Consider the following 144,179-nt stretch of genomic DNA (forward strand, 5'->3'; position numbering starts at 1 on the left):
ACTTGTATCTCCTATCCTTCCCATTCTACCTGCTGGAGTGTGGTGAGTGTTTTAGACCTTGTTCACAATTGTGTTGTTTGGTGACAGCTTTCTTTGCCGGCGATGCCTGCTGGGATTTACGGGGGCCTCTAGGTATTGGTCCTGTGACAGTGGGGTTGCAGGGCCGATCTATGGCCTCCCTTCCCTGGTTGTGCACGCCTTGCGGGGATGGCGGTCGCGGACTGCCGCAGTGGTGAGTTAGTGTAGGGACCATGTGAGCCAGGAGACCTGCACGCTGGTACATGGGGCAATATGGTTTGATCAAATTATATACCAACATCCTGGAGTTGGTTTTTAAATGTAGCTGAGAAGCATTAGTATCAGCCATAGGTGTGAGGTGCAGCACTATTTTCTCTTCTTGTCCGTATTATAGTAGTTATATTCTTGTATATAGGAGCAATGTTGTAGTAGTTATATTCTTGTATATAGGAGCAGTATTATAATTGTTATATTCTTGTACATGGGAGGCAATATTATAGTAGTCATATTCTTGTACATAGGAGGCAGTATTATAGTAGTTATATTCGTGTACATAGGAGCAGTATTATATTAGTTATATACATGTACATAGGAGCAGTATTGTAGCAGTAATATTCTTGTATATAGGGGATTATATTTTAGGTCACAAGACTTTGAAATCTTGTTACCTTGTAGTCATTGCTTGGTTCTTGTTGGATAAATTACGGTAATATTACATATATGTTTTGTTATGAATGACTGAGAACAATAGACATGGCAGTTGTAAATGGTTTCATCAACATCCCAACAGGGGATCCCACCCTACACTTGTATGTATAGCTTTTATCGAGGGAAAAGTACTGTACAGGGCTTCACAGGCCACACAGACGACTGATCCTCCCTCAGTTCCAATAAAATGTTGTTTATGTAATTTTAATTGAACGTCTCTTTGTCAGAAACTTCCTCTTCAAGGGGAAATCTTGATGCAGTTCGTGAAAAGCTTTTATGTGAGTGTTTGTTGGATTCCTATGAAATGATAAGACTTCACATAGAAACTTTTTTTTTGGGATGAATTGCAGTCTTATTTTATGGTGCATTAAGTTAGAATTTTTTAAAAGTGTTTCTACATTTTAGCTTCCCCTTTCCTTGTACATCACCAAGTGGATTCAGGGAATGAAGAAACGATGTGGATTTATAGGGGTAAACAAGAGTGAACAGGAGTCCCAGGGTTAAAGAGGTTTCTGGGGGTTTAATGTTACTAGCTTTTCACTGAGGCTGGAAACAAACACAGCAGTTTTTGGGAAAATCACCACTGTAGTTTTTGTGCTAAAACCAGAAATGGATCCACAGAAAAGAGAAGTAAAAGTCATCCCTTTATTTTTTCACCCCATTTGAATCCACGTCTGGTTTTGGCACAAAAACTGCAATGGCAGTTTTCCAAAAAATTTCCATGTGTGATTCCAGCCTTAGACTATGTTCCCACAACAGAAAAATGACAGCTGTGTTTTGGTGCTAAAATGATGGCCATGATTTTACTGGATTTTATTTGTGATCAGATTAGTGATCAGATTAAAAATCTGCAAAGCTTCTGCCCAGACTTGTGGTCTGATGGCCTAAACTGCCATCACACAACCCGTGGCAGTCCACATTACACTCCTGTAAAACAGGATCAATAGTGCAACAGAAAAGTCTTTTACTTCTTCCATTGTAAAGTACAGAATTCATCATGGTCTTCAGGGGCATTGCTAGGGTTCTAAAACATCCAGGGTACGTGCCCTCTGAGTGCCGTCATAAGCGGTTAGCAAAGGAGCCCAGAGCACAAGCTAGTAACCGTAACTCTATTAGCCTAGCTCTATTGCTTCCACAATAACTGCGGCTAAGCAGACATAGGCAGCCACTTGCCCTGGGCTCCTGTCAGGGTCACTGTCATCGGTACACCCCAGTGGTGCACACCACTGCAAGAGTGGCCCAGGCAGCTCCTTTACAGCTCCCCCTGTACACACAGCCTCTGGGAGGTCTGCCCTAGCTCCTACCCTCTAGGCCAGTGTTTCCCAACCTTTTCTACCTCAGGGAACTCCTACCAGATAACATTCTACAAAATGCAAAAAAAAAACATTCAGTGACTCACAGGTGACGTCTTCTTTGATCTGAGATGTTCTTTTTTCCTCTCCTTCCGGCCCAGACCACCATGATAATTTCTTCCAGCTACAAATTATCTCTTCAGAACCTGCCAGACAAACGTTTTAGGCTCCAGACTTTTCATTCAACTTCCTTCTCTTTTCCCCTCCTATAGGCTACCATACACGCGCAGTAAACAGTAGGTTTCCCCCTGTATGTAGGATCCCCTGCTCTGCCCCATATAGTAATAATGTCCACTGCTGTGTCTCCATATAGTAATAATGCCTCCTGCTGTGCCCCATATAGTAATAATGTCTCCTGCTCTGCCCCATATAGTAATAATGTCCACTGCTGTGTCTCCATATAGTAATAATGTCTCCTGCTGTGCCCCATATAGAAATAATGTCTCCTGCTGTGCCCCATATAGTAAAAATGCCTCCTGCTGTGCCCCATATAGTAATAATGTTCCCTGCAGTGCCCTCCATATAGCAATAATGCCCCCTGCTGTGCCCTCCATATAGTAATAATGCCCCCTGCTGTGCCCTCTATATAGTAATAATGCCCCTGCTGTACTCCATATAGTAATAATGTCCAGTGCTGTTCCCCACTACATAATAATAATGCACCTGCTGTATCCACCAGTTCCCCTCTCTGCCTGCAATTTGCCAGTACTGTCCCGGTTTTATTGGGATAGTCCAGGGTCTGTAATATGCTGGGGACTGATACTGAGGCGTGCAATATGCTGGGGTCTGATACTGGGGTGTGTAATATGCTGGGGACTGATACTGGGGTGTGCAATATGGGGGGGATCTGATACTGGGAAGTATAATGTGCAGGGGACCTAATACTAGGATGTGTAATATGGTGGGGACCTGATACTAGGATGTGTAATATGCTGGGAACCTGACAATGGGGTGTGTATTTAATGGATGGTCCAAGCACAAGCCTTTTTTAGTCTAATATATCTAGTTTGCGCTCAAAATAAATCTAATATGAATTTATGAAGCTTTTTTAGACAAGACTATCCAAATTAGATGCAACTTTATGAATTAGATTTTTTGTTGTTAATTAGATCAAAAGTGCGCCAGAATTCTTTTTTAGTTAAATTTATTAACTGCTCACTTTTTTAAAAAGTCGCATATATTGGCGCATCGCTACATCAGCTCCGAACCAGGTGAATTTATTAGACTAATTAAAAGACCATTATGTTTAAGACACATTTACTATGCTATTACACAATTTACATAAATTTGACTAAACACATTAGATTGGAAATTATGCCAAAACATCTTTGGCAAAATCGTGTTTTTAGATTTGTTAGTAAATATCCCCCTTAGTGTACCTATGTGGCAAATTTGGGATCAAAGAGGGGAATTTATAGCGCTGACTTTTAGTAAAAAAACGTGAACAAGAATATCTGTAAAAAATGCTATTAAAAAAATCTGTAAAAATGGCCCCCCGTCCCCACCCCCCAGCACTCACCACAGCTCCATGCATTGTGCATAGGACACTGCAGCCATTCACTGGCCTCCTACTGAGGACTCGAGACTTGTGTTCTAGGGCACCATCACAACCCCTGCCCTTTTTTTTTTTTAAAGACTGGAAAACCCTTTAAAGTGGCCTCTGTAGGATTCTCTGCGATTCCAGGCAGTAAACATTGTTGTTCTGATTAGTCAAGGTATTTAGGATCTCTTCCACCAGTGATATTTATACTGTATATAAAGATTTTTGGTACTTTTTGTGTTTCCCACAGATGCTGCTCTGGCCTGATATAGATAAGAGAGGATGGAGATGGCACATGTGTCTGGAGTGTCCTTGGGATGCTCTTGGCTCGTTCCTCCAACCTATTGACATGCGCAGCCTGTATGCGTTAAATCCTATTCTCATCAAGGCATTGGCTGGCCGGGCCCGGCTGCCGTTATCTGTAGGAGGCAATGGCATGTAACACGTCAGCGTACAGTGGATGCGAGCACAGAAGCGCTAAGGGCTGGTGTGCCGTAAATAGCTGAGATATCTGTCACATTCATACAAGAGCGAGCAGCAATAGACTGCAGCCACAGACAACATTGAAAACGTAAGAGAAATGGAGGTCGGGATGAGATCTGAGTCAAAGTGAATGACAGAACAGGAGCAGGAATCTACCCTGGGGCAACAGACATGATGCTGTGTAGGAGTCGGCTTCACCTGCCGGGTGCAGGGTCTATACTGAGACTCAACAGGTGAAAGGTGTCCTAAAAATATAACTCAGATGTCCTTGAAGTGTCCTTGTGTCTATTCACCCTATGTTAACAGATATGGATGCTATTACTGCACCTACAGATATTCAGGAAAGCTTATAAGGGTGAAGGCCAATGGATGTTGGTGGGAATATTGGTTAGTAGTAGATTCTCTGATTATTGACGACTAAGATGGATTGAACTCATTTGCATTTTATTTTCAGGAAAATTCGTCGCATATCGTGGTTGCATCCAGATAGAGGGCTATAAAAATGTAGAATAAACAGACCAAAACAGGTTACCTGTCAGGTTACCAAATGCTTATGTCAAGTTCTAGACTCCTTCTGATGGTGATGTATAGGACTTCCATATACATGTGCAGATAAGGTTGCAAAGAATGTAATGGTCCAAAGATGGTTCTATTATTACCTAATACCCCAGTTATATCTGTGTCACATTGACTTTATAACCAGGCAAACTCCTCCAGATTTAAACAGAAGTATAAAATATACTTAAAGAATTATCTTGTGAAAGAGCAGACATAGACTGATGAGGTTTAAAAGATGGAGAGTGGTGGTTATCTGGTTATCCAATGGTGTCTAGTTCTCTGAGCTTTTTAAGAGTGATGAGGTTGGGGTAAGGGGCCTCCCGGCAAGGATAAGGGGGGTCTCTGTGAGCAGGTGGTTGCTAGTGGGGTTTGGCATAGTGGGGGTAGTAGTTTGTTCAGTTTCAGTTTTGTTAGTTTGTTCAGCTAGTGGAGTGGGTGGGCTTAGCTGGGGGGCTTTGTGTAGAGACAAAGGAATTAGCTAGGCAGCGGGAATACCTGGGGGAGGTATTTCAGGTGAGATAGGTATTAGAGGGGGCAAGGTTATGAGTAGAGATGAGCGAATTTGCCGAAGCTAGGACAAGCACTTTTTTACAGGTCTCACCCACTCGCCCTGTTTGTTATCATGATTTTTGTACTACTGTGTTTATATTGTTTTTTGTTTGCAGGTTTAATGTTTATTTAAGTGTAAATCACGTTCCCCTTTTCATCCAGTTGGTTAGGGGCACCTTGGCAGGGACGGCTCTGCTAGGTGGCAGGCCGCTGTCAATGGGGGAGGGATTGCCTAAGTGGGCCACCCTCAGAAGCATCTCTTTAGTTCCTGGGGAAAAGGGGGTCGTGGTTTGTGTCGGGCCTCCCTGTGTGTACTTAAATTGTAAATAAAATGCAGCGTACACTGCAAAAAATTTTGCCAAATATTGTGTCTGTTATTATTTATATATTTTTGTATCATGTCTAGGGGTAGGTTTTTAGCAAAGGGGGAGGGAGCGCAGTTAGCAGGTTCCCCCCTTATTGGCCTGATGTGTGTTGCAATGAAGCACTTATGAGTGAGAATAGCAACAAATCAGTTTTTGTTCATCATGTGACCACTGAGCCTTATACATGGGCCATTTATCAGCAGTGAGGGTTCCTGCCCATGTAAAAGCACCTTAAGGGTCTTCACAGACTTATACTAAAGTCAGCCAGTGGTGGGATTGGCCTGCAGTATAAGATGTATGGCGGCATCCCGCAGGAACACAGGATTGTTCAGCCGTGCAAAACATTTATGTATATAGGGATGGGTGAGGGAACCTTCAGCTGATCGATCCTTCAGGCGACAATTATGGAAGTTTCTTCTGACATTGACTAATAGGATTTCTATGTAAATGACATACGTGAAGCACAAACTTGATAACAATGTCTTGGAGGAGTATTTTTCTGATGAGGATTAAAAAACTGAAACTGGTCTGTCCCGGGAGAAGTCTTAATGCATGTGTCAAGTTCTAAAGATGCCTATATACCTTCAATAACATGTAGCCAAATGAAAGTTCCATTCTCCCTATGTGAAAAGGGTGGTAAACCACAGCCAGACAACTTATACCTCCAAGAACAAAACAGTTAGGCAGTCGAAATCCATCACGCCGACCTCTATACCTACCGACATCATCTGTTTTTCTGCTTATGCCACTAGTTGTAAGCTGACTGAGAACCAATCCTTGTTAAAGGATTAGTCCGGTGTAAAAAAATTTTCATTAAATAAGACACATCACAAATTTATACAACAGTGTAATGTGTGTTGTTTAAGTGAATGGCCCCCTTTCCCATGTCCCCCATACCCCCCCCCCCCCCCCCCCGACCGTGGACCCAGAAGTGTGATACAGGATACTCACGGAATCACTGTCGACTCCGGCCGCCATCTTGGGCCGATCATGTCATCTTCAGGAGGCCGGCCTGACTGCTCCAGCCCTCCCTCATGCCGGCCCCCCTCCAGCGCGTCATCAGCTGCTCTGCCGCCATTGGCTGAGCATAACAGAAGATGTCTGGGGCTTTTGTTATGCTCAGCCAATTACAGCTGAGCAGCTAATGGAGGGGGGCCGGCATGAGGGAGGGCTGGAGCAGTCAGGCCGGCCTCCTGAAGATGACGTGATTGGCCCAAGATGGCGGCCGGGGTTGACAGTGATTCTGTGAGTATGCTGTATCACACTTCTGGGTCGGGGGAGAACGGGGCCAATGTTGTATAACTTTGTAATGTGTGTTATTTAGTGAAAAATGTTTTCCACCGTACTTTTCCTTTAAGGGTATATCACAGTCGTCCTACCTCTATTCCCATAATCTATCAGAGGTTAAATGTGATGTCTCCTGATATTTTTCTCTGAATCAGATAGCTCCTTGAGCCATATATTGGGTGGTAGAGCAGATGAGAAGTAGTAAAGTCTATCCTGCTTTGGTTAGAGAAAGATCCAGATAGTGTTTCTTACTACAGGACTTTCCAGGGTCTGACCTAGAGGCCAGGACCCATCTGTGGGGTTTTAAGCTGAATCCTGATTATTCCTCACAGGCTACTGTGAGGCTACTGTGGATGGGGAGTAGGGACTTATTCACGCTGGGCAACTATCGTCTTCTTCTTCTTCAGAACAAGCCCTGATAACTGAAACAGGAGCTAAAGAAGTCTGCAGTTAGGTAAGAGCAAATAAAGCCAATAACTCTGCTGCAAATATGCTAGGTTTCCTTACAGGTTGCCCCAACAGGCTGGCTTTACCCAATAAGTGTGGCCTGTGTTCCTGGATTGTGTCACTCTGTGCCCTCAACCAGCAATAGGTGGATCTGTATTTCCCTGGACACAGGTACTTTTAAGATTATCGACACTGACTCAAGGTGGTTAGAGCCCCCTACATCTGAGAGCCCAGAGGGTCTGAATAGGTCCCCCCACACACACCTTTAAGCTAGCCAGCCCACTCTGTTCTGTCAAATCAAGTCCTATTCCAAAGTATTTAGAGACTGTGTCAAGACTAAAAGCTATATTATCCAGTGTACCTTCTAGGAAAGCAGTGATCTATTTCCCAGTCAAAAGTCTGATTCCGTATACCAGCTAGAAGCTGTGAAGTCTTAAAATGTATTTCAAGTCTAAAGTATTTTAAAGGGGAACTCCACATAAGGAAAACTTGTTTTCTATTAAAAGTACATTAAAAGTTATATAGATGTGTCTATACAATGTATTACCGTATCTGTGCGGTTCTGCCACACTGGTAGCTGATTGACATCCAGCAAGTGAAGAAAACTGGCCTCTGTGCCAATGCACATTGTCTCCTGCTCCCACTGCTCTTCCCCCTTAGGAGACAAAGATTTCATGCCTCTGTCTCACATTGTGTGTGTTTGCTGATCACAGGCTGATGATGCAGACAGGGGACAGGGCGTGATGTCACAGGAGGCTTGGCTGGATCCCCCAATCCCCTGAGCTATTCACCATCTCTGACCAGCCAGAAGCAGGTGCTGCAACTTCACTGATTATGAAGTGAAATTTGGGCTGTGTTCACACATGTTGGAGTTTCATTGCAGTACTGCAGCATCTTCACAAAAATGATGCAGAAACACAATTAAATGATGGTAAATGGCATAGAGGATCAGAGCCGGCACTGCCAATCCCACCTGGACAAAAAACGAGGCATAAACAGTATATCCCATGTAATATAATATCACATACAGTATCCTTATTGTGGGAATCAACTTCAAAGATAAAAGATGCTTGATCATAATATGTGCGTGGAGAGAAAAATTTAAATTAAAAAGTTATTTACTTTATTCCAATATCAGCGTTACAGATAGAGAATACAGCGTCCTGTGTGGTGTTACAGGTAGTAACTGTGTGCTGTGTGGTGTTACAGGTAGAGAATACAGCGTGCTGTGTGGTGTTACAGGTAGAGAATACAGCGTCCTGTGTGGTGTTACAGGTAGAGAATACAGCGTGCTGTGTGGTGTTACAGGTAGAGAATACAGTGTGCTGTGTGGTGTTACAGGTAGAGAATACAGCGTGCTGTGTGGTATTACGGGTAGAGAATACAGTGTGCTGTGTGGCTGTGACCACAATGAAGTGATAAAGTACTGCAAATAATTCAGTAACACAATGAAACTGCAATGTGTGAACACAGCCTAAATGTTCTGCAACAGATTTTGGCAGGGTGGAGGACTGTAATGAACAGCTGAGGGAAAGCAATGCATTTTGGTACTGTGTACAACTGCTCAACCAGGAAGTACAGCCACACAATGCAGTACAAAACTCCCCAAAACAAAACTCCCCAAAACAAAACTGGGATACACAGGTAAGTAATGCTTTTTGCTTCTCAGAAGGTTCACCTCTGCCTCTACCTGGAGTTCCCCTTTAAATATCCTAAGTATTTGTAAGGGATCTCAGTTAGCAAGTCACCTTTAGGACTTTTTACAGTAAAAGTCCCTACTGTTTAAGTGATTTCTTGGCTCTGGCCTTACACTACTTTAACGAGGGGACATTTAAAAAACGTCAGGAAGGTTCTAATGAGGTTATAACATGCAAAACAGACCTGTCCAAAGATGACCTCTGGTGAGCCAGCTCTTTCCAACACTGAAATCACAGCCAGGTAAAGATTTAGAAAAGAAGAGATTAGTTTATGAAGAGTCAGACTGCTGATGAGGATCAATAGACCAACACGGTTTGTCTATAAAGGGGCATCTCTGCTCTCTAATAACTAGGTCACCTTTCTCCTCACATTGACTTAAGAGACGGTCAGAGAACTACAGAAGCTCTGGAATAACGCTGAAGATCGGTCTTGTGCTGGAGCAGTCTCATCTCATGCCCTCTGTAGTTCCTCCTGTACCTGAAGCGTCTCATTTTTCAATCTTCATTTAATGTGGTTACAGCTGCTATTTGGCATCTGCGTCCTCCCTCCCCAGCGCCGCCGATCTCACCGTTATTTTATTAAACAATTTAGCATCTGCCATTTTGATTGTAATTTGTCATATTAAATCTTCTCGCCAAGGTCTGGAATAATGATGCGCTGAAGCTTCACCATAACAGGGACACACTGTGTAACATCCTGCAATGAATCTGCATATTACAGCTCCCGCGGGAATTTGTTGTGTGAAATTTTTTTTCTCCCTTCAATGGGACGTCGTCCTTGATTTTGTATTTGTAAAAACTTTTCACTCTTTAATCAACTCCTTGTCCTTCTAGTTACATACACCTATGGATATCATATATTTAGAGGTCATGACCAGCTTTGTTCTGATTTTCTTGCCCTGTGGACCTTTCACTCTATCACCGCCATCAGTATAATTGAACAGTCTTCCATGAGTATTGGCTTTGTATGGCCTCGCTGATCTCCTGTGTGGCCCTTGCACTTCAGGTTCCTTGGGTCTATCTAAGGAGATTGCTCCTCTCCTGACCTTGTTAATTTCCCAACACTACTCCTGTCACCTGCCATCCATCACTTTGGGCTTAATATGACTTTTCTCCTAATTTGTGCCACCTAGTAGTAAATGTTCAGTCTCTCTACAACACCACCAGTGGAGAAATGAGGCATTACACATTATCCTTTTAAATCAATGGATTGTCTGTGTTACACAGGACAGGACGGGTCCTCCAGAGCCAGAGACGCTCTTTGTTGCATCTTTCCAGGTGGCATACTCAGAATTTCTTAAAGTGTACCAGTCGCTTGGAAAAACTTTTAACATGTCATAGAGACATCTCAAAAGTCTTGTTCGGTCCGGGTCTGAGTGTTCAGAACCGTACCAATCGTGAGAAAGAGCGGGGAGTGGACCACACTGCAGCACGGCCTACTCTTTGCTCTGTGTCAATGAAAGAGTGCCACAGAGGTGGAAGAGGACCATGTTTAACATGGTCTTCTCCTGGCTTATTCTTGCAATCGCTACTGGTCTGAACACTCAGTGTCGGACCAAAGCTTTTGACATATCTCTATTACATGTTAAAAATTTTTCTAAACGACAGTGACACTTTAATAGTTTGTATGGAGATAGGTTTTCATAACTGGAGAACACTTGAATTGAGAAGATATGTAAAACTATGTTCCTCAATAAAATTCACTTAGTAGGAGAGTCAGGAGCACACCAAGAGAAACCTGAAGACCAAATGAGTGGTCTCCAGCCCATAGTAAGTACAGTGTTACTGGACGAGAGTTACTCATCTCTATGAGGTTGACTATTTCTACTTTTATGCAGTGAGAAATCTTTTATTGTAAACTTTGTGGTTATAATGTTAACAGGAAGTTATAAAAAAAAATTCTTCACCCATCTCAGCGCTCATGTACTACACCACAACACCTGCAGTGTGTCACAGATAGTTATACCAAACCTTCCCATACACGATACAAAGACCCCCCTGTGTGATGGCCTGCGTGAGGTGGGTAGTATTTGGGGGTGAAGAGGTTGCATGTTTGGTGCCTAAGACATAAGTATTAAAAATGGCACCTGCTAAGTGGGCACACTGTTATAGATTTTGCTCAAGATGTCTATATGTTGTATCTGTATATACAGAAGGGTGCATTGTGGGAAAGAAACAGAGACCACATGAACACTAGAGATGCACGAACGATCGTGATGCCTGCGATCCCGGGTTCATACTTGCGATCCTGGGAATATGCGGCCAGGATATTCCAGGGAATGGATACATTCCCCATGAATATCCCGGACACACATTCCCGGGATCGCAATTATGCACCCGGGATTGCAGGCATCACGATCAAGCAAACTGCTTTCGGACCAAAAGTCCGAAAGGTTTGCTCATCTCTAATAAACACAATAGGTTTCTGGTGGAAAATTGGCCACTAAAGAGTTGGCCTTCTTTCCAGAAATAGCGCCACCCTTTTCTTGAGACAGTTACTCGTATTGGAAGTACTTAGGGCCCCAACTGCAATGCCATGAATGAAAGGAGCCCAATTTGTATAAGGGAAAAAAAGAAAAATAGATTCTTTTTTCTAACCCTGGAATCATGATTGGTTTAGACCACAGGTGTCAAACTGAGGCCCTCCAGCTGTTGCAAAACTTTAGCTTTGGCTGTCCAGACATGATGGGAATTGTAGTTTTGCAACAGCTGGAGGGCTTGAGTTTGAAACTCCTGGTTTAGAGCATGGGCAAAAAGGGCAATCCTCTTCGTGATCACTTTTGGCCCCCCTCCACTATAGTCTGTGTACTGGATTTGGCCATGTATCTTTTATAAAACATAAAGCGGGAGATTTATCAAACATGGTGTAAAGTGAATCTGGCTCAGTTGCCCCGAGCAACCAATCACATTCCACCTTTTGTTCCTCACAGACTCATTAGAAAATGAAAGATGGAAGCTGATTGGTTGCTAGGGGCAAGCGAGCCAGATTCACTTTACACCATGTTCGATAAATCTCCCCCAAAGTGTTTGAACAGTACTTGACCAAAGCTCAGTTACCTTCACATTATCATCTGTAATCGTTGGCAGTATTATATATACACTATTTGGTTGCCATATATGGATCATTTATATTATCTCCATTTAGCTCTATATAGTGGTACTATTTGGTGGCATAAAATAATTTTATGTATTCAATGTATGACACAAATACTGCTAGCTGTTTTTAGTACGGCTGAATGGCACTATATAATGGTATTCTAGGGTGAATATATTGCACTAGACTAGAGGGTATTAAGTGTATGACACTATTATGGAGGCATTATTCAGTAATATTCCATTATGGTGGCATTATTCAGTAGTATTCCCCATTCTGTCTTGTACATCTCTTTAGCAGTATAAGATGGTATGACACAGTATATGGCAGTATGTGGCACAATCATTTATTCATTGTATGACACTATTGTATAGGCAGTATGTGGCACTGTTATTTATTCACTGTATGACACTATAGGCACTATGTGGTAGTAATTTATTTGTTGTTTATGGTACAGTTGTATCTTATTGTGGTGTGTGCTCGACCGGTCACCTGTTGAGTTGTTCTGAGTGACTCCACTTCTATGGTAGTTGGTCGGTGGAATATAGATCAGCCGGATGTCAGTGCTGTCAAGGCACACAGGTATGGTGGCACACCTGCTTTTAGTTTTCGAGGCTGGCTATACCCTTTCCCCAATGGTCGGTGACCTTTCGGGTTGTGATGGGTTCCTTGGGCGCTTATCACGTGGTCCAGAGTGGAGTTATGACCCACCGGAACTGTCAGTACCCCCACCACTAGAAAGGGGAAAGACCCAAGGATGGTGTAGCTGCTGTGTAGGTGCTATTGCAATAACCACTGAGTCCCGGTAAAATAAATAAACTCTTTCTTGACTGATGAATACGTTGGCATACAAGTAGACAATCACTTTGGACTTGACTAGATCTGTAGTGAGCGTTGAGTAGCAGTGCTGACTTGGTTGCGTGCTGAGAAGAGCAGAATAAGTTCAAGGAAGTGGAGAGGAATAGGTCGAGAGAGCTCAAAGGAGTGAAGAGGAGTTTGTGTTGAGAGTCCCAACCCAATGTAGTACTGTGCTCTGCCGTAACTTTTAGAAGAAGGAGAAGAATACTTGAAAGAAGAAGAATACTTGTGCTTCGACCTTTGTCGTTGTTACCACCTGTTGCCCTACAGTGTCGGATGACCCGTCCTCCTAGGGTGACAGAAGCCCCAGACCTTGTTACCTGAGTTGAGCAAGGTGTGGAAAGTCACCTGGTTTCACCTGCTTTGCGCAATAGAGTACGTAGGTTGTTAGCTGCTTTGCTCTATCCAGATTAGTTCCTCTGCTGTAGGATACTGTCCTGCACTTTTAGAGATGTTCGCGGCATGGGTTGGGGTGATCTCTGACTTGTCCTCTCTGTTGGTGTTTAGCACTGCATTAGAGGTAGAAGTGTTGCTTTAAGGAAAAGAGCCTCTGTGTCTTCCATACATCTGTCTACTACTACACTCCAAACTAGACTACACTGGAATGGGTAGGGGGACCTGGCAGAGCCAAGGCCCAGCTGGACTACAGCAGGGACCATCTTGTCTTGCGTCCTCTCTCTATAGAAACTTGATTAAGACTGAATAAGTTTGGGTCTACACTTCCTCTCCTCATATAACAACTTCCTACAGGGTGTATTTAACAACCTCTGTGAGTGGTGGACAAGAGAGTGCAAAGAGAAAGAAGCATAGAGATAGGTGGAAGAGAAGAGCAGCAGATCCTGAGCAAAACATTAACCCTTAGTTCACTTCAGCTGTGCAAAATACATACATGAATATACAAAAATACTGACATCTAGTGGCAAAACTTATACATGACTTCATTACCACTTCACTTTGAGTTACAGGCTTTTGCGAGGGGTGTCTAGACTAGTGTCTAGACTAGTAAAACCTGTGGTGGGACACCACATTATTGAATTATATTATTAAAGCTATATAAAGCATTGATGTGTGTCTACTCTATAGCACTATTATTTAGGTACCGGTTGGTTATAATACATGTGCACTTTTATGTAAAGCTATAGCAATATTATTTGAGCAGTGTATGATACTGGAATATATTACATCATAGCAGTGCAAGAATAGAAAGAGTCAACAGCATGGAAATAAAGCAGCTGTAACCTATGTAACATCTACCGTGATCCTAGATAACATGTAGGGGAAAGTGACTGAAGACAAGAAACGAGCAAACATGAATTATTCATCGAAACTGTATACTTAAGAGGAAGCCAAGAGCAGAACGCAAAGCGGAGCCCTGTCCAGCTGCTGTATTTACAGATCCACACATTTACCTACAGAGGGCAGTGTTATAGCAGCTGTGCTATGCTACATAAAACCATTGTACAATGACTAAATAATACCCCCATATAGTGCCTAAATAATATCACCACCATACAGTGCTTTAATACTACAGTACTACCTAGACAATAATACTATACAGCATCTGATACCACTGTTCTCTGCCTAATACCACCATATAATGCCGACATATTACCAAGAGTTAAAGGGAAGGTGTCATCATTTACATACAGTATATACTGTATACTGTGACTTCAGATCTATCAGCTCTACTATTTATTGTGACTTCAGATCTATCTGTTCTACTGTATACTGTGACTTCAGATCCACTTTGCTTATTGTTCTCATTCTTACTTTACTTCCTTGAGTGACTTCACAGGAGGAGCAGGATTAGGTCACTGAACGCTGGGGACAAGGCCACCGGCTGTGCTGCACCGGGAGGGATGGAAGGCGCTTCCTTCATAACACACGGACTCTGAGTCAGGATTGTTCCGGCAGCTGCTTGGAAAAACTAAGCGATGAGGCCAGAGATTGAGAAGAGAACATTGCTTTCCTTATCTATAATATATTCTCATATGGAGGACAGCAACAAGGAACAACTAATGCAGACAGAAAAAGTGAAGATGGTGCAAAAAACAACAACAAAAACTACATTAAAGGACTGGTACTCAGTGGACCAATGCTCTCCTTAGTGGAGAGGGAGATATCCTGTTTTTGAGGGGGAGACATTAGTTTAGAAGAATGGTGTACAGAGTGTAGTGGGGTCAGTCCAGAGACCCTGCTTTTTTTTTTTTAAAGCAAATGGTACATCACTTTAAGATTTTTACATCAATAGACTGGAGCCGACGCAGGGATGCCAGTGCCACAGCCCTTTTTTTGAACCGCGGACTGTTTCCCACACACTGCGCCACTCTAATCCCGGGGGAATGTCTGAAGCACTGGAGGCGGGCCCGCCCATCCCCAGCGTGACGATCTACCCTCCCCCACTGTGATGTGGCTCCATTGATTGTAATGGAGCCGCGTCACAGAGGGGAGGGGTTCTTTCACACTGGGGCTAGTGCTTCAGGCTGATCCGGTGCCTGGGAATAGACCGCACTGTGCCATATCATTTATGCAGAATGCCAGTGGTCAAGAGGACCACAACAGTATTTAAAGCCAGGAAGGAGAAGTTGAACACTGGGCTTTGCTGAACTCCAGGGCCACTTAGGGCTTCAAGCTAGGCCTGGTCATCAAAGTGGCTCAAGTCTCTACATCTATTTGCCTACAAACTTTCATATACAAAGTAGAACTATATTTGCTGAAGATGGACTACCCCTTTAATTTTAACCACAATTGCACAGAAAAAGTTTCCATTTTCTGTAATAAAAGTGAAACATTTTAGTCTTCACCGAGGCGAATGGAAAAATTGTACAATGTTTATCTGCGGCAGGTGAAGTTGGTTACTGTAGCTGTGGCCCAGGATCGCAGCTCAAAGGCTTTTGCAGAACACTTCGAGTTATTTCACTTCCTCTGTGGCGGCCTAACTTCCTCCAGTGTTGCACAGCAGCCTCCACTCTGCACCCCCCCCCCCCATACACACACCACTAAGTCTTCATGCAGGTTCTTGCAAAATGTCAGGTTGTCTTGCAAACATAACCGTGTAAAACAAACCTCTTGTTCAGAAGCTGCATGTGCAAAAGGCAACTAAATATAGATATCAAGATTCTTCAAGATCAGGACCAGGAAAGAGAAGGAATGGAGATCAAAATGACCGGACAGAAAAAATCAGCTTCTTAGGACTATCTGAGGAAAAGGTCTTATTCACCTATAGCAGTGTTCCTCTAACTTTGACTCTCCAGTTGTGGGAAATCTACAACTTCCATCATGTTTCGACAATCTTTGGCTCCTCAGTTGTTTCAAAACTATAACACTTATCCACACTACACCTTGTAGGGGGGCAGCACCAGGGAGCAGGGGGAAGAAAATAACTATTATTATTATTATTATTATTATTATTATTAATTTATTTATTTATTTTTAGTCTTTTTTAGACTTGACAGTAAATCTCTTGTCTTTTCGAGGGGGGGGGGTATGGTTGTATTGGTCAGGTCTGGTATAGAAACATAGAAACATAGAAGATTGTCGGCAGAAAAAGACCACTGGGTCCATCTAGTCCGCCCTTTTAGTATTTTCTTCCTTATTATCTTAGGATAGATATATGTCTATCCCAGGCGTGTTTAAATTCTGTTATTGTAGATTTACCAACCACCTCTGCTGGAAGTTTGTTCCAGGTATCTACTACTCTTTCAGTAAAATAATATTTTCTTACATTGCTTCTGATCTTTCCCCCAACTAACCTCTCACTGTGTCCTCTTGTTCTTGAGCTCAGTTTTTTACTAAAAACACTCCCCTCTTGAACCTTATTTAGTCCCTTAACATACTTAAAGGTTTCAATCATGTCCCCCCTTTCCCGTCTTTCCTCCAGACTATACAGATTCAAATCCTTAAGTCTTTCCTGATATGGTTTATGCCTCACACCCTCCACCATTTTTGTAGCTCGTCTTTGGACCCGTTCTATTTTATCAATGTCCTTTTTTAGGTGAGGTCTCCAGAACTGGACACAGTATTCCAGATGTGGCCTCACCAGAGCTCTATACAGCGGGATCACAATCTCCCTCTTCCTACTGGTTATACCTCTAGCTATACACCCCAGCATACGATTTGCTTTCCCCACCGCCTGGTTGCACTGGTGACTCATTTTAAGGCTTTCAGAAATCATTACCCCTAAATCCTTCTCTTCTGAAGTCTTTTCCAACACAGTACTGCCGATGTGATACTCGGATAGAGGATTCCTCCTCCCCAAGTGCATTATTTTACATTTGGAAACGTTGAACTTCAATTTCCACTGTTTGGACCACGTATCTAGCAAAGCTAAATCATTTTCCATATTACTGACACCTCCAGGAATATCCACCCTATTGCACACTTTTGTGTTGTCAGCAAACAGACAAACTTTACCTATCAACCCTTCTCCTATGTCACTTACAAACATATTAAAAAGAATAGGACCCAGAACAGACCCTTGAGGCACACCACTTGTAACCAGTCTCTGCTCAGAATATACACCATTAACAACAACCCTCTGATATCTCTCCTTCAGCCAACCACAAATCCACTGAACTATCCAGGGATTTAGTCCAATTTTCTCCAACTTCTCTATCAGCTCTTTATGGGGAACTGTATCAAAAGCTTTGCTGAAGTCCAGATAGGCGATATCCACAGCACCACCTTCATCCAGCACTTTTGTGGCATAATCAAAGAAATCAATGAGATTAGTCTGACATGATCGGCCCTCAGTAAAGCCATGCTGGTATGGTAGTGTTATCCAGTCACAGTATGGCGGTATTGGTAATGTCTGCTATGAAGGTGTTATCCAGTTACAGTTCTGGTATGGCAGTGTTACACCTTGAACTATTACCTACCAATCATTGATTCAATGTGGAAATTTGTTAATGTTTTAAGAAGTTAAAAACCATGAAAAACGCGATTCAGACAATGTTTCTACACATAGGAAAATACATGTGGCCGAAATCACGTTCCCATTTCTTCCCCAGTAGTCATGTGCTGTTATCAGGATTAGTGGCCATATGCCTATTTGGTTACCACGTAAGGGTCTGGTTTTGGCTGCATGAGGTGATGTACAGTAAATGTGGGAACGCTGCCTAAGACTGATCAGGTATCAATATGATTTTCAGAAAGTAGAAAATTATGATGGTAATTGGTGAGTGAAGATGGCGCGTCTTCTGGTTTAGTGCCTAGGGCAGCAGCAGCAGCTGTTAATACGGCCCTGCACTTATCATACCCTGACATCCTTTGGCTTTCCAGATGTTCCAAAACAGCAACTCCTATCAAGTCCTGACAGCATGTATCTCCCCAGCTCTTGCAAAACTACACCTCTTATCCTGCCCTGAAAACCTATTGATCTCCATCTGCTGCAAAATTTCAACTCCCTAGAGACTGTTTTCTAGGTGGATGCTCTTCCTGACTACTGCATTGAAAAGACTACGACAATACACCTCCTCTCCAAGTATGGGTTAGCTGGGTGCAGGTCCAATGGAAGTAGATATTTACCATAAGGTAAAAATAAATAACCACATTTATTATTATTCAGACACAACGCGTTTCGAGACCGGTCTGGTCTCTTTATCAAGTGACACTCGAAACGCGTTGTGTCTGAATAATAATAAATGTGGTTATTTATTTTTACCTTATGGTAAATATCTTTACTTCCATTGGACTTGCGCCCAGCTGACCCATACTTGGAGAGGAGAGGTATTGTCGTATGCTTGTTCCTATGAGGATCATATGGGAGTGGCAGTGGTCCTGTTTGCATGCTTACTCAAGAGTTGTGCCTTGCAGTTAGCACAACTCCACTAGGTGAGAACCTCCATTACTGACTCACCATTGTTACCTGTCAAAATTATGCTATGGAGCGCTGTCTTTTATTCTGTTTGCATTGAAAAGACTGTCAGACACGGCAGTCTTTGGGGACACCATAGTTATCAGGCTGTTCAAACCAATAGAAAACCATATTGGATTAGTACAATGCTATGGCAAACTCAGCCCACTGCACTAACACACTCAGTACTGCTACATCAGTAACGTGGAACAGGGGGTTGTCATGGCACATGCAGTTTATTATATCTTTTCATTTAAAAAAAACAGGACCTGTCTTGGGACTGGACCCAAACAACTACTATTGGGTGCGGTTTGTAAAAACTCTTTCCTGTACGCGACCAGTTTGACTAATGGTGTCACCAAAATTAGGATTGTTGACATGTATTAGGCTGATTACAGGCAAAGTCTTGACGAAAAAATCTGCCTCCATTTTCTGTATACAGCTTCTATGCAGATCTATGTGTTTCCATGGTTACAGGCTACACACAGTTGCCCATTGACAACAATGGATGTCTATTAATACATCACTGACATATAACATGTGGGTGGTCATGTGGATTGATAGAGGATTAAGGCACTCTCCCCTCTGTCATGGCAGGCAGCCATTTTGACCAAGGTGATCATGCTGTCTCCATGACAACCCCTGCCGCTGAGGAGAAGCAGGATTTTCTTGCACGAGATGTTTCCCTGAAGCAGAAGTCTTTGAGTTCCTCTCTCATTATACCGCACCATGCTCCTTCCTTGTCCAGGCTTGTACTTGCGTAAACTAATACAATTGTGTACCATTTGTTGCCATGGTGATGCGGCGTCCTCCATAGAACTCATCAATCTTTATGAAAACAATGTAAATAAGCATACACATAAATTTTCCATTTGCTTTCGCTGACGATATTCGTCCACACTCGTCCGGCACCTTGGCCGGGGTCAGATAAGCCTATTGTGACTGAGGTAGAGGATCGTGCAGAGCGCGGGTGGAGTATTTGTGGTATGTAAACATTTCCCAGTAGTTATTATATGTATAGATCGCTTCATTATTCATGAATTTGGTAAAGCTTATAGGTAAAAGACTTCTCCTTTAAGTGGTGGAGAAAGAGCGCAGCTCCGGAGGTCAATCAAGTTAATAGATATCCAACAGTTTCGACGTGATGTAGGAGCCTTAAAGGAACACTCTGGGCAAAAGTGATACATTCGGGCAGAATTTTTTAAAAGAAAGTCTGCCCATAGCAACCAATCACAGCCCAGCTTTCACTTCTTAAAATATTATGATAAAATGAAAGCTGAGCTCTGATTGGTTGCTATGGGCAACAAAGACAGGATCTCTATTCAACCAAAGGTGTCCTTCCAGCTGCTGCAAAACAACAATTCCCATCATGCATGGAAAACAAAGCTTTGGCTGTCTACCGTATTTCCGGCGCATAAGGTAACTGGGCATATAAGACGACCCCTGACTTTTAAGAAGATTGCCAGGGGTTCGCCTTATACGCCAAAAAAGGCAACCCCTGCCTGACCTCTCATCGGCTCGGCTGCCAGGAGAGCTTCGGGATAATGACAGAGGCTTCGGGTATTTCAGAAGCCTCCATTATTCTCCCGAAGCTCTCCCAGCAGCCGAGCGTCTTCGATGAGACGCTCGGCTGTTCGGGAGAGCTTTGGGGGATCCCCGACACAGTCAGTATACGCCACACTGCCTGCGTCAGGAACGGGTCAGGAGACGTGCGAAGGCCTCTGGTGAGTTAACAGTATTGGCGACCATACCCGGCGTATAAGACGATCCCCAACTTCTAAGAAGATATTTTGGGTTTAAAAAGTCGTCTTATATGTCTGAAAATAGGGTAATTATGATTTGTATCAAGAATTGTAGCAAGATTGGACCAAAGGCATAATTGTAAAATTTAAATCATTCAAATATGAATGTTTAAGCCTCACCTCTGGAAAGGATACCCCCACAAAATTACAACTTTTGGGCAAAGTTTACGTAACTCCAATACAAGGGTAAATGCATAATTGTGTCAGGAAAACTCAGTGCAGAATCTGCACGCTCCCGCTTCCCTCACCCCCAGCTCCATTATATGCTCCGGCGGATTCTGCTGTCCGTCCAAACAATTGACACAAGGAGTTTGCATATATTTTCCCACCAAAATTGGGCACGTGGAGCAGGCTCAGGAGCAGAACCTGCTCCATACACAGCAGGAGCCAGCCGTGTTTAACAAGCAACGTCAGTGGCCGGGATCTAAGATAATGCAGATTCTGAAGAATTAATAAGATAGTCAGTGCGACCACAAAGTCAAATTCATTACACGGGAGCCTTCAACTCTTGTTACCCTGATTGTAAGCAATGTGCCGTGGTTGACATTTGGTTGTCAAGGCAGCCTATGAAGGTTCTCAGGTCTTCCATGACAGTACTCATATAACACCCTGCCAGCAGCCAGAGGCTTAGACAGTATATGGAAAAGCAATCAAGTGATTGCTTGTACAGCTACCCTATGTGTATTAAAAGTGAATCCGTGGTACTGTTGTGTAGCATTCAATCTGTGCTTGTGCCAGTATTTTCCGGAAAACAAAACTTATTTTATTGTCGCTATCATTACATTGACTCAAAGAATAAGATAACATGTTTTCTTTATCTCATGGCTATATAAGAACGAACCCCTCTCCCCCCCAAAAATGGCGCAATCTTTTTTTTTTTTTTGTGGTATTTCTTAATAGATAGTAAAGATATCACCGCTGTGAAGTGCAACTACCCTGCATTATGTAATTGTCACCTACAGGAAATCGCATGTTGAAAATGTGGTTAAAATAGACAAGAATCATAAACAGAGCTGTAAATCTATAATGCAAATCTTTATGGAAAACTGGAAAAAAGTAATAAAACCAAGAAACCTAAACGAAATTACAGCCGTAATGTGAGCGCGGCCAGTGACCAAGTTATATGGCGGAACACACGTCACGGCATGAGGCTGTTATAGGGGGTGCAGAAGAAGAGGGACCTAGGTCCAGATGCCTAAGGGGGATTCGAAGGGCTGTGACACATGAGAAGACACAGGGTTATATATAGTTCAGGGGAGATCGAGAGCCTGGTACAGATTTTATGGACAGATTTTCCCTCGAAGGCACAAAGTATGATAGACAGACTCATAGAGGTGATTCAGAAAAGCAACCTATATGAATTACAATATACCCCACTCATGTATAATGGTACACCCCTGTATAACAAAAGACCCCCTATAACTAATACAGACCCCAGACCAGACCCCTGAACTAATACAGAACCTAGACTATTGTGGTATGCCCCTGCGGTGCTATGGCAGAGGTACGGCCGGTAACTTACCAGATGGTGGAGCATGACGTCACTTCTGTAGTGGTTGGCCGAGATGTAGGCAGAGCCTAGGGTGTTGTGTCCTGACGCCAGTGCCCATGGGGCACACAGGTATGATGGCACACCTGCTTTTATTTTAAAGGGCGGGATACACCTTGTTCCCCTGTGGTCAGTGACCTGCCAGGCTGCTGAGGGGTCCATTGGGCTGTTGTCACCGTGGTCCGGAGTGGAGTAATGACCCATCCGGACTATTGGTTCTGCAATCCACAGAAAGGGTAAATGTCCCAAGGATTGTGTGTATACTGTGTCGGTGCGAGGTGAAGGATCACAGAGTCTCTTTATCATAAATAAGATCTTGTTTACTCTGAAGATACTTGTGTGCAGCAGAACATACAGCTTTGCCTTGACAGAATACATTACACTTGATAATACACTTAATAGTACAGGATCCAGATCTGTAATGAGAGCATAACGAGTGGTACAGTCATGCTGACTGGGTTGGGTGTTGAGAGGTACAAAGAAGAAGCAGAGAAGCAGAGAGGAGGATGTCGTGAGAGTCCCAAGTAGTACTGTGCTCTGCCAAGATATTGGAGGATGAGGTAGAAATAGAAGAATACTTGAAAGAGAAAACTTGTGCCCGTGCATCGACTCTTGTCGGAATGAACCACCTATTGCCCTACCAGTGTCGGGGGACCTGTCCTAGTAGGTGACACAAGCCCCAGACCTTGTTACCTGGGATGAGCAGAATTCTGAGGGTTCCCTGCTAACACCTGCACTGCGAGATAGAGTTTATAGACTTCTAGAAACTTTGCTCTATCCGGATCAGTTCCTAGCTTTCTGCCTTTGTGGATACTGTCCTGCACTGTGACTCTCCTAGTCCACGGCGTGGGTTGAGATAGTCTCTGACTTGTCCTCTCCTGTGAAGGGTTTAACACTGCAAAGTCATGGGTAAAGCTACTTGAGGAGAAAAGGTTAGCTTCTTGTGCCTGAGTCTGCTTCTAGACTGCACACTAAGACTGGGGACCTGGGAGTGGGCCAGGGCCCAACTAGACTGCTGTAGGGAGCGTCCTGGTTTCCGTCCTTCCTCTATAAAGTCCTCTATCAAAGAACCACTACACTTCCTCTACCCACGTGACTTCCTAACCACAGCCCCTGTAAGGCGTGCTGTGTATGGGTGAAGAGTGCATATAGAAGAAGTAAAGAAAGAAATGATAGGATAGAAGAAGAAGATGCTCTCATTGGTCCACAGATCCATGTGACATATAATCAAACAATAACCCTTTCCATACTTCAGCTGTGCAGCAACTAAGTGCATATACTCACAATAGCGACATCTTGTGGCGAAACTTTATCACTACTACACCACCACTTACAATAAGTACAGGCTTTTGCGAAGGGTGTAACTAATGGGGAAACCACACTATACGCCTAAACTAATACAGACTAGACAGCCTAGACTAATACACCCCCCAAAATTAATACAGACCCCAGACCAGACCCCCTAGACTAATACACCCCCCTAAACTAATCCAGACCCCAGATCAGATTACTTAAACTATAATGAACCCAGATCAGCCCATGGGCTAGACCCCCTAAACTAATACAGACTAGGGAATACCCCTGTGGTCTATATTAGTGTAGGGGACCGGATCCTGACCTGTGCTAGTTAGGTCTGTTCTGGAGCCTGTACTGGTATCTGAGGATGTAACCCAGGATTAGTACAGGATAAGTAATGTAATATATACTGTATATATATATATATATATATATATATATATATATATATATATATGATCCATAGATTGATGCTCAGAGGTGAATTTTCTCTTTGCCATGTTGGGAAGAATGTAAGATTTAGATGCCGGGTCGTGATGTACTTTCTGACCTTCCATACATTCTCAGCAGTTCTATTACCTTCCGATGAGTGACAATGACATTCATACGATTTACTTAGCACAGCATAATGGGAGCTCCGACTCTTTAATGACGAGGTAATTGTGCTCACAATGTACGCCGTTACATTACGGACCTGTTACCACAAGGTGACCTTTTTTTCCCCGAAAGATGCTGTCACTATACGGTAAGTCAGATAACACGAAGATTACTGAAGCGTTCCAGAAAATAGCAGAAGGGGTTATAGGGCCGAGATAGGAAATGGTGAAAAAAAAAACAGAAAAAGGCAAATTGTGATTTTTCTGCATGTACAAATCTGTATTCAGTATTGGAATGGTGAGAACACGGGCAATTGATTTTTTTTCCCGCTTTACCATTACTAAATAGTCGCTGTTTTGCCGCGCACCTGGAACTCTATTATAAATGGGCTAAAATTAGCCTCTAGAGATGACATTTCCTCTACAATAAAAATAACTCCGGGCCTACGTGTTATCAATGTTTACGGTTCTGTGACCGAAGCAGCCGAGTGTTCAGGATAATGCTCCAGCCCGCTGAGAGCTCTGTTAAGCGCACTAAAGAGTTCAGAAATTTTATACAATGATTTATTTTCCTTAAGGTATTGATCCCCGAGTCCCTCCGTAATCTGCCCTCAGTGCCTCCCTTTTTAATACAGCTCTTCAGGTGTCAGTCTTTACTGTAATTCTGGCATCATATTCATGAACCAGGAAGCTCAGAACGGTAGATATCTGAACGAAAGCTGAACTAGGGATAGACCTTTTTTTTTTTAGGGTGCCCATTAGGGCAGATTCTGACTAGATCCTCATACGTCTCTGGTCAGGGCCAGACTACAGTATTTAGTGTAGGCTAGTTCCAGCCTATTGTCTCCCAAGGGTCAGACTTGGGAGATGTTCTAGTAGTTTCTAGTAGAAACTAATCTGAGGGAAGGTCATGTGACCAAAGTTCCAAGCATCCTTTACAAGTGTAATCCACGAGTGGTGGCAGTGTAGAAGTTATACCTGTTAGACTCACGATAACCAGACACAGATTCTTCAGCCAAATGACAACTTTATACAATGACAGCTGGGACACGGGTAACAGGACCAGTAGCGGATTATAATACGTCTTTTTCGGCGGTACCCTGGGGCCCTAAGCTCCTTGGGGGCCCATGGCCACCCAAAAAGGCTTATACTTTCAGTGGTGTATTGTCTCCTGGCTACAGTTCTGCCATGATTTGCAAAAAATCCACAAAACCACAAATCAGGGCATCATGATATTATGTATTCTGTACTACGAACACCACGCTAGTGCTACCATAGTTACAGTGGGTTGGGGGCCCAGCTTGGTGAACAGCCCGGGGCCTATGGTAAAGTCAATCCACCCCTGAACAGGACACTGCATATTTGATCGCAGAAAGTCTGTTCGGTGGGGCGGCGGTGGAGGGGGGTGCACTTGAGTGAAATCAGAGGGGATTATGTCCACAAATGAAGGGCCCATTCATTTTCCATTAATGCAATTACATTCAGGGCCCAAGTAAATTACAGTGGCGGTATTACTATGATGGTGACCTGGGAGCGGCGGCCTGAGCCTTTGATGAAGCGAGTGAGATAAGAAATGTATCAATAATTAGTATCGATAATCAGATCAGTATATTAAACATGTAACAAACAGAAAATGTTCTATAACTTCTGACAGCAACACACAAAACTAGAGGTACAAATGGGACCAAGTAAAAGCTGATAGCACCAGACCTGTCCAGTCCTAGAAAACACAATTCCCAGGTGTGGTCGTAACTGCATATAACCAGCATAAAGGACTTGTGTCAGAGACCAAAACATGCACCATGCACCCCATTGTTATAACTATGGCCTACAAGGCATGTCTGTTCATATGTCGTACTGAACACTATGAAATGACCTTCTACTCCAAGAGGGACCACTGCACATGAACAGACATGCCTCATAAATGATGGGGTACATAAGCTGGTCTACAGAGCAGGATCATACTGAAAGTCTACTGACTAGTACTGGATTCCAAACACACCTAACAAATTCTAGATGTTATGACCAGACAGGTCCAGAGTCATCAGCTTCTTACTAGACCCACTTGGCTTTACCTCTACCTTTAGTTTTAAGTGCTAGCAGAAGTAATATAATGCTACACTGTTGTTATGTAGTACATTGTTATAATACACCATGTGTAAGGGCTTGTATCTGAAACTCCAAAATGGAGTGGTGAATAAATGACTAGAAAGTAATTGAATATATACTGCCCCTCTGTACAAGAATATACTGTACCTACTATTGTGTAATGAATGATAGTAGAAAAAAGTATAACCTGGGGAATTAGTATAGCACTCGCAGGGGAATTAGTTGTAGGGGAAGGGATGATGAAGCAGGCGCGTCCTCACTGACAAAGACCGTTTCACAGACAAGGTGCTTCTTCCGGTCATTCAAGTCTTCTAGCATTAGCACCACCGTCAAGCTTTATGGCTTACATATCCCTATATCAGTCCGCTTGAGATTTCATCCAGGTGTCATAATCAGAGTCAGTGGAGCACTCCCTAACTACTGCCCCTATGTACAGGAATATAAATACAATAATAGTGCTCCTATATACAAGAATATAACTACTATAATACGAACTGGAGAGAGTGGAACGGCTGCACATCCCATCTATGGCTGATACTAATGCCGCTAGGCCTATATTAAAAATCAACACCAGAGTGTCTGTATATGAATTTATCAAGCCATATTGCCCCGTGTACCACCGCGCAGGTCCTCTGGTCCACACGGGTCCCTACGCTAACTCCACACCGTGTCGGTCAGCGACCGCCAACCCCGCAAAGCGTGCAAATGCAGGGAAGGGAGGCCATGGAACGGCCCTGCAACCCCAATGTCACAGGACCAGACCCAAAAAGCCCCACCAAAACCCAGCCAGCACCACCGGCGGAGAAGGCTGCCCCCAAACGACACAAGTATGGATATGGTATTACACTTACCATTGCTGCTCTCACAGAATGGGGAAGACATAGGGTCCAGACATGTGAGCACAGACATATCCTGCTAATTTTGGTCATGTGGGTCTTATAAAGGAGTGCTAGCTGTTCAGAGAGGGAGAACTGTGAAACACGAACTGGAGAGAGTGGAACGGCTGCACATCCCATCTATGGCTGATACTAATGCCGCTAGGCCTATATTAAAAATCAACACCAGAGTGTCTGTATATGAATTGATCAAGCCATATTGCCCCGTGTACCACCGCGCAGGTCCTCTGGTCCACACGGGTCCCTACGCTAACTCCACACCATGTCGGTCAGCGACCGCCAACCCCGCAAAGCGTGCAATGCAGGGAAGGGAGGCCATGGAACGGCCCTGCAACCCCAATGTCACAGGACCAGACCCAAAAAGCCCCACCAAAACCCAGCCAGCACCACCGGCGGGGAAGGCTGCCCCCAAACGACACAAGTATGGATATGGTATTACACTTACTATTGCTGCTCTCACAGAATGGGGAAGACATAGGGTCCAGACATGTGAGCACAGACATATCCTGCTAATTTTGGTCATGTGGGTCTTATAAAGTATCAGCCATAGGTGTGAGGTGCAGCACTCTTTTTCTTCCCTGAACCGTATTTTGTTTCTCTCTTTTCTCCGTGTTTTGCACTCCTCCTGGTGAGACCCACATGACCGCATTTAGCAGGAGACACCTGAGTGCTCATGGTTTTAATCCCTCCTGTCTGTCCCATTCTATCTTTGATAGCTATGGTGAGTGCAATACCTTATCCAGACTTGTGCTGTTTGGGGGCAGCTTCCTCCGCCGGTGGTGCTGGCTGGGTTTTGGTGTGGCATTTTTGGGTCTGGTCCTGTGGCATGGGGGTTGCAGGGCCGTTCCATGGCCTCCCTTCCCTGACTGTGCACGCCTGCGGGGGTGGTGGTCGCTGACCGGCACAGTGTGGACTTAGTGAAGGGACCCATGTGTATCAGATACCTGCACGCGGTACATGGGGCAGTGTGGCTTGATCAATTCACATACAGAATTCTGATGTTGTTAATGCAGCCGAGAGGTACTAGTATCAGCCATAGGTGTGAGGTGCAGCACTCTTTTTCTTCCCTGAACCATAACTACTATAATACTGCTCCCTATGTACAAGAATATAACTACTATAATACTGCCCCTATATACAAGAATATAACTACTATAATACTACTCCTATATACAAGAATATAACTACTATAATACTGCTCCTATATACAAGAATATAACTACTATAATACTGCTCCTATATACAAGAATATAACTACTATAATACTGCTCCTATATACAAGAATATAACTACTATAATACTGCTCCTATATACAAGAATATGACTACTATAATACTCAGTGGCGGTCTTTGGCACCAAGCACCCCAAGCGATCGCTTGGGGTCCCCAACATCCAGGGGGGCAATCTTGTGCTCAAGACCGCTGGACAGGGCCGCTGCCCCGCTCGCTGCTGCCATCTGAACTGTAACTATGAGCAGTCGTAATGAGCGCTCATAGTTACATGCAGCAGCACTGACAGAGTGACTGACATTGGCCCCCTTCCTGTCAGTCACTCTTGTGGCCGCAGGAAGGGTTTTCCCTGCGGTCACAAGCGGCAGCTTTGTCCTTGTGGTGCCAGCGCTCCAGTGACAACACTGGAGCATCGGCGCCAGGACAAGGGGAGTGCGGCCTCTTGTGATCGCAGGGAAAACCGTTCCTGCGGCCACAAGAGTGAAGAGAAGAGGTGACGCCCGGACCCAGGTGAGTATAAGTGTTTGTTTTATTGTGTTATATGAGGGGGAGCACACAGGGGTCTGTTTAACTGGGGGAGCGCACATCGAGGGTCTATATAAATGGGGGGAGCACACAGGGGGGCTATATAACAGGGGGAGCACACAGGGGAGCTATAGATTAGTGGGGCTTCACAGAGGGGTCTATATACTACTGGGGGCAGCACACAGGGGGTCTATATACTACTTGGGGCAGCAGAATGAGGTCTATATACAACTTGGAGAGCACACAGGAGGTCTATATCCAAGTGGGGGAGCACACAGGGGGGCTATATACTACTGGGGGAGCACACAGGGGTCTATATACTACTGGTGGGGCACACAGGGGGGTCTAAATACTACTTGTGAGGCACACAGGTGGTCTATATATAACTGGGGGAGCACACAGGGGTCTGTATACTACTGGGGCAGCACACAAGGGGTCTATATAATACTGGTGGGGCACACAGGGGGTCTATATACTGCTGGGGCAACCACACAGGGGGTTTATATACTACTGGAGGAACACACAGGGGTCTATATCCAAGTGGGGAAGCACACAGGAGGTCTATATGCAAGTGGGGGAGCACACAGGGGGGCTAAATATCCCTGAGGGAGTACACAGGGGGCCTACATACTAGTGGGGGAGCACACAGGGGGTATATACAACTGGGGGCAGCACACAGGGGGTCTATATACAACTGGGGCAGCACACAGGAGGTCTATATACTTCTGGGGGAGCACACGGGGGCTATATATAACTGGGGGAACACACAGGGGTCTATATATTACTGGCAGTAGCGCACAAGGGGTATATACTACTGGGGGCAACACACAGCGGTCTATTGTTTTGGAACGTGTGTCGAGGGGGGGGCCCCAGACATAACTTCGCTTGGGCCCCCAGAAATGCCAAGACCGCCCCTGATAATACTGCTCCTATATACAAGAATATAACTACTATAAGCTAGAACCAGGGCCAATATGCTGAACAGATCAGACCTACTGAGATCCAAGACCACACAACAGAAAGGGTTAAATAGGTTTTCTTTTGTTTTTCAAAATTCACCGCTGAATCAGTGTATCACTAAAGCCATCTGGAAACATTGGCACATCCTGGAACAGGACGATGACCTGAAGGAGATTGCAGCTCAGGGACCCCTCATCACATACCGCAAAAACCGCACCATTGGAGATAAGCTCAATGTGAATACGTGCAAAAAGAAAAAAGCGGCAGATGAGTGCTTCACCAGAGCTCCTCTGACAGGAAATAAAAGATGTGGTAGCTGTAAGTACTGCCCGCAGCTTATTCCTACTGCTTATATTAACCTTAATGGTGTAGACTGCTATATCGATAGCCTCATCACCTGTAGAACCCCCTACACTGTCTATGCGCTTGTATGCTCGTGTCACCGCTTCTACATTGGCAAAACTAAATGCCCGATGTGGACCAGGTACAAAGAGCATGCCTATTCAGTTGGACGGGGAAAGGCGTTCCCCGCCTTATTGAACATGTGAATTCTGTCCACAAAGGTGACACGAGCTCCCTGCGTTTTCTAGGCTTAGAGAAGGTGGATCAACCTGATAGGGGAGGAGACAGACATCGGTACCTCCTCAGGAGAGAGGCAACATGGATTGCCACTCTAGATGCGACTGGTCCCAATGGCCTCAATGAGAGGAATGATTGGAGTGTTTTCTTGTGAGATAATTTGTACTTGTATTTAACATTTTTTGTTTTCACCTATTTTGAATACTATTTGCATATGCATGATGTAACCTATTTAAACTACCCTCCCCCGGTAGTGATATAAGACTTGACAAAGCGCTGAGGCGCGAAACAGTTGTCTGCTACACGCTCCCGCACCCTTGCCACCGCTCCCTCCCTGTGATGTCTGAATAAACGCACAAAGAGATCCCTTCATCCGGTGAGTGCTTGGACTTATTTTCTATTTTATACACCGTACTGCCCTTGTCTCTGTTCGAGCCCCGCGGCTACTTACCAGTGCAGTTTATTAGCCCTTAATCCGACTCCAGCGCACAGCTACTGATTGAGCAGTATTCAGACAGTGCCGGCACCTGTATCGTCCTGAAGCATAACTACTATAATACTGCTCCTATATACAAGAATATAACTACTATAATACTGCTCCTATATACAAGAATATAACTACTATAATACTGCTCCTATGTACAAGAATATAACTACTATAATACTGCCTCCTATATACAAGAATATAACTACTATAATACTGCTTCTATATACAGGAATATAACTACTATAATACTGCCTCCTATATACAAGAATATAACTACTATAATACTGCTCCTATGTACAAGAATATATCTACTATATTTCTGCCTCCTATGTATATCTTATATTACAGCATTGATGAGAAGTTAATAATGCTTATATTACCATATTACAGTATTATCTGTGGTCACATGCTGATCTCTCTGACAAGCACATAGTATATATGGAGAAGATTAACCCTCAATCCTGGAAGTCTAGAGATCAGAAGGTAATAGAAGAACAGACGTGTTCTGTTTCCCGCACAATGGTTTCTATTCTGGAATTCTTGTTGCGGTGCATTTTTGTCAGGAGACCAGTCGGGATTATGTCACACTGAGTAATGAGCGGCAAGGAAATTAAAGCAAAACTAGAACAAAAATAGAAGCAGATGAAAAGTGAAAAAGCAACTGGTAAGATTCACAAGTCATGGAGGAGCTGAAGGTGCTGGAGGCGATCCTGACACTGTGGAGAGGAGGATGATGATATGATTGATTTTCCTCAAAACTCAACCAATGTTATCAGGGCTGCACTTTGGGAAACATATTAGCAGACGGGTTACCCTCTATGTATGTATGTCTAAACTTATGGGCCCTAGCAATGTTTTGGGAGGGTACTTGGAGGGTATAATGTAATTCTTGGAGGGTACCAATTCTCATTGTGGAGATCCAGCTGATGTAGGGAGTGTATTAGGCAACACCCAGTGCCTTGTGGTAAAATGTATGCAAATTAGCTCCCCTCTAGGGGGAAGGTAGGTATCAGGACTAGAGATGATCGAACATCGGGAAATGTTAGGTTCAATCGAACTCGAACCTTCTCGAACCTTTAGCATTTGATTAGAGATGATCGAACAGCGGAAAATCTTAGGTTCTATACAGGGGCGTAGCTAGGATTCATGGGGCCCCATAGCAAAAAACTGTATGGGCCCCCCCCCTACACTCTAATAAATATATATATATATACACACACACATACATACACATACTCGGTGATGTGGCCAAAAAAAAATTCTTTTGTAGCCAGAGGCAGAATCCTATGGTTATATACATAGGTGCAGGAGCAGACTACCTTTTGCTTAACCCTTTATCTACTGTAAGTGACCCAGTGTTCTCTTACATGCTGCAACACAAAAAAGGGTTAATACAGAAGACAATTAGCTCTGATAAACACTGACCACTGCAGGAACTCAGAGAACAGAGGTCAGAGGTTATCAGAGTAGTCAGGCAGAGAGCTAACCCTTTTTTAACCCTTTTTTTGTTTTGCAGCATGTTAGAAAACACTGGGTCACTTACACACTGCAGTAAATAAGGGGTTAAGCAAAGGGACACAGGAGGCTCTTATGTTCCCTGGGCCCCCTCCCTCCATGGGCCCCATAGCAATCGCCTTCCCTGCCTCTATGGTAGCTACGCCACTGGTTCTATAGAACTCTAGGTAATAGGCTGTATCCCGGAATTCCAGGCGGTACTCCGGCAGTCTCCACCTTCCCCACGGAACGGGAAGGCATCGGGAATCAAATCCGGAAGGTTCAACAAGGTTTGAGTTCTATAGAACCTAAGATTTTCCGCTGTTCGATCATCTCTACATTTGATTCCCAATGCCTTCCCGTTCCGTGGATACAGCCTATTTTCCAGGCGGTACTCTGGCAGTCTCCACCTTCCCCACGGAACAGGAAGGCATCAGCAATCAAATGCTGAATGTTCGAGAAAGTTCGAGTTCGCTCGAACCTAAGATTTCCCGATGTTCGATCATCTCTAGTGAGGACTCCTCACATCTACAGTATGTATAACTAGAAGGGGAGCAGAAGCATGCCCTATGAAAACATCTACAAAAGAGAGTGCTGTTTAACAGTCACTCCCCCACCACCTGCCAGGATTGGCATCATATCATGGAGGCATTAGAGGTGTACAACCCCTTGCCCTATCCTGCAACTGTATTCCTTGAAGGTAGACCGGAAAGGGTGGAACAAATAGTAAATACCTGAGGTCAGACTGGTTATGCCCAAGGGCGAGTTACAGTCCAGTGCCAAGCACCATGGTGTGAGTGACATGTAAGCTTCTGGTCCAAGCATCCTTGGCTGCTCTGAAAAGTAGATTTTCCAGGATGATTACAGGATAGGGCCCTCAATAACATGGCTATACACATGCTATTAATAGCCACTGTTTCCATCCTGAAGTCATGGGCTGACACCGAAAACAAAACCACCAGTTAATCCCATCGGCCACATAAAAAGATGAAAGCTCGGACTGACAAGGAAGGGGAAGCAGTTCACATTCCTGAATGCTGATACATTTTACAGGGACTCTCTACAGAGAATTTCCTTTACTAAGTACGGGAATTGGACTCTATAAGAATGAATTATGGACAATATATAGATCTGATGAGGTGACCTGAAGAGCGATCCCCCGACTCCCAACTTTACTCTTACATGGTTACTACAAGAGGGTCATGTTGTATAATATATTTTATATCTCCTCTGGCCACCAATAAATTTCAGCTACATGAATTATGCCGTTATAGTAGTGGATGCTGAAACAGAAAGGAATCAAAGATGAAGAGTCGTGGCTGGAAGACGTCAACATGATAATCTGGGCTGAAAGGAAGGGATGGAAAATTGAGAACTTCTATCAGAAAATGCCCCCTGTAGACACTGGATATGAGTGCACTGTAATCACTTATAGGGTCTGCACAGCCTAATGGTGCTTTTAGACGGAACGATTATCGTTCGAATTTGCACGATAACGATCGCATTTGAGTGATAATCGTTCCGTGTAAACACAGCGAACGATCAAGCGATCGGTGAGAAATTGTTCATTTTTGATCTTTCAACATGTTCTCAAATCGTCATTGATCGTTCGCAAACAATTCGCAGATCATTCCGTGTAAACAGTCTTTCAACGATTTGACCTATGTGTGAGATAGGCTTAAGCAATCGCAAAACGATTTTTCCGTACGATGTATCGTTCCGTCTAAACGCTGATCGTTATAAAAAAAACACATCCTTCATTCAAAATCGTTAATCGTGCGATCGGGCGAATTATCGCTCCGTCTAAAAGGACCATTAGTGTAGTACCAGATTCTGCAGCTATATGGCAGTATTAATTGGCTTTTGTAGATTGGTATTGTTAGAAATACCAGTCTTATAGTGTTTTGTAAGGGCCGATAATCCGCCAGTGTAATAGGTTTAGCAATCTACTGACCAATGTTCAAACACTTATTTGTTAGTCGATTCTAGAAAATCATCTTCCTTTGTAATAGATGTGTGGCTGTCGGCTGACTAAAGCAAAGGGCTGCATCAAGGATCAAGCATTGGTTCATGCAGCTCTGACCACACGATACATGGACCAATGTTCCAGTGAAGCGAGCACCGACCTGTCAGCCTAGCGCTTGGTCCCTGCTCTCTGCACTGCACTATTACACACACACAGAAAACGGGGAGCAGGGAGGGGCTGCCCGAACGATCTTTAGATTGTTCAGGCAGCCCATTGAAATCTGTGACAATCTGCTGCCGCCAATCCTATCACACGGAACAATACACAGCAGGCTGATTGGGACTTTTCAAGATGTTGAAAGACCCTGATCAGCCAACATGTGCTATTACACTAATCGATTATCTGCCTGAAAGGTCAGAAATCAAGTTAGGCCGCATTGACACGTTTCATGTTTTGCACGGAACACAGACATGAACTGTCTGTAACTGAGTCCCCACTCCCCACAAGCATCTGTGATAATATGCTATGAGCAGAGGATGTGAATGAATATGCGCCACGCTGTAATGACAGCACGGCACGGCAGCTTCATTACAGCGTAGCGCATATTCATACAGTTCCTCCGCTCCCAGCATCTTATCACAGATGCTGCCCAGGCGGGGGAACTCAGTTACAGGCATTCCACATCCGTGTTCCGTGCCTAAGGACAATACTTGGTTCAGTGTAATAGGCTTAGTAAACAAATACTTAACAAGATCGCTGCTCAGTCATTGGGCAGCTCCAGGCGTCTATTACCTGTGTATGCAGGTACGATTTGGTCCTGATATAGTGGTATTATATAATTATATTTAGGGGGTAAAAATCCAACGCAAGAGAAATGGCAGAGGGCAAGTTTGCTTTTTTTCTTCCCGGAGCATGTGATCATATGACAAACAGGGTGAGGCTAGACAACCCCTTTAAATTCAGTGGAAAGGTGTTGATTGTTAAGGTTGAGGCTACACGATAGCTGATAGTTACAGTACAGTTGTGGTGATGGAACAAACCTTCCAACTTTTGCAATAGTTGCAAATCACATCCTGTGACTAATCTCCGTTACTTTCAGTTAATGTCTCGCTCTGGCCAAAACTGCATTTCAGCAACTAGTGTCATTAGTTCCTGTATAATCTCCCCGGCCAATGCAGATCAGTGGCATCACTTTCATTCCACCCTCCATGATTGTTTATTCAGCCCTTCTATCCTTTTCTGTTACTGTGGATTCTCGATCCTGATTAGAGAGGAGTGAATTTACAGTGATAGTGAAGCAAAGCACTTTCTTGTCTCTGCAATCCGATCAGTCGGCTGCCTTTTGACTGCCACTCCTCCCCAGTGCTGGGAAAAGCTGGATCCGGTCCTGAGAGAAACTTGCAAAACTGGATCCAGCTTTTCCCAGTCCCCGGGGAGGAGCAGCAGTGAGTCAAAAGTAGAGATGAGTGAATATACAGTAAGGACAAAGCAAATCGCTCCATGCCGCTCCTTCCCAGGTGCTGAAAAAAAAGATGGATCCCGTCCTGGTAAACTGGGAGAAGATTCCCAGCACCTGGGAAGGAGCGGCGCAGAGCACACTTCAAAGTGCCGCAGCCCAATGAGCGGAATACAGATAGGGACGAAGCGCTTTGCTTCGTCCTTACTGTATATTCGCTCATCTCTAGTCTAAAGGCAGCCAGCTGATGAGCAGACTGCAGAGATAAGTGTTTTGCGTCATTATTACTGTAAATTTGCTCATTCGCTCTAATTCTGAAACTTCTCTCTAACCTTCCCATCCCTCTCTATTTTACATAAAGCTGTGTGGAAATAACCATAATCCTTTCTGCACTCTATTGGATATACATCTTCTTAAGGCTATTTTTTAACAATGGGAAAACTTCATTTTAGTACCAAAAAGATGTCCGTCTATTAATAATGACGGCTGCAAATAATGTTCATGATAGTTTGTGGCAGTCATCATCAATAGACAATGGGGGAGATTTAGCAAACTGGTGCAAAGTAGAATTGTCATAGTTGCCCCTAGCAACCAGATTCCACCTTTCATTTTTCAGAGAATCTGTGAGGAATGAAAAGTGGAATCTGATTAGTTGCTGGGGCAACTAAGACAATTCTACTTTGCACCAGTTTGATAAATCTCAATTTTTTTTTTTAGCGGCAAAAAAAACGTGTTCACTCATCTCTATCCAGCAAATAAGCATTGTTCTGTATCATATCTGACTTGTGTAATTGCTATTCAGTAATACATTTGGTGACTTTGCTCTAAGTGTTTCCCAGATTTTTTTCAAGTCTAAAACATTCTACAACCTAATGTCTACCAACACGTTTATAAACTAGAAAAAAGGTTTACTTCCTGACTGCAGGTCCAGGGATAGAGGACCCTACCCAGCAGTCACATACCAGGTTCTGCACAATGTCAGTCTGCTTTGTCTCAGACTAGTACAATCAGGAAATAGTGTGTGCATGTTGGGGTGGGGTGGAGATCGGCACTCACGCATGCAAATAAAACCACCACATCGGCTGAGTTGGAAAGCAATTTGAAACTTTTTATTTACAACTGTCACAGTGACATAAAAGTTTTTGAAGAAAAAAAAAATAGCTAGCATCTCCCTGAGCCTCAAATTACAGAAATATATATATTTATATATAACTATTATACAACAGAGTTTACTCGAGTGCTTTTGTTCGCAGACATTTGTAACAAATGGAAATATACAATACTCTCAAAGAGAAAAAACAAAAATGAGACAAATGCAAAGTAGTTCCTTCCACCGAGTTGACCGTAAAAGTTTTTGTTTTCTTTCCAAGAGCTCAGTAGGACCTTTAATGGATGCCAAAAGCATGATGGAAGTCAGGAGGTCTCAGTGAATTTTCACTTTGTACCTACTGGAACACCACAATTGTATCAAGTTTGATGCGGTTTGCGGCACATCTTTTGCACCCATCGGTGATGCTCCCCCCAACACTGGCACCCCTTCCCAATACCCAATTTGTGAATCCGTGACAAAGACATGCAACACTATGACTTTGAGAGCCTTCGGTGGGTCTTGAAGATGATGCAGGCACTACCAAAAACATTTTACACGTGTCACTTGCAAGATATACACAAGAATCTTTCTTCAGGACTTGACAGATTAACACAAGAATTATTGCTGTATAATCAATGAAAACTAATACCGGTCTACAAGCATCTAGTAACGTGTGTTGGTGTAGGCAATCTCTCCGCAATAGCCACCAGCATATTATACTGAGGTATTTTTTATTCGATGGGAAGGGATTCTCAAAAATAAAATGCTTGAAATATCTAGTGGATTAAAGGGCAACTATGGGTCTCGCAAAAGGCATTTTGGATTGTAAACAAGGGATTTTACCAGAAGAGATGTGTATTCCTAGAGCATAGGCTTCATCTGTCAGCCTACAAAATTGTGATTGTGCAAACAATGGGCTGAAAACCCCCCAAAAGACAAACTGCATCTTTATTCCCCAATACATCCTTCCACAATTCTGGATTGACCTCCAATCTTTGGAGAAGTTGAGTGACACGCACATTACTCACTGCCTACCACTAATATTTGGCAAACTTTTTTAATCGCTTTTCAACATAACAGACACTGTTCAATCAGATTCAGTGATGGGTACAAGCCAAGATGGTTGACCATGTCCAAGTCACCAAATCAATAACTGGTAGAGACATACAACATAAATGATACACAAGATGGCCATTTTATCCAGAAAGGAAGCGCAATGTTTTTGTATTTTTTCCATACCAGAGAACTCTACATACTGGTCTACAATGTTGACTTTGTTGCTGAACCCTACAAAGTTTTACTGTAAGCCAAGGAACACACCAACATCTCAGTACAGGACAAATACATGACAATATTGCATCCCTGTACACAATGATGAACACTGGTATTAATACTACAGAGACAGATTCCACTTTTTGATCCAATTACAAATAGTTACGACACATCGATGACACTTAGAACTTGTCAGGAGCGGAGCCTTGTTGTACGCAGCCAGTTCACCAGAAGATGACTTTGGCATCAACCAAGACTCCAGTCTGGACAGTATGACGTAACATTCAGATGGAGAAGCGATGGGTTGACCTTACGTTCTTGCACAGAAGGCAGTTTTTTTTTCATAGTCGATGAGTCTGTGCCTCTGTCCAAAGAATTCCTTCTTACGTTAATCTAAGATTATCACTGCATCTAGCCTTGGAAAAACCTCAGATAGTATTCTAATGATTGAATTGAAAAAAAAAAAAAAGCAAACACTTCTTCAAGACTTCGGGCTTTTAATCACAACGAAGGCTGGATTCTTCCACCAAGAGGGAAAAAAAAAAAAAAAAATGAAATAAAGACTCATCACAGGTGCGTCTTGGAATTTGTCATGGTTAACAAAATTCTTCTTAACCGATTCATAGTGGGCCCATTAATGGGCAATTCCTTATCCAAATGACTGGTGTCATCACATGATTACTGCTCCTTGTTGTCTTTTTGTGTGTCGCAGTTTGATTCCTTCTCCTCTTCCACCAAGAACTCTTCGGGAGGCCATCTCAGTTCTCCGCTCTCCACATCGCCTTCTGTGGGCTCCACCACAATGGAGGGAAGCCGATCCTTCAGTTTGCAGCATCGTTCGAAGTCTGAGGGATCTGGGAAGATCTGTAGGAGAGAAACAAAGGAAAGGGTCAACTCAAAGTCATAAAAAGACAAGCACGTCACAGGTTTAAGCAGGTTACAACCATGTAGTAAGTTACTTATAAAACTACTATACAATCTCAGATGAGAAGTACTTTTTCAATTCATGGCTAAAGGCCCCCATACACTTTAGGCTATTGTTGGCCAAACCAGTCAGTCTAAAGTGTTTAGGGCAGTTTTGAACAGATTTTGCTGGTGACCGGGGTTGGCAGTGATTGAAAGTTGCGGGCTACCCACATTGTTCTCGCTGTGGCTTACCCCTCCCCATAGACAACACAGGAGCACTCGTTTATGAGGAGGATGGGTGTTATTGAAGGTGTATGACCACCTTAACAGCGGTCCAACATATATGGCCAGCTTTAGCCTTAGCTGCATCCAAGACAAGATAGATGGGTGAGAGCAAGACAATCTCTCAAGGCGGCTTGGCATGCATGTATATGGGGGAGTTTGCAATTCTGTATCGGGAGCTGGGGGACAACTATGTAAATTTGACACCTTAAAGCTAGTCATATAAAGTATGTAACACCCCCCCTTCCCCCCAAACATTTGCCATTGCCGAAGGGGCAGGATAATCCCATAAACATTAGATAGTCTTCAGCCACCGTATAAGCCCTTCAACTTTCTAGTTTATCTGTTGGGACCTTACACAAATACCGAGAGATTCGAGGGTTAATGACCCTTGTGACTATCACATTCCATCAGAGTTAAAAATGGCTTTTTTTAATCTCTGCATTTCCATTGTAGCCCATGTAGATTCCCATTTCCTGTCTACAGGCGCTGTTTTCAGATGTTCACAATCCTATTTAGTCACTTAATTGATCATTTTTTGTAAAGATTTATACGTTCCAAAAATATGTAATTTCGATATTCAAAACTTTTCTGAACATTACGGTCCAGGACTCCCCTGGGGAAGGGACAGGCAAACAGGAGAATACATAGACAACATGGGGTAGAGGCCATGTAACACAAGGTGCATTTTATCTGCTATATGTAAAGAATGCAGCTTATGGGCTGAACACTCCGCAAACAGTAATGTCTTCTCCAACCTTTGTGTCCTGGTTATAAGATTAGGACTTGTCAACACTCAGCTCTGTGACAAAGACCTGGGTGAAAGATTAGCCAGGAATGTGAAGGATCTGATAACTTATGAATGAGAGACCTTATGTGCTCCAAGCAGTCAATGACAGAAGTTTCCAGACTGTCTTGCTCAATGAGAGCAGCTGAGTCTATAGGTGATTGCTGAAGAACTCCCCACCAAGGATTGTGATTGGGAAGGATACACATAAGATCTCTGTGGAAGCAAAACGTCTATAGAATATTAGTAGAATATTGTAATATCTTATTAGTTCATTGGCAGAAGCAGAGATAGAGATTCTACTGTGTAATGGAGGTTGGTGATACGGGGTATATAATGGTTTATATTAACAGTTAAAAGAACTTGGCCCTGGCTGAAATCTAACAACCAGTGGGGCAAGCCTAACCAGTCCTTACTTACCTCCCTCAATGCCTGCGATCCGCCACATGACCGGCTCTGGGACCCCCGTCTGGAGCCATTTCCGCCCAGCGGGGGTCCTAGACCAGCGATCTGGTGCTGAGGAGGGATAGGGAGAGGCGAGTACTGTTATTTTACCCCCCTGCCATTTAAAAGAAGAGAAAAAAAAAAAAAAAAACACAGCCCAGGGGCCAGACTTCTTTTCCTTTACATTGGAATGAATATTTGACAGAAATTTTTGATTGGTTGTCATGGACAAGAAGCACAGAATTACTACTGTAAACAGAATTGTTCCCATTCACTGACAGTAATCAGATGTAAAAAGTAGGACTATTAGAACATTGCATAGCTGATCACTGTTATTGTTATTTAGGTAGTCCCAGGTATGGGTCTGATGAAGCTGCAGCTCTCGGGCCCTGTCAGACACATGTTGGAGATTTCCTGCTTTTGGCAAAGGAAGCGTTTGCTGTAAATAGGAAATTCACAGCTGTGGTGTAAGAATTAGTCACATTCTGTGCCGAAAACAAAAAGCAAAAGCAGAAACCGGCCCAGTGACGTCACAGCCCTGGGTACATTAACCCTTCGCTGTTTTGTCATGGGATTTCAGGTTCTTGGTAGCAATGTAATGGCCCACAAGGTATCAGAGAAGGGGGAAAATAAACAAATAGGGTATAGAGGGTCCAGGTACACACCAGGGCGACATGTATGGCACCTGCACAGCACATGTATGCCCATCATATGGTGCCTCAGTGATGCCATATCGTAGATCAATGCTTTGCAATATGGCAGATGATGGGTGGACAGCATTAAGTACATGGACACATCTGGGAATAGTATGGGGGGACAAAGTGTAAACTGTAAAAAAAAAACATGGCATACATTTGCTGTATTATTGGTTGCTATGGGCAACAGACAGCAGTCCAGATTTAGTAATCTGTTAGAAACTAAAACTGGTGTTTTCCCCATAGCGACCAGTCATAACTCGGCTTTCATCAGTTAACCAACACTGGTAAAATGAAAGACAAGTTCTCATTGGTTGCTATGGCCTAGTCTGTTGCCCATAGCAACCAGTCACAACTTTAAATCTTCAAGAGAAGAATTTGACATGAAAGCTGCACTGTGATTGGTTGCTACAGGCAACAGTCAGTTTTTATATTAAACTGTTGATAAAGCTCCCCATAGTCTGGACCAAGTGAATCATCAGCCCCTAGTTTGGCTCGGTGATCTATATACATTATATCAGTACTAGAGCTACAAGCACGGGCCATTGTTGTACATTAGTCTCCTATATCTAAAATAATATATGGATTTGTTCATCCTGGTTCAGGAAGCAAAAGCTACAAAATAAGTAAAAAAAAAAAAAAAAAAAATCAAGATCTAAGCTAGTTTACGGATGTTATTTGAAAGCTTTCCTCACTAAGCAATAAAGATGCATTGCCCTTTAAGAACCCATTGTGCGTCATAATAGACAATGACGAGTCACAATGCAGAACAGAAATGTGAATGAAGCATCTCGGGAAGGGCGCAGGGTCCATGCCGGATTCTTCAAAGTCTGCTTGGCCTCGGGCCGTTCATGCACAAGTGAACGATTCTCATTAACCCCGCAATGAACGTAAAGATTCATTCATAATAACCTCGCTGTGTCTAGAAAGTCACCGGCGTGGGCAGTCTGCTCCGATACAAGGCTGCTCTGTATCCAATGCCAAGACCCCGGGATATCACATTTTTATGAAATTCTTGAAATTTTTGGATAATAGGAAGTTTAAAAGGAGGGTTATCAGATTAGGGAAGATAAGCCAAGTAATGGCGATGAATGGGGTCTTTGACAGCCTGGAAAGTTTGTAAAGTGACCCCTATCCTTTTCTTCAGGCCCAGCCAAGTCACATACAGCTGTCTGGTAGACAAGTAACCAAAATACACCCCCTACAACTGCAACTAACCCTCAGACTGACTCAGGTCTCGCATAAAATGACATCACTGCATGACTGATGAGGTCATCAGGTCCTGCTTAATGTTTGAATCCCTTACCTGGGGCATAGACTCCCTTTGCATTGTACCAAGGTCATTACAAGTTGCATGTTCACCTAACACCTACCCCAACCCCAACCCACATACCATGTGAAATGAATGCCCCTGTACTTGGCAACGCCATTAAACTTTCAACCAGTTTATAGTAAACTTGCAACCAGTGCAAAAATTCAAGGTTGGACTATATGCAATAAGAATTTATTGTAGTCATGTCCTGGTTGTCACATGACAATTACATCACTGGGTGTTGCCATGTAGACTTATGTACCAGCTCTTAAAACCTATAACATTAAATAGCCTTTCTCAACTTTTCCTAGAGATTACTGGGCCACCACAGTAGGTCTGCCTAGTTATGTAATGATACAGAATGTATCCATCCACTCAGGGCACTGGAAAAGCTGGGTGTCAGGCAGTAAAACATTCATTTTTCCCATAGATATAAGAGTACATGACTAGAGTACATGACTAGTGTTTTCACCGATTTTGGAAACTGCAACCCATAGAGCCATCAATACAGTACAACAGGGGCCATCACCCAGCTGTCAGATTCCTGACAATTCTCGTGGACTGGTACAGTTTTTTTCTAGTGGATTTATGCTTACTTTCAATTTTTCATTATAAAAGGAATGTCACCCAACTTTCCCAGGCTCCAGAAAGGCAAACCTGTCAATGATTGATACATTTTATGCTCCTCACTAAAGGGATAATGTTCATCCTTAAAGAAGACTGAGACTTATAAACCATTCATGATCCACAGGGAATTATGGGAAGAGGGATATGCAAAGCAACTGTCTGGTGGCATTTGCTCTGCTTTGCATATCCTTTCTCTACACAGGCCAGTTCATCACATATTGGTCATCCAGCTTTCCCAGTAACTCTTATAAGAACTCTAAGTTTGACAGATAAGATTTTTGAGGACAAAGCTCCTATAATAGTCCAACAAACCATAGAAGCGGTGAAGACCCCATCAGGAGGTTATCAGCAAGCAGGCATTTGGCACAGGCGATATCTACAAGGCGGCAGACGGCGGCGCACACAACCTACCTGATAGGAATCTTTGCGAGGGCTTAGACCGATCTCGTCCATGGGCTGAGTGTTCATTATAACCTCAGTCATCTCAGCTGATCTCAGGTAGTCAGTGCTGCAAGAGAAGAAAAGGGTTAACCTCCTGGCCCTCCGCTTCAGACAAAGCAACAAAACCGAGACAATTCTGAGACAAGCCACCAAGATGTGGTCAGAAGTAGAAGAAAAACACATCAGGCCGGGTATATAAAGCTCACTTTACATTGAGAAGCCTGTTTCTTAGTATACAAGACTTCTGTGAATGGAAACATTCAGTCAAAGATGTATCCTGATGCAGGGAAGGAGATCTGATTAGTGAGCAAATACTGTTTTGATTGAATAGATATTCGATCGAATAGTAAGGTATTCGATAGTATTGAATATTATTGAATAGTACGCTGAATATTCGATAAATATTCGATAAGCGTTCAAATCCCCCTTCCCTTTTCCTGAAGTGTCTTTGTGGACCTTGTGAACCTCCAAGTGGTCAAATAGATGTTTTTCAATAATCGAATACTTGTTCCCATAGACTTTAATGGGATGGAATAGTCGAATATCAGGGAGATATTCGTACGAATATCGAATATTTCACTATTCGCTCATCACTAGATCTGATACATTGTAACAAACTCAGCAGCATGTTTGTATTCACAGACAGATCCAGACTACCCAACCGCACAGCTGAGAGTTGTTACAATGCATCAGTATAGCAACATAGTCAACCATTGATATAAATCACACGTGAACTTTATGTACATGAAATAAAATTGTATGACTGCAAATATTCAGAGCTTTGGAGGTTTACTTTCTTCCAGAAACAGAACCACCCTTATCAGTTTGTGTGCTGTATTGCAGATCAGTTTCATTGAAGTGAATGGAGTTGAATTGTAATAACATACACACACGCTCTTTGAGGTACTAAAGCAGGGATGGGGAACAGTCGGCCCTCCAGCTGTTGCAAAACTACAATTCCCATCATTCCTGGACAGCCAAAGCTTTAGCTTCTGCATAATGACTTCTAACATCCCACTGGGTTCACCTATTGTTCCCTGTTCTCAGCCACAGACTAATTGTTGTTTACTTCAGTAGGATAACAGGCAGAGTTCTTTACATGACGTACATACATAGCTATAGTCACGTCACCTCTTATTATGCTCCCGCACTATTATAAGCCACCGCCGGCTACAGGTTTAGGGCCCTTTAAGGTGTTTACTTGTGCACAAATGTCATAGATCTCATCATTTGTTGGTTCTGTCACCAGTAGATCACGACAAGCTGAACACCCACAGCCGGCCATTCGTCATCCCCAGAATAATAGAGTCTAAACACGACCCTACACACCTTCACCAAACACTCAGGATCATCCAGTACAGGGCGCAAACAAGTTCTAGAAGAATCCTATCTCTGATCTCATCTCTTCAAAGACAAAGGGCTATTCACAGAGATACTGTCTATAGGGGCCAAAGGGAAAGTACACAAAAGTGCGAGAACACCGGGAAGTTACCTGGGAAAGATGTGCAAGTCATGTAGAGCCGCTATATGGTGTCTGTCTATAGAGTGGATTGTAGAGAACTGTTATATAGCCTACACATGACACCTAGGAAAGTTATAAGTCATGTAGAGCCGCTATATGGTGTCTAAGGGACAGATTGTAAAGAATGGTTCTAACTTACTTGGGTGTCTATATAACCATTCTCTACAATCAATCCCATAGACCGACACCATATAGCAGCTCTGTAGAGCCGCAACATAGTGTATATGTCTATGGGACTGACCCTATGGAACAGTTATGTAGTCAACACATGACAGCCAGGAAAGGTGTACAAAACACTATATGGCCATGTATACAGTGATCTGACCCTAAATAACTACAATATCTACAAAGAGCCATACACTGGACAGAACAGCTGTATAGTCTACATACATTTACTGGACTATAGTCTGTATGTTAAGTCCTAGAGAGCAGATATATGGTCAGCAAATCTCCATACATTGTTCTGACCCTATAGAACTGATGTAAAGTCTACAATAACCATATACTGGACTGCCCCTACAGAACAGATATAAGGTCTTAGAAAGACATACAATAAACTGACCTTATTAAACTGCTATATAGTCTACTAACATCCATTTACTGGATAGACACCACAGGAGGACTCCTATGCTGCTTATGTAGGTCACTTGTATAAAGGTTCTCCAGCAACATTTGCAACTACTAGACCAATCCTACAGAACAGCCATTTGTTCTATACATTAACACACTTGAATGACAGACCCTACAGAGCTGCCATATGGTCTATGAATAGCCACACACTCCGCTGCCTCTAGTGAAAAAATATATAAAGTCCATACACAGATATAAGCATACAAAACTGATATGGTCCACAGCTACTTATATCGAACTGTAATAAGTTTTATAGATATTCGCTGGTCGGATCCTACAGAGCTGCTACATGGTCCACATGTGACCCCTTACAAAGTTGTGCAAGTCATGTATAGCGGCTATAGGTCTACACATACACTGGTATGACCCATAAAGGTTTATACACTTAACACAGAGCTTCTACACCGCCTACGTATGTCTGTACACTGTCTCCATACACTGGACAGAGCTGTATATAGACAAGACTGACCCTAAAGTCCTCCATATGGGCTATATATAATAAAGGCATATAGGATTGTCTACATATATAAATATATACTTACATACACTGGACCTACTCTATAGCACTACGGTATGGGCTACATCTACAGAATGTGTACATACACTGGACTGACCCTATAGAGAGCAGCTATATGGGCTACATCTGTACATAGACCACAGAGCTGCATTATGGTCTATATATGTACATTGACCTAAAACAGACACATACATGGTCTATACTTATTTAACTTCAAACCTACATGACTGATAGTCTACATGTAGACCTGATCGATATGAAAGACTACATTAGAAGAGACAGATACCACAGAACAGCGATGACCCAAAAAAAGACTAAAATCGGGGGCCATACTCTTTATGGAACCTCAAGACTTTGGCGGTTATGTAGAATTTAATGGTCCTCCAAACTAGTGCTGCCTCCCCTGCAGGCTCTAATACCTCCTTAAGAAGGTGGCCTACCCCTCGTCTGGCAGCTGCTCCCTTTATTGTACTAATGTCAAGTGGTCCCACTGCTGTTACCAGGGAGTAAATTGGTCGCAGGCAATTACAATCATCCCTCTAAGAAATTCTATAGTTGACCAAGGTTTACAGAAGGATTTGGACTTTTACAAAAAAAAAAAGCCTGTCCAGGAAAGCGATAGGAAGTTACTCAATGAACATGAGCCAATCACTGTGATTCATAGCAGCCAAGTGTGAATGAGGATGCTGGCAGCGACAAGAACAGAACATTGTCATTCACGCTATACCGACCACGCAGATAGACGATGACATCAGCTGCATGGAGCCAATGTAAAGCCATCTCCAGGCATAGCTTCCCTATATGATGGGACACACAACATGGGTCTAAACATATGACATGATAAGAATAACAGAGTGGAGACAGGTCGCTCTGTCTGTATATACTCCTGATACATCCACTGTACACAGCTCCCGTCTCCCCTTTGGTTACATTGGGCATCTTACATTAAGGGTAGCTTCACACATACCGTATCACAGCAGATTTTTTGCTGCGGATCTGCAGTAGATTTGACTAAATGAATGAACACAGCATCAAATCTGTACCATAAAATCCGCTGCGATATGGTATGTGTGAAGCTACCCTAAAGGGGTTATCCAGCATTAGAAAAGCGTGGTCACTTTCTTCCGCAGACAGCTTGACTCTTGTCTCCAGTTTGGGTGAAGATTTTTTAACTCCATTCCATTAAAGTCAGTGGAGCTCAATTGCAAACCACACCTAAACGGGAGACCAGAGTCTTGTTGTCTCTGGAAGAAAGTGGCCATGTTTTTGTAACGCTGGATAACCCCATTAACCATGTAGAACATGAGATCAATGGGCAGCAAAGTTATCAGCAGCCATTCATAGCTGCTGCAAAGTTCACTGCAGCTCATTTCTACTGAACACTTCTCTAACCCATTGTAACCGAGCCCGATGTCCACCACCATAGCTGGAGCAGAGATGAATGTAGGGGGGCCATCTGTCATCCTACATAACACCATCTAGAGCAAACAAAGTGGTCACTTCAGCTCTGCTACATCAGTCAAACTAAGCTCTGCCAAATGCGTAAACTAATGCAATTACTGTGGATCAGCGCTAGCTTATGGGAGTTATAGGAGCACAGTACCGTTATCCTGCCCATAGCCAACAAGAGATTTCCTATGATTTGCTGATACAGAACCATAAAACTAACACAGGTTCATGCCAATACATGTCCGCTCTACCCAACCTGCCGAGCCCCCAAGCCTCATTTGCATCTTTGAGCACCCACTCTACCTACACACCATACTGTTACCACCACTGCTGACCTTCCTGAGCACCTACTGTTTAACCAACCTGCCTCACTAGGTGTTCACTTTTCCTAGTCTGCCTTTCCCCCCTTACTAAACAATACCCTCTCTAGCTATCGTACCCCTCCAAGCTCCCCCTCTCCTCAGTTTGCTTTCCAAGCACCACTTCTGCCCCTCCATGCAGTTCCCCCTCCATGTATCCTCTTTACTTCACTCCCCAGCTGGCTGCTCCATGCACCCACTCTCTCCCCCCTGCAGACCCCCTCCCATGAAACCCCCCTCCCATGCAGCCTCTCTCCCCCTGCAGCCCCCCTCCCATGCAACCCCTCTCCCCCTGCAGCCCCCCTCCCCCTGCAGCCCCCCTCCCCCTGCAGCCCTACTCCCATGCACCCACTCTCCCCCCTGCAGCCCCACTCCCATGCAACCCCTCTTTCCCCAACCTGCTCCTTCTTGCATTCCCTCTCGCTATCATGTCCCTCCATACACCTCCCTCTCCCTAACCTGCACACACACACGCGACCCTCTCCTGCAGCCTACCCCTCCATGCACCACCTTTTACCCCCACCTATCCCATCATGCATCTCCCTCTCCCCTCCTCCATGCACCCCTTCTCCCCCAGAGTGCCCCTCCATGTACTCCCCTCTCCCCCATGCTTGTCTTTCCATGCACCCCTTCCTACCCAGTTTCCCCTACACCTCCATTTCCCCTTCTTCCCCTGCCCCTCCATGCACCCTCCTTCTCCCCCAAGCCTGCCCCTCCATTCACCCCCCTTTCCTCCTGCCCCTCCATAACCCCCTCCAGCCTGCCCCTCCATTCACCCCCTCCAGCCTGCCCCTCCATTCACCCCCTCTTTCCTCCTGCCTCACCATACGCCCCCCTCCTCCTCCAGGCTCCCCCCCCCCTCCATTCACCCCCTTTCCTCCTGCCCCTCCATACAGCCCCCTGAACAGTTCATTCCAAACAAACATTAAAATAATTAAAAGTAACAATGTCACAAAGGAGGAATTAACCCCTTACCTCCCTGGTGTCAGTATCAATACACAATTAACTTCATCAAAGAAAACAGCTTCACAGAAAAGTATTCTCCAGGCACCAGACCAGACCACACAATACCCAGCTGCTGCCTTGGCATATTATGAATGCCAGCTTGGCATACAGACAGCACCTCAGATTTCTACCTGAATAGCTAACGTGATACCAGATGCCACCTGCAGCCTACAGGGCACCGCTGGGTGACTGGGCTCCCTGGGGGCATAGTCATCATATAAACCTCCTATATGTTCATAGCATTTAGCACAAGCTGCATCCCTAACATAAGGGAACATTAACCTTCTAACCACCAGAAACATTTGCACCAGATAAAATTCCTCAACCCCCCCCCCCCCCCCAATACATCACAAGATATTGTACTTTGGACCACCTAAAAAATCCAGGTCCATGTCCACCAGACCATACCCCCCAGAATAAAATGCATGCGCCAGCCACATAGGGGTTAATCCATAGGAAGCACAGAGCCACTTACCAAGGAATAGGGTAAAATACAGACATGAAGTCCAGAGAGGCTGGGGGGAATTGTCCTAGCTTAAAGAGATGACACAATAAAGAGGGGTCCGCCTGCTGCAGTGAGGGTCTTGCAGATACAAAGCCAAGTAGGTGCAGCCAGCAATGCACAGAGTGGAAGAGTTTACAATGTGAGCTCTGAGGCACTGTGTCCCAGCCAGCATGGGCTACAATGGCTTATATAACATAGGGGGGCGTGGTTTCCCAGGAGCCCCGCCTCAGTTTACTGACATCACCCAAAGCATGAATGGCCTGTGCTTGCAGCTCATCCCCTGGATACAATCAGCTCTGGAGTACATTCATGCTCACTCATCCCCGCCACCCAATCACTGCTCACATCCACCATTACCTGCTGCTGCCTCGCCTCTTCTCCCTAAGGTGGCTCTGCTTTGTGTTCAGCAGTGTGAGAATGTCTTTTTAAAGTCACCCGTCTTTTGTCTGCAGCTGCCTCTCCCCCCCCCCCCCCCTCCGCCTTAAAGGGAAAAATGAAAAGAATACACTCAGCAGCACCATAGATCACGGCTGCTAAAATTAGCTTGTGGCCATTGCGCCCAACTTCATGCATCGCAGCAAATTTCTTGTTTTTTTTTTTCTCGATTTGACCTTGTGAGCGGAGATTTCTAGACTAAGCCGGCCATGGATTTGAGGGTTTTATGCAAAGGGGTTGGATATTGATTGTTATTATTGCAGTGCTTTTTCTTAAAGGGGAACTCTATAGTTATCTTTTGAGAGGGCATAGAGAAAGAAATGGGGATACAACAATATGCAGAATAAAGGGGGTCATTCTGAGGATGATTGACCATACATTTATATACATGAACAGGTAGTATATACTGGAAATGTAAACATGAATCCAGTGGAAAATTCTCAGCATATATTGAAGGATAAGTGACATTGCTTTTATGGGAGATCAACTCCATAATACTGTGCTGCAATAAGCATCATACAGTGACATGCGGAGTGCCTATAGGGACCGAGCGGAGCAAACCCTAGAGACTGCGTAAGAAAAACATAGAAGGCGTAAGGACAATGTGGCAGGAACCTCTGTGTAGCAAAACATAGGAGCCATAAGGGCAATGTATTGGAGAACCATAGGGACTGCATAGAATAGAAACACAGAAATTGTGTAATATGGAAACACAAGGACTATGTATTGGAGGACCTTAGGGACTGTGTATAGAGATGAGTGAATTTACAGAAATAACAATGCTAAGCGGTTTGTTATCTCTGAAATCCGCTCATCAACCTGCTGCCATTTAACTGAATGCGGCTCCGTGCAGCTACTCCCCGAGGGCTGGGAAAATCTGGATCCAGTCCTGGGAAACTTCTCCCGGTTTCCCAGGACTGGATCTAGCTTTTCCGCGAGCTACACAGTAGATCTGTACTGTTCTGCTGGGAACCGTATAAGCACACCCTTTAAAGCAGGGATGGGAGACATTCGGCCCTCTAGCTGTTATAAAACTACAATTCCCATCATGTCTGGACAGCCCCATCTCTGCTTTAAAGCATGTGTAATATGTAACCATAGGGACTCCATAATACAAAAACATACAGGCCATATTATAGAACTATAGGGACGGGACCATAGGGGTCACTGTGCAATCCTCCAGCTTTGCATTACTCCTCAGTCGTTACTAGTATTATATATACATTGTACTGTTATATGCTGGCTGTGTCACCTGTATAGCGGTCTCGGACATACTGTTACATGATATTGTCCATCTGACACTGAACAGGACGCAGCCTATATAATGTTTAAAAAAGGGAAAATTGATCCCTTGAAGGATTAGAAAGGAGGTAAATGCGGCCAGCACCAGCAGCCAGGGGAATATGTGCCAGCTGTACCATGTGCTGAATACGGTGTCTATGTAACTACTACTCTCAGCATCCTCAGTACCATTCTTATACCTTCTGACTGTGTCACCAGAGGACTGTACAATGGCTGCTGATAGGAAGGAGCTCAGGTAGGAGGGGGCAGTCTGCAGTCATTGTGACATGAGGCATGCTGGGAGCTAAGCTGGGCTTATAGAGCTACTCCGGGTTAATTCTAATGATATAATATAATGATAGAAAGGAGGCACTGCCTGAGGGGGTATAAGACTATCTGACAGAGCACACATACTAATATACAGATACAAGGGGGAGATTTATGGCGCTGCCTTCACACATTACCTGCTCCGTGATCCGGCTTGCTTTGAGGGTTCCCGGGTGCACGTCCCACTCAGGCAATCAGTGTGCTGCTGCGACGCCATGCTAATTGGCTGAGTGGGACGTGCACCGGGGAACCCTCAAAGCAAGCCGGATCGTGGAGCAGGTAATGTATACGCTCCGGCTAGGGTTTAATGGGGCGGTCTCCCGACATATTCGCAGCAGGATGTCAATCCCGCTGCGAGTATGTCTGCCCATAGACTTTACAAGGCAGGGATCTGCAGCGGATGTCGCTGCGAATTTGCATCGAGAAATCCGCTGTGGATCCGTCCTGTGTGAAGGCACCCTTATTGTAAGATTCTAATTGTTGCCCATAACAACCGATGACAGCTCCCATAGTAACCAATCACAGCTCAGCTTTCATTTTACCAGAGCAATGTGACACATGAAAGCTGAGCTGTGATTGGTTGCTATGGGAGCTGTAATTGGTTGCTATGGGCAACAAAGAAAATCTTACTATATGACAGCACCATATGTCTCCCACCAAGTCCTTTTCATCAAACCTTAGAAAGATAAACTTTTTATGCACTTTACAGCTCCTATGTACTATAACTAATATAAGGCTATTTTCACACAACGTATGAGACCGGCCGTTCCGCGACCCGGCTGGTCTCAGAAAAGATCATCACCGGCCAGATGATCTTTGCAGCTGCAGAGTTCTGATGGGGGGCATCCGTGCGCGCCCGCATCAGAACTCCCCACTGCACACTATGGAACGAACGGCCGGAGCCACCTGCTCTATAGTGTGCACTGACAGGGTTTTCTGCAGCCGCTATTCATTGAATAGAGGCCGCAGAAAACTGACATGTCAGTTTCTCGCAGCGCCGCGAGAGATCCCAGCCGGAGTGTCTACCCAGGCGGGATCCCATAGATGGCATTATTACGTATATTTTCGTGATAACCACGGCCGCTGTTGCACTTGGCAACAACGGCCGTAGTTTTACAAAAATATACGTTGTGTGAATATAGCCTAATACTGCTCCCTATATAGAATATACAAGAATATAACTACTATAAACGCACCTGCTTAACACCTTCCCCCTCCCAGCTGAAGCCTTCGGTGTTTGGACAATAAACCCACTGCTTTCCACTCGGTGAGTGCAGAATTCTTTCTCTTGTTCATACATAACTACTATAATACTGCTCCTTTATACAAGAATATAACTACTATAATCCAGTCCAACAAAGAAAAAAGAGCTAGCACTCACCGTTTGCTGAAGCACATTATCCAGTTTATTCGGGGTTCAATACAGCATAGATCACGGGGAGGGAAGTGGAAGACAGACTGTTTCACTTGCGTTTGCAAGTTTCGTCAGGCCCACATAACTACTATAATACTGCTCCTATATACAAGAATATAACTACTATAATAGCTGAAATGAAGAAAAATAGATGCGGTCACTCACCACAGATGATGCCGTAGAATGCTTTATTGATCCAGGGATGAACACGGCAGGGAAGGGGGAAGATGGAGGAGCGGGTGCTAGTCAGACACCGCCACTAGCCGAGCTGCACCATCGGGATTCAGCTTACCACCTCCTGTAGTCGCTCCAGGTGTTGTACTAATTGTAGTGCAGGCCGTCTGACTCTTCCCTTGTCTACATAACTACTATAATACTGCTCCTATATACAAGAATATAAGTACTTTAATACTGCTCCTATATACAAGAATATAAGTACTATAATACTGCTTCTATATACAAGAATATAACTACTATAATACTGCCTCCTATATACCAGAATATAACTACTATAATACTGCTCCTATATACAAGAATATAACTACTATAATACTGCTCCTATATACAAGAATATAACTACTATAATACTGCTCCTATATACAAGAATATAACTACTATAATACTGCCTCCTATATACAAGAATATAACTACTATAATACTGCTCCTATATACAAGAATATAACTACTATAATACTGCCCCTATATACAAGAATATAAATACTATAATACTGCCCCTATATACAAGAATATAACTACTATAATACTGCTCCTATATACAAGAATATAACTACTATAATACTGCCCCTACATACAAGAATATAACTACTATAATACTGTTGCTATATACAAGAATATAACTACTATAATACTGCCCCTATATACAAGAATATAACTGCTATAATACTGCTCCTATATACAAGAATATAACTACTATAATACTGCTGCTATATACAAGAATATAACTACTATAATACTGCCCCCTATATACAAGAATATAACTACTATAATACTGCTCCTATATACAGGAATATAACTACTATAATACTGCTCCTATATACAAGAATATAACTACTATAATACTGCTCCTATATACAAGAATATATCTACTATAATACTGCTCCTATATACAAGAATATAACTACTATAATACTGCTCCTATGTACATTATTTATAGTAATTAGACTTATAACGGGTTAATATCTCAGGACTTTCTATAGTCTAGGACAGAACAGTATAAGGACCGGTGATTGTTTCATCTTTGCCTGATTTGATTTGCCAGGCCGGCTTTGCTCTTGAGGAGGAGGGCGGCGGGTGGGGGAGGGGCTCGCTGTCGCCTCACACTGTTATTTTCCACTGAACGCTAATATGATAAACTGTGGAGGATTAAAAGCCCAACTGGTGCTACGAATCTGCAGCTTAAAATAACTCTCAAATAAGTTTAATTAGGTGAAGGGATGGGGGCAGCGGGGTCGTTGTGGGGACGGCATCTATCATGGTCAGTTTGTTCTATAGGACAAGACTGTAATAAGAAATATAAGGGAAGTGTTAAAGTTGTCATGTGGTGCCCTGGAGAACAATAGAGAACGATTGTTGCATGTGCAGGAACATACTTTATAACTGGTGCACCCAATCCCGTATCTGAGGTCATATGATCACCTTGATTCTCTATTATTACATTTATAATAGCGCCATTTTATATTTTGTGCCACGATTGGTTACAACTTTGTACTGGATTGTATGGAGCACAATTTGTGTGTATCTAACTGGTGATACAGGAGTGAGGTGAAGCTAAGAGCAGTGAGATACACCCTAGACGTATCTAATCATTAGAATAAATTACTGCCTATATTGTATAGACAGTAATTCAGTTAGGGAAACTAAAGATTTAGAGGGTTTCCTGCTGTTTTCTCAGGGCATGCTGGGAATTGTAGTTTTGTAACAGCTGGAGAAACACAGTTTGGAGACCCATTGTACAGGCAGCAGCCCCTACAGCTCAGTTAGATACACTGTTGAAGAAAGTGCATCTAAGGTATTTCATATTACTGCTATAGGATCAGCTTTTGGATTAGGGAACGAATGGGGTCCAGCTTCCTATAAGTTAGATACACCACAGAATATAGTGTATCCAACCGGTCAATCACAGTTGGAAATTCACTGGACATCAATGGCCAGTGAAGATCTTTTTTTCCAGAAAGTTTCAGAAAGTTATATAGATTTGTTATTAACTTCTATTTAAGAATCTCAACTCATCCCATACTTATCAGCTGCTGTATATCCTGCAGGAAATATTGTTTTCTATTCAGTCTGACACAGTCTCTCTGTTACCACCTCTGTCCATGTCAGAAACTGTCCAGAGCAGGAGACTGTTTCTGTGGGGATTTGCTCCTGCTCTGGACAGTTCCTGTTTCAGACAGAGGTGGCAGCAGAGAGCACAGTGTCAGACATTTCCTGCAGGATATTCAGCAGCTGATAGGTATGGGAAAACTTGAGATCTTTAAATAGAAGTAAACTACAAATCTGTATAACTTTCTGGCACCAGTTGATTTGAAAGAAAAAGATTTTTGCTGGACAACCCCTTTAAGAACTATACTGGTTTGCTTGTGAGTTAGCTACACCCTGGAAGGAAGTAGAATCATTAGTATTATGATGATTAATGCTATGATGATCAAGTATGTAACATAGAGGCTGATGCAAGGTGTGTATAACTTCAGCAGGAGATCATTTGTATATTTGCTGGGGAAATGTGTATCTAATAGATGAAACTAGGATTAGTGCTATGGTATCAAGAGTTTGATGAAGAGGCTGGGTCAAGGTGTAAATACCATATAAAACAGCAATAACAGAAAGTGTCTAATAAAAACAAACATGAAATTATGAAATTTTTATAATATATATGCTCTACTGTATGAGTCCATCCCCCAACAACAGACTGGTTAGGTCGCCATGAGAGCAGGTTTAGTGAGATATTTACCTGAAGACAATCATCTACAAGAGCTTCTATACCAAACAGTTTACCAGGTTTAGCTTTTCTTTTTTTTCTGTAGTTGTTTTAGCTGGCTCCATACTGCCCTCTAATGGTAAAATGTGAAAGTAGCATAAAACTTTCACAGTCAAGCAGTCTCGCTCTCTCTCTTTATATATATATATATATGTATGTACAGCTGGTATAGGTTATACATTTCCTGTATATTGTGATGAGGAGCATGCTGGTATAATATTATATATCTCCTGTACATTATTGTGTGTATTATATATATTATATTTATGGTATAGATGATACATCTCCTGTATATAGTGATACTAGAAAATGTACCCGGCGCTGCCTGGGTAATAAAGTGTCAGTGTGTTAATTAGATTTGTTCTAAGGTGCCCAGGAGGCAAAGCTAAAGGTATTGTTTCATCTAAGTTAATCAGTGGAATTAGTGTATACCTGTAGTGCATAGTTGGAGGGGTTCTGTATACCCACAATGTATAGTTTTTAGGGGTCTATAGTTGGGGGGTCCTGTATACCTGTAGTGTGTAGTTGGGGGGGCTGTATACCTGTAGTGTATAGTTGAGGGAGGTCCTGTATACCTGCAGTGTACAGTTGGTGAAGGTCCTGTATACCTGTACTGTATAGTTCCGGGGTCCTGTATGCCTGTAGTATATAGTTGGTGCTGTATACCTGTAATGTATAGTTGGTGGAGGTCTTGTATACCTGTAGTTTATAGTTTAAGGGTCCTGGATACCTGTAGTGTATAATTGGTGGAGGTCTTGTATACCTGTAGTATATAGTTCGGGGGTCCTGTATTACCTGTAGTGCATAGTTTGGGGTCCTATATACCTGTAGTATATAGTTGGTGGAGTTCCTGTATACCTGTAGTATATAGCTTTGGGGTCCTGTATACCTGTAGTGCATAGTTTGGGGTCCTGTATACCTGTAGTATATAGTTGGTGGAGTTCCTGTATACCTGTAGTATATAGCTTTGGGGTCCTGTATACCTGTAGTAAAGAGTTGGTGAAGGTGCTGTATACCTGTAGTATAGAGTTGGTGTAGGTCCTGTATACTTGTAGTGTATAGTTTTGAGGTCCTGTATACCTGTAGTGTATAGTTTGGGGTCCTATATACCTGTAGTATATAGTTGGTGGAGTTCCTGTATACCTGTAGTGTATAGTTTGGGGTCCTGTATACCTGTAGTATTTAGTTGGTGGAGGTCCTGTATACCTGAAGTATATAGTTGGTGGAGGTCCTGTATACCTGTAGTGTATAGTTTTGGGGTCCTGTATACCTATAGTATATAGTTGGTGGAGGCCCCGTGCACTTGTAGTGTATAGTTTTGGGGTCCTGTATACCTGTAGTGTCCTGTATACCTGCAGGGTCGTATTTACCATTAGGCACCCATGGTCTGGTGCGTAGGGTAGCACCTTGCTGAGGGCAGTACCCTCCCATTCAGACTTGCCAGAAAATCTTTGGTCAGGTCTTGTATAGCGGTGTTATCCAGTCACAGTATGGCGGTATTGGTCAGGTCTGGTATGGCAGTGTTATTCAGTCACAGTGTGTCGGTATTGGTCATGTCTGGTATGGCGGTGTTATCCAGTCACAGAATGGCGGTATTGGTCAGGTCTGGTATGGCAGTGTTATTCAGTCACAGTGTGTCGGTATTGGTCATGTCTGGTATGGCAGTGTTATCCAGTAACAGTATGGCGGTATTGGTCAGGTCTGGTGTGGCGGTGTTCTCCAGTCACAGTGTGGTGGTATTGGTCATGTCTGGTATAGTGGTGTTATCCAGTCACAGCATGGCAGTATTGGTCAGGTGTGGTATGGCAGTGTTATCCAGTCACAGTATGGCGGTATTGGGCATGTCTGGTATGGCAGTGTTATCCAGTCACAGTATGGCGGTATTCTCCAGTCACAGTGTGGTGGTATTAGTCAGGTCTGGTATAGTGGTGTTATCCAGTCACAGCATGGCGGTATTGCTCAGGTGTGGTATGGCAGTGTTATCCAGTCACAGTATGGCGGTATTGGTCAGGTCTGGTATGGCAGTGTTATCCAGTCACAGTATGGCGGTATTGGTCAGGTCTGGTATGGCAGTGTTATTCAGTCACAGTATGGCGGTATTGAATGAATTTAAAGGAGACAGCACTTTGTAAAGTGAAAAACGGTGACTTTTATTCACACCTCAATGTTGCGACGTTTCGGCTATACACAGTAGCCTTCCTCAAGCATTACTGTGTATAGCCGAAACGTCGCAACATTGAGGTGTGAATAAAAGTCACCGTTTTTTAACTTTACAAAGTGCTGTCTCCTTTAAATTCATTGGATTATCCCGGACATTGAGCCCAGTCTGGTGAGGCGTGCACTAATTCATATTTTCTACTTTTGCCTGTACTGCTATATTATATTCAGTATGGCGGTATTGGTCAGGTGTGGTATGACAGTGTTATCCAGTTACAGTATGGCAGTATTGGTCAGGTCTGGTATAGCAGTTTTTTCCAGTCATAGTATGGTGGTATTGGTCAGGTGTGTTATGACAGTGTTATCCCGTTACAGTATGGTGGTATTGGTCAGGTCTGGTACAGCGGTGTTATCCAGTCACAGTATGGCGGTATTGGTCAGGTCTGATATGATGGTGTTATCCAGTCACAGTATGGCAGTATTGGTCAGGTCTGGTATAGCAGTTTTTTCCAGTCACAGTTTGGTGGTATTGGTCAGGTCTGGTATGGCAGTGTTATCCAGTCACAGTATAGCGGTATTGGTCAGGTCTGGTGTGGCAGTGTCATCCAGTCACAGTATGGCGGTATTGGTCAGGTCTGGTGTGGCAGGGTTATCCAGCACAGTATGGCGGTATTGGTCAGGTCTTGTGTGGCAGTGTTACCCAGTCACAGTTTGGTATACCTGTAGTGCCCTGTATATACATGTACTGTATAGATGGAGTAGGGGGCCCTGTATATACATGTACTGTATAGATGGAGTAGGGGGTCCTGTATATACATGTACTGTATAGATGGAGTAAGGGGTCCTGTATATACATGTACTGTATAGATGGAGTAGGGGGTCCTGTATATACATGTACTGTATAGTTGGAGTAGGGGCTCCTGTATATACATGTACTGTATAGATGGAGTAGGGGGTCCTGTATATACATGTACTGTATAGATGGAGTAGGGGGTCCTGTATATACATGTACTGTATAGATGGAGTAGGGGGTCCTGTATATACATGTACTGTATAGATGGAGTAGGGGGTCCTGTATATACATGTACTGTATAGATGGAGTAGGGGCTCCTGTATATACATGTACTGTATAGATGGAGTAGGGGCTCCTGTATATACATGTACTGTATAGATGGAGTAGTGGGCCCTGTATATACATGTACTGTATAGATGGAGTAGGGGGTCCTGTATATACATGTACTGTATAGATGGAGTAGGGGGTCCTGTATATACATGTACTGTATAGATGGAGTAGGGGGTCCTGTATATACATGTACTGTATAGATGGAGTAGGGGGTCCTGTATATACATGTACTGTATAGATGGAGTAGGGGGCCCTGTATATACATGTACTGTATGGATGGAGTAGGGGGCCCTGTATATACATGTACTGTATAGATGGAGTAGGGGGTCCTGTATATACATGTACTGTATAGATGGAGTAGGGGGCCCTGTATATACATGTACTGTATAGATGGAGTAGGGGGCCCTGTATATACATGTACTGTATAGATGGAGTAGGGGGTCCTGTATATACATGTACTGTATAGATGGAGTAGGGGGTCCTGTATATACATGTACTGTATAGATGGAGTAGTGGGCCCTGTATATACATGTACTGTATAGATGGAGTAGTGGGCCCTGTATATACATGTACTGTATAGATGGAGTAGGGGGTCCTGTATATACATGTACTGTATAGATGTAGTAGGGGCTCCTGTATATACATGTACTGTATAGATGGAGTAGGGGGTCCTGTATATACATGTACTGTATAGATGGAGTAGGGGGTCCTGTATATTCATGTACTGTATAGATGGAGTAGGGGGTCCTGTATATACATGTACTGTATAGATGGAGTAGGGGCTCCTGTATATACATGTACTGTATAGATGGAGTAGGGGGTCCTGTATATACATGTACTGTATAGATGGAGTAGTGGGCCCTGTATATACATGTACTGTATAGATGGAGTAGGGGGTCCTGTATATACATGTACTGTATAGATGGAGTAGGGGGTCCTGTATATACATGTACTGTATAGATGGAGTAGGGGGTCCTGTATATACATGTACTGTATGGATGGAGTAGGGGGTCCTGTATATACATGTACTGTATAGATGGAGTAGGGGGTCCTGTATATACATGTCCTGTATAGATGGAGTAGGGGGTCCTGTATATATATGTACTGTATAGATGGAGTAGGGGGTCCTGTATACATGTACTGTATAGATGGAGTAGGGGGTCCTGTATATACATGTACTGTATAGATGGAGTAGGGGGTCCTGTATATACATGTACTGTATAGATGGAGTAGGGGGTCCTGTATATATATGTACTGTATAGATGGAGTAGGGGGTCCTGTATACATGTACTGTATAGATGGAGTAGGGGGTCCTGTATATACATGTACTGTATAGATGGAGTAGGGGCTCCTGTATATACATGTACTGTATAGATGGAGTAGGGGGTCCTGTATATACATGTACTGTATGGATGGAGTAGGGGGTCCTGTATATACATGTACTGTATAGATGGAGTAGGGGGTCCTGTATATACATGTACTGTATAGATGGAGTAGGGGGTCCTGTATATACATGTACTGTATAGATGGAGTAGGGGGTCCTGTATATACCTGTACTGTATAGATGGAGTAGGGGGTCCTGTATATACATGTACTGTATAGATGGAGTAGGGGGTCCTGTATATACATGTACTGTATAGTTGGAGTAGGGGGTCCTGTATATACATGTACTGTATGGATGGAGTAGGGGGTCCTGTATATACATGTACTGTATAGATGGAGTAGGGGGTCCTGTATACATGTACTGTATAGATGGAGTAGGGGGTCTACCAGTTATTACTGTGGATGTTGTGAGGCAGCTTCCCTAGCAACCATTGCTCCCTGTGAAAATGAAAGCAGTAATCCTATTGGTTGCTAAGGCTCCAACTGCCGTGTCTGCTGCAGCTAATTATATCACCTGTGTTTGCAGTGAGGAGATTTCCCATTCATCTCTATGGGGCGCCTCTCTTTCCCCTCCCCCTCCTGTACATCTGGCGGGGACGGGACCTTCGCAATAACCTTCCCGGGCACCCAATGTATCTGTGTGCCAAATTTGGGGTCAAACGGTTCAGGCGTTTGGAAGTCTATAGAGGACAGACAGACAGACAGAAGGACAGACAGACAGACTTTGATTTTTATTATATAGATGGAGCATGCTGGTATAACCTGGGTATCTCCTGTTTATAATTATGCCAAGGCCGGGGCACTGAGATGGTAACAGTGGGTGGGCTCTGGTGTTTTGCTGGGGCACCTGTCACAGTGCACTAACCTGGGTTGCCCCGGATTATCACGCAAGGAACCAATAGTTAATACACAAATTATAAACCTTATTTGCTGTGAGAATCCAAAATTAATAAAACTTAACCTTTATTTACATAACAATCCTACATAAGGCTCAAATAGTGCGGTCTATGCGCACCCAAAACTATCCAACATAAAAACCAAAAAAAAATTATGAATGCAAGACCAATGTATATACAAAAACACCATCCACAAATAATAAATATTACCCATACATGTCCTTAGTATACGAGTCCACCTCACCATACACCCTGGGTGTATGGTGAGGTGGACTCGTATACTAAGGACATATATGGGTAATATTTATTATTTGTGGATGGTGTTTTTTTCTTTGTACTCACTGTGAGATTTATCCATTTATTGTATGTAGTACCAACCCAGTGCCCAGTATATATGTATATATAGGCTCTCCATTTGACTGTTATCTACTTTGTGATATAGCACTTTATGTACAGGAACCTAGTTAATCCACCGCTTTCATGGGGATTTGTATTAGCTCCAGCCCTCCTGTTATGTATTTTTAATTGAATTATTTTTTTTTTTGATATTCTAATAAAAGACAAATATTTGTATATACATTGGTGTTGCATTCAGAATTTTTTTTTTGGTCTTTATTTACATAATTAAAAGTGTACATAATAAGTGATTAAAATATCACTGAAGGTGTAACGGGCAGTAAAGGTTCAGATACGGTTATTTATTTTAATGCTGAAGAGTTAGAGAGTTATATAAAACAAACACCCAAATCCTTCCACCACCCCGACGTTTCACCACATCAGTGGCTTTATCAAGGGGAAATTATATGATGATCATCATATAATTTCCCCTTGATAAAGCCACTGATGTGGTGAAACGTTGGGGCTGGGGGGTGGGATTTGGGTGTTTGTTTTATATACTGGAGGTGTTTAATAGTGCTACCATATAGTACTCACAGTGGTTTGGAATCTTACTGTACGGAGGAGCCCCGCTGGCCCCGCCGGGCAACATTTCGTTGCTAGTTGCTGCCACTAAGAGTTGAGAAGGCAAGGAGACAGTCAGTGATTGGTACTAACCTAATGCTGTGTGTGAGAGTGAGAGCTATCTGAATGATACGAGTCATATGATTGTTTAAAATCAACAAGATTGAATGATGTAGATCGCTGATTATATGGTTATATGTAGATCACACTAAACTCCGGAACTGCCCCTGACATAGCTTACTCAGGTTATATGTGCCCTGGGGGCACCTGATGTCAGGCTATAAGCAGTAGTCCGCTACATGTGATTTCTAATTTTTCACTGGACGGTGATATTGGTCCTTATCCGAGTTTACGTTAACGCCTTGTGCGAGGACTCGGCTGTCGGACTATTTTATATCCCGATTTCCAGGGTTTTGACAGTACAGTGAGTACAGACAAGACGGATAGCCGCATGTGTCTGATCTATAAATGAGCTAACTATACGTTCGGGATCGGCTATATACAAGTGGTGTCTATTATTCCTATTGTCTGTCTATTCCATTTCCCCTTGTTTTGAGACAGTCAGCTATAATTGAAGGCATAGATATTGCATACTTATCACTTTGACAACTGAACAGTCCCGTGCATTCTCTAACTCTTCAGCATTAAAATTAAATAACCGTATCCGAACCTTTACTGCCCGTTACACCTTAAGTGATATTTTAATCACTTATTATGCACACTTTTAATTATGTAAATAAAGGTTAAGTTTTATTAATTTCGGATTCTCACAGCAAATAAGGTTTATAATTTGTGTATTAGCACCTGTTACAGTGGCCAGGAGTGGCGTCCAGCACTCAAACAAAAAAACTATGGGGGCTGTCCTGAGTACCGTGCCTAGTTATTACAGTACTCTGACAGGAGCTTACATAGGGGTGACCGGGTCTAACCTCCTCTTGGTGGGGAAAGTGCTAGAAAAAAATCAGGAGTGCGATAGGAGGAGAGTGTATGAGGTACCTGCACCACTGATTGGTAAAAATAGTGAACAATAAAACCAAACAGTTATCCCTTTACACCTTCAGCTGTGCTGGACAAACAGGGAAGAGTGAGACACCAAGTGGTGATGGTGCGGAAAGGCACCCACCATCCCAGAGTGTTACACCTGACTGAATAGGTTGTATATTAGTGGCACATTCGTACTAGGAAACTACAATTATAAATGTATATAGTTTCCCACCACAGGTGGTCCTCAAAGTCTTATACGACCCAGGTAAAGTAACTCAGGTATCACACCAAGTGTTTTTAGCTGCAATCTCTACTGCAACCACTAGGTGTCTCACTCCCCCTGTGCACAGCTGCAGTGCATATGTAAAAGGTAAAAGGTTAAGCTATGTTTTATATGTGTGATTGCTTATTGGAGCATGCACTCTGTACATCTTTCTCTTTCTTACTCTCACTTTTTGTCACACCACTCTATATAAGGTAGGGATTTCCTGTTAAGAGGGAGTTCTAGTCGAGTCTTAGACCAGTTCGGTGTGGTGAGAGCTAACTAGTCAGTATGCAGTGCTGAACCCAAGAGGTGGGGAAACAGAATCATGGGAACACCCTTGTACACGCTGTGGATTCTACAGTCAGGACAGTCACCCCATAAGGAAAAGGCAGAGGGACTGATCCCCAGTAAGGCAAAGAAGCTAAGAGCCAAGGCACCTTAACGACACACACTCGTCCACTCGGTAGGAGTCTTCAGTGGGAGCTTAACTTAGAGATAAAGGCCTAGGATTTGTACTACCTTGCAGGGCGGTCACCAAAAACCAAACGTAATTATGAGAAGTTGTTCTATAAGTGAAAAATTTCTTCACACATCCCGCCAGAGTACTGCACTATTTAGACAAAGGCTCCTACCCGGCCCCTATACCACTCTCTCAACACAAGTCTCCACTCTCCTATTGTCTGCTCAAGTCTCCCTCTGAGAAGTATTTGCCAAGTATTGTTTGCACTAACACTTGTAACCAGAACTGTCCCTGTTGGTATTTTTCTAGTAAAGTTAATCCACTGTTTAATTCAGGATGTCATCCATTGCGCCGCACCTGCATCCTCACTTGCACCTCGAAATTGTTCCACCTAAGGTCCACTGTCTGTGTGTCCGGGGGTGGGTACTACCACTCCTGATCACCGCGACAGGTTTCCTCAAAACACCAGAGCCCACAACACTGCACTAGTACCCCGGGCCATGGCATTTAGAGCTGGTATGAGTTATACATCTCCTGTATATCATGATATGGGGTATGCTGGTAACCTGGGTATCTACTGTATATAATTATATATGTACAGCTGGTATAAACTGAGTATCTCCTGTATATTGTAATATGGAACACGCTGGTATAATCTGGGTATCTGCTGTATATAATTATATATGTACAGTTGGTATAAGTTAAAAACCTCCTGTATATAGTGATATGGAGCATGCTGGTATAACGTGGGTATCCCCTGTATATAATTATATATGTACAGCTGGTATAATCTGGGTATCTCCTGTATATAATTATATATGTACAACTGATATAACCTGGGTATCCACCGTATATAATTATATATGTGCAGCTGGTATAAGTTATACATCTCCTGTATATAATTATATATTTACAGCTGGCATGAGTTATACATCTTCTGTATATAAATATATATGTACAGCTGGTATAAGTTATAGATCTCCTGTATATAGTGATATGGAGCATGCTGGTATAACCTGGGTATCTCCTGTATATAATTATATATGTACAGCTGGTATAACCTGGGTATCTCCTGTATATAATTATATATGTACAGCTGGTATAACCTGGGTATCTCCTGTATATATTTATATATGTACAGCTGGTATAACCTGGGTATCTCCTGTATATAATTATATATGTACAGCTGGTATAACCTGGGTATCTCCTGAATATAATTATATATGTACAGCTGGTATAACCTGGGTATCTCCTTTATATAGTTATATATGTACAGCTAGTATAAGTTATACAGCTCCTATATACAGTACAATGGAGAATGCTGGTATAACCTGGGTATACAATTATACATGTACAGTCAGTCATAATTACACACCTAGTATATGACATATATCACCTGTTTACATGTGACCCCTTCAGATATCTGTATATTACAGCTGTGTATATGTCAGCAGAGTTCATGTGAGGTGTGATGCAGCATCCCTGATATTCCTGACATCTGGCAGCGGCTGTCACTTCACACTAGTAGAAGACGCTTTATTAGTCAGCAGAGAATATATTAAGAGAATATTAATAGCACAGAAACCGGGCGGTGAAATAGAAGCTGCTGTCTGTGAGGTAAAGGAGCGGGATGGTGACGTCACATGCTATCGCTCCTCATTCACATTACTGCCTTACCATCATGGCAAATGACTGTGATAACAGAACTGCTGGTATATATACTGTCTGTATACATATCTGCCAGAACGTAATACAATGTACTCTAAGCACCTCAAGTGTAATGGATGGAACTAGTGCCACCTATGTGGTTAAACAGGGGCAGAGGGTCGATTGGTTAGGGTGCTGGTGGTTAAGCATGTAAGCAGGAAGACTTGTAAGGATGTTTTTTTTTGTTTTTTTTTACTGATTAGCGCCAGGTGCTGACAGTTCTCTTTTTTTCTATTTTCTACTTTCTTTACTTGCACATTATTATGTTTTTCTATTTATTTATTATTATTTTTTTCTATTTTCTACTATTTTTACTTGCACATTATTATGGGGGCAGCCATCTTGCATGAACTGTTTTTAACTGCATTTAGTGATATGCTTTACAATAAGCCTAATGGACATAAAGAACAATAGGATCTGCCCTATAGATATGAATGGGCAATGTTTCTGGGCCTTTGAAGAAATCATTCCACAGGGAGGGGGAGGCTAAGCTGTGAGCTTCATTTATTGTCTTTATCTATAGGTGTCACCTTTCGCTGTAATGCTGCAGAGATGTTCTTCATGTGGCAGAATTGAATTGCTTACCGGACATTTCAGGGTCTGTACAGTGTAAGAACTTTAGACTTTTACTTCTTTGGACCTTCTGCCAAATATCTTGGGAGTCACTGACTCTTCATAGATAACAATGGATGCATCCTCTTACATGAATCCTATGACCCTAGTTACCCCCTTTCCATTTTGTGGTGATAGACATAGACTTATCTGGAGCTGCTGGTCTTCTAAGATGTTTTCTGACTTTTCCAACTTCAAAAGTTCCTGATCCCGCCTGAATGGAGATCAGCCATGTTTGGAAGCCCCATAAAAAAATACATGAACTAATGGCCCAGCATGTGTGCTGCTCCTCCATTAAGTCAGAGGACAACAGACCTTCATTCTCATGATCACTAGTCAATGTGGATAATTTAGTCAACCACCTATATACATTGATAGATTCCAAAAAGTTTCTTCTTCTCCACACCAAAGGTTCATGACTGTTCCAATTCTCCTCCATAAGAACGATATGACTAGAGATGAGTAAACTGAACTTCCCGAACTGAGATTCATTTCAAACTCCGCAAAACATTTGGCTCTGAAAAGGTAAAGAGAATAAGAGAGAGGCAGAGAGAGAAGGTTGATTAGGTAGAGATAGAAGAGAGTTTGAGGAAAGTAGTTGCGTGTTACTCCTGTTTGTGTGCTACAACAGTGTCCACAGCTCTACTGGGTGATTTTAACCCTTTGAATGTAGGGTGACATCTTCAAGGCTTTATTAAAACCATGTCTGTCAGGATAATAAACGGGATTATACAGCAGTCATCCAACTCTCCTGGATCAATTTAACCCTATGAAAAATTCAATATGTTCAAACATACGAAGTCTGGTCTTTTTTAGGTTGTGGCCAGTGGCAGCAGTAGAACTAGTTAAGAAGGTGGGAGAGGAGCAGCAGGAGTGGCAACAGGATGCAGCCACCTGTAAGATCCAGTTGTCATGTTTTAACCAGCTAGCCTGCAGCCCTGGATTGGTTAAAGGGGTTATCCAGTGCTACAAAAACATGTCCACTTTCTTCCAGAGACAGCCCCGCTCTTGTCACCTGCTTGGGCAGGGTTTTGCTGCTCAGTTCCATTGAAGCTTCATTGGAGCTTAATTGCAAACCGCACCTGAACTGGAGACAAGAGTCAAGTTGTTTTTGAAAGAAAGTGGCCATGTTTTTGTAGCACTGGATAACCCCTTTAACACAGAGTTCGAGCCCCACACTGGCCAGTAGCCAATTGACGTGATCCATCAACTGGCTGTTCTAGGCCCTACTGGGTCCGAGAGAGTGCTGCTTCTGCTGATGTTTCCACCATAAACTGGTTGTTCTGTTCTCTACTGGGTCCAAGAGTGGTGCTGGTGTCGCCACCTTCAACTTCCTGTCCAAGGCCCTGTGGGGTCACTCATACTATGATTAATGCAGCCAAACCTTGGGGCAAGTAAGGCACCTGTCTGTTTATGGCCCTGTGAGGTCACTGAGACTGCTGTTACCACTACTTACTTATTTCCACAGTACTCTCTAAGGGTTTGTTCACATAGCTATCAAAAACCATGCTTTTTTTATCTGCTTTTCGACACGGTTTTAAAATTTGCGTTTTAGATGCTACTCCTTTTGAATACCATGGGACAGTGAAAGAGCTCCTATAGTCCAGTCGTTTAGCTGTTTTAATTCGGTCTGTTTAAGGTTCAGTTCAGACGAATCCAAACTTTATAGTAAGTAAATGTTTGTAACATTTCTCATACAATTGCCTGGAAACTTGATTCTATTCAGTCATTCTTGAATTGGGAATACCAATAATGGTATTTGGTTTTCATGGACCAAAAATATAGCAGATTTTCAACACCCACTCACCCACCACCTAAAACCATGATTCCTAAGTGTCAGTCTGTAATGTCAGCCTTGCATTCCATTCAGATAGTCCAGAATGCTTGACACCATAGTAGAATGCTACACTGCAAGGGATTTTGGTAGATGAGGACATGAGTATTATCGTCAGACATGGGGTCTCTTATAGCAGATCATCCTCTATAGCTGTATCTTCTTTCCCTAAGGACGCTAATTATAGCTCTTCCATATACAATCACGCAGTTAATAAATCATGAAAATTGACCCGAGAACTGAATCCATTTATTTTACTTTAATTAAAAGCAGAGCATTATGGGCCGTATCATCTCCAGCGTCCTTTCCATTGACTTTTATTTTAATTTATTATTGTGGGTTTTTTTTGTTTGTAATGGGATATGCGCTAATTATACGTATAATTGATTCCTGCGCCATTGTCATCTACGACGAGGCAGAAAAAAGCTATCACTGATGGAGCAGAATCTACTGGAAGAGAAGAATGGAGTCATTATGCGAGACCTTTACCAGCAGCTTCCTGCTGACGACCGTCTGATTGGGATTTATTAAAGAATTCTCCATGTTCGGTATAATAAATAGGGGTTTCTCTCGGTGGGCCCTTCTATTGTATAGGTATTACCGCGTGGCCACTGATTAAGGAATAAAGGGATGTGTCAGGTAGGCAACCCATGCCCTGTCCTTATGCCCCCCCTGATCGTACAGGCATCATAAAAGTGACCCCATCACTCTGGACCCTCCCTCCATAACCCAAAGTAGACAATTACTTTCTTAGCGAAACTCCAGTTCTAGTGCACTTGTTCATGGTCACCATGTAATACCACATTTCTCCTGTAGTGGCCACTGCAGGGAAAATGTCTAGCTGTCCAAGACCCGATCCACTGGCGATCAGCTGACTGCTGCTGCAAATCCAGTGTAAAAAGGTCGTCTGCAGAGGTGAGCGAGACAGTTTGTCAGGAATCAAAGTCAAAATTCGTCCACACTGCAAATTCAGTTTGACAATTCTTTTGCACAATTTGGCATCTTAAGCACCATCGGTCTATACACCCCTTGCAAAAGCCTGTACTCTAAGTAAAAGTGGTAATGAAGTTGTACCTAAGTTTTGCCACTAGATGTCGCTACTATTTGTATATGTACTTGTATAGCTGTATTAAACAAGTGGTCATTGTTTGTTGGTAATCTGCATACCAATAAGAGCTCTTTTCTGTTCTCCACCTATCTCTATTCTCCTTTCTTTGTTCTCCACCACTCACAGGAGGTATTACACACCCTGTAGGAAGTTGTGATATGGGGAGAGGAAGTGTTAGTGAGTCTTAGTTAGGTCTTGGTAGAGAGAGGGTGTACGACAAGATGGTCCTTGCTGTAGTTCAGCCGGGCCCTCAGTGTAGTCTAGTCTTATCTAGTGTGGTAGTGGACCCACACACATGGGATACACAGAGACTTTTCTTCCTAAAAGCAACACTTAGTCTTACTATGCAGTGCTAAACTACTCAGGAGAGGACAAGTCAGAGATAAACCCAACCCACGCCGTGAACATTTCTAACAGTGCGGGACAGTATCCTGAAACAAGAGGAACTGATCCGGACAGAGCAAAGTTGCTACAAGTCTACGTACTCTATCTCGTAGCGCAGATGTAACCAGGTAAACTTGGCCACCTTGCTCAACTCAAGTAACAAGGTCTGGGGCTTGTGTCACCCTAGGAGGATGGGTCACCTGACACTGTAGGACAACAAAGGTCTAAACATGGGCACAAGTAGTCATCTATTCTCAAGTACTCTTCAGTATTCTACTTCTTCTTCTAAAGTTGCAGCAGAGCACACTTCTACCCTGGGTTGGGCCTCTCAGCACAAACTCCTCTCTACTGCTCTGAACTCTCAGCAAAACTCCTCTCTACTGCTCTTAACTCGCTCTGTCTTCTGCTCCAAAAGCTCTTAACGCAGATTGTGTCTGGTCAAGTCAGAAGTCTATTATCAGCCTCTGTATTAAGTATTTCCAAAGTAAAGAAGATTTTATTTATGGAAACAGGAAACAGGACTCAGTGATTATTGTTCTGGCACCTACACAATAGTTACACCATCCTTGGGTCATCTCTCCTTTCTGTGGGTGACGGTACCGACAGTCCGGTTGGGTCATAACTCTACTCCGGACCACCCTAAGTACCCAAGGGACCCCTCACAGCTTGGCAGGTCACCGACCACAGGGGAAAGAGTATAGTCACTTTAAAATAAAAGCAGGTGTGCCCCCACACCTGTGTGCATAACCGCCACTGACATCGCGACAACCTACCATCTGGCAAGTGACCGGTCATCCACTAGCGTTCACCACACTGGCAGCCGACTGTAAGCAAATATTGTGTGCTTCTCCTTTAACTTAAAAGGATCAATACCCCAGATAAAATATAGAGTCAGATATCCTACAACTCCAGTGATGAAATATTCATGAATGATGCTACCATAAGATGGTGTTCATCTATGACCTTCTTCTTAGACATCTATACAACTTTTATATCTTGACTTGTAAAGTGTCCAAAACTTCTTAGAAGTACAGTCAGTGCACCACCATCTCTCATCTATTACAGTGCTGGGGTGAGGACTCTATACAGTAAAGGATGAGTGAGGAGTTGGTGACTACTCTATTATAATTGCTGGATTTGTTGGAACATTTTTCGTTTAAAATGTCCTGTACACAGGGGCGGATTAACTTTACCATAGGCCCCGGGCTGTTCACCAAGCCTGGGCCCCCCCACTCCACTGTAACTATGGCAGCATTAGCCTGGCGTTCATAGTACAGGTCATGATGTCCCGATTTGTGCAAAATTGCCATAAAAAAAACAGTGATTTTTTGCAAATCATGGCGGAAGTGTAGTCAGGAGACAGTACACCACTGAAAGTATAAGTTTTTTTGGGTGGTCATGGGCCCCCAGGAGCTCAGGGCCCCGGGCTGCCGCCCGAAACGCCCCTATTATAATCCACTACTGCCTGTACAGTATAGCCCTGTACTGTACTGTACTGTAGTGATTATACTGGGCACTTATCAATGTAAAAAATGATACTATATTGGTGGGTGCTGGAACCAATTAAACACAGTTACTGTACATTATTTCCTATGGGAAGACACTGCTCGGTTCTCAAACTGCTCTCAAGAACCAATTAAGTTTAAGAACAGAGGTATTACTGTATATAGTGTTATCACTAAGGCTAGTATTCCACGGGATGACCAGGGCCCAATCAATAATGTAAACGAGCGCCGATCTGTGCTCGTTTACTGGGCCTATTCCACGGCCTGATAATCGTTTAGTGAGGGCTGCAGGGACATCGTTACCGATGTCCTTGCAGCCCTAGTTTAAACATCATACATGACCTATCCATGTTGCAGGACTTCTGCTCTTCTCTTCCTCCTGGTCCCCCTGTCTGAGCTAACAGACCACTTAGCCAATCACTGGCCACGGCTGTCCTGGCCAGTGATTGGCTAAGCGGTCTGTCAGCTAACAGGCCGCAACTAAGCTGCTGCTGCGCTGGAGCGCAGGAGAAGACCTGCAACATGGTAAGGTAATGTATGATACTTATGGAATCGTCAGTCGCCCCCATGCATGCATGGCGGGCGACCGATAATTTTAGGTTTGAACCTAAATGAACGATCAACCAATGACATGATCATCGGCTGATCGTTCTCTCTATTCCACGGATAATCGGCCGAGTATCGCTCCATGGAATAGGACCCTAATAGTACTTCTAGTTTGCTCTTGCCTGATTGACCCCCCTCCCCCATAAGAAGTTGTGACCTCTCATTATCAGTGTGGTGCTGTCTCAGGAGGCGTGGCTGGATCTTTTCCCAGAGCTCTAGCCCCACCCCTGAGTGATGTCATCACCTATGACCAGACCCTAGAGCCTACCCCACATCTCCCTGTCATATACATATATATATATATATATATATATATATATATATATATATATATTTATTAGGAAATTAGAGAATATTGAGGTAAGATTACAGCATGAACAATGCATCGGGCAGAGGAGCAGACAGAAAATGTATGCGGCAGGTGCTGCAGAGTTACTGTAGGGCAATAGTGCTGAAATGTTCTGCAATAGCGATGCATTCTGGGAATTGTAGTACTGAGCAACCAGGAAATAGTGAGAGGACATGATAGAGGAGATGATAACGTATCTTAAACAATTGGTATTTTGGGGGTTTTAGAGCTGGGGCAGACAGGTCAACAATGCTATATGTTTCTGCTGCATATTTATTACTTTTACCTGGTGTTGGAGTACCCCTTTAACACAAAGTGATAGTATTATAGCGATCAGAGGAAGGTTTAGGGTCGTAGGGTGAGTGCCTAATACTAATACCTAACCATTCTGAGCAATTCAGCCCAATTACTGTAGGTGAGGTACTGACTATTATAACCCCTATTATCTCATCCATCCCTGTGGATGTTGGGGATAGTCACATGAGTCCCCCGAGCTTGGCGTCTCCGCACCGAAACGTGTCAGTGTTTGCTGTATGGAAACAAGTGTCTGTGATGTCACATGTTACAAGTTTCCACAGAAGACGGTCAGGAGCATCGCGTTTCACGACGGCTTTTAGCTACAGCTTCAAGTATCAGGGTTTAGTAGTGACAAAGGAAATGCATGGAAAATAAAAGCTCAGAAACCGATCTTGGCGCTGAGTGGAATTACAGGAAGCTTTTAAGGTTTAACCTGTATCTACACGGCCCGACGTGGCGAGGGATCTGCATCGTATGACACCGGCAACAAAATATATGTGGTCCTGTGGAAAAAGTATTTGCCCCCTTCCTGAAGTCTCCTTTTATTCTTTGTCACTCTGGTGCCTAAATGTATATATTATACATATTCTATTACAGTATCCACAACCCTGAGGGTCTCCAGCTGTTACAAAACTACAACTCCCATCATGCTCAGACAATTGTGGGCACAGGTCAGAGAGCATGCCCAAAACACTCTCCCATAGGAGTTAGTAGTTAATGGTTGCAGTTCATATTCTCCCTTGCCAGCACATTGACCTTTGCATGCTCACAACAGTCTCCCATAGGAATCAGTAGTTAATGTAGTCACAGTTCATATTCTCCCTTGCCTGCATATTAACTTTTACACAGGTCACAGAGCATGCCAACAATACTCTCCCATAGGAATAAGTAGGTCATGGTTGCAGTCCACATCCTCCCTTGTCTTCACATTGACCTTTGCACAGGTCAAAGAGCATGCCCACAACACTCCCCTGTAGAAGTCAATAGGTGATGGCCACAGCTCACCAACTCCCTGCACACTGACATCTGAGTTTTTGCACTGTTATCCAAGTGTCTCCAGCTAGCTTACTGCACCTTACCATCAGGGGGCACTATCTAATCTAATACGACCTGACTAGATCACTGTGTCCAAGAGGAACATTACTACCTGTACCAACCGTGGAATCAACCTGCAGATGTCCTCGAGTCTGCATGGCTGTAGCACCACAAGGGGTCTGTCCCACCTGCTGCAATGCCCGGGCTGCAAACTGCATAAGCATGTCTGTCAGGTGTGGGACAGCTAGGTGGCAACCATAGAGAGGCGGCCATATTGGTTGCCACCCGTATGCTACAACAAAGCTAAGAAACAGAGGAACGTTAACTTTTTGTAACTTGACAACTTTTTTTTTTTTTTTTTTAAAGGGGAAGGCTCCTGATATTATGACGTCTCCATACATCCCGATGCTTGGCTACATCGAATGGTAGCTTGTTAAACTTTCCGAAATCCCAGCTCTCAATCCAGTGATTTAACTGCTGCACAGACCTCTGGGTGAGTGGTAATAAATCCCTGATACTGTCCAGATGTGAGACCCAGAGCATTATGGGTAACGGAGCTGTGATGTGCGGGGTGGATGTATACACTGGGGATGGGGGGCATGCTCTGTAGATTGGAGACTTGGGCCTCATAAACTACAGAACAATAAAACATTTTATATGGACATCGAGGAAATATCCATTAAAAATTCTATTAGGAAACTGGAGGGACTTGTATTTGCAGTTTTATATTCAGTATTCACAGTTTTATAATCTGTGTTCTGGATTTTTTTCCCGCCCCTTTTCTTTGTTATTATGGTTGCGGCTTGTAACAGGAAATCTTGTTAACATTCCCGGCTATTAAGTCAGGCGACTTTGGATGGTTACTAACACGGAGGATGGGTAGAATACAGTGATTCCCGGAACGCCGCTCATCTTCGGAGCGTTATCCTGGAATGGTGAAGGGATGGGGAGTCCGGTGCGGTGGAGAAGATGGAACAGGGACGAACACAGAATTATCTCCAGAATATGGAAATTTGGATAGAAAGAGGAGAATGTGACTGCGCTGTGTGACATCATCATCTCATCATCTGCAACAACAAGGCGTGACCTCACGGCATTGTCTGTGACATCACCATCTATTTACAGACTGACCTCATACATAGATTATGTGGCTGTAATGCATTGTCTGTGACATCACTACATCCCAGACTGAACTGATAGGTCGATTGTGTGACTTGCCAGTGCGGTAACTCATGGGAGCCAGGTGGTGTTAGCTAGGGCAGGTGGTGTGTACTTGTCACAGTGGCCAGGAGTGGTATACGTCCACCCCCGCATATACCGACACACGTCTGTTAATAAATTGGTGTAATGCAGGTGTTGTCCGGAGGAAGTACTGAACCAGGCAAACATTTACTGTAGAGATCTTCTTAAAGGCACAGTACACGATAGAATAGTCTCTCCTTCGATAAGATGCAGCAATATAAGAATACTTTGCTGACTGAGGCCCCTTTAGTAAGCTGGCTGCTTGAGATACTTTAGACTTGGAATAGAATGCTTTGTATATAGTTTAGACTTCACAGCTTCTCGCTGGCAAATAACACTTGGATATAGTCTCCGAATACTTGGTTAACTTGACTCGACTGAGCTCAGCTCAGTGATTGACTCTCAGTCAGCTGAACATACAGTGGCATAAATGTCAGAAAATATGAGGCAACACACATTCACAGTTAACACAATAGTTGCTTTTCCTTCAGCTGTGCCAGCTGTGCAACATAGACTGTGACACCAAGTGGTGGGAGTGAAAATTACAGCCCTCTATCCCAGAGCATATACATACATTCGGCACCGACCTACACCCTCTCTAGGACACTGCAACTGCATTGACTGTAACATCACCATCCACTCCTAGACCACGAGCTGCATAGAATATGTAACTTCACTGTATGCAACCTATTGTGGTGTCCCTTTAGGGGTGGTGTTACTATTCACACCCTTCATAAAAGTCTGTACTTTTTGTGGTCTTATTGCAGATACAGTATTACTAAAGATGACCACTAGATATTGCTGTATTGTATACCTAAAGTATGGAAGCTGCACAGCTGAAATGTCCCAAAGGGTTATTGTATGTGTGTGTATCAGATTCTGTAGACCAGTAGGATCTTTCCTTTCTTCTGTCCTATCACCTCTCTCCTATCCACTCTTATGTTGCACTATTTCCACCCAACCACAGTGCACCTTACACACTGGTTAGGAAGTTAGTCCCTTGGGTAAGATAGGAGTTTTTAGTTGAGCTTCAGTGGAGAAAGGATGCAGCTCAGATGGCTCTCCACAGTGTCCTAAAGAGAGGACTAGCCAATAGATCACCTGAACTCACACCGAGGACTAGGAGTAACTACAGTGCAGGACAGTATCCACAAAAGAGCCAAAGAGCTAGGAACTGATCCGGGTGGAGCAAAGTTACTGAAAGTCGATGAACTCCATCTCGCAGCGCGGGTGTAACCAGAAAATTCTGACCATTCCGCTCAGCCTGGGTAATAAGGTATGGGGCCTGTGTCTCCCTTTAGCACGGTTCAGCCAAAGCTAGTGGGCATCAGAGGTGGTGTGAAGACTATAGGAAAGGTCAATACACAGGCACAGGTAGTTCCAACCTCCCAGCAGAGCACATTACTACTTGGGTTGAGACTCTTACGGCACTCTCCTCTCTATTATGCTACCTCAGTACAACCTTATCAACTCTACTACATCCTACTCAGCACTTATCCCACAGATCTGTTGAAAGACAAACGACTGTGATAGCAGCGATCTGCTGCCGTCACTGCGTGGAATAGGAGCGGCGGCGGCAGCAGACCACCGCTATCCTCTATGGCAGGGGTACTCAACAACTTTTAGTGAAGGCCCACTTACCGGGGTCTATTGTCAGGTGAAGGTCCGAGCTGAACATCATTAGTAAACGTGTTGCGCACCCCTAGTTGTATATAGCCCCCCTGTTGCTCGCCCAGTAATATATAGACCCCTGTGCACTCCCCCAGTAGTATATAGTCCCCCTGTGCGCTCCCCCAGTGGTATATAGTCCCCATGTGCGCTCCCCCAGTAGTGTATAGTCCCCCTGTGCACTCCCCCAGTAGTATATAGTCCCCCTGTGCGCTCCCCCAGTAGTATATAGCCCCCCGCTTTGTGCTCCCCAGTAGTATATTGCCCCCACTGTGTGCTCCCCCAGTAGTATATAGACCCCCGCTTTGTGCTCCCCATTAGTATATAGCCCCCTTGTGCGCTCCCCGAGTAGTATATAGCACCCCTGCTGTGTGCTCCCCCAGTAATATAGCCCCCCTGTGCTCCCCCTCCTATATACAGTAGTATATAACATAAAAAAACAAACACTTATATTTATCTAGGTCCGGGCTTCTCCTCTTCTCTTGCCCTCTAATGGCCGCACTGCAGCAGTCACAAGAGGCTGCTCTCCCCTTGTCCTGGCGCCGGTGCTCAAGTGACGTCACTCGAGCACTGGCACCAGAGACACAGAGCAGCCTCTTGTGACCGCTGCTGCCAAGAGAGTGCTGCTCCTGCATACAAACTATGAGCACTCGTTACTTGCGCTCATAGTTACTGTGCAGAGGGGAGCAGTGCAGCTGAGTATACAGGTATACTGAGCTGCAGCAGGGGTCCGGAAGCTGGTCTCTGCGGTCTGCGTTGGGACAGTGGTCCGCCAGTTGAGGACCCCTGCTCTATGCCTGCCCGGATGATCTAGCGATCACCCGGGCAATCCCCCCTGCAATTACTCGCTGCATGTAGCAGCAGCTCCTCTATGTCGCCCTGTGTAGTAGGAGCTTAACTGTGCTCACTGTGACATCATCATCCTCCCACAGTTGACCTGCTGCATTGACTATGACATCGCCATCCCGTCACAAACATGATACAGACTGTGTGACCTTACTGTGATATCATCATCCATTTACAGACCTGCATCAGTGACCTGTGATGTCATCATCCAATCATATACTAGCTAGCTGTACATACAGTATAATCGCTCTGTACTTTTTCAATGATATATCCATCCAAGCATAGCCAAGAGAACCGATTTTGCGGTTAAAGCTCTTACTGCCATATACCTATAGGGCAGAGGTTAGAGGTCAGGAGGGCAGTCCCATGCTGTGAGCAAGGGTATAGGACATGTAAATGTGGAAAGAACATGGCACTGAGCAGCACATAGTAGTTCAGTAGAGTCCTCAGTAGCACAGAGTATTTCAGCACAGTTTTTAAAAGTAAAAGAGTAGTTCTAGCAAGGAGCAGGGTCCATGTAGAAAGGAGTAAGGCGTGGCAGGATTGGTAAATTCACAGCAGCACACCACCAATGATCTTTAAATCGATTGTGACCCTGCAGGTGTATTGTCCCCCCATGTCCATGAGCACCAGCAGAGTGCTGGCACTGGGTAGGGATGAGGTCATAGTTAGTTGCAGCGACGCATTTCGACACTTGCGAGTGTGAGTTGCACCTCTGGAGAAGCTGCGGAGACAATATTGCAGCTGAGATTTGCAGGTTGCTCGGTGAGGGTGAGGCCTCGAATACCAAATGAGAATTCTATATTTAGCTCATTTAATGCCGTCTCTGGAGCGCTATCAGCCGCACGCCGCAGCCGCCTGTTGTGTTATAGAAACAGAGGAGGATAATCATACGCTTGGTTTTACACATTAAGAAAGCAGAGAGGAAAAAATCAGGAATAATTTACGGTGGAGAAATCAACGCATTTCAGATCCTTCAACACCTTGCAGTCCCCCCCCCCCCACCAATAGACTATATTATGCTGTGCGTAGATGAGACTCACATCACATCTGCTGGGACTTTACCTGCTGTGGATCTGCAGGGTCAATTTTTGCATGGAAAATGTGTTGACCCTAAGGGCCCTATTCCACGGGACGATTATCGTTAGAAAACTCGTTTGTAATTGAACGATAATTGAAATTTCGATAATTGAACGATAATTGTTTCGTGTAATAGCAGACGATTAAACGACCAACGAGAAATTGTTGGTCGCTTGGAGGAATTCGGACCTATTTTTATTGTTGATCGTTTGCAAATCGTTCGGTGTAATAAGATGTCGCTTGGTCATTCGCGGTAGCAACGAAGCAGTAGGGACGGCAGGACGACCACAAGAACGATCATAAGTAACGATCATTGTTCCGTGTAATTGGGTGGACAATTTCAGGTTGTTCGCCATAGCGGTCCTTTGAGAACGTTTATCGTAATTGTTGTAAAATCGCTTTGTAGAATAGGACCCTAAGAATGCCAGCCACATTGCCCTCATAACAGAGCCAGTCACAGTATCCCCATAACAGAACCAGTCACAGTACCCCCTATAACAGAGTCAGTCGCAGTGCCCCGATACCAGAGCCATTCACTGTGCCCCATAACAGAGCTAGTCACAGTGCCCCCATAACCGAACCAGCCACAGTGCCCCCATAACAGAGCCAGTCACAGTGCCCCAATAACAGAGCCAGTCACAGTGCCCCCAAAACAGAACCAGCCACAGTGCCCCCATAACAAAAACAGCCACAATGCCCCCATAACAGAGTCGGCCATTACAGAGCCAGTCACAGTGCCCCCATAACAGAGCCATTCACTGTCCCCCATAACAGAGCCAGTCACAGAGCCCCCATAACAGAGCCATTCACAGAGCCCCCATAACAGAGCCATTCACTGTCCCCCATAACAGAGCCAGTCACAGAGCCCCCATAACAGAGCCAGTCACAGAGCCCCCATAACAGAGCCATTCACTGTCCCCCATAACAGAGCCAGTCACAGAGCCCCCATAACAGAGCCATTCACAGTGCCCCGTAACAGATCCAGCCACAGTTCCCCCATAACTGAGCCGACCAGTGTTCCCATAACAGAGCCGACCACAGTGCCCTCATAACAAAGCCAGCCCCCTATAACAGAGCCAGTCTTAGTGCCTAAATAACAAAGTTAGCTACAGTGTCCCATAATAGTGACCTCCTCAGTGCCCTAATAACAGTCAGCCACAGTGCCCCCATAACAAAGACAGCCACAGTGCCCCCATAAGAGTACAAGCCGCTATTCTTCCATAAGTGCCACATGCAATGATCCCATAATAATGCCAGCTACCATGGCATTTATAAGAGTGCTAACAACTGTGCCCCCATAAATGTTCCTGCCCCAGTTCCTAGCCAAGTGCCCCCATAAGCACAGCACTCCAACAACAGCACCAGCTGCAATGCCTCTCTATAATTGATAGCCACAGCACCCCCATAAGTGTGCCAGTCACAGTGCTCCTATACCCAGAAGATGCAGTGTAATACATAGGGGGCTGGGGACATAATCTATCCTCTAACAATAAGGGTTGTGGACTGTGGCACATTATGGGCTCAGGGCAGAGAGTCCCCTTTATTCTTGGTGAGGCCCCCACTAACGCTCTTCCCTGACACGTCTATTTTAGGTGCATGTTTCATCCATCTACGAGACACTGAATGTTTCGGATCACCCGTAATCCCTGGCATCACCTCCTCAGTGCCATAAGTGGTTAAAAATAAGAATGAGCCCGATGCCCAGGAGACGGGTCATGCCACCGCCGCTCATTCCTGGAGGGTTGCCTCATTGTTACGGATGACGCCGATGTAAACTATGGAACCTAAATATAGTAGGAAAACAGCGGCTGTCAGTGAATGATGCCACATGGCCGCTGCCAGGGATAGGGGACATCTAATGCCCACCTGGGATTGTGATGGACCATTGGGTCAATAGGGGGCCCCTGGTCACTAGATAGATTGGCCACTTTTAGTGCTTTCCAGCTCATGCAAAACTACAACCCCCATCATGCTCTGACAGCATTGTATCTTCTGTGAGCTAAACACATGGGCAGCACAGACGCCTGCCTTGTCTTGAGGGTTTGTTACAATGTATCAGTCTACAGGCTGGATATAGTTGTATCAGTAGATATGTGCAGGTTTCAATCCTCAGTATATTTCGATTCACTGACAGCAAGCAAAGATCTTACTCAAGTCAGGGAAGAACGGTTTTTGGCTGCTGCGGCATGATGGGAGTTGTGGTTTTTACGGCAGCAGGAGGGGCACAGGTCTGATCACTGCAGAGTCCGCCAACACAATTTACATTAGTAGGAAAAGGCTAACTGGGAAAATATGATCATTTACTGCCACCTAATGGTAAAGGGTGGTATTACATCATTATGGCTACAGGAGAGGTCTGGCGTTTTTTTTTTTTAAAGCTGGCATCCTGCAGGGGGAGGGGGTAAATGATTTCAAGTGGGCACTTACCCCTACCCGTGCCTGCGATGGGACCATCGCACATTAGGGATGGGGAGGGGAGGGGGGGGGGTCTAGTTTACGCCATTCGCTCTATGGTAAACCTGACATGTTATCTATGTTTCTCAAGTCAGTACGATTACGATATGTAACTTATATCATTTTTATTTTATTTGATGGCTTTTAAAAATTTCTAAACCTTTAAAAAAAAAAAAAAAAAAAAACTGTTAAAATTGCTCTATTGCCATCCTTACAACAATTTTATCCTTTAGTCTATGGGGCTGTGTGAGGTGTCATTTTTTGCACCACAACCTGTTCTTTCTATCATTACCTTGTTTGCGTATATGAAACTTTTTGATCACTTTTTTAATCACATTTTTTCTAAATCTGATGTGACCAAAAATCCGCAATTTTGTGCTTTGGCATTTTTTTGCGCCTATGTGAATGTGATAATTTAATAGTTCGGGCGATTACGCACGTGGCAATACCAAATATGTTTATTTATTTATAAAATGGGAAAAGGGGGGTGATCTAAACTTTTATTATGGGATGGGATATTTTTATTAAAGGAGAACTCTGACCAAAATTGTATTAAAGTATTGTATTGCCCCCCAAAAGGTATACAAATCCCCAATATACACTTAAGGGAAATGCACATAAGGTGTTTTTTTCCCTGCACTTACTACTGCCTGATGTCTTGTAGTCTTGTGTATGTTCAGTATTCAGGGCCGGTTTTAGACAAAGTGAGGCCCTGGGCAAAGTTAAAGTGGGGCCCCTAAATGAATGTGTATAGTATATATAAAACAGTATACTATACCATGTCCCAACCAAACATTATCTTTATGTAGAGATTAAAGTGTTTTTCTGGGCAAACAGAACATCCTCAGGAGCGCACCTTTGACCAGAGGGCCCCACAGCAAGAGCAGTGAGGTAAATATGTATGGGCTCTTTCAGGCTGTATTTCTGAAAGTTTTCCCTTTGCCCAGTAAATCTATTGAAATATTACTTCTATACTGTTACCTTACATTACAGAACAAACAGCAATATAGAAGGTTACCAAGTTTTTTTTACCAAGTTTTACCAATAATGCCACCATAAAGGGCCAAATAATAAGGGAAACTGACAGCACATATATCCATGACAGCATATATCAGCACTGACAGCACATATATCGGTGAAAGCATAAATCAGCACTGACAGCATATATCGGTGACAGCATATATCAGCACTGACAGCACATATATCCGTGACAGCATATATCAGCACTGACAGCACATATATCTGTGACAGCATATATCAGCACTGACAGCATATATCGGTGACAGCATAAATCAGCACTGACAGCATATATCGGTGACAGCATATATCAGCACTGACAGCATATATCGGTGACAGCATATATCAGCACTGACAGCACATATATCCTTGACAGCATATATCAGCACTGACAGCACATATATCCGTGACAGCATATATCAGCACTGACAGCACATATATCCGTGACAGCATAAATCAGCACTGAGAGCATATATCGGTGACAGCATATATCAGCACTGACAGCACATATATCCGTGACAGCATATATCAGCACTGACAGCACATATATCCGTGACAGCATATATCAGCACTGACAGCATATATTGGTGACAGCATAAATCAGCACTGACAGCATATATCGGTGACAGCATATATCAGCACTGACAGCATATATCGGTGACAGCATATATCAGCACTAACAGCACATATATCCGTGACCACATATATCAGCACTGACAGCACATATATCCGTGACAGCATATATCAGCACTGACAGCATATATCCATGCTACCAGTTTCCTGTTGCTGATCACACCAGATGTTCATACAAAGCTGTAAAAAACATTTGTTATTTAGGACTGACAGTGTCACAGAGGCGGGTCTGTGACACTGTCAGCTCCCACACTTCTCTCCGGCCACTGCAGTATCTGCAAGCCGCCCACCTCCTCCAGAGTGATTGACAGCTGAAGGTCGCCACTGGTGGCCTGAAGACACATCAGAAGCACTGACTGTATGTATGCACTGCTGGTGTGATTGGCAGACATATATGCTTATGCATGCAGTCAGATGCCTTTAAGTTACACCTGTCAATTTTTCTGTAATTCCTCATATACAGGTGAATCAGTGGAAGCCAGACTTAGAGAGGGCATGTGGATGCCATTTCTGTGAAATGAGAATTTGTGACTTGTCACACAACAGCCCATGACACACCAGCCCCCACACCCCTACATACCGTACCCGTTCCCTGGACAGGGGGAAGGCAGCAGTTGGCCGATATCTAATAGCTTATGCCAATCCCGTGCTGCAGCACAGCCAGCCACCAACACACAGCTACAGTACTACCTATACTCTGACATACTACACCACAGATGTCAAACTCAAGCCCTCCCGCTGTTAAAAACTACAATTCCCATCATGTGTAGAGCTAAAGCTTTGGCTGTCCAGGCATGATGGGAATTGTAGATTTCAGCAGCTGGAGGGCCTGAGTTTGATCTTCCTGTATGTACATATATATATACACACACACACACACACACAATTCCCATCATGCCCAGCAGCCAAAGCTTTAGCTCTCCAGGCATGATGGGAATTGTAGTTTTGCAACAGCAGGAAGGCCAGAGGGTTTCCATCTCTAATATACTGTATATATAGACAAATTGTTTATAAATATGTAAGTGTATATCTACCTTACATCTATTTATCTCACATTATATAGAACAAACATTGGTATTTATATCACACATAGACAGCACATGCATGGTACACCATACACACATAGACAGCACATGCATGGTACACCATACACACATAGACAGCACATGCATGGTACACCATACACACATAGACAGCACATGCATGGTACACCATACACACATAGACAGCACATGCATGGTACACCATACACACATAGACAGCACATGCATGGTACACCATACACACATAGACAGCACATGCATGGTACACCATACACACATAGACAGCACATGCATGGTACACCATACACACATACACAGCACATGCATGGTACACCATACACACATAGACAGCACATGCATGGTACACCATACATACACACATAGACAGCACATGCATGGTACACCATACATACACACATACACAGCACATGCATGGTACACCATACACACATAGACAGCACATGCATGGTACACCATACATACACACATAGACAGCACATGCATGGTACACCATACATACACACATAGACAGCACATGCATGGTACACCATACACACATAGACAGCACATGCATGGTACACCATACACACATAGACGGCACATGCATGGTACACCATACACACATATACAGCGCATGCATGGTACACCATACATACACACATACACAGCACATGCATGGTACACCATACACACATACACAGCACATGCATGGTACACCATACACACATAGACAGCACATGCATGGTACACCATACACACATAGACAGCACATGCATGGTACACCATACACACATAGACAGCACATGCATGGTACACCATACACACATAGACAGCACATGCATGGTACACCATACACACATAGACAGCACATGCATGGTACACCATACACACATACACAGCACATGCATGGTACACCATACACACATAGACAGCACATGCATGGTACACCATACACACATAGACAGCACATGCATGGTACACCATACACACATAGACAGCACATGCATGGTACACCATACACACATACACAGCACATGCATGGTACACCATACACACATAGACAGCACATGCATGGTACACCATACACACATAGACAGCACATGCATGGTACACCATACACACATACACAGCACATGCATGGTACACCATACACACATACACAGCACATGCATGGTACACCATACACACATAGACAGCACATGCATGGTACACCATACACACATACACAGCACATGCATGGTACACCATACACACATACACAGCACATGCATGGTACACCATACACACATACACAGCACATGCATGGTACACCATACACACATAGACAGCACATGCATGGTACACCATACACACATAGACAGCACATGCATGGTACACCATACACACATAGACAGCACATGCATGGTACACCATACACACATAGACAGCACATGCATGGTACACCATACACACATACACAGCACATGCATGGTACACCATACACACATACACAGCACATGCATGGTACACCATACACACATACACAGCACATGCATGGTACACCATACACACATACACAGCACATGCATGGTACACCATACACACATACACAGCACATGCATGGTACACCATACACACATAGACAGCACATGCATGGTACACCATACACACATACACAGCACATGCATGGTACACCATACACACATAGACAGCACATGCATGGTACACCATACACACATACACAGCACATGCATGGTACACCATACACACATACACAGCACATGCATGGTACACCATACACACATACACAGCACATGCATGGTACACCATACACACATACACAGCACATGCATGGTACACCATACACACATAGACAGCACATGCATGGTACACCATACACACATACACAGCACATGCATGGTACACCATACACACATACACAGCACATGCATGGTACACCATACACACATAGACAGCACATGCATGGTACACCATACACACATAGACAGCACATGCATGGTACACCATACACACATAGACAGCACATGCATGGTACACCATACACACATACACAGCACATGCATGGTACACCATACACACATAGACAGCACATGCATGGTACACCATACACACATAGACAGCACATGCATGGTACACCATACACACATACACAGCACATGCATGGTACACCATACACACATACACAGCACATGCATGGTACACCATACACACATACACAGCACATGCATGGTACACCATACACACATAGACAGCACATGCATGGTACACCATACACACATAGACAGCACATGCATGGTACACCATACACACATACACAGCACATGCATGGTACACCATACACACATACACAGCACATGCATGGTACACCATACACACATAGACAGCACATGCATGGTACACCATACACACATAGACAGCACATGCATGGTACACCATACACACATAGACAGCACATGCATGGTACACCATACATACACACATAGACAGCACATGCATGGTACACCATACACACATACACAGCACATGCATGGTACACCATACACACATAGACAGCACATGCATGGTACACCATACACACATAGACAGCACATGCATGGTACACCATACACACATACACAGCACATGCATGGTACACCATACACACATACACAGCACATGCATGGTACACCATACACACATAGACAGCACATGCATGGTACACCATACACACATAGACAGCACATGCATGGTACACCATACACACATAGACAGCACATGCATGGTACACCATACACACATAGACAGCACATGCATGGTACACCATACACACATAGACAGCACATGCATGGTACATCATACACACATACACAGCACATGCATGGTACACCATACACACATACACAGCACATGCATGGTACACCATACACACATAACATATCAAACTTACACAGCATACATGGTATATTTACTTACTGTAGCAGGGTCTAGAAAGGGTTAAATCAGCATGCAGTTATCAGAACAGTACTTTCCCTGTTATTGTGTAGAGTCCTACAGCAGCTATTTACCCTCCCCCGACGTCCCGACTGAAGCTGTGCAGAGCCTTGTCAGTGGAGGGGAAGGAGGTTGATGGGAAATTTCTTAAAGAAGCAGTGAAGAGCACACACCGTGGCTGCTCAGTGCTGTGTGTGGCAGAGATCTTTGCAGCCAGCAATCCCCTGCAATAAACAAAGGGCAATACAGATGCAGGGGGCCCCTGGGGATGGGGGTCCTGGGCATTTGCACAGTTTGCCCCCCCCTAACGCCGGCCCTGTCAGTATTGTAGGGTTCAGTATTGTGTCCTCTTGTTGAGGGGCTACAGAGTAGAATCTTCATTTCTGTAGATGATACTAAACTGGGTAAAATAATCACCACAGAGGATAATATCATATTACAGAGGGATTTGGAGAAGCTGGAGGCTTGGGCAGAGAAATGGCAGATGATGTATAATGTGGATAAATGTAAGGTTATGCATTTGGGCCGTAGAAATAATAAGTACAGTTATGTGCTAAATAGTAAAACACTGGGTAACACTGCTTCCGAAAAGGACCTGGGGTATTGGTGGACAGTATACTTAACTTTAGCGACCAGTGCCAGGCAGCAGCTGCCACAACCAATAAAATCATCACATTTTGCTTCTTTATAAATCACTGGTCAGACCACACATGGAATACTATGTACAGTTTTGGGCACCGGTATATAAGAAGGACACAGCTGAACTGGAGGGGTGGCAGAGGAGGACGAAAAAGGTCATTAAAGGGGTTATTATTTTTTTAAATCAACTGATTTCAGAAAGTTATATAGATTTGTAATTTACTTCTTTTTAAAAATCTTAAGTCCTCCAATACTTATCAGCTGCTGTATGTCCTACTGGAAATGTATTCTTTTCAGTCTGACACAGTGCTCTCTGCTGCCACCTCTGTGCGAGACAAGAACTGTCCAGAGCAGTAGCAAATCCCCATAGAAAGCCTCTCCTGCTCTGGACAGTTCTTGTCTCGGACAGAGTTGGCAGCAGAGAGCACTGTGTCAGACTGAAAAGAAAACATTTCCTGCAGGACATACAGCAGCTCATAAGTATGGGACGACTTGAGATTTTTATATAGCAGTAAATTACAAAACTATAAACCTTTCTAAAACCAGTTGATTTGAAAGAATTTTTTTTTAGCTGGACAACCCCTTTAAGGGAATGGGTGGGTTACAGTACCAGGACAGGTTATCAAGCTTGGGGTTTTTTAGTTTAGAAAAAAAACATCTTAGGGGCGATCTGATCACAATGTATAAATATATGAATGGACAGTACAGAGATCTTTGTAGTGGTCTTTTTACACCTAGGTCTGTAACCATGACAAGGGGGCATCCTCTACGTCTAGAGGAAAGAAGGTTTCACCACCAGAACAACTGCATATTCTTTACTGTAAAAGCAGTGAGACTATGGACCTCTCTGCCACATGATGTTGCCATGGCTGATTCCTTATATAGGTACAGAAAGGGCCTGGATGCTTTTCCAGAAAAATATATTACAAGTTATGGGCATTAGATTTCACGTCCATAACTTGATCCAGGGATTGTTCTGATCGCCATTGGAGTCGGGAAGAAATTTTCTCCATGATGGGGCAAATGGCATCTGCCTCAGGGGTTTTGCCTTCCTTTGGATCAACACAACAGGGTTCTGTAGGTTGAACTTGATGGACTCTTGTCTTCTTTTTACCTTATTAACTATGTTACTGAGACACAGAAGGTGCTGAAAGTTCTAGTAATTATTATATAGGTGTGCTGGATTTACTGCATACACTGCTCAGTACTGCTGTATCATGTCCTTCATGCTGCTGCTTCTGTTTGTGTGTTATATAGATATAGGGGGCAGGATCCCTACTGTGAGTGCAAGGGTGGGAGGGTGGTGTGCATGCTGCACCTCAGCCCAGCCTCTGAAACCAAACCAATACAAGGAATAACAGGGATGATTGGTGGTAACAGCCTTATATCATAGGGGGAGTCAGTACAGAATACACAGGAGTATACAGACTGGTGGTAATAGCCTTATATCATGGGGGGGGGGGGGCAGTGCAGAATACACAGGAGTATACAGACTGGTGGTAATAGCCTTATATCATGGGGGAGTCAGTTCAGAATACACAGGAGTATACAGACTGGTGGTAATAGCCTTATATCATAGGGGGGAGTCAGTACAGAATACACAGGAGTATACAGACTGGTGGTAATAGCCTTATATCATGGGGGGGGGTCAGTACAGAATACACAGGGCTATACAGACTGGTGGTAATAGCCATATATCATAGGGGGGTCAGTGCAGAATACACAGGGCTATACAGACTGGTGGTAATAGCTTTATATCATGGGGGGGAGTCAGTACAGAATACACAGGGCTATACAGACTGGTGGTAATAGCCATATATCATAGGGGGGTCAGTGCAGAATACACAGGAGTATACAGACTGGTGGTAATAGCCTTATATCATAGGGGGGAGTCAGTGCAGAATACACAGGAGTATACAGACTGGTGGTAATAGCCTTATATCATGGGGGGGGTCAGTGCAGAATACACAGGAGTATACAGACTGGTGGTAATAGCCTTATATCATAGGGGGGTCAGTGCAGAATACACAGGGCTATACAGACAGTTGGTAATAGCCTTATATCATGGGGGGGGGGGGGGGTCAGTGCAGAATACACAGGAGTATACAGACTGGTGGTAATAGCCTTGTATCATAGGGGGGTCAGTGCAGAATACACAGGAGTATACAGACTGGTGGTAATAGCCTTATATCATAGGGGGGTCAGTGCAGAATACACAGGAGTATACAGACTGGTGGTAATAGCCTTATATCATAGGGGGGTCAGTACAGAATACACAGAGCTATACAGACTGGTGGTAATAGCCTTATATCATGGGGGGGGGGGGGGGGGTCAGTGCAGAATACACAGGAGGATACAGACTGGTGGTAATAGCCTTATATCATAGGGGGAGTCAGTACAGAATACACAGGGCTATACAGACTGGTGGTAATAGCCTTATATCATGGGGGGGGGGGGGGAGTCAGTACAGAATACACAGGAGTATACAGACTGGTGGTAATAGCCTTATACAGGCTCGGACTGGCCCACAGGGGAACAGGGGAATCCCCCGGTGGGCCCCTGAGCAGGAGGCCTCACAGTCTAGCAGCTCCAGAATGACATATCCAGCCTTTCACCCAGTCACGCATTGCCTCTATGGAGTAACCTGGGGTTTCATAATATTATATAATGGCAGGGAGTGACAAGGGTGACAGGCAGCAGCATGTAGCATGCAGATTTAGCGCAGCCCCTCTCCTCTCCCTTGGGACCCTCCACCACCTCCTCCTCTCAGGCTACCCCCATCTGCTCTATATGCTGCTGCTGGCAGTTGGGACACCAGAGGAGAGGAGGGGAGGGAGAGGAGCTGCAGCCTGCAAAGTGGAGCTGCAAATCTGACAGCATGTGAGCTGTACCTGGTGCTTTCCTGTAACAGAGGTAAATCTGTGTGTGTGGACATGAAGTATGTACATTATGTGAGTCTGTGTGTATGGTGCATGTATTATATATGCATATATATATATATATTGTGCATTTGTTTAGATGTGCGTATAGTGCACATACTATGTATGCATACAGGTAATGTGCATTTCTTTATCTGTGTATGAGGTGTGTATGTATTGTGCATATTTGTATGTAATATGTATGTACACATTTTGTGCTCACCCCTAAAACTCCCCCTCCCAAACCTAAATCAGCAGGTGTCAATTAAGCAGGGAGAGAGGAGAGGGGAGACTTTCCAGCTTTTAGCTATTAGGTTGGAGAAGCCTCTTTGCCTCTTTGTACCAGAGAATAAAAACATTCTCTATGCTATAGAAGCACAGACAAATATTTTTAAGGTACAATGTGTCTTCTTGACCTAACAGCATCTAACAGTGTCAGCAGTTTCTTTTAAAGGAAAAGTCTCCTGAAACTAACAAATGACAGGCAGGCAGGGGGGTGTATGAAGATGATAAAGAAACTATACTCACCAGTCCCCGTGCCCCTGCACCACTCTCTCGCACAGCCGCTGGAAGTCATTTTCAATCATTTCTGACTGGGTTCCGTGTATGTCATGGCCCTAGCTCCTTTAGCTGCAATGTCACATACTCAGCTGATGGATTGCCTGCTTAGCTAGTCAATCACTGCAGTGGTGTCCATCCCCAATCAGTGATTGGCTGATTGGGCAATCCATCAGCCGAGTATGTTATGTTGCAGCTGGAGGAGCTGCAGGAGGTCGGTGGCTACCTGAGGTTTGTTAGTGTCATTGGACTTCTCCTCTCAAGAAACTTAAAGAGGTACTCCAGGCTATGTGTATTTTCCCTGTATGGCCGGGGAGGGGGTGGATAAAGAGGCCGCCGGTCACTTACCTCCTTGGTTCCAGCGCTAGGTCCTGGATCGTGGCGCCCCGTTCTCCCGTCCGGCTGCCGCTTTCTGGTCTGAGCTGCGGCTTGAGACGTGACGTCTCAAGGCAGCTCAGCCATTCAGCGGTCGTAGCGGAGTCTCTCCTCGGCCGCTGAATCGCTGAGCGGCCTTGAGATGTCATGTCTCAAGCCGCAGCTTGGACCAGGAAGCGGGACGGAAGAACAGGGCGGCGCGATCCGGGACCCAGCGCTGAAACCGGGGAGGTAAGTGAAGGGCAGCCTCTATATCCACCCCCTCCCCGGCCATACAGGGAAAATACACATAGCCTGGAGTACCTCTTTAAGTGGCACTTTATGCTTTTTGCATAGAGTGACTGAAAAGTTACTAGCAGTGAGCAAGCATCGCTGGTCACATACACAGCTCTGTGCAGAGTTACTATAGTAATGTAAAAGGTTTGGTGCTTGTTATATCTGTAAGTAGAGTGGGTCAAAGGTACCCCAGTCTGACACTGGCTGGGCCGGTGCTCCCCCTAAAAAAATTTATTTCAAATCAACCGGTGCCAGAAAATTATATAGATTTGTAATTTATTTCTATTTAAAACCCGTCCCCTACTATCAGCTGCTGTATGTCCTGCAGGCAGTAGTATATTCTTTCCAGTCTGATACAGTGCTCTATGCTGCCACTTCTGTCCATGACAGGAACTTACTCTGGAAAGTTCCTGACATGGACAGAGGTGGCAGTAGAGATCACTGTGTCAGACTGGAAAGAATACACCACTGCCTGCAGGACATACAGCAGCTGATAAATACTGAAAGACTGCAGATTTTTTTTTTATATATATAGAAATAAATTACAAATAATTGAAAAAAAAAATTCTTTGCTGGAGTACCACTTTAATACTGTGAACTATTTTACTTTTTAACACCCCCTTTTGTACATTCAGTGCAGTTTCTCCAGTGATCATCTAATCGGGTGATCACCGATTTCCTATGAAAGCCTGGGAAATGTAGTGTTACATGCCAGCCATACTGCTTGTCTTTACTCTCCAGGTAGGGATCCCCTCTTTCCCTATTCATGTCACCAGCTTTATTAATAATACTCTTTGGCAGCCCTTTAAACATACAATTACATCAGATTGTCAGCAGCCTCCTTCATGTTAACAAATACGCTGTATATAACCATATACTGGTGGATTCTAAACTGAGTGACCGGAAATGCTGGGAAATGAAGTGTATAGAAATGTCTGTAAAGCACAAGTGTCCCTCCAAAAGGTTGGGGGATATGGAGGAAGGGCTGACTGCAAAGCATTATGGGGAAGCTTGATGTCATGTGTTTTCAGTCATCATCATCATAAACTTTTCAGCAATGGAGCAGCTTTATCAACCTGCCAGAGATTTGCCCATAGCAACCAATCACAGCTCACCTTTCATATCTTAACAAGCTCTTATTAAATTCAAGCAGAGCTCTGATTGGTTGCTATGGGCAGGTTAGACTGTCTAAGTTGCGCATGGCAACCAATCACAGTTCAGCTTTTATTTTACCAAAGTAATTTGAGAAACAAAAGCTGAGCAGTGATTGGTTGCTATGGGCAATATGAAACCATATTATTTAGTTTTTTTAGTGTGGCCTAACCATAAGCGGTTTGCTTGGTTACAAGTGTGTTTAGTGACCTCTGCAGTAAAGCACATAGCCAGTCATTAATGGGTTAATGCTTCAGATGTGTTTACCTGCAGTAACCATGGCAACCGTGCACTATGATGACAAGCGCTTATGTCATAAAGAAGGTTTCATAAAGCAATGCACCGCACCCTGATCAGTGCCATCTTGGATGTGCCAGAGGACCTTGAGCTTGTATACTTTACTGCCCCTACCCTTGATGTAATTTGGGGGTTCTATCAGGGGAAAAGGGGTGGTCTGCTTTAGACTACCCCTTCATCGAGTCGCCACCTTCTTGAGAAGTGGACCTGGATCTGTGAGGGAGAAGAGCTACAGCCGCCTAGCAATCAATAAGGTGACATTGCAGCCAGATTTCTCTCACATCCAGATTACATTTATAGTATGGTATTACCCTCTAAGCCCAAGGGAGGGGCAGCTCTCCAGCCATGGCTCCCTCAAGGTTTCCCCCACAGGGGGTTTTTCCTCGCCTGAGTGCTGGAGAGTGACTCTTCGTGAGTCGGGGGTCTGCCATTTTCGGTGTCATGTAATTTTAAATAAAATTGGGCCCCTTTGACACCTGATTTCATTGTGTTGTGTCTTTATTTTGCATTCTTTGGTGTCATTTATTATGCTTAGGAGTTGGGGATCATTCACATATTGCAGAGTCATAAAGCTGGACATCTGCCTGCTACACAGATCTATCACCTGCACAATGAAGGCAAGTAGGATGGAGCAGTGGATAGTAAAACTCTTGAAGAAAAAAAACATGCATCGCAAGGTTTATACCTACATCTGCAAGGTTTGTCAAAAGTTTTTTTTTTTTTTAAGTGACAGGGTCACAGCAATCATAGCATATCATAGCAACATGGACACCACCATAAATATACATCATATATACACAACCCGGTGGCTCTTGTGTGTGTAGGCATTATCAAGGACAAGGCAAAGTATTGCACCCCCACACACATACATCCAGGTGTGGCCTAGGTACCTGCCCCCCCTCCCTAAAATCCACAGGATAGATATCAAGCTGATTGGTAGGGGTACCAGTGGTCACGAAATTGTGGGGAACATGTTCCCCTCAAATAAACAGTGGGGACAGTGCTCCAATAATTCTATATGGGTCTTGTTATCCCTTATCCTGTGAATAACTTTGGGAGAGGGGTATGTTCTCATGTACTATATGGCCGGATTCAGACTAGGCATTTTTCAGAAATATGGCATTTTTGCAGGTCAAAAACACTGTGACCAGATGTTAGCTTATAGTCAGTGGAGAATGGCGAAGCGCAATACCCATGGGACATTTTTCTGTTATTTATTTATTTTTTTTGTGAAATCGTAGCAGGATATGGTTGGTGTTTTACAAATCAAGCAGGGACATCGACCCGGACCAGGCAGATAAAAGAGGACTTCTTTATAAGATGAAAGCAGAACCACCCAAAAATGTAAAATAAAAACATACGTATGCCGCTGAATGTGATTAGGACACAAACATGTGCGGCATGAAAATGTATTTAATAAAAAACAATTTCAAGCGCTATGGCCTTTTAAACATGAGGAGTAAAAAAAGAAAAGCACAAAAATTGTCTCAGTCCTTAAGGGGGTTAAGGAAGCGCTAAGAGGGCACGGGGTCGAGTAAGTATACTTTCGTTATTATTTTCCCAAACACCCCTGCCTGCCTGAGATTCGTTACTTTCATGGGACTTCTCCTGTTCGCAGAGAGACTGACAAGTTACTAGCAGTGAGCTAGCATTGATGGTCATATACACAATGCCGTGCAAACTCGCTATAGTAAAGTGAAGGTTTGGCGCTGGTTATATCTGGTATATGAAGGGTGGGCCCCTTAAATTCCCTGGTGAGCCCAAGGTACCCCAGTCCGACATTGGCCTTATATCATGGGGGAGTCAGTACAGAATACACAGGGCTATACAGACTGGTGGTAATAGCCTTATATCATGGGGGGGGGGGGAGTCAGTGCAGAATACACAGGGGTATACAGACTGGTGGTAATAGCCTTATATCATAGGGGGAGTCAGTACAGAATACACAGGGCTATACAGACTGGTGGTAATAGCCTTATACCATAGGGGGAGTCAGTACAGAATACACAGGAGTATACAGACTGGTGGTAATAGCCTTATATCATAATGGAGTCAGTACAGAATACACAGGGCTATACAGACTGGTGGTAATAGCCTTATACCATAGGGGGAGTCAGTACAGAATACACAGGAGTATACAGACTGGTGGTAATAGCCTTATATCATAATGGAGTCAGTGCAGAATACACAGAACTATACAGACTGGTGGTAATAGCCTTATATCATAGGGGGAGTCAGTGCACAATACACAGGGCTATACAGACTGGTGGTAATAGCCTTATATCATAGGGGGAGTCAGTACAGAATACACAGGGCTATACAGACTGGTGGTAATAGCCTTATATCATGGGGGGGGGGGGGGCAGTGCAGAATACACAGAGCTATACAGACTGGTGGTAATAGCCTTATATCATAGGGGGGTCAGTGCAGAATACACAGGAGTATACAGACTGGTGGTAATAGCCTTATATCATAGGGGGAGTCAGTACAGAATACACGGGAGTATACAGACTGGTGGTAATAGCCTTATATCATAGGGGGTCAGTGCAGAATACACAGGAGTATACAGACTGGTGGTAATAGCCTTATATCATAGGGGGTCAGTGCAGAATACACAGGAGTATACAGACTGGTGGTAATAGCCTTATATCATAGGGGGAGTCAGTGCACAATACACAGAGCTATACAGACTGGTGGTAATAGCCTTATATCATGGGGGGGGGGGGTCAGTGCAGAATACACAGGAGTATACAGACTGGTGGTAATAGCCTTATATCATGGGGGAGTCAGAACAGAATACATGGGAGTATACAGACTGGTGGTAATAGCCTTATACCAAAGGGGGAGTCAGTACAGAATACACAGGGCTATACAGACTGGTGGTAATAGCCTTATATCATGGGGGGGATCAGTACAGAATACACGGGAGTATACAGACTGGTGGTAATAGCCATATATCATAGGGGGAGTCAGTACAGAATACACAGGGCTATACAGACTGGTGGTAATAGCCTTATATCATGGGGGGATCAGTACAGAATACACGGGAGTATACAGACTGGTGGTAATAGCCATATATCATAGGGGGAGTCAGTGCAGAATACACAGGAGTATACAGACTGGTGGTAATAGCCTTATATCATAGGGGGAGTCAGTACAGAATACACAGGGCTATACAGACTGGTGGTAATAGCCTTATATCATGGGGGGGATCAGTACAGAATACACGGGAGTATACAGACTGGTGGTAATAGCCATATATCATAGGGGGAGTCAGTGCAGAATACACAGGAGTATACAGACTGGTGGTAATAGCCTTATATCATAGGGGGGTCAGTACAGAATACACGGGAGTATACAGACTGGTGGTAATAGCCTTATATCATAGGGGGAGTCAGTGCAGAATACACAGACTAGTGGTTGCCACACTGTACCTGATATTTTATTATTCAGGAACCTACAAGAGATGACAGACATTATGGCTATCTCCAAGAAAGTACATGGATAAAGATGCACCTTGCTCGAGTTTCCCTTTAAGAACTATATATATACTTTTCAACCCAACAAAACAACAATACAAAAGCCAGGTACAAGAGACATAACATTTTATTACACTACCGATAATTTCTAAGTCACATACATAAAACAATGACTTGGTGCATCTCAAAGTTGAGAATTTTTTTTTCTTGTTTTTTGTTTTTTCAATGTCCACACCACCTGCATTATATGCTGGAGATTGACAGATGTAATCCCCCTCCCCCGGACTCCCCCATAGGCCCCCCAGCTGCTTAGTGATGCAATGACCAGCCCAAGCGGCAGCAAACACTAGATCTCATACACAAGGTGTCACCCGCGGGAGGCGTCGCTCTAAGGTGGTTACAATCTACAATGCGGAAATACATTTCAAAGCAAACGAATCTGCAAATAAGGCAATTATTAACATGGCGGGTGGGGGATGGGCTGATTTATTGGGAGGGGGGGTAGCTCAGCCCTCGTGTAGGCAGGGACATCAGACCATTTAAGACAGCATTGGTAGAATATATGCTTTCAATGGTACATAACCCAAACCCGGAAAAGAATGATCACATTCAGATCGTTTGTCGTTCCTCTAGGTCTCATCACGTGGCGCGACGGCTAAGGTAACGGTGTATGCAAATACGCTGTAGAGATCTGTCGCATGGTGGAACTCGAAAGGGACTACAAAAAGAACGAAAGCAAAACGAAGGAAAGGGCATTTCAGGAATTGTCGGATGGGACGTGTTCCTCGAAGCCCTCGCTCTCCCGAACCAGGGCTCGCTCTAGGATGACGCGGCCTTCCTTGTAGCGCTGGCTGTCCTCTGTGGCAAATTCATAGATCCAGCCCAGCTTACTGTTGCAGTTCTTACAGCTGACATCCCGCACCATGTGACGTCCGGTGAGCATGACCCGGTCCTGGACCTCGCTGTACTGTAGATTCACCACCTGACGGAACACACAAGGATTGGTTTCCTTTGTAATCTGATGTTTTTATCAAACATTATAAAAACAAAAAGCCATCTCCTTCCCCCAAAGCCAACTATGGCATACATACAGTATAACGACACTCCAAATGTACCATAACAAGCAATAGCCATTACACAAAGAACACAATGGAGGTCATATCCATGTTATCTACTAGGCCAATGGCCCTATTACACAGGACGTTTATTGCCCAAAAAATCTGTATACCGTTCAAATTTAAACGACAATGTTTTTGTGTGAATGCAGGCAACGATTGGAAAAAAAAAAAACAACGTTTGTGTGTTGTTGATCTCCTCTTTTAAGCCGAACCTAAGATTATTCAGTGATAAGGATATGTTCACACAAAGTCAAAAATGGAGAAAAGGCGTCCGATTTTGATATTTAAAATAACGTCCGTTTTTGCTGCGATTTAGCTGACTGCAATGACAACGCACTGAAGTCAATGGGAAGACGGACGTCCAATGCACACAATTCATTGGATAACGGATGTTTTTACCGCAGACGTCAAAATAATGAACATGATCGTTATTTTCGGACGTCTTTTGTAAACAGCGGACTTTTTTATTAGTTGTTCACACACAGTTTTTCCACCGTTCTTTCTCCGTTTTTACTATTAAATTCAATAGACTTTTCAATTAAGCCGCACCTAAAGTCCAATTAGTGATCCCAAACAAAAATTATGTACAAACACCAGGGGAGGCTAGACAGCTGAATGACGTCCGTTATTTTAGACTCAAAATAACGGCAGTCATTTTAAACGGAGCTCAAAAGACGTTGTGTGAACATAGCCTAAGGGTGCCTTTACACAGAGAGATCATTTGACAGACTGTTGAAGCCAAAGCCAGCCTATAAACAGAGAACAGGTCATAATGGAAAGACTGAGATTTCTCCTCTTCTTGAATCCATTCCTGGCTTTGGCTTAAAAAAAAATCTGTCAGATAAATCACTCTGTGTAAAGGCACCCTAATTCTACATCGTTCGTTCCTTTGCTGGGATCAAGTGGAGTAAACTATCGCAGTAATGGTCGTTACTAACAACTATCGTTCTGTGTAATATGAGGAACGATTTCAGGTAGCTCTCGTTTGCGATTGTTTATAGTTAAAAAATTCTTAGGGTGCCTTTACACAGAGAGATCTGACAGATTTTTGAAGCCAAAGCCAGGAATGGATTTGAGAAGAGGAGAAATCTCAGTCTTTCCATTGTGAACTGTTCTCGGTTTATAGGCTGTTTCTGGCTTTGGCTTCAATGATCTGTGAGATCAATGTCTCTGTGTAAAGGCCCTTACAACAATGTCCCTGACATGTATTGTGTAAATAACAGTTTGCACGTAAAGAGTTAATAGTCCTATACTTGTTCTTGTCATGTCCTAGTATATAGTAGAGTGTGCCCATAACATTTAGTGGGCTAACATCATCATCCCTGCTGTCTAGTGGGCTAATAATAATTTTATCCCTGGTGTCTAGTGGGCTTATAATAATATCCCTGTCATCTAGTGGGTTAATATTATCCCTGGTGTCTAGTGGGCTAATAATAATATCCCTATCATCTACTAGTGGGTGAATATTCTCCCTGGCTGGTGTCTAGTGAATTAATATCAACATTCATGGTGTCTAGTGGGCTAATATTATCCCTGGTGTCTAGTGGCTAATATTATCAGACCCCTGCACTATGTAATGCATATGGTAAACTATACTTCAATAAGGATTTTTCTTTTTGTTCATGTCTGATTTACATTGTATATGTGAATGGAAAATGTTTGTCTTTAATTAAAAAAAAAAAATCTTAGTTTAAAAATATAATAATAAAAAAATAAGATCCCTGAGGGGTTAACAAGTAAGAGGAATTAGAGAAGCGCAAAACCCTCAACTGCAGCGACACCAAATGACATTGCACAGACTGAGGGTGCGCATTGCCGGCTATCAGACAGTTGTTGGTGGTTAAAGGGGTATTTTGGTATCAGAAAAAACTAATATACTGTGATAACTAAGGGTGGGTTCATACTGAGGAATTCTCGCCGATAATATCCAAGGAATTGTGCTGTCTGTCCACGCGCACGGACTCGCGCCTTTCCGCCGGCTCCATAGACACCATTCTATGGGCCGGCGTATTCCGCTATCCGCCAAAAGAAATGACATTTCACTTCTTTCGGGGAATAGTGGAATAGGCCGGCCCATAGAATGGTGTCTATGGAGCCGGCGGAAAGGCGTGCAGCCGTGCGCGCGGACAGACAGCAGAAATCCGCTGACATTATCCACGAGAATTCCTCAGTATGAACCCACCCTCTCTGTCCTGGTTTCGGCATGCTTTTGTTTAAAGTGTACCTGTCGTTATAACTTTCAAAATCTAAATAAACAGTAGATGTGATATAAAGGAAGTTTGCAATATACATTCATTATTAATTTGATTTAGTTATCATGGAGAACAAGGCACTTCCTGTTTTCTGACTGTTTCCTGTTTTTTGTGAAAAAAAAAAAAATCAGAAAAAGGGAAGTCCAGTGTATCCCAGGCCATCTGAGCGCTCACAGAGAAGGCAGTCATGTGACTGATGGACACATTGAGCAGTGACTCTGTACTGGCCGGAATTCCTGTATTTAGTTTGTTTTTTCAACCAGCAATCTGCCTTCAGGAGACTGGACCTGGATTTCTGGTAAGTTCAGCTTTGTTTTACAGCATGATAACAAAAAAATACTGTATATTGTAAACTTGCTTTATATCACATCTACCGTTGATTTAGATTTTGAAAGTTATAATGACAATGACACTTTAATTCACCCCTGAGGGGAGGTTGTGGAGTTCCCTGGCCCCTCCCTCTCCCCAGAAACAATGCATCATTTTCTGTGGTCTCAGGGGGGTTCGCTGGATCATCATTATATATCTTTATTGGGACATTTGGGGAAGAATGAGGTATGATTACAGCATGCTGCCTTGTGCTGAACAATGCCCCAGGCAGGGGAGCAGACAGAATGAATGCAGCAGGTGCTACAACCTCAATGAACTGGCAGGAGTGCTGGGAGGGGAATTAGGCCGGGCAGGCGAGCTGTGAGGGAAAGTATAAGTTGTATCCATGGTAGTTCTTTACCCCACAGATACGATGGAGGAAATGATAGTAGATAAGGAGGAGGAGAGTGTCTGTCAGCAGCACTAACGTCACCCCAGGAAGGTGGAGCAGGGGCAAAGTCTCACCTTCTCAGCACATATTAGCCATGTCAGCTTTCTAGATGTTGCTGATTTGTTAAGAGCAGCACCATATTGTGCCCCTGCGTGACCATCTGAGAAGGGGGCACACACAATGTCCCCTCCTTATTACCCCTTCCTGGACAGTGGGGGTGCAAAGCTCCCATTAAACAAGGATACATGTGAACAGAAACATGGCCACTTTCTTCCAGAGACAGCACCATTCTTGTCTCCGGTTTGGGTGCAAGTTTTGTAACTCCATTTAATTGAAGTGAATGGAGCTTAATCTTGACTGGAGACAAGAGTTGTGTTGGAAGAAAGCGGACATGTTTTTGTAGCGCTGGATAACCCCTTTAATGAAACACAAATAGATCATTGCCACATGCCCCTGGGGGTAAAACAGTGGGGTAGTAGAGAGGAGCCATAGCTTAGCCTCCAGTTGTTTTATATCCAAGTCTGGCCTCTCTGAATGTGATTACAGTGTATCAGTGAATTGCGCGATTACAGTGTACCTGGGAATTGTGTGATTACAGTGTATCAGTGAATTGTGTGATTACAGTGTACCTGGGAATTGTGTGATTACAGTGTATCAGTGAATTGTGTAGATGTAATTGTAACAAAACCCCTTAGGTTAGATCTGTAACGTCTCAAAGCTTACACCAGGAATTAGGGCTGGGTGATTAATCAAATTAATTTGATTAATTTGCCCAGACAGTTAGAATCGATTAGATTTTTTGTGAAAATTGTAAATTCGATTTTCACAAAAAATCACTGTGGGCAGAGTCGGGCGGGACCGGAGAGAGGTGCAGGGCGGCATGGTCCGGAGAGAGGTGCAGGGCGGCATGGTCCGGAGAGAGGTGCAGGGCGGCATGGTCCGGAGAGATGCTGAGCTGGCGGCCTCCAGGCTCTTAACAGAGCCGCGGCTGACGTGCATCCCGCTCACACATGCAGGTCCCCTGTCTGTGGAGGAGGCCGCAGGGACTGCAGAATAAGGAGATATCAACGCTGCGGGTCCTGGAGCTGTACAGTGGGATCGGGGGGTGCACGATCCCGCTGTACAGCTCCCAGGACCCGCAGCGACGTTATCTCCTTATTCTGCAGTCCCTGCGGCCTCCTCCACAGATAGGGGACCTGCATGTGTGGCCGGGAGGTGAACATGTGTACCAGGGTGAGAGGAGGAGGAGGGCTGTGTGCACTCCTGCCTTAGTCACCCCCAGCTCCCCCACTCACCCCTCAGTCACCCCTAGCTGCCCCAGTCCCCCCCAGCTGCCCTATTCACCCATCAGTCTCCCTCAGCTGCCCCAGTCCCCCTCAGCTACCCCCAGTCTGCCCTAGTCACCCCTCACCTATTCCTGTACTACTACTACACCCCTCATCTATACCTGTACTACTACCTCTACAAATACCCTCATCTGTACTACTACTGCACCCCTCATCGATTCCAGTACTACTACTACACCCCTCATCTTTACCTGTACTACTACACCCTACCTAGATGGAGGCACAAAGAAGATCTCCAATACTGTATGGGGGCACAGAGTGGCACATATTCGGAAAAAGCTACTTATATGGGGCACAGAGGTGGCTTGTCTACTACATGGGGGCACAGGGGGAGCACTGGTACACTGGGAAGCAATATAGTTGTATCATTAAAATAGTATCTGATACTGAAAGGAGTAAACTGTTCAGTTTATTTAGCAAAATGAAAAAAGAAAAAAAAAAAAAAAAAAGAAAAAGAAAAAAAAAAATAAAATCGAGATTTAAATCAAGAATCATCCAAAATTAAAAACAAAACAAAACACGAGATTAATTTTTTGGCCATATCACCCAGTCCTACCAGGAATGAAGGGAAAGCACAGCCGACCCAAACTGGGTGATAACAGAGAATAGGCCCCTACAGTGAGTGCCCCCCCCCCCCCCCCGGGCGTCATGAACAGCTGATAAAGAACAATAGACTAGGGATGCACGATGCACCGAAAAATCGATACTACTATCGATTTTCGGGGCAAAAAAACGGTTCGATACCAGGATTTCCTGGTATCGATACTTTATGTTAAACTACAAAATAGCGTAGTTTAACATATAGTGCCGAGAACATAACAGGCGGCTACCTGAGCGCCTGTCATGTTCTCTCTGTGCCACCCCTGCCAACACAGACCCGGGACCCTGCGCGCTCACTCGGGCCTAGATCATCCACCTACCATGCAGCTGCCGCCGGCAAATTTTAGGTCGCCGCTCCTGCCTCTGACATCGCCAGTGACACGTGTGTGTCACTGCGGGTCCTATGGGCTAAGATGAGGACCTCCCCCCCCCTCCACAGGCACCGAGCATGAGACACAGCTGGGCCGGTGAGTGTCTGACAAGGGCAGAGGGGCAGCACAGGGTCGGCGGCAGGAGAGGGAGGAGAGCGGCTGAGAGCTGCACGGTCCGGGAGAGGAGAACGCAGGAGAAGGCTGGAGGTGGGGGAGGCGAGGAGGAGATCTGACAGGAGGTAGCTGTGAGGCCGGGCCGTCAGGACATCCCCGGGGCCGACATCAGCAATGTGGGGGGGTGAACAAAAGGTCGGCCTGGCTGCGACTGTGAAGGGAAGTGGGAGGGGGACGGTAGCCTGCACATTACTCTGCCGCCCGAATCCAGCTGGAATAGTGCAATTACAACCCCCATCATCCCCCCTGATAGCTAAAGTGTGTTACATGACTACAGTTCCCATCATCCCCCTGATAGCTGAAGTGTGTGTTACATGACTACAGTTCCCATCATCGCCCTGATACCTGAAGTGTATTACATGACTACAGTTCCCATCATCCCCCTGATAGCTGAAGTGTGTGTTACATGACTACAGTTCCCATCATCTCCCTGATAGCTGAAGTGTGTGTTACATGACTACAGTTCCCATCATCCCCCTGATAGCTGAAGTGTATTACATGACTACAGTTCCCATCATCCCCCCTGATAGCTGAAGTGTGTGTTACATGACTACAGTTCCCATCATCCCCGATAGCTGAAGTGTATCACATGACTACAGTTCCCATCATCCCCCTGATAGCTGAAGTGTGTGTTACATGACTACAGTTCCCATCATCCCCGATAGCTGAAGTGTATCACATGACTACAGTTCCCATCATCCCCCTGATAGCTGAAGTGTATCACATGACTACAGTTCCCATCATCCCCCTGATAGCTGAAGTGTGTGTTACATGACTACAGTTCCCATCATCCCCGATAGCTGAAGTGTATCACATGACTACAGCTGAAGTGTATCACATGACTACAGTTCCCATCATCCCCCCTGATAGCTGAAGTGTTATTGTGCATATTATAAGATTATCACCTTCCTGATGACGCACAGTAAATGGTGCAAGCGGAGAAACCACCAAATTCAGTACCACATAAAAACGTGCTACTAAATAAAACTACAGATTGCCCCACAGCCATGTTAAGAATCAGAATAGGGCTATTTTTTTAAGAACATTTATTTTAAATAATGGAAACTTTATTTATAAAGTAATATGGTTCGTACAGACCTGACAGTCGGGGGGGGGGGGGGGGGGGGGGGGGGGGGGGGGGTCTCTACTCTTGTGGGGGTTTTTTTGAGAAAAAAAGTTGGTATTGGTATCGAACTCAAAATTCTGGTATTGTGACATTACTACAATAGACTGCAGGGTGTGCACTATGGCACTGGCACTGCCCCATCCCATCCGCTCTGCCCGCACCCACCTTGTTGAAGAGGAAGGCTCTGCCGGTGGCCCCGGTGAATCGGGTGGAGATGAGCTCGGAGCGGTTGGTGAGGATGGTGTCGCAGTTGGCGCAGGAGAACAGGCGGGTTCCACCAATGTGATCCAGGAAGATTCGGCCCATGGTATCGGTTTAATTAAGCAGCTGCAGGGTGTGAACCAAGAAAGATGAGAATTACAGCACAGCGCCACCCGGAGGACGTCATTACAGCGCCACCCTGTCACCACCGCTCCCTTATTACATTTATTTTGCATTGTATTCATGCAACGCAGTATGAACAGTGTCTATGGGGTCTGCTGAATGTCATTCTTACATATGTAGCAGAGCTGAGTGTGTCGCTTACCACTACTCAAGACGACATATAAACAATTGGACAGTAATGCATCATCAGTGTGTTGTCAGGCAGCGGGTGACACATCCAGCTCTGCTACATCTGTGTGTTGTCAGGCAGCGGGTGACACATCCAGCTATCCTACATCAGTGTGTTGTCAGGCAGCTGGTGACACATCCAGCTATCCTACATCTGTGTGTTGTAAGGCAGGGCGGTGACACATCCAGCTCTGCTACATCTGTGTGTTGTAAGGCAGGGCGGTGACACATCCAGCTCTGCTACATCTGTGTGTTGTAAGGCAGGGCGGTGACACATCCAGCTCTGCTACATCAGTGTGTTATCAGGCAGCGGGTGACACATTCTGCTCTGCTACATCAGTGTGTTGTCAGGCAGCGGGTGACACATCCAGCTCTGCTACATCTGTGCACACAATGAGAGCAGCTGACACTATGTGCTGGAATGTGCAGCCGCTGACTCACAGGGACGATGCTGCTGCAGCTGCTGTCATCACAACATAAACAGACCCTGGCCCCGCCCCCACACAGGCAACAGCTGATCACACCGCCTCTTCCCCCACCCACCAATCAGCTGTGTGCAGAGGAAGAAAGCAAGCCCCGCCCCCTAGAGGTGACACAGAGGGACAGCTGGGCTGTATACTGACCAAGCACCACTACACAGGCTGCAGATAACAGAGAGCAACAGCCCAGCACAGGAAGAACACACGACAAGAGGGGGTATTGTCTGCCATGTACATTACAGGAGGGGGTATTATATCCAAACATATTACAATAGGGGGGTATATTGCACAAGAGGAAAATTACAGGATGGGATATTACCCGGGGTATATTACAGGAGGGGGTATTATCTGGGGGGTATATTACAGGAGGGGGTATTATCTGGGGGGTATATTACAGGAGATATCTGGGGGGGGGGGGTATTACAGGGAGGGTGTTATCTGGGGTATATTACAGGAGGGGGCATTATCTGGGGGGTATATTACAGGAGATATCTGGGGGGGGGGTTATTACAGGGAGGGTGTTATCTGGGGTATATTACAGGAGGGGGCATTATCTGGGGGGTATATTACAGGAGATATCTGGGGGGGGGTTATTACAGGGAGGGTGTTATCTGGGGTATATTACAGGAGGGGGCATTATCTGGGGGGTATATTACAGGAGATATCTGGGGGGGGGGGGTTATTACAGGGAGGGTGTTATCTGGGGTATATTACAGGAGGGGGGTATTATCTGTAGGGCCTTTTTCCATACGGGAATATTATAAGAGGGGTATATAAAACAGGATAGGGGTATTGTCTAGGCGATATTATTAAAGAAAAGGGGTATTATCTAGGAGGAATTACAGGGAGGGTATTATGTGTGAGACTACACAGGGGTATATTAAAAAAAGAGATATTATCTTGGGGGTATATTACAGGAGGAATTATTATATAGGTGGTTTATACAGAGTTGGACTATTATCTGGGGTATATTACAGGAGGGGGGTATTATCTGGGGTATATTACAGGAGGGGGGTATTATCTGGGGTATATTACAGGAGGGGGGTATTATCTGGGGTATATTACAGGAGGGGGGTATTATCTGGGGTATATTACAGGAGGGGGGTATTATCTGGGGTATATTACAGGAGGGGGGTATTATCTGGGGTATATTACAGGAGGGGGGTATTATCTGGGGTATATTACAGGAGGGGGGTATTATCTGGGGTATATTACAGGAGGGGGGTATTATCTGGGGTATATTACAGGAGGGGGGTATTATCTGGGGTATATTACAGGAGGGGGGTATTATCTGGGGTATATTACAGGAGGGGGGTATTATCTGGGGTATATTACAGGAGGGGGGTATTATCTGGGGTATATTACAGGAGGGGGGTATTATCTGGGGTATATTACAGGAGGGGGGTATTATCTGGGGTATATTACAGGAGGGGGGTATTATCTGGGGTATATTACAGGAGGGGGGTATTATCTGGGGTATATTACAGGAGGGGGGTATTATCTGGGGTATATTACAGGAGGGGGGTATTATCTGGGGTATATTACAGGAGGGGGTATTATCTGGGGTATATTACAGAAGGGGGGTATTATCTGGGTTTATTACAGGAAGGGGGTATTATCTGGGGTATATTACAGGAAGGGGGGTATTATCTGGGTTTATTACAGGAAGGGGGGTATTATCTGGGTTTATTACAGGAAGGGGGTATTATCTGGGGTATATTACAGGAAGGGGGTATTATCTGGGGTATATTACAGGAGGGGGTATTATCTGGGGTATATTACAGGAGGGGGGTATTATCTGGGGTATATTACAGGAGGGGGGTATTATCTGGGGTATATTACAGGAGGGGGGTATTATCTGGGGTATATTACAGGAAGGGGGGTATTATCTGGGGTATATTACAGGAGGGGGGTATTATCTGGGGTATATTACAGGAGGGGGGTATTATCTGGGGTATCAGCTGTAGTAGTAACAGGTTGTCCCACCAGACATGATGTCACTACCTCGGTGACGTCACACAGTCGGTAACGTGTCGGTTTGAGCAGCGAATCCGCGTAATGAATAACAACCGGACTGTTCCCCAGACAGCAGCGCTGCCCCATCCCCCACCACACTGGGCCCACAGCCCCGGCTGCTCCCGGTTACCCGTGCAGCTCACATCCCGTCGTCCCTCTCCCCGCCGTCCTCCTCCCCCACACTCTACCGCCCGTGGTCACCTGGTTCCCCGCAGAGAAGATCTCAGTCCCGGTATCTGGCGGCGGCGAAAATATTCCGAGCTTCGAGTAACTAACCAGTTCTACGCTCCGCCCACTTCCCTACTCAACCTATCCATCACTCCGGCGCAGCCCCGCCCACCGAACACTACCGCATATCCCTGCCGGCGTAAGCTCCGTAACCACGCCCCGTACCCAGTCAATCACTTTAGCCAGGCACCGCCCAGCCGTGTGTATTCCTATTGAGGCCTGCTATTATTAATCATCATAACCCCTCCCACTTTATTACTCAACCCGTCAATAACCCGTATGTAGTCCCGCCCAACTGTTCTAGGCTACGGATCGTTTACATGACGTCAGAATGCTCCGCCCCAAATTGAGATTCGTCAACATTGTAGCCATGCGCAGCGCGAGCACGAGCCTTGTGAGCGCGCATCTCAATAACCAATCAGATTGCACTTTACTAATTATTGTTCCAAGTTAAAATGGAAGACTTGATTTGATTGGTTGCTATGGACAACAAGTTGTTCTCTATTGCAGGAGCATATTGCATGGGGGTGGGGATAAATTACAGGAGGGGGTGTTATCTGGGGTGTATTACAGGATGGGCTATTATCTAAGGTATATTACAGGAGCTAGCTGTGCATAGCAACCTGTGACATCATTTCCTGCATTCCATCTCACAACATTGGTTGCTAGGGACAGAATAAATGTTTAACCCCTTAAGGACCGAGACAATTTAGTTTTTTGCGTTTTCGTTTTTCCTCCTTGTGCTTAAAAGGCCATAGCATTTGCAATTTTTCACCTAGAAACCCACATGAGCCCTTATTTTTTGTGCCACTAATTGTACTTCGCAATGTCAGGCTGAATTTTTTCATAAAGTACATTGCGAAACCAAAATAAAAATAAATGTGTGGTGAAATTAAAAAAAAAACAAAACGCATTTTGTTTATTTGGGGGATATTTGTTTTTACGCCGTTCACCCTGGAGTGAAACTTGTTATATATGTTCCTCACGTCGTTACGATTATTCCATTCCCAGATATCCATTCCCATGCTTATAACGCTTTTATCCTTTGGTCTATGGGGCTGTGTGAGGTGTTATTTTTTGCTCCATGATGTGTTCTTTCTATCGGTACCTTGATTGCGCATATGCGACTTTTTAATCGATTTTTATTACAATTTTTTGGGATTTGATGCGACCAAAAATGAGCAATTTTGCACTTTGGGATTTGTTGGCGCTTACGTCATTTACCATGCGAGATCAGGAATGGGATAAATTAATAGTTCAAGCGATTACGCAGGCGGCGATACCAAACATGTTTATTTATTTATTTTTATTTATAACATGGGAAAAAGGGGGTGATTCAAACTTTTATTAGGGGAGGGGGCTTTTTATTAATAACAGCACTTTTTTTTACACTTATACTAGAAGCCTCCCTGGGATTAGGGTTATTCCCCCTAGGGGACTTCTAGTATATACACTCTGATCTCTCATAAAGATCTATGCTGTATAGATATGCAGCATAGATCAATGAGATAGGCACTCGATTGCTTTCGGCTGCTGCAGCCGGAAGTAACCGAGTGCTGAGCAGGGATCAGCGCCATTACGGACCGGATGTGTGGAGCGATCCACCCCCACTAGACACCAGGGAACAGCTGCATAAGGTAATCGGATGCAGCTGTCAACTTTGACAGCTGCATCTCATTACCTGATTAGCGGCACCCGGGACCGCGGCGGTTCAGAGCGGGGTCGCTGCGTGGCAACGCTCTGAACTCCCTTACCAACCACAGGGCGTAAGTATACACCCGCGGTCCTTAAGGGGTTAAAGATGCAAATATAGTTTCTTTTTTTTTCTTTTTTCTTTTAAATGACAGTGGCTAAGGATTTTGGTACCCAGCTACCTCTCCCGATCCCCTCATACACATTATTGCTCGGCTCTCCCTGTGCATGTGGTGAGATGCCTCAAAGCCGTTGTCAGACACCTCTGTTTCCTCCATACTTCTTTTTTTACCAAAGAACAAAAGGTTTGGGCAGTTGAAATAATCCAACCTTTCCAACATCCAGCATCTGCTGAGAGGAGACCACCATACATAATACCGTGCCGTTTACCGTGCGAGATCAGAAATGTGATTTATTAATAGTTTGGCAATACCAAATACGTGGCAATACCAAACATGTTTATTTATTTATTTTTTATTTACAACATGGGAAAAGGGGGGTGATTCAAACTTTTATTAGGGGAGGTTTTTTTTTATAAATATTTTTTTTTTTCTTTTTTACACTTATAATGGAAGCCCCCCTGAGGTTAGGGTTATTCCCCCTGGGGGACTTCTAGTATAAGCACACTGATCTCTCATTCAGATCTATGCAGTATAGTTATACTGTATAGATCAATGAGATCGGCACTGGATTGTTTTCGGCTGCTGCAGCCGAAAACAATCGAGTGCCAAGCCGTGATCAGCGTCATTACGACGCAGACCCCAGCCAGTGCCGGATGTAAGAATCGCAGCTCCGTAACTATGTTGCGGGGGGGGCGATCCAACCCACTAGACACCAGGGAAGGCTTGCTGAAAGTATTCAGATGCAGCTGTCAATTTTGATAGCTGCATCTGAATTCTTAATTAGCGAGCACGGCGATCGCACCATGCCCACTAATTGCCGCTAGATGCAGCACCCGGGACCGCAGCGGTTTAGAGCTCTGTGCTCCCCTAGGCCACCGCTGGACGTACAGGTACGCCCAGGGTCGTCTAGGGGTTTACGACCAAGGGTGTAAATTTATACTCTGGCATAGCTAGGGGCGTTCAGAGGGGGGCCGTGCGGCGACCCTGCTCTGAATCGCTGCGATCCTGGGTGCTATCTGCAGCCCGGGACCACGGCAATTAGTAGGCACGGTCCGATCAACGTGCTCGCTAATAAGCCTTTTAAATGCAGTAGTCAAAGTTGACAGCTGCATTTAAATGGTTTTGGCCATCCCTGTTGGTCTAGTGTGGGGTTCGGCCTCCCCCGACGCGCTCGCGGAGGAGCGATTCCTGCATCCACTCCAGCCGGGGGTCTGCGCCGCAATCCTGGCGCTGATTCTGGCTCGGCAATCTTTTCCTCTTGGCTGCAGCAGCCGAAAGCAATAGAACACTGATCTCATGGATCTATGCAGTGTATCTATACTGCATAGATCTCAATGAGAGATCAGACTAGTAATACTAGAAGTCCCCCAGGGAGACTTCTAGTATGTGTGTAAAAAATTTTTTTTTTATTAATAAAAAATTCCCTCCCCTAATAAAGGTTTGAATCACCCCCTTTTCCCCATTTTATAAATGCAAATAAATAAATAAACATGTTTGGTATCGCCACGTGCGTAATCGCCCGAACTATTAATTCATTTAATTCCTGAAGTGCAAAATTGTGCATTTTTGATCGCATCAAATCCAGAAAAATTGTAATAAAAAGTGATTAAAAACTCTCATATATGCAAACAAGGTACCAATAAAAAGTACAGATCATGGAGCAAAAAGTGACACCTCACACAGCCCCATATACTGAAGGATAAAATCGCTATAAGCATGGGAATGGAGTGATTTTAAGGAGCATTTATTTTTTTTAAAAAGGTTTTAATTTTTTAAAAGTCATCAAATAAAATAACAGTTACACAAGTTACATTTTGTCGTAATTGTACTAACTTGAGAAACATGTATAACAACTTAGTTTTACCCTAGGGCGAACGCCGTAAACACGAAACCTCCCCAAATTAAAAAAAATATATTTTTTTTTTCAATTTCACCACACGTTTAATTTATTTCTAGTTTACTTTACGCAAAAATTAAGCCTGCCATTGCAAAGTACCATTTGTGGCACAAACAATAAGGGATCATGTGGGTCTCTAGGTGAAAAAATGCAAGCGCTATGGCCTTTAAAGCACAAGGAGGAAAAAGAACAAAGAGCAAAAATAGAAATTGGCCCTGTCCTTAAGGGGTTAAATATAAAGGAATCAAAGCAATATAGACATACGGCACTACCGGAGGGAGAGAAAAACCGCACTGTGTGGACACGTACTTGGTCCCGGTACAGCTGGTGGTGCTCAATCGATTCAAACAATCTTCACATAGTACTGTCCATATAGACCAGAATATTGAGGCACTCACCACAGTTTCTTGACAAATAAGCTTGCTTTATTCACAAAAACACAGATACATGGATGCAGACAGGTGAACGGGCGACAGCCTGTTTCACGTGCTTAACTCGCACGCTTCCTCTCGGCCCCGAGAGGAAGCGTGCGAGTTAAGCACGTGAAACAGGCTGTCGCCCGTTCACCTGTCTGCATCCATGTATCTGTGTTTTTGTGAATAAAGCAAGCCTATTTGTCAAGAAGCTGTGGTGAGTGCCTCGATATTCTGGTCTATATGGACAGTGTTAAATATAAAGGGATTATCCAGGATAAGAAAAACATGGCTGCTGTCTTCTAAAAACAGTGCCAACCCTGTCCCCAGGTTGTACAAGGTATTAAAACTCAGCCCCATTCACTCCAATGGAACTAAGCTGCCATACTGCACACAAACTGTGGAAAAGTATGGTGCTATTTCTGTTAGAAAGCGGCCATGTTTTTCTTATCCTGGGTAACTCCTTTAATCTTATGTATTGGTCTGTTTAGCAGCTTAGATGATTAACCACACAGATATCCACAGGCCGTATAGCCCCATCTAACTAGAACTTCAGGTTTGTCCTTGCAGTAATGGGAGCTCCAGTCACCTTCACAGTCTTCCAGCATCAACAAATCATTAACCCCTTCCTGCTTTAGTGATTTTTGTTTTTTCCTTTTTTCTTTTTTTCTTCTCACCTTTTAGGACTTTTTTTTTTAAATAAAAAAAAAAGTATCAACAGAACAAGATGCTTTACAAGATGTTTAAAGTTTAGCAAGCCCCCCCCCAACCCCCCACCCCCACACAAAACTTAAGAATTCAAGTTCTTATCAACCGCTGTATGTCCTGCAGGAAGTGGTGTTTTCTTTCCAGTCTGTAGAGCAGGAGAGGTTTTCTATGGGGATTTCAACTGCTCTCGACAGTTCCTGACATGGATAGAGGTGGCAGCAGAGAGCATTGTGTCAGACTGGAAAGAATACACCACTTCCTTCAGGACATACAGCAGCTGATAACTACTGGAAGACTTGAGTTTTTTTTTTTATACAAGTAAATTACAAATTTCTGTCACTTTCTGGCACAATTTGATTTGAAAGAAAAACATTTCCGCTGAACTAACCCCTTCAAAGGAGTTATCCTGCTGTTATATAGAAAACAATAAGGAGCCTATGCTTACCGTATAATCCCTTTAAGAAATGGGTTGACCACCGAAGGTCCATTTGGCCATTCCTTATCAAAGACAGATCTAAAGTACAGGACTCATGCGGTAGGTGCCTTGAGTGTACATAAAGGGTTTTCTCATCTTGACAAGATATGCCTTATCTTTGGTATCTACAGGATTGGGCATAACTACAGGTCCCCATACACTTCCAATAACTGATGACCGGATGATCCTCCCTCCTCCCCACCACGCTTCCTCCCCCCACACTGGATTGTTCGGCACTCCCAAGTGTTTCTGAATTCTCTATGGGGAGTGGAGATGGTAAGCGGCAGTAAGAGAGTTCTGGCTACGGCTTATCTCACCCGAAATGAAGGGATCGGGTTGTAATTTTCCATCACTAACCACTATCTCCACCGTTGTTTGAGAGAGCTCCATGTGCCTTAGATTTACAGCCGATGGCGAGTGGTGGATTTGGCCATCTATAATATAAGGTATATGGGGACCATTCCCCCCATAGCTCATGCACACCGCCGCTCTATTCATTCTCTATGGCACCACCAAAAATAGCTGAAAACTGCATCAATCTATCTTCAGCAATTCCACAGAGAATAAATAGTGCAATATATTAAAAATAATTAACAGCCCATACTTACCTGCCAGAGATACCCTGACACGCTACTGCTTCAGTCTCCGAATCCCTGCTCACTAACAGCCTCCTCAGCCAATCACTGGCTGTGGCAGGACAGTGCACTGATCGGTTCAGCTGGCTGTTGCTGAGCATGGACCCGGAGACTGAAGAAGGAGCGGGTATCTCTTGCGGGTAAGCATGGGCTTATTATTACTGACACAACAGCTTATTAGTTAAACATGGCTGTCATTACATTCTTGTAGCGGAATGAAGATCCACTGCAGAGCCATAGACTATAATGGTGTGAATCTGTCTCAAAACACAAAGCATGGGTGGGCACCACCTAAAATGTAGTGCTAACACTAATGCCTCTCGGCTACATTTAAAAACAAACAGCAGGATGTTGGTATATAATTTGACCAAACCATATTGCCTCATGTACCACGTGCAGGTCCCCTGGCTCACACGAGTCCCTGCACTAACTCAACACTGTGTAGGTCAGCAACTGCAAACCCCGCAAAGCGAGCACAAGCAGGGAAGGGAGGCCATGGAATGACCATGCAACCTCACTGTCACAAGCCCAAACCTCCCCAAACAAGACCACACACACCCAAACCCAGCAGGCGCAGCTGGCGGAGAAGCTGCCACCAAGCAACAAAAGTGTGAACAAGGTCTTACCACTCACCACTGCACCAGAGGTAGAATGGGAGAACTAAGAGGTACTTACCATGTGTGCACAGGTGCTTCCCGCTGATTGGGGTCACATGGGTCTTACCAGGAGGAGTGCTAGTAACTCAGAAAAGACAATGCTAGGATGTTGGTATATAATTTGATCAAACCATATTGCCTCATGTACCAGTGAGGACAGTGGGGTTGCAGGTCCATTCCATGGCCTCCCTTCCCTGCTTGTGCACGCTTTGCGGGGTTTGCGGTCGCTGACCAACACGGTGTGGAGTTAGTGTAGGGAGTTGGTGTATGTGAACCAGGGGACTGGCAAGTGGTACATGAGGCAATATGGTTTGATCAAATTATATACCAACATCCTGGTGTTGTTCTTTAAATGTAGCCGGGAGGCATTAGTGTCAGCTATGGGTGTGAGGTGCAGCAGCTCCCTTCTCTCCTTGTCCATGGAAAACACAACAAAGAACCCATAGAAAGCAACCAGGACAAAAGGATAGTATTATTTGTGATGATTTTTGTTGATTCTCATGGAGGCGTGTCACAGAGGGGAGGGGATATCATCACACCAGGGGGCGCTGACCCCGCCTCCTGTGCATAGAGCTAGTCAGATGCACAAGACGAAGACACGCCAAGCGCGGGAACTGGGCAACATTTTGAAAAAAGGAAAAAATCAGATTCCACTCTTCATTTTCCAAAGAGTCTGTGAGGAATGAAAGGTGGAATCTGATTGGTTGCTAGGGGCAACTGAGCCAGTTTTACTTTACACCATATTTGATAAATCTCCCCCACGGTGCGGTTCCCACTGGGGTAGGACCCGGGGAACAGAGTTGCAGTGCCAGGTGACAGATTGTCAGCACCCAAGTCGGCATGTTGTGAATAAAAAGTATAGGTACTGTTGCTGCTGGATGGGGCCCTGCCAGACCTTCCTAGATTTGGCTTTATGTGATATAATTAAAGTCAGTGCATCAGGTATTATCACAGGTGTTCTTTGTATGGGATATCCTCAAAGCAGGACCTGTTGTCGGCCATGAGGACTGGAATTGAGAAACACTGTACTAGAGAATAAATGTGAATATCCTCTCATATCTTTACTTGCTGTTTATAATATGGCCACTAGATGGCAGTAACAATCCCCTTTCCAGTGAGTAATGCAGAGGAGTCTTGCTACATTGTGTGCTAATATTTATAAACAGATGACTGGAAAATTGTATCTGGTGTCATGTGACAGGATATGTTTGTATCCTAAGGAGATGAATGTCATCTGCTATCAGTATATTGCCCCCTGCACACGGCTGTAAAATACAGTCTGCATAATGTCTGCAAGTGCGGTGGTATTAGACCCATTGTTTTCCATAGGACAATGCACATGACCGTGGATTCTATGTTCTGTGCATTTGCTCAGAGCCCGTATATGCTATTATACAGACTGGGCACATAGTATTCTATTGACCTCACAGTCTGTGCACTCCATATAGAAGTAGCAGAGGGGACAATGAGATGTCTATGTATAACTAGCATTCAGTATCTGTGGGCAGTGATGTAACATTAACCCTCATCTTCCTGGTGCATAAATATAATGTTACGGGTAAAAGCTGACACAGAGGTGTAATAGAAAAGATCAATGAAATGTAACTACTTAGCAATGTATAGTATCATTATGTCTATGGAAAGCTGTGTGATCACTGTCTTCCTGATGGATGAATATAATGCTAGAGCTGCAGTGAAGCCTGACACACAAGAGTAATAGAGAAAGAGTGATGAGATGTAACTACATAGCAATGTATATTACCGTTATGTCTATGGAAAGCTGTGTGACCACTGTAATAGAGATGGATCAATTAGATGTAACTACATAGCAATGTCTATATAGTTACCATTCAGAGTCTATGGAAAGCTGTGTGACCTATATTGACTTCTGTCTTCCAGGTGCATAAATATAATGTTACGGGTAAAGCTGACACAGTGGAGTAATAGAGAAGAATCAATAAAATGTAACTACATAGCTCAATAAATAGATAGATATCATTCAGAATCTAGGTTAACCTGACACAGATAGTTACTGTTCAGAGTCTATGGAAAGCTGTGTGATTCATATTGATCACTGTCTTCCTGGTGGATGAATATAATGCTAGAGCTGCAGTGAAGCCTGACACACAAGAGTAATAGAGAAAGATCGATGAGATGTAACTGCATAGCAATGTATATATGGTTACTGTTCAGAGTCTATGGAAAGCTGTGTGACCACTGTCTTCTTGCTGGATGAATATAATGCTAGAGCTGCAGAGAAGACTGACACACAAGAGTAATAGAGAGGGATCAATTAGATGTAGCTACTAGCTACATAGCAATGTATATATATATTTACTGTTCAGAGTCATATTGCTTCTTGTCATCCTGGTGCATGAATATAATGCTAGAGCTGCGGTAAGGACTGACTCACAGGAGTAATAGAGATGGATCAATGAGATGTATCTACCTAGCAATGTATATATAGTTACCATTCAGAGTCTATGGAAAGCTGTGTGACTAATATTGGTTGAGACCTTCCTGGTGGATGAATATAATGCTAGAGCTGCAGTAAGGACTGACACACAGGAGTAATGAAGGCCACTCAGGATGAAACAAAGGCTGTAAAAGCATAAAATGTGCTCGATATACAGTAAATTGTGTGGTCTCTGCTAACAACCTCCAGTCCTGGGAAGAGGATGATGCAAGAAGCTTCTTCGGTCCCTCAGGACTCGGCTGCTGGCAAATTACCCCATTAATAATTCAGCCAATATTGGGAGTGTTTGTGCTGATCTCTATGCTGTGCGATGTGTCGGCTCTGCTGTGTCTGCAGCAGGACCCGAGGGGTGAGAGGAGCAGCACAGCGCAGCATGGCGGACAACTCCTAATATCACCTGACACTGGGGGCCTTATTGTAACCGCTGTAGTGTTCACCAACCTGCGGCTCTCCAGCTGTTACAAAACTACAACTCCCAGCATGCCAGGCAGCCTTAGCTATTAACATTCCTGATCCTATGATTATTCAGCAGGGTGGGAATATTTAATATGGCTGTATCCAATCCCACCCCATGAGAACAGATGACCAGGATTAGAAAAACATGGCCGCTTTCTTCTGGGAAGCTGAATTGCAATACTGGACACAACCTGAGCACAGGGGTGGCGCTGTTTAAAAAAAAAATTAGGCTGTGCCTTTTCTAACCCTGGATAACCCCTTTAGGATCTCTTCTGTTTGTCAGTTACCGGAAACATCCCGCTATAAAACACACAGATCTAATCATTCTCACACATGAGGGTTTGCATTAACCCAGTGTTCCCCAACCAGTGGCTTTCCAACTGCTGAAACACTACAACTCCCATCATGCCTGGACAGCACATAACGGGAATGGTGGCAAAGAGCGAAGAGAAGGGTGACACTGCCTTCCACAATCCTCTGTTAGCTGGGCTAAATACAGATAGATTTACCTGCACTGATACATTGTAACAAACACTAAGGACATGAAGGTTGTTTGTGCTGCTGAGATCACAGAGCATTGTCTACTCTAGGCCGTGTGAGGGATGAGATCAACCCAAAGGGTTAATGTGAGACAGTGCAGGCGTAGCGCCTCGTCTTTCCGATCTGCAGGCTGTCTTGAGGCCGGAGGGTAAACGTAAGGAGAGACAGATATGTGCGGGTGACATCTACCCGGCGTGTGCACCATCTGGCGGAGCGTCCCTAATTCTCTGTCTGGAATCAATAAGGACGTGATAGAAAGTGACAAAGCAAAGAAGCATGAAGGGTTAAATGTTATGGGGGCACTGTGGATGTCACTGTAATGTGGTATCTGTAGATGACACTGTTATGGGGGATGTGTAGATGACACTGTTATGGGGAGTCTGTAGATGACACTGTTATGGGGAGTCTGTAGATGACACTGTTATGGGGAGTCTGCAGATGACATTGTTATGGGGGATGTGTAGATGACACTGTTATGGGGAATCTGTAGATGACACTGTTATGGGGAGTCTGTAGATGACACTGTTATGGGGAGTCTGCAGATGACATTGTTATGGGGGATCTGTAGATGACACTGTTATGGGGATGTGTAGATGACACTGTTATGGGGATGTGTAGATGACACTGTTATGGGGATGTGTAGATGACACTGTTATGGGGAGTCTGTAGATGACACTGTTATGGGGATGTGTAGATGACACTGTTATGGGGATGTGTAGATGACACTGTTATGGGGAGTCTGTAGGTGACACTGTTATTGGGGATCTGTAGACGACACTGTTATGGGAGATCTGTAGATGACACTGTTATGGGGTATGTGTAGTTAACACTGTTTTGAGGGATATGTAGATGACACTGTTATGGGGGATATGTAGATGACATTGTTATGGGGAGTCTGTAGATGACATTGTTATGGGGGATCTGTAGATGACACTGTTATGGGAGATCTGTAGATGACACTGTTATGGGGGCAGTGGCGTAGCGACCGCGGTCGCAGGGGTCGCCGCCGCGACCGGGCCGCTGCCAAGGGGGGGCCCGCGAGGCCTCCCCTTACCACTGCACTGCCCGCCTCCCACTCCCTCTTGTGACCGCAAGCAATGTTTTGCTTGCAATCACAAGAGGCAGGGGCCCCCGGCTGTCTTGCGGCCCCCAGGGAGCTCTGTGTGCGGCGGGGGGGGCGGGGGGGGGGGGGGGGGGGAAGTACTTCCAGCACAGGGAGCATTGCGTTAAGAAAAAAACAGGTCCCGCGAAGCTCCGCCCCCTCAGCGCTAAGCCCCGCCTCCCGCCGGGGGAAGCCCGCCAGCGCATGTGACCTGGGGGCTACAGAAATCATGCAGGTGAGTATAGATTTTTTTGTTTTTAAGGGGATGATGGGGGTGTAGTGGTATGATGATGATGGAACAAGAGAATGATGAGGGGTGTAGTGGTATGATGATGATGAAACAAGAGGATGATGGGGGGTGTAGTGGTATGATGATGATGGAACAAGAGAATGATGAGGGGTGTAGTGGTATGATGATGATGATGATGAAGGAACAAGAGGATGATGGGGTGTAGTGGTATGATGATGATGGAACAAGAGGATGATGAGGGGTGTAGTGGTATGATGATGATGATGGAACAAGAGGATGATGGGAGGTGTAGTGGTATGATGATGATGATGGAAGAAGAGGATGATGGGGGTGTAGTGGTATGATGATGGAACAAGAGGATGATGAGGGGTGTAGTGGTATGATGATGATGGAACAAGAGGATGATGGGAATGTAGTGGTATGATGATGATGGAACAAGAGGATGATGGGGGGTGTAGTGGTATGATGATGATGATGGAAGAAGAGGATGATGGGGGTGTAGTGGTATGATGATGGAACAAGAGGATGATGAGGGGTGTAGTGGTATGATGATGATGGAACAAGAGGATGATGGGAATGTAGTGGTATGATGATGATGGAACGAGGATGATGGGGATGTAGTGGTATGATGATGGAACAAGAGGATGATGAGGGGTGTAGTGGTATGATGATGATGGAACAAGAGGATGATGAGGGGTGTAGTGGTATGATGATGAAGGAACAAGAGGATGATGAGGATGTAGTGGTATGATGATGATGGAACAAGAGGATGATGAGGGGTGTAGTGGTATGATGATGATGGAACAAGAGGATGATGAGGGGTGTAGTGGTATGATGGAACAAGAAGATGATGAGGGGTGTAGTGGTATGATGATGAAGGAACAAGAGGATGATGGGGGTGTAGTGGTATGATGATGATGATGAAGGAACAAGAGGATGATGGGGTGTAGTGGTATGATGATGATGATGGAACAAGAGGATGATGGGGGTGTAGTGGTATGATGATGGAACAAGAGGATGATGAGGGATGTAGTGGTATGATGATGATGGAACAAGAGGATGATGGGAATGTAGTGGTATGATGATGATGGAACAATAGGAGGATGAGGGGTGTAGTGGTATGATGATGGAACAAGAGGATGATGGGGGTGTAGTGGTATGATGATGATGGAACAAGAGGATGATGAGGGGTGTAGTGGTATGATGATGGAACAAGAGGATGATGAGGGGTGTAGTGGTATGATGATGATGGAACAAGAGGATGATGAGGGGTGTAGTGGTATGATGGAACAAGAAGATGATGAGGGGTGTAGTGGTATGATGATGGAACAAGAAGATGATGAGGATGTAGTGGTATGATGATGATGATGGAACAAGAGGATGATGGGGGGTGTAGTGGCATGATGGTGGAACAAGAGGATGATGAGGGGTGTAGTGGTATGATGATGAAGGAACAAGAGGATGATGAGGATGTAGTGGTATGATGATGATGGAACAAGAGGATGATGGGGGGTGTAGTGGTATGATGATGAAGGAACAAGAGGATTATGAAGGAACAAGAGGATGATGAGGGGTGTAGTGGTATGATGATGGAACAAGAAGATGATGAGGATGTAGTGGTATGATGATGATGATGATGGAACAAGAGGATGATGGGGGGTGTAGTGGTATGATGATGAAACAAGAGGATAATGAGGGGTGTAGTGGTATGATGATGAAGGAACAAGAGGATGATGAGGATGTAGTGGTATGATGATGATGGAACAAGAGGATGATGAGGATGTAGTGGTATGATGATGATGTAACAACAGGATGATGAGGGGTGAAGTGGTATGATGATGAAAGGGCAGGAGGATGAAGGGATAGTAGTATTATGGTGGAGGTGGTTGTAGTATGATGATGGAGGGGCAGGAGGATGAAAGGGGTAGTAGTATGATGATGGGGGGCAGGGGGAGGGGACAACATGGGGGGCATCTGTAAGGGGGATAAAATGGGGGGCATCTATATGGTTGATAACATGGGGGCAATCTATATGGGGGATAACATGGGGGGCATCTATAATAGGGACAACACAGGGGGCCATCTATAAGGGGGAAACATTGGGGGGCCATCTATAAGGTGGACTACACAGGGGGTGTATACAATAGGGGGATATGTACTATAAGGGAGTCACATAGAGTCAGGCTACCCACTAAATGAGGGTGTAAAGGGGCCAATACAGATGTGCAGTTTGTAGAGAGATGAGGATGGTGTCAGTGTGAGGAGCCTAATATGTTTGTCTGGCAGATTCTGTGGATTCGTGGCTCCAAAAAGTTCTCATAATGGCCCTATGCAGATGGAGAAGATGAAAAGGGAAGAACTCCGATCAGAGAAGACGTCCCCTGTGAGTCACCTGATATATTTGCACTGTAATGTATATGGTGTATAGAGACTGTGTAGAGCTGGGGCCACCTCTATATGACTGGATGAGGTGATATTGGTCTATGTACAGAGGATTTTATTCAGTAGCAGCGGTTGTGTTAGTCAGTATGTGGTAAGGGGGGGGGGGGCCCAAGTTGACCTCTTGCACCAGGGCCCAAGAGACATTATCTACGCCCCTGTATGGGGGGATGTGTAGATGACACTGTTATGGGGGATGTGTAGGTGACACTGCTATGGGGGGATCTGTAGATGACACTGTTATGGGGGGGTGTCTGTAGATGACACTGTTATGGGGATGTGTAGATGACACTTATGGGGAGTCTGTAGATAACACTGTTATCAGGATCTGTAGATGACACTGTTATGGGGGATCTGTAAATGACACTGTTATGTGGGGACTGTAGATGACACTGTTATGGGTGGTCTGTAGATGACACTGTTATAGGGCATGTGTAGATGACACTGTTATGTGGGGACTGTAGATGACACTGTTATGGGGTATGTAGATAACACTGTTATGGGGAATGTGTAGATGACACTGTTATGGGGGTATGTAGATAACACTGTTATGGGGAATGTGTAGATGACACTGTTATGGGGGATATGGGGGATCTGTAGATGACACTGTTATGGGGTTCTGTAGATAACTCTGTTATGGGGAATGTGTAGATGACACTGGTATGAGGGATGTTTAGATGATATGGTTATGGGGAGATCTGTAGATGACATTGTTTTCGGAGAACTGTAGATGACATTGTGGTAGAGGATGTGTAAATGACACTGTTATGGGATTCTGTACATGACATTGTTATGGGGATCTATAGATGACACTGTTATGGGGGGTATGTAGATAACTCTGGTATGGAAGGGGGGGGTCTGTAGATGACATTGTAATGAGGATGTGTAGATGACACCATTATGGGGGATGTGTAGATGACACTGATATGGGGGATGTGTAGATGACACTGTAATCAGGGATCTGTAGATGTCACTGTAATCTGGGATCTGTAGATGACACTGTTATGGGGGATGTGTAGATGACACCATTATGGGGGATGTGTAGATGACACTTTTATGGGGGATCTGTAGATGACACTGTTATGGTGGATATGGGGGATGTGTAGATGACACTGTTATGGGGGATCTGTAGATGACACTGTTATGGGGGATGTGTAGATGACACTGTTATGGGGGATCTGTAGATGACACTGTTATGGTGGATATGGGGGATATGTAGATGACACTGTTATGGGGGATCTGTAGATGACACTGTTACGGAAGACAGATGAGTGTGCAGATCTCGTGACCTGTTCCGGGGTTGGGCCACCGTCATGAGGTGAGAATAGGAATAGAGATGATACAGAGATTACAGACCAGGGTCTTTCAGCAGCACAGAGAATTTCAGGAGAGGAATGTGCTGATCTTATGGGGCGTATGTCATGTGATGATGTCAGTGAGGACAGGGCTGTAAGTGACAGGGGGCAGAGTCAGGATGTGAGGATGTGAAGACATGAGCGAGATCTGTGGCTAACATTGGGAGGATCAGCAGCACAGAGTATTTCAGGAGAGCAGTGTACTGTGACCTGTGATAACTATTTTCATATCTCATCTAGAAAATTACAATCTTGTTCTTGTCCTTGTTAAACGGGAACAGATCCCACAGCCGTGAGCAGAGTGACCTCACCCATGCGGGCTCATCCATCATCCGGTGCAGCTCTACACATACAGGAGCTGCAGTCCTATATTATAACGTCCTTATAATGTCACCTGTACCTCCCCGCTACCAGCTGCAGCCTTGATGCTTTATCAAGGTCCTATAATTCACCCTAAAATTACATCTGATCTGATGGATTCAAGGTGTTCCAGTTCTGAAATGAACCTGAGCCAAATTCATCCAAGTCTAATGTATTACTGGTCCCTGTATCCCCTCTCCCTGGGCACCATCCGCTCTGGCACAATGCGAATCATGTAAAGCCATGGTGTACCCAACCCCCATCAGCCAGTCAGTGCATGTATCCCAGCGCCTAGCACTGCAGTGATCACTGAGAGCGGGGCGGTGAGGAGAACAGATTGACACAATGTGCATGTAGCATGGAGCTGCAGGGGCTGGGAGATGAAGGAGGGGTTTCCCACCGTCAGGGGTTACAGGGGCATTGGATGTTCAAGCCTCCTGCCGCTGCTGAGCAAGCCTTTTTGCAGGGGTCCCGTGTCATCGCACGACAGCTGGGAGAAAAGAAGCCGGGATGCTAAGAGTTAAACCCACGGGAAGTCTCCTTCTACAAGATGAACCTGCCGCAATGGTGGCTTGAGACTATGCTCCTCCATGCAACGACTGTATGACGGTGGGAGACCCCCCTCTCTACGTTACCACCACCCTTTAGGAAAATCAGTGAATATTCCTTATTGTTCCAGCCTTACCGGTGAGGCGGCGGCGGTGGCAGAAGGAGACATGTGCAGCAACCAAGTCAGCCTGCAAGATGAGCAATGCAAATTCTATTCCTACATGTTCTACCAGGCGGTGCGGGACCAGGAGCCGGTGTGGAAACTGGAGGAGATCAGGACTATGGAATATTTCCACTGGGATGAGGAGGCTAGCATGAGGTGCTACTCTCCCTCTGACGCCCTGATGTACGCCGTGGTGCACAACCACCTGCGTTACGCCCAGTATCTGCTCGCTAACTTCCCGGAGGAAGCTCTGAAGGTGCCGGGAATCAAGTTCTGCTGCTGTCCTCCCTCGGCCCCGCACTTGGCCCTGGCTGTCACCTATGACAGACGAGACATCTTGATTATGATTATTAAGATGTCCCACAAGCTGCCCAGTCTAAACTCCTACATCAACAGGGCCAGCTGCTTCCATCTGTCCGACGGCAAGACCCCCCTCCACCTGGCCTGTGAGCTACTGAGCGCGGAAACTGTCCTCATCCTGCTGGGCAACGGGGCATCCCCAAAAATCATGGACCGGAAGGGGGAGACTCCATTGGATGTCATATTGGAGCAACTATGGAGCTCGAAGGTCAACGTGGACTCAAAAAAACTCTGCTTGTATTATCTACTACTTTTTACCCCTTCCCTGAACTTCAAGATGAGGAAGATCCTTCAAGATAATCCAGAGTTTTGGAATCCTTTACTAGGAGAGGACAAATTCAATTACTTGGTGGGGAATACACCTGCCACGTTGTATCTTCTATCTATGCAGAAAGTCTTGCGGTGTCTCCCTCCATCACTCTTCCCACAGAGCATTCAGGCTCTACCTATACCTCACGCATTAAAGCCATTGCCCGGGTCGGGGTAACATGACCCCTGGCTTCTACCCCATCCCTTAACCCAACATGGCTTCTTCCCCCAACCAGAACCCTATAGTATCATTAAATTATTCCCGATCCCAGCTGCTTGCTCCATGACTGGTGGTGGCTCCGTGATACTGACTGTAACCATAAATACATCTGGTCGGATAAGGGTTTCGACAGGGGACCACTATGGGGGTCTCGTACACTGGGTGCAATAAGAACTGTCCAAGATGGTAACAAATGTAGCAAAAGAAAATCTTACACAATTTGACTGTTGAGCGTCTTGTTGGTGCAGCCCCCAGCACCCCATAGCTTATGCCCCTATTAAAACTATGATTATTAGGACGCTCGATAAAACTTCCATTGGTCGGAAGTGATTGATTAGTCATCCTTGATCCACCAAATGTTACTCCTCCCCTGTGCGATCGCTCCGATCGCCTGATCTCCTGCGGGTTTCTAAAGAAAAATGGGCTTACGCGATTGTCTCACTGTTCTAATGTTGGATTTATGTGTCACTTTTTGGCGCCATTTTTTATTTCCTTCATTATTTTTTCTGTTTTAGGAAAGGTAATGGATGCCAGATTAGGGAAGGGTGGATCTGATATTTGGAAAGTTTTTTTCCCCCTTTTCTGGGAATCTTATAGGCAAAAAAAAAAAAAAAAAGACGACACGATGGGCCGGCCCCTGTGATTCTGACGCATAGGTCTGTCTCAGTCTCATCGGATCTGCTGTACATTGTCGATTCCCGTATTTCGGGGGCTGGCCCTGCTGTTTAACCCCTTAGCTCCTGGGTCTGGTGGTGCTGTATATTGTAATGCAGCTGGGTCTGCCCATAAATCTGCATAATAGATGCGCATAATGTGTCTTCATTAATGACATTAACATCCAGATTACAGGAATTAGAGCAGGATGGTATTTTCGAGGCGATGTCGGCAGCGACTATTTTTGTATATGAGAAGCGACTATTAGCATGTGTACATGTTGTGTCCTTGTTACCAGATATTACGCTATATAAAGGATTTATCGCCTTCTCTACAAGACTGGGTGTCATTTCTCTTCTGCGTGGTCAGGATAACATGGTGTGTTCTGCAGAGCTGCTGTATCTAAGCCTATGTTGTGTGATACTTTCTGCTAAACTGTGAATCTAAACCTATGGTGTGTGACTCTGACTGCTGAGCTGTGAATCTGCATCATGCTGCGTGCTAAGCTGTGTATCTACTACTATAATGTGTGATATTACCCGCTGAGCTGCTGTATCTAAGCCCATCAGGTGTATTAATGTCCATTCAGCTGCGTATGTAATCCTATCTGGTATGATACTGTGCTGTGGATCTAATCCTATCGTGTATGATACTGCCCAGCCTGCGTATCTAAGCCTACTATGTGTGGTACTGACTTTTTGTTGTGGATCCAGTCCTGCCATATACGATACTGTCTGCTGAGCTTGTGTATGTAAGCCTATCATATGTGCTATTTCCTGCTAGGTTGTGTAACTGTCTGCTGAGTTGATGTATCTAAGCTTATCACGTATGATACAAGCTACTATACCAATGTAGACCTCTTACGTGTTGCTTTCTGTTGATCATGTGTATCTAAGCCTGTGATGTGTGCTACTGTCTGGTGACCGAATGTATCTAACTTTCTAATGTGTGATTCTGTCTACTACGCTGGGGTATCTAAGCTCTGTGTAATACTCTCTAATGAGTCAGTGTATCTAAATCTATTATGTATGACACTGTCTACTAAGACAGTGTATCTAAGCTTATAGTTTGCCTGATAAGCCAAGTGTATCTAAACCCATCATATGTATTACAATGTCTACTAAAGACAGTGTATCTAAGCATACAATGTGTGAAACTACCAGAGCTAGCTCCAGGACATGGGGGAGATTTATCAAACATGGTGTAAGGTGAAACTGTCTCAGTTGCCCCTAGCAACCAATCAGATTCCACCTTTCATTCCTCACAGACTCGTTGGAAAATAAAAGGTGGAATCTGATTGGTTGCTAGGGGCAACTGAGACAGTTTCACCTTACACCATGTTTGATAAATCTCCCCCATGGTGTCTACTGAGTCCATTCTGTATCTAAGCTTATCGTGTGTGATACACTCTCAGAGAACTACATTTCTCGTGGCAGTATGGGGAGCACTGGTCTGGTGAATACACCTCTGATTGCTGTTGGTGAATAAAGATTCTTGTTTCCATTCATGGGCTGAAACCCCACCAGGGTTCTTCTTACACAGCTGCAGTTTGTTACAGTGTATCAGTGTGGGTAAGTCTGTGTTCACACACATTGCCGTTTCATTGCAGTACTGTTACAGTCTTACAGCACTTTCAGTGAAATTATACAGAACCGCAATGAACACCGTCATTAGTGGAGCTCACGATTCATACATTGTAACAAACTCTCAGCAATGTGAGTCTGATTACCTGAGAACAAGCAGGGATCTGGAAAACGATGATAGGCTGGAAAGTAAAGTACATTAGAAAGTTCCAGATCTTTTATTATACAGTTATAGAAACTTCTTTTATAGAGTAATCAGAGCGATAAGTGTGTAAGTGGCGGAAATGACGATCCATTACCCGGACAGTCAGTGACTAAAGACTATACTTACTGCCTGATAAATATAGACCCGGCAAAGTATATATAGATGGATGACGGGCATATAAGGGTCTGTTCACACAGCACAGCCAGTCATGAAGACAGTATGGCGGCACAACTCCTTATAGGTCTGTTATGTATGGATAGGTGCTCTGTGTGTTTCAGTATCATGAGCATTCAATAGAACAACATGCCAACAGTTTCTAGATCTCTGTTTGCTGTATGTGAATAGTATTGTTATGGTTTACATCCAGATGCTGAAGATCCCTCCTAGCATCATCTACAACTTACCTCTTGTCCTTCCCTTACGTCACACAGCAGCACAATAATGGGGTATTATTGCCCCTGTGAGCTTAGACAGGACAAAAGGAAGTTTAATAGTACAAAATAAACTTTAATGAAATACAAAGAACTAGGCCTCTCCTACCTCCAGTATAAGCGGAGGTAGGCCCTCAGTGTCCTAGATTAAAGGCCGGACTTTCCCTCCTCCCTCCAGTATAAGAAGAGGTAGGCCCTCAATGTCAGTGTCCTGGAGTAGAGGCCGGACTTTCCCTTCTCCCTCCAGTATAAGAGGAGGTAGGCCCTCAGTGTCCTGGAGTAAAGGCCGGACTTTCCTTCCACCCTCCACTATAAGAGGAGGTAGGCCCTCAGTGTCCTGGAGTAAAGGCCGGACTTTCCTTCTACCCTCCACTATAAGAGAAGGTAGGCCCTCAGTGTCCTGGAGTAAAGGCCGGACTTTCCTTCCACCCTCCACTATAAGAGGAGGTAGGCCCTCAGTGTCCTGGAGTAAAGGCCGGACTTTCCTTCCACCCTCCACTATAAGAGGAGGTAGGCCCTCATTGTCCTGGAGTAAAGGCCGGACTTTCCTTCTACCCTCCAGTATAAGAGAAGGTAGGCCCTCAGTGTCCTGGAGAAAAGGCCGCACTTTCCCTCCTCCGTCCAGTATAAGAGGAGGTAGGCCCTCAGTATCCTGGAGTAAAGGCCGGACTTTCCCTCCTCCCTCCAGTATAAGAGGAGGTAGGCCCTCAGTATCCTGGAGAAAAGGCCGCACTTTCCCTCCTCCGTCCAGTATAAGAGGAGGTAGGCCCTCGGTATCCTGGAGTAAAGGCCGGACTTTCCCTCCTCCCTCCAGTATAAGGCTAGGTTCACACTGCGTTTTCAGCATCCGTTTAACGGATCCGTTTTTTTTAACATCCAGAAAAATAGGGTCAGCAACGTTTTTTGGTCCGCCAAAAAAAACGGATCGTTTTTTTTTTATAATGGAAGTCAATGGAAAAACGGATGCACACAAATGAATCCGTTTTTTGCAATCCGTTTTTCATGCGTTTTTTGCAAAAAAACGGATGCGTTAAACGGATGCTGAAAACGCAGTGTGAACCTAGCCTAAGAGAAGGTAGGCCCTCAGTGTCCTGAAGTAAAGGCCGGACTTTCCTTCTACCCTCCAGTATAAGAGGAGGTAGGGTACCGTCTGCGCTTGCGTTTCATGGCTAGCGTACCGGAAGTGATGTATCTTCCTGTTCTGCGTTCTTCCAACCACTGGAGTGCACTCTGCATTCTATTCGATCGGGCGCTCGGCAGTGATATCAATGTGATCATATCCTCCCTTCTTGGGCTCCAACCGGAACTGTGGGTCTCCGTGTTTCATGGTGTAAGTTGAAACTGTCTCAGTTGCCCCTAGCAACCAATCAGATTCCACCTTTCATTCCTCACAGACTCTTTGATAAATGAAAGGTGGAATCTAATTGGTTGTTAGGGGCAACAGAGAATTCTACTTTACACCATGTTTGATAAATCTCCCCCTCTGTGTTCATTCCAGTCTGTACATGGCTGTACTGCCCCCAGAGGAGGCGGAGCTTAAGATTGGCACCATTCCTATTTATTTAACCCCTTAAACGGGTTGGCCACTTTACAGTAAAATTGCTCAGTATACAGTATTAGTAAGTGTACTCACTGCTCTTACTGACAGCAGCTCCCTGTGTACCTCATAGAGCTAATATCAGACTCCCCTCCTCCAGGCTGGGCTACCCTGCTCTGTGGTGTTTTGGTCCATAAGATTGCCTACATGGAGGAGCATGTGACCAGGCCCCGCCCCCTAGTGTCCACCACTGAGCCTGTATATGTCTATAGAGGACACAGGAGACAGCCTGGTGAAGGGGAGTCTGATTTTATCTCTGTGAGGTACACAGGGAGCCGCTGTCAGTTTATACAGTGAGTACACCTACTAATACTTTGTACTGACCTATTTTACTATAAAGTGGCCAATTTGCATTTTTGCACTTTGTTTTTTTTTTCCTCCTTGTGTTTAAAAGGCCATAGCACTTGCATTTTTTCACCTAGAAACCCACATGAACCCTTTTTTTTTTGCGCCACTAATTGTGCTTTGCAATGACAGGCTGAATTTTTTCATAAAGTACACTGCAAAACCAGAAAAATGTGTGGTGAAATTAAAAAAAAAAAAGCATTTTGCTTATTTGGGGGATATGTGTTTTTGCACCGTTCGCCCTGGGGTAAAACTGACTTGTTATATATGTTCCTCAAGTCGTTACGATTACAACGATATGTAGCATGTATAACTTTTATATTATTTGATGGCTTGTAAAAAATTCAAACCATTGTTAACAAATATATGTTCCTTAAAATCGCTCTATTCCCAGGCTTATAGCGCTTTTATCCTTTGGTCTATGGGGCTGTGTGAGAAGTCATTTTTTGCGGCATGAAGTGTTCTTTCTGTCGGTAGCTTGATTGTGCATATGCCACTTTTTAAACGCTTTTTATTACAATTTTTCTGGATTGGATGCGACCAAAAAATTTGCAAATCTGCACTTTGGGATTTTTTTGCGCTTGCCCCATTTACCATGCGAGATCAGGAATGTGATGAATTAATATTTTGGGTGATTACGCACGCTGCGATACCAAACATGTTTGTTTATTTATTTATTTTTATTTAAAATATGTGAAAAGGGGAGGGGATTTTTTTTACTAATAATAACACTTTTTTTTCTTTTACTTCTAGTATAAGCACACTGATCTCTCATTGAGATCTATGTTGAATAGTAATACAGCATAGATCAATGAGATAAGCATTCGAGTGCCGAGCCGGGATCAGCGCCATTACGGCCGGGGGGAGGGGGGGGCATCTCTGCCACTATACCACCACCGATCGGGCTGCATAAGTAATCAGATGCAGCTGTCTGCATCTGATTACCGTGCCAGAGGGGGGCCACGCGGGGACCCCGCTCTGAACCGATGCGGTCCCAGGTGCGGCATGTAGCCCGGAACCGCAGCTATTAGCGGGCACGGTCCCGGACCGTGCCCGCTAATAGCTGCGGTTCCGGGCTACATGCCGCACCTGGGACCGCATCGGTTCAGAGCGGGGTCCCCGCGTGGCCCCCCTCTGAACTCCCTGAGGCGGCCACAGGGCGTAAATATACGCCCTGTGTCGTTAAGGGGTTAAGCTAGGCTGTGATGCTAGTTGCTTGCTGTCTCTGTCCAGAGCCAGCTTGTATATTGTGTATGCCCTGTATTGTATCCTATACTTGCTATGCAGCAGTTTATAATTAGTATTAACCCTTTAGTCATACCTTATATCAAGGATGGGGAACCTTGGGCTCTCCAGCTGTTGCAAAACTACAATTCCCATAATGCCCGGACAGCCAAAGCTAAAGCACCGAAGGTTCCCCATGCCTTACATCAGTGCTTCTCAATTCCAGTCCTCAGGCCTCACCAACAGGTCATGTTTTGAGGATTTCCTCAGTATTTCACAGGTGATATAATTATACTCAGTGCATCAGGTGTTATCACAGGTGTCCTTTGTATGGGAAATCCTCAAAACATGACCTGTTGGTGAGGCCTGAGGACTGGAATTGAGAAGCACCGCCTTACATGATCTCTGGGTAGTATGGAATCCTGACTGTATCTCTTTCTCAGAATATGTCCAGAGAATCCGCAGGACATAAAGCCCTGTCTAAAAGACACTCCTGGCATACAGACTTTGTGGTGTGTATTCTAACTTGCTTGTTCTGGGTATTCTAGCCTGAAATTGATTCATGTGTTTTCTCCCCAGACACCCCGCTGCCTGACTAAAGCAAGTTTACTACTTTTCTATCATGCCGCCACAGGATTCAGGTGAGATTCAGGTGCTGGCACTCCTATTCCACGGAGCGACGGCAGCAGAACGCTGCTAGATGAGTCATTTGTTTCTCAACATGTTGAAAAACAAACGACTGCAATATGAACGATGTCGGGTGATCATTGCCTTCTATTCCACGGGACGATTATGAGCGGTAACGGCCAATAGGGTGCCTATCTTTATGATGCTTCTACAGTATATATTCCTATATAGGATAAAGCCTAACCGTCTATCCAGGATGTGATTATTTGTATCAACTATCTTGTTAAATCTTCAGAGGATGGTCTCAGGGACTCCCTCACTGGCCCAGGGTAGTGTGTCTCCCACAAATCCTGTGATATCCTCATCAGGTTCTATAAAAAGATGTTTTTTCTTTTCAGGAAGAGATTTAGGAGAGATAGTAAATCCCATCCTTTGGTGGTATATAGAATTCTGGATGAGGTATATTCCTCAGATTCTGAGAAAGAAGACAAAAAGAAAGAAACATTTCTTTTTAATCCTGACAGAATCTCAAAATTGGTAAAAATGTTCAGGCCGACTCCCAACAATCATCTGATTCTTCCTTGAAGATTCTCTCAGCTGATTCTTCCTTGAAGAAGGCTCCATCCCCAGGTAAAAATTTTGGTCCTTATTCTTTATTGATGGATGGAGCCTCCTGAAGTTTATGTAGCTATATCCAAATTATCCAAAAGAATTTAGGTTCCTGGGATGACGGTTCTAGGCTAAGAGATCCTATGGATCGCAAAATTGAGGCGTCTCTGAAGAGAGCCTATACTACGGCTGCAGGACAAAGTGCAATTGGTATCGCTAACCATGAAGTCTCCAAATCCTTCAGAAAATGGTTATCCAGAATCCAAGAAAATATAGATTCCGGAAACAATAGAGATGACATTCTTGCTTCTTTTAAGCAGGTTATCCTGGCCATGGATGTATTTTTGGATTCTGCTACATACCAGGCTAGACTTGCCTCTAGATCTTTAGCATTGTCCACTGCAGCCAGAAGGGCCTTGTGGCTTCGCCCCTGGCCTTGGGACAACCCCTTAAAATTTAACCTATGAAACATTCATAAGTATTCTCCTGGAAAACTACTTGGAGCAGAATTAGATTCCTTGATGGAAGATCTCTTGGACCACAAAGGTAAATCCTTGCCCCTAGCAAGGAAGTCCTTTCATCGATATTGGGATAAGTCTCCTCAAAGAGGAAGACAAGGCCGATTCAGAGGTGGAGGAAGAAGGTCTGAAAATTCTAGATGAGGAGGAGCTTCTAGGGGAGGTTAATCCTCCCCAAAGAAGAAAGATTTCTGATGCCATCCTCCCGGTTGGAGGTCACCTCTCACACTTTCTACCCTCTTGGGAGAGGGGGATCAAGGAGACATGGGTCCTGAACATCATAAAGAGGGGATATGTCCTGTCCTTAGAGCCGCTGCCACGAAGAAAATTTCTAATTTCCTTGAGACTCTGTCCAGAAAGATAAAAGATCCTGGAGAATTCCATTCTGTGCCTAATAAAGATTGCTGCCCTAGAACCGATACCAGTAGAAGAAAGAGACATAGGGGTATACGCCCCCGTACTTCTGGTACCAAAACCCTGGGGAAAACACAGACTAATAATAGACCTACGCTATCTAAATTGTTACATCACAAAGAACAAGTTTTGGATGGAAATGGCAAAGTCTGTGGGGATGGTTCTGAACAAGGGAGATTTTTTATCGTCTTTAGGCTGGGTTCACACACAGTATATTTCAGTCAGTATTGTGGTCCTCATATTGCAACCAAAACCAGGAGTGGATTGAAAACACAGAAAGTCTCTGTTCACACAATGTTGAAATTGAGTGGATGGCCGTCATTTAATGGCAAATACTTGCTGTTATTTTAAAACAACGGCCGTTGTATTGAAATAATGGCAGTTATTTTCCGTTATATGGCTGCCAACCACTCAATTTCAACATTGTGTGAACAGAGCCTTTCTGTGTTTTCAATCCACTCCTGGTTGAGGTTGCAATATGAGGGCCACAATACTGACTGAAATATACAGTGTGTGAATCCAGCCTTAGACCTAAAAGACACTTACTTCCACATACCAATTTTTCATGGCCACAGGAAGTATCTTCTTATTGCTGTTCACTTTCATCTTCACGAAGGTTATGGCTTTACCAGTGGAGGTTGCAGGGCATAAACATCATCCCTTACCTAAACGAGTGGCTCTTAATAGCCAAGTCTTAAGACTGTCTCAATCAGGATGTGTCTGCCACGTTGAACCTGCTCTCTGACCTCAGTTGGCTGGTCAACTGGGAGAAGTCAGATCTGACTCCCTCTACACTCAAAACCTAGCCCATTCAACTAGAACAATTGCAACATCATGGGCATAAGAGCTCTAATACTCAGCCTCCTGGTCTACTCCTAGAACCTTCTTCAGACATTACCAGATTAGAGGGTCTTCCTCTTCTACTTTGAATTTCTCCACCTTGGTGGTCAGTCTGGCTTTCCAAGGATGGGACATAAGGCAAGATTACATTTGAATGATAATGTGTTTTCCCTTAGTCCCATCAGCTGCACAACTTTCCCACCATAGGCTTTATTTTTTTTTTTTTTTATAAATAACTCACTGACATTGAGGGCCTACCTCCTCTTATACTGGAGGGAAGAGGGGCAGGGCCGGCGTCAGCACCCGGCTGACTAGGGCAAGTGCCGGGGCCCACAGCTCCTCTAGGGGCCCACTCCCGTCAGTTACTACATTTTCTTTCTGTTAGTAAAAAAAAAAAAAGTGTAGTAACAGAGGGGACTGGGCCCCTAGAGGCCGAATGTGACAGTTAGGGGCCCGCTGATACATACTGGAGTCCCGGGGCACACGTCTCCCTGCACAAGTCTTCCCTACAGCCTAGTACGTAGAAAAGGACCTTTGAGTAAAAAGGACCTGTGATGATGTCATGGGTCATGTGATCGGACACCTGACCTGATAGAGGGCAGACGGTAAGGCTCTGTAAACTAATAGTCCACTGAATGTGTTGGTGTTTCTAGTTGTTTTGTTTTGTGTATAGAGGTCCTGCTGTAATATATATATATATATATATATATATATATATATATATACTGTATATCATGCAGCATGATATATATATATATATATACTGTATATCATGCAGCATGATATATATATATATATATATATATATACACAGAGAGCAGTAGCTGTATACAGAACTAGCAGCACCAGCATGTTAGATATATATATATATATATATATATATATATATATATATATACAAAGCAAAATTCCGCAGCACACCAGCTTCAGGTGAAAAAAGAGTGGTATTTATTGCATTTAGCAAAAATAACAAGAAGGATGCAACGTTTCTGTCTGCTCACCAGACAGTTATCAAGCATCTGGTCTGGTGAGCAGACAGAAACGTTGCATCCTTCTTGTTATTTTTGCTACATGCAATAAATACCACTCTTTTTTTCACCTGAAGCTGGTGTGCTGCGGAATTTTGCTTTGTACCTGTTGGGATCCCATGCCAAGGGACTTACGCTGTACAGCACCCGCTACTTGATCCTGGAAGTGAGGCTTTCCCTTACGTCCTCAGCAGCAGCACAAATGGGGAAGATCCTATCTTCCTGCAATGGTAGGACAGATGGTACTAATAAAAGATTGATTAGGAGCCCTATAAGAAGGCCATACAGACCCCTCCTCCTTGTGTTTTTTTCTGTCCTCCTGTGGGACAGGTGGTAGGAGAGGGAAGCAGGCTCAGGCCTATGTTTGTGTCTGACTTTCCTTTCCAAAGATTCTTCCTTTCCACATGGTCGTGTGGAGAGGGGAAATTTATAGAAATGTTGTTTTTCCTGCTCTGCTGTATCAGAGAGGAGATTATTTACTTTTTAGTAGAGTTATCGCTCAGCTTCTCTGCTGTATGGAGCCGCTGTGTGAGGGAAGCCAGGAAGCTGCTGCAGTAAGTATCATGGTGCTGCCGGATCTGTATCCTCACCTGGGCGGCTGCTGCAGTAAGTATCATGGTGCTGCCAGATCTGTGTCCTCACCTGGGCGGCTGCTGCAGTAAGTATCATGGTGCTGCCAGACCTGTGTCCTCACCTGGGCGGCTGCTAATGTTTCTTGATACTTCAGCAAGGTAAGATATGCTGTTTTTTCTTTTGAGCTGGAAGCCTGGCATGTGTGTCAGGAGGATTATTGGATATATATATATATATATGTTGTATGAGGCTTTTATGCCTCAAATGTTTCGTTTCAATGTTTTTCACTTTTTTTAACATTGGTTGTGCAAGTCCTGTTAGACTGCTTCACTATATGAGTGACCTATGTAACTATAGTGAGTATACATGAACACAGCTTTAAAGCTGCTAGTTGGGTATTTAGTACACCTGCTGTCTCATTATTTTCTCCAGTACTGCTACAATGAAACTGTGTATGTGTGTGAACACAGCCCTAGAGCTGCTAATTGTGTACACCTGTTGCCTCATTACTTTCTATAGTACTGCCATCGCATGATGCAGTGAAGCTATAAAACTGTGTGTTTGTGTGTGCACACAACCCTAGAGCTGTTAGTTGTGCAGTGTGCACACCTACTGCCTGATTACTTTCTATAGCACTGCTACCAGATGATGCAGTGAAGCTCTGAAACTGTATGTGAACACAGCCCTAGAGCTGCTAATTGTGCACACCTACTGCCTCATTACTTTCTATAGCACTGCTACCAGATGATGCAATGAAGCTATAAAACTGTGTGCACACAACCCTAGAGCTGCTAGTTGTGCAGTGTGCACACCTGCTGCCTGATTACTTGATATAGTACTGCTACCAGATGATGCAGTGAAGCTCTGAAACTGTATGTGAACACAGCCCTAGAGCTGCTAATTGTGTACACCTGTTGCCTCATTACTTTCTATAGTACTGCCATCGGATGATGCAGTGAAGCTATAAAACTGTGTGTTTGTGTGTGCACACAACCCTAGAGCTGCTATTTGTGCATTGTGAACACCTGCTGACTAATTACTTTCTATAGTACTGCTACCAGATGATGCAGTGAAATTGTGTGTGTGAACACAGCCTTAGAATTGTAGTTGTGTAGTGTGTATACCTGCGGTCTGATTACTTTTCCAGTATTTCTATCAGATGATACAATGAAGCTATAAAACTGTGTATGAACACAGCCTTAGAGTTATTGTGTAGTGGTAGATACACCTCCTGTCTAATAACTTTCACTAATACTGCTAACAGATGACGCAGTCACCCTATGGAGCGTCTGTGTGCTACTCCAGTGCTGCCATTTAAGAATGCAGTGAAGCTACTGTGTATGAACACGGCCTTAGAATTGTTAGTTGTATACTATACACCTGCTGTCTATTTACTTTCACTATACTGCTATCAGATGATATAGTGATCATGTGGACCTTCTGTGTGCTGACATTTATCAATGCAGTGAAGCTACTGTGTGTGAACACTGCCTTAGAATTTAGTCGTGTACTATGTACACCTGCTGTTTAATTACCTTCGCTAATACTGCTATCAGATGATGGTTATCATGTGGACCTTCTGTGTGCTGCTATCTAAGAATGCAGTGAAGTTATGAAGCCACTGTGTGTGAACATTGCCTTAGAATTGTAGTGTACTGTGTAACACCTGCTGTCTGATTTCTTTCACTATACTGCTATCAGATGATGCAGTGCCCTGTGAAGCTGCTGTGTGTGAACACAGCCTTAGAGTTGCTAGTTGTGTACTGGATACATCTATCTAATTACTTTCCCTAATACTGCTATCAGATTATATAGTGACCATATGGAGCTATGTGTGTGAGCACATGCTTAGAGCTGGTGGATGTGTACTGGATACACCTGCTATCTGATTACTTTCCCTAATACCGCCATCAGATGATGCAGTGATTCTATGGAGCTTTTTTGCGCTGCTCCAGTGCTGCTATTTAAGAATGCAGTAAAGCTACTGTGTGTGAACATGGCCTTAGGATTGTAGACGTGTACTATCTGATTAGTACTGTTATCAGATAATGCAGTGACCTATGAAGCTACATCCTTAGAGATGCTGGATGTGTACTGTGTATACCTACAGTATAATTACTCTGTAATACTGTGTACACCTGCTGTCTAGTTACTCTCTGTAATACTGATATCAGATGATGCAGTGACCCTATGGAGCTTCTGTGTACTGAAGGATGCAGTAAAGCTATGAAGCTGCTATGTGTGAACACTGCTTTAGGATTGCTGGTTGCATATTCAGTGCACCTGTGTGTCTGATTCCAGGCACTCTGCACTAGTCTGTTAGTCGGCCGGTCAGTCTGGCACAACTTCCATCCTTGGAGGTAGCAGGATTCTGGTAACAGAACTTCTGGGGAAAAAGCTTTCTTGGCGTACAGATCCTGCAAGATTCGACTTTAAGGTGGCAGAGAATTCATTTGTGGATTGCAACTTTTTCTCAGAAGAGACAATGACTGCTTAAGATTTTACATCTGAATGATAATCTACAGGCTGAACTGGATGGAGTCCGAGGTCATGGCTCCTTCAGACGCACAAAGTCCTTGTTCAAAAAAAAAAAAAAAAAAAAAAAAAATTTCTTAGTAATTTAAAAAAAAAAAAAAAAAAAATAATAAATAAATAAATAAAATAAATGTCTATATTACTATAGCTGAGCAGTATACTTGGCTGCCCGATCCCCACAGTTTGGAGACTGGACCTTCGTTGTAAGGGGGCAGATGTTCACTCCAATATAAAGATGGTTGGATCTGTATTGGACATTCTCATGAAAGTCTAATAAGAGAAGGAACTTCTACTTTGTTCCACATTCCGTAGGAATTCTAGTATGGAAGGTAAAGGAAAGAATCCTGCACAAGAAGGACCAGACGTCTCGGAGGCCTTGGGGATGGGGACAAGAACTTGTGACTACGTCTTTTCTGACAATTTATTTCCATAATGAGAGAGGTCTGTACCAGTGTTATATGATAGGAAAGGCTACCATATTGAATTTTGATCTGTGGGTCCCTCCTAGAGGGATGTTATCTGACCGTGTATACCTGTATACAGCCTCCTCTGAGGAAGGTGCTGTATGTGGGATCTATGATCTGTAGGTCCCTCCTAGAAGAAGGATGTTATCTGACCAGGTATACCTGCATGTACCTGTATACAGCCTCCTCTGAGAAGGCGGTTGTATGGAGGATTTATGCTCTGTAGTTCCCTCCTAGAAGAAGGACGTTATCTGGCCATGTATACCCGCATGTACCTGTCTACAGACAAAAGCTGCATATTCCTTTACATCAAGACCTTTTGTACAAGGCAATTGGCATTCTTTTCAATTTACAGCCCTTCTATCTGGAATAATCTTGGCTCCATCTACAGTCACCAAGAGGATGTCTATTGTACTTTGACTGTTTGAGAAAATTGAAGCTCATCATTGTTTTCTGGCATCGAACAATTCCTAAGGAGGAGAATAGATCCCCAGTCTGTGACTTTCTTCCTCCAGAGAGATTACAGAAGTTGACACAAGTCGGGGTTCTCGGCACTCCCCAGTTGCTGTCACTTCATCTGATACCCTTGGGTCTTATGTCTACACTGGAAATAACACCCAGAGACAAGGATAGCTTTTCCTGCTCAATGGCAGCAGTCTCCCAATGAAGTGGGTAGAGAAAACCATTGATATATCAAGCAGTGGGGCGCTTGTATGAGCAACGGGCAAGGAAGCCTTAATCCCCATCAGAAATGTTGCTGGCATCCAACATATGAAGGGAATACTAGTCCACTCCAGCACACCAATCTATGGTAAGCTATCAGTATAAGATCAAAACCGCATCTAGGATGGCGCATACCGATCTTTATAGGGGCACTACTGGAGGCAGGGGCATTTTGTCTGCTGGCAATCTATGCTGCGATGTAACCCTGTCGGAGGAACGGTCTCTGGACCAGAAGCTTTCTGGTAAATCACATGGAGAATAGACCTATTCCTATTCAAGGTTCAAATTGGAAAACCTTTTTTCCTCACTCCTAAAAAGCCCAGAGTCTTGCAGAATCTGAGACAAGGTTGGGCCTTGGTCAGCCTCATTTGCCCCTATTGACCCAAGAGGGCATGGTTCACAATGGTGAGCCCCCTGCCTAAGAATCTTCTGGGAACTCTCCCAGTCTCCCCAGCTACTGACAGAGTAGCAGAGATTACTCCCAGCGTCCCTGCCAGGTGTGGGCAGAGTCTAAAAATCTTGCAAGTAGCAAGTCTCTGGTTTCATGATGGCCTCTTATATTATCTAAAAGCATGGCGCTAATTCCATAGGAATAATCTGGAGGCTTCTGTATACCCTCAGTTAATAACTCAAGAGGGCAGGCTTGTCCGAAGCTTGACTGCCGTCAACAAGGTGGGAATTGATATGCTGTCAAAGTGGTGACCACTCTTCTGTAGTCCAGAGCCACAACTGCCTACAGAACCTACCTGAAGGTAAAGAAGATGTTTGAAGCCTGGTGGGTGAAAGTCTCTTCCACATCTCCATTGTTACAATCCATTACTCCTGCCAACACGGGAGAGAAGGAGCTTCATCCCTTAGATGTGGGAAGGGCTTGGAGCATGTATATTGAACGGGCAAACTCCTTCAGGAAATCTAACCACTTGTTTTTATCCTTTGCAGGGAAAAACAAAGGATGCAAGTCATCCAAAGCTTCTCTGTCCAGATGGATAAGGGAAGTCATCTCCATATGCTAACAAGAAGCTGGATTACAGGTACCTGGTGCAATCAAGGCACATTCAATGAGGGCAATATCATCCACATGGGCTGAAAAAAGATCTGTACCCTTGGAACAAATATGCAGGACTGCTTCATGGTCGTCCGTCAATACCTTTTGTCAAGCACTATAGACTAGATATTCACGAGTCAACCAGTTTTTGGCTCAGCCATTCTGTCTTCTGTAATGTAATGGCCCTCCCTAGTCTGTTTTCATAGCTTGCTATATCCCCATTTGTGCTGCTGCTGAGGACGTAAGGGAAAGGATAATTTTTTACTCACCGTAAATTTTCTTTCCTGTAGTCCGAAGCAGCAGCACAGACTTCCCGCCCTGATTTAAACAAACTATTATTTATGCAGCATACCTTGATTGTTTTAATGCCTTATTAACTAAGATTTATTATGAATTTTAAATTTTTTTCGTCGTTAGAATTAACACAAGGAGGAGGGGTCTGTATGGCCTTCTTATAGGGCTCCTAATCAATCTTTTATTAGTACCATCTGTCCTACCATTGCAGGAAGATAGGATCTTCCCCATTTGTGCTGCTGCTTCGGACTACAGGAAAGAAAATTTACGGTGAGTAAAAAATTATCCTTTCTCCTCTCTCTCTCTCTCTCTCTCTCTCTCTCTCTCTCTCTCTCTCTCTCTCTCTCTCTCTCTCTCTCTCTCTCTATATATATATATATATAATCTCTTACATGCTGGTGCTGCTAGTTCTGTATACAGCTACTGCTCTGTATATAAATAAATAAATGTCCGGCTCCGTGCAGCAGGTGGATACAGCGGGAGGACCTATTGCTATGGCTGTATCCCAGTTTTCCAGGCTGTCCTCCCGCTGTATCGATGCCGAGAGTTTGGCAGGTTCGGACCATCCCTAATATATATATATATATATATATATATAACATGCTGGGGCTGCTAGTTCTGTATACAGCTCCTGCTCTGTGTATATATATAATCCTGTCATTGGGTCTGACTCCTCCTGTCGCCCAAGGGCCCACAGAAACCTGCCTGGAGCCGGCCCCGAGGAGGGGTCTATTTCTTTGTGTTTCATTAAAGTTTATTTTGTACTATTAATCTTCCCTTTGTCCTGCCTAAGCTCACAGGGACAATAATACCTCATTATTGTGCCGCTGATGGGACTAAGGGAAAACACATTATCATTCAACTGTAATCTTCTCCTGCAGTGCTTTGCCTGTAAACCATGTTTTCATTTACCGAAAGCAAGCAAAGATCTTGACAATAGTAAACGATTTAGATCTTCACATCGTGCTCCCCAAAACTGTGGCTCTCCAGTTGTTGCAAAACTATAAGTCCCAGTCTCCCGGAATTTTACCACAGCTGGGGAGACGCACTGCGTTACAGGTTTTCAGATTCTGGATATCAGAATTAGTCTTTTTATTACAGCATTACAGCACTAACATAATCTATGGTGTTGTAGAGAGATTGTCACCACTCACATCAGTCTCTGTTCCTGTGTTAGAACATACCAAGGCCAGAGGTCCAACCTGCAAGATACGCATAGGACATGCCACAACCCCTTCGCAAAGGTTGTATCCCCACCATTCACTATCCTAAAAATAGACCATCTGTGTGTAAGTCGTGGAGAACCCCTTTAAAGTATCAGAATGTGTTTGGAATTTAGCTGGTGAGTGGTGACCTGCTGAGCACAGGAAGGATCCCATATACAGTAGTTACTGTTCCCAGAGGAGCCACCAGGGGATGAACAGGCAGTGTACAGGGGCTGAGCAGGCAGTGTACAGGGGCTGAGCAGGCAGTGTACAGAGGATGTGCAGGCAGTGTACAGGGGCTGAGCAGGCAGTGTACAGAGGATGTGCAGGCAGTGTACAGAGGATGTGCAGGCAGTGTACAGAGGATGTGCAGGCAGTGTACAGAGGATGTGCAGGCAGTGTACAGAGGATGTGAAGGCAGTGTACAGGGGATGTGCAGGCAGTGTACAGGGGCTGAGCAGGCAGTGCACAGTGGATGTGCAGGCAGTGTACAGGGAATGAGCTGGCAGTGTACAGGGAATGTACAGCCAGTGTACAGGGGCTGAGCAGGCAGTGTACAGAGGATGTGCAGGCAGTGTACAGGGGATGTGCAGGCAGTGTGCAGGGAATGTGCAGGGGATGTGCAGGCAGTGTACAGGGGCTGAGCAGGCAGCGTACTTGAGGATGTGCAGGCAGTGTACATGGGATGAGCAGGCAGTGTACAGGTGATGTGCAGGCAGTGTGCAGGGGATGTGCAGGCAGTGTGCAGGGGATGTGCAGGCAGTGTACAGGGGCTGAGCAGGCAGCGTACTTGAGGATGTGCAGTCAGTGTACATGGGATGAGCAGGCAGCGTACTTGAGGATGTGCAGTCAGTGTACATGGGATGAGCAGGCAGTGTACAGGGGCTGAGCAGGCAGTGTACAGGGGCTGAGCAGGATGTACAGGCAGCGTACACGGGATGTGCAGGCAGTGTGCAGGGAAGCAAGAAGATCTTTGATGTGTGATGCCCGTGCACATTAGATGAATGTTGGTTATAGCAACTGTTTTTAGCAGCCAAGCATCTCATGTGGATGGTGGCCTCCTGACGCAACCCTTATTTTACAATAATATAAAGAAAGGAGGATGAGGCAGTTTGATTTCAACATGTCTGATCCTTTATTCACAAGAATTATAAGTTACAGAAGTGTCAGGCAGCAGCTCTCTCATCTCTCACCATTCATCATACATGTATGTCCAGCTGAACCAAGCACCTACATGTATGAGGGGGATGGTCGGCTGACAGCCAGCTGAGGTGTACAGTCATCCTTAGGCGTCACCAGGCGAGGAGTATTCTGCTTGCTTGCACTATGCAATTTTTTTCCTTTTTGTTTCCTTACTGTACAACATATGTTAAAATCAGCATGTAAAAACGCTGTAAATTTGATATCAGTGTAATCACTATGACCCGTAAAATAAATAAACAGTATTATTTATACCACATGATGCACATCATATAAGAAAAAGCAAACTACAATGTGTTCCCCCCCCCCCGAATAATTAAAAATAAATAAATAAAAACTACCACACTTACCCAAAAGAATATATGATCTCATGTGACTCCATTGTAGGGAAAACAAAAGGTTATGATGCCAGAACACAGAGAGGAAAAGAGGCTTGTCCAGAACTAGAAAAATATTACTACTTTCTTTCTGAAATAGCACCACCCTTGTCCTCAGGTTGGGGCTGGTATTACAGCTCAGCTCCTTTCAAATGAATAAATAAATAAATATCCTCTGGACAGGTGTGGTGCTGTCTTTGGAAGAGAGCAGCAGACATGTTTTTCTCAAATTCTGGGAAACTCCTTTAAGGCTAAACAAATACACACCAGTAACGGGTTAAATACCCTTGCACCAACTATTAACTTGATAGTAAAATCAACATCTAAATATGAAAGGGACATTTTCTCCCAAATTTAATCCATGCAAATGAGTCTCTCTCTAGTGCCACCTATAGGTAGATAACCTGTAGGTCAATGTCCAGCCCATAAAATAGCTGAAAACCATGCCCTGGGATAATCAGCCACACCAGAATCTCCAGGTAGTATGCTTCTGAAGGCTACTAGCTAGTGTAGAGAGTCTAACATACCAGGCAATGCTCCCTGGGAAATAAGTATGCAAATTAGCTCTCTAGTGCCACCTATAGGTAACTACCCTGGAAGGGGCCTATTCCACGGAGCGATAATCGGCCGAATCGGCCTGATTCGGCCTATTATCGCTCCGTGGAATAGAGAGAACGATCAGCCGATGATCGTTGTCATCGGCTGATCGTTCATTTAGGTTCAAACCTAAAATCATCGGTCGCCACCCGCTCATCGCTACGTTGAATAGCTGGTGCGGCGACCGACTTAAAAACATCATTCATTACCTGTCCAGGCACAGGTCTTCTCCTTCTCCTGGTCCCGTGTGCCGCAGCAGCTTCGGAGCAGCCTGTCTGAGCTGACAGACTGCTCAGCCAATCACTGGCCAGGACCGCCACGGCCAGTGATTGGCTGAGCGCTCTATCAGTTTAGACAGGCCGCTCCAAAGCTGCTGCGGCGCGGGACCAGGAGAAGGAGAAGACCTGCGCCTGGACAGGTAATGAATGAAACAAGGGCTGCAAGGACATCGGTAACAATGTCCTTGCAGCCCTCGCTAAGCGATTGTCGGCCCGTGGAATAGGCCCAGTAAAAGAGAACCGATCTAGC

The 144,179-nt window shown here is 44.3% G+C and overlaps 3 protein-coding genes and 1 long non-coding RNA gene across 6 annotated transcripts; 2 read left to right on the forward strand and 2 right to left on the reverse strand.

Annotated features, from left to right (window-relative positions):
- Positions 1-36,846: 36,846 nt before the first annotated feature.
- Positions 36,847-56,115, reverse strand: LBH (LBH regulator of WNT signaling pathway). Of its 2 annotated transcripts, XM_069955008.1 has the most exons (4): positions 56,026-56,115; positions 53,220-53,436; positions 43,581-43,677; positions 36,847-38,980 (listed from the first exon to the last, which is right to left on the reverse strand). In XM_069955008.1, exons 3-4 carry the CDS (start codon positions 43,650-43,652, stop codon positions 38,795-38,797), a joined length of 258 nt encoding a protein of 85 aa, XP_069811109.1. In that variant the 5' UTR covers positions 43,653-43,677; positions 53,220-53,436; positions 56,026-56,115; the 3' UTR covers positions 36,847-38,794. The 2 variants fall into 2 exon arrangements, with proteins under 2 accessions (XP_069811109.1, XP_069811108.1); XM_069955007.1 differs by lacking the exons at positions 53,220-53,436; positions 56,026-56,115 and adding an exon at positions 49,568-49,768.
- On the forward strand, positions 52,307-75,409 carry LOC138774279 (uncharacterized). Its single transcript, XR_011360283.1, has 3 exons — positions 52,307-52,907; positions 74,084-74,210; positions 74,530-75,409. It is a non-coding gene; the product is annotated as an uncharacterized lncRNA (long non-coding RNA).
- A 21,064-nt stretch (positions 75,410-96,473) lies between these two features.
- YPEL5 (yippee like 5) lies at positions 96,474-107,638 on the reverse strand. Of its 2 annotated transcripts, none has more exons than XM_069954320.1 (3): positions 107,360-107,638; positions 104,277-104,438; positions 96,474-97,346 (listed from the first exon to the last, which is right to left on the reverse strand). In XM_069954320.1, the coding sequence occupies exons 2-3, from the start codon at positions 104,415-104,417 to the stop codon at positions 97,122-97,124; spliced, it is 366 nt and encodes a 121-aa protein (XP_069810421.1). In that variant the 5' UTR covers positions 104,418-104,438; positions 107,360-107,638; the 3' UTR covers positions 96,474-97,121. The 2 variants fall into 2 exon arrangements, with proteins under 2 accessions (XP_069810421.1, XP_069810422.1); XM_069954321.1 differs by lacking the exon at positions 107,360-107,638 and adding an exon at positions 107,147-107,225.
- Positions 107,639-123,438: 15,800 nt separating this feature from the next.
- LOC138774323 (ankyrin repeat domain-containing protein 9-like) lies at positions 123,439-125,153 on the forward strand. The gene has a single exon (XM_069955068.1). The coding sequence runs from the start codon at positions 123,553-123,555 to the stop codon at positions 124,519-124,521; it is 969 nt and encodes a 322-aa protein (XP_069811169.1). The 5' UTR covers positions 123,439-123,552; the 3' UTR covers positions 124,522-125,153.
- The last annotated feature ends 19,026 nt before the right edge of the window (positions 125,154-144,179 follow it).

The sequence above is a fragment of the Dendropsophus ebraccatus genome, chromosome 15 (genome assembly GCF_027789765.1).
Source record: "Dendropsophus ebraccatus isolate aDenEbr1 chromosome 15, aDenEbr1.pat, whole genome shotgun sequence".
NCBI lineage: Eukaryota > Metazoa > Chordata > Amphibia > Anura > Hylidae > Dendropsophus > Dendropsophus ebraccatus.

Coding starts and splice junctions, on each gene's coding strand:
- LBH (XM_069955007.1), bottom strand. CDS start 49,593: ATGTCTGTATTTTACCCTATTCCTTG. Junction 43,678..49,567: donor GTATTTTACCCTATTCCTTG/GTAAGTGGCTCT, acceptor CTTCTCTTGCAG/CACTGACTACCTGAGATCAG. Junction 38,981..43,580: donor CTCGCAAAGATTCCTATCAG/GTAGGTTGTGTG, acceptor TCTCTCCTACAG/ATCTTCCCAGATCCCTCAGA.
- YPEL5 (XM_069954320.1), bottom strand. CDS start 104,417: ATGGGCCGAATCTTCCTGGATCACATTGGTGGAACCCGCCTGTTCTCC. Junction 97,347..104,276: donor GAGCCTTCCTCTTCAACAAG/GTGGGTGCGGGC, acceptor GTGTTCCGTCAG/GTGGTGAATCTACAGTACAG.
- LOC138774323 (XM_069955068.1), top strand. CDS start 123,553: ATGCAACGACTGTATGACGGTGGGAGACCCCCCTCTCTACGTTACCAC.